At 52.3% G+C, this 113,404-nt stretch overlaps 10 protein-coding genes across 24 annotated transcripts; 5 read left to right on the plus strand and 5 right to left on the minus strand.

Moving 5' to 3' along the window:
* The first annotated feature begins 5,293 nt into the window (after window positions 1-5,293).
* CSK (C-terminal Src kinase) lies at window positions 5,294-15,496 on the plus strand. 2 transcript variants are annotated; one of them, XM_039379278.1, is made up of 13 exons: window positions 5,294-5,312; window positions 10,801-10,878; window positions 11,083-11,196; window positions 11,715-11,827; window positions 12,518-12,737; window positions 13,093-13,186; window positions 13,263-13,328; window positions 13,484-13,583; window positions 13,734-13,824; window positions 14,230-14,303; window positions 14,402-14,597; window positions 14,817-14,903; window positions 15,015-15,496. In XM_039379278.1, exons 2-13 carry the CDS (start codon window positions 10,864-10,866, stop codon window positions 15,195-15,197), a joined length of 1,353 nt encoding a protein of 450 aa, XP_039235212.1. In that variant the 5' UTR covers window positions 5,294-5,312; window positions 10,801-10,863; the 3' UTR covers window positions 15,198-15,496. The 2 variants fall into 2 exon arrangements, with proteins under 2 accessions (XP_039235212.1, XP_027568112.1); XM_027712311.2 differs by lacking the exon at window positions 5,294-5,312 and adding an exon at window positions 5,916-6,042.
* A 7,180-nt stretch (window positions 15,497-22,676) lies between these two features.
* On the plus strand, window positions 22,677-26,670 carry CPLX3 (complexin 3). Of its 3 annotated transcripts, none has more exons than XM_027712119.2 (4): window positions 22,677-23,081; window positions 23,716-23,942; window positions 24,272-24,359; window positions 25,503-26,670. In XM_027712119.2, the coding sequence occupies exons 2-4, from the start codon at window positions 23,782-23,784 to the stop codon at window positions 25,725-25,727; spliced, it is 474 nt and encodes a 157-aa protein (XP_027567920.1). In that variant the 5' UTR covers window positions 22,677-23,081; window positions 23,716-23,781; the 3' UTR covers window positions 25,728-26,670. The 3 variants fall into 3 exon arrangements, with proteins under 3 accessions (XP_027567920.1, XP_027567922.1, XP_027567923.1); XM_027712121.2 differs by having other exon boundaries at window positions 22,677-23,026; XM_027712122.2 differs by lacking the exon at window positions 22,677-23,081 and adding an exon at window positions 23,095-23,511.
* A 2,952-nt stretch (window positions 26,671-29,622) lies between these two features.
* On the minus strand, window positions 29,623-34,067 carry ULK3 (unc-51 like kinase 3). Of its 5 annotated transcripts, none has more exons than XR_005562798.1 (17): window positions 33,877-34,067; window positions 33,483-33,623; window positions 33,183-33,303; window positions 32,993-33,097; window positions 32,771-32,914; window positions 32,599-32,681; window positions 32,352-32,507; window positions 32,170-32,275; window positions 32,016-32,056; window positions 31,826-31,928; window positions 31,649-31,713; window positions 31,451-31,529; window positions 31,321-31,361; window positions 31,192-31,239; window positions 31,066-31,120; window positions 30,754-30,862; window positions 29,623-29,950 (listed from the first exon to the last, which is right to left on the minus strand). XR_005562798.1 is itself a non-coding variant. In XM_039379276.1 (16 exons), the coding sequence occupies exons 1-16, from the start codon at window positions 33,976-33,978 to the stop codon at window positions 30,846-30,848; spliced, it is 1,407 nt and encodes a 468-aa protein (XP_039235210.1). In that variant the 5' UTR covers window positions 33,979-34,067; the 3' UTR covers window positions 29,966-30,845. The 5 variants fall into 5 exon arrangements, 2 of the variants coding, with proteins under 2 accessions (XP_039235210.1, XP_039235211.1); XR_005562799.1 differs by lacking the exon at window positions 29,623-29,950 and adding an exon at window positions 29,966-30,223; XR_005562797.1 differs by lacking the exon at window positions 29,623-29,950 and adding an exon at window positions 29,966-30,276.
* Window positions 34,068-35,308: 1,241 nt separating this feature from the next.
* Window positions 35,309-48,418, minus strand: SCAMP2 (secretory carrier membrane protein 2). 2 transcript variants are annotated; one of them, XM_027712168.2, is made up of 9 exons: window positions 48,306-48,418; window positions 42,877-42,957; window positions 42,286-42,375; window positions 41,281-41,398; window positions 40,412-40,540; window positions 39,825-39,984; window positions 39,198-39,299; window positions 36,983-37,100; window positions 35,309-35,935 (listed from the first exon to the last, which is right to left on the minus strand). In XM_027712168.2, exons 1-9 carry the CDS (start codon window positions 48,360-48,362, stop codon window positions 35,789-35,791), a joined length of 1,002 nt encoding a protein of 333 aa, XP_027567969.1. In that variant the 5' UTR covers window positions 48,363-48,418; the 3' UTR covers window positions 35,309-35,788. The 2 variants fall into 2 exon arrangements, with proteins under 2 accessions (XP_027567969.1, XP_027567968.1); XM_027712167.2 differs by lacking the exon at window positions 35,309-35,935 and having other exon boundaries at window positions 36,794-37,100.
* On the plus strand, window positions 48,266-51,735 carry MPI (mannose phosphate isomerase). 2 transcript variants are annotated; one of them, XM_027712165.2, is made up of 8 exons: window positions 48,266-48,341; window positions 48,880-49,007; window positions 49,306-49,506; window positions 49,587-49,728; window positions 50,023-50,205; window positions 50,316-50,489; window positions 50,595-50,803; window positions 51,173-51,735. In XM_027712165.2, the coding sequence occupies exons 3-8, from the start codon at window positions 49,312-49,314 to the stop codon at window positions 51,389-51,391; spliced, it is 1,122 nt and encodes a 373-aa protein (XP_027567966.1). In that variant the 5' UTR covers window positions 48,266-48,341; window positions 48,880-49,007; window positions 49,306-49,311; the 3' UTR covers window positions 51,392-51,735. The 2 variants fall into 2 exon arrangements, with proteins under 2 accessions (XP_027567966.1, XP_027567964.1); XM_027712163.2 differs by lacking the exon at window positions 48,266-48,341 and adding an exon at window positions 48,519-48,582.
* A 244-nt stretch (window positions 51,736-51,979) lies between these two features.
* FAM219B (family with sequence similarity 219 member B) lies at window positions 51,980-55,330 on the minus strand. Of its 2 annotated transcripts, XM_027712170.1 has the most exons (6): window positions 55,247-55,330; window positions 54,089-54,191; window positions 53,736-53,820; window positions 53,326-53,403; window positions 52,906-52,954; window positions 51,980-52,754 (listed from the first exon to the last, which is right to left on the minus strand). In XM_027712170.1, exons 1-6 carry the CDS (start codon window positions 55,328-55,330, stop codon window positions 52,599-52,601), a joined length of 555 nt encoding a protein of 184 aa, XP_027567971.1. In that variant the 3' UTR covers window positions 51,980-52,598. The 2 variants fall into 2 exon arrangements, with proteins under 2 accessions (XP_027567971.1, XP_027567972.1); XM_027712171.2 differs by lacking the exon at window positions 55,247-55,330 and having other exon boundaries at window positions 51,980-52,757; window positions 53,736-54,162.
* Window positions 55,331-56,030: 700 nt separating this feature from the next.
* LOC113983234 (cytochrome c oxidase subunit 5A, mitochondrial) lies at window positions 56,031-61,029 on the minus strand. The gene is made up of 5 exons (XM_027712172.2): window positions 60,794-61,029; window positions 57,913-58,029; window positions 57,201-57,322; window positions 56,697-56,819; window positions 56,031-56,189 (listed from the first exon to the last, which is right to left on the minus strand). Exons 1-4 carry the CDS (start codon window positions 60,876-60,878, stop codon window positions 56,706-56,708), a joined length of 438 nt encoding a protein of 145 aa, XP_027567973.1. The 5' UTR covers window positions 60,879-61,029; the 3' UTR covers window positions 56,031-56,189; window positions 56,697-56,705.
* A 531-nt stretch (window positions 61,030-61,560) lies between these two features.
* RPP25 (ribonuclease P and MRP subunit p25) lies at window positions 61,561-64,441 on the minus strand. Its single transcript, XM_027712169.2, has one exon. It carries the CDS (start codon window positions 64,125-64,127, stop codon window positions 63,495-63,497), a length of 633 nt encoding a protein of 210 aa, XP_027567970.1. The 5' UTR covers window positions 64,128-64,441; the 3' UTR covers window positions 61,561-63,494.
* A 5,298-nt stretch (window positions 64,442-69,739) lies between these two features.
* Window positions 69,740-77,092, plus strand: SCAMP5 (secretory carrier membrane protein 5). The gene is made up of 7 exons (XM_027712301.2): window positions 69,740-69,869; window positions 71,419-71,495; window positions 71,764-71,892; window positions 73,601-73,757; window positions 74,422-74,523; window positions 74,696-74,813; window positions 74,925-77,092. The coding sequence occupies exons 2-7, from the start codon at window positions 71,489-71,491 to the stop codon at window positions 75,117-75,119; spliced, it is 708 nt and encodes a 235-aa protein (XP_027568102.1). The 5' UTR covers window positions 69,740-69,869; window positions 71,419-71,488; the 3' UTR covers window positions 75,120-77,092.
* Window positions 77,093-77,659: 567 nt separating this feature from the next.
* On the plus strand, window positions 77,660-93,241 carry PPCDC (phosphopantothenoylcysteine decarboxylase). 5 transcript variants are annotated; one of them, XM_039379256.1, is made up of 7 exons: window positions 77,660-78,564; window positions 80,677-80,738; window positions 81,065-81,231; window positions 86,203-86,298; window positions 87,723-87,851; window positions 89,662-89,830; window positions 92,611-93,241. In XM_039379256.1, exons 3-7 carry the CDS (start codon window positions 81,079-81,081, stop codon window positions 92,694-92,696), a joined length of 633 nt encoding a protein of 210 aa, XP_039235190.1. In that variant the 5' UTR covers window positions 77,660-78,564; window positions 80,677-80,738; window positions 81,065-81,078; the 3' UTR covers window positions 92,697-93,241. The 5 variants fall into 5 exon arrangements, with proteins under 5 accessions (XP_039235190.1, XP_027568091.1, XP_039235189.1 ...); XM_027712290.2 differs by having other exon boundaries at window positions 77,660-78,372; XM_039379255.1 differs by lacking the exon at window positions 80,677-80,738.
* Window positions 93,242-113,404: the final 20,163 nt, after the last annotated feature.

Genomic DNA, 113,404 nt, shown 5'->3' on the forward strand with positions numbered 1-113,404 from the left:
AGACCTCTCCAAGCACCTTGCACAGGCAGGAGGAACCCCTGGGACCTTGGTCTGATATCTCTTGGACATCTCATCCAACAGCCCAGTGACTGCAGGTGGGTCCCAGTTTTCCTGCTGGCGTTCACAATATAATAGAATAGAATCTCCTGAGTTGGGAGGGACCCACAAGGATCATTGAGTCCAACTCCTGGTCCTGCACAAGACAACCCCAAGAATCCCATCATGTGCCTGAGAGCATTGTCCAAAGGATCCTTGAGTTCTGGCAGGCTTGGGGCCATGACCACTGCCCTGGGGAGCCTGTTCCAGTGCCTGACCACCCTCTGGGGGAAGAAACTTTTCCTAACATCCAACCTAAACCTCCCCTATTCATCATCACTGCCGTGAAAGCCTCAGTTGCTCATAGTAAGTAAGGGACCCCATCTCCCCTATCTTTGCTTGCCCCTAACAACCTTCCTCAATTAAGCCCTCCAATTACTCCCTGGGTAGCCTGCAAGTGCCACAATTCCTTTACTGGAATTGGGGGCAGTGATAAGCCAGGGGAGCTTTGATCACTCCATGGTCAATTACTTTTATGGTAGGTTTTAAAATGAGTCATGAGATCAGTTATGGCAACAGGGCTCCAGCTCCTCTTTCAAAGGGGAGCAATGCTCCCAGCACCCTCATTCCCACAGGAAAAAGTCCAGGCAGGCACACATCTTCTCCCTCAAGCTCAGACACCTGCCTGATACCAGCATTCAGGTTGGTGGCATCTCCTCCCTGGGAAAGCCTGTCTCCAGCCCCAAAATGGGCCAGATATACCACTTTGTGACTCTTCCTCGTGGATGGAAGGAAGAGAGGAGTTGCTCCAACATTAATGACCCTCCTGATTAAAAATGAATGCTGCATTTCTAATTTCTTTCCTTTGGCTGTTTCAGATCTGTTATCAGGAATCATCTCCCCATGGGGATTAATGCTTGTGTGTCTTGCTTTTGCTGCTTGTCTCCAACACTGGTGACAGAGGAAAACCCCCCAACACCATCTTTCTCATTGCATCTCCACTGGGACAGAGCTGGGATCTCCCATGCCTTGAACTGGTTTCTGATTACCCTTTTTTGGGCAAAAAAATCTCTGCTCAGACTTCATGAGAAGCTTCTGGGGTGCTGGAGCTGGTGGGGCCTTCCCCTGGTGAAATTTCCTCCATGGTGTGTTTGGGAAGATGTTAGTTCTCTGCTCCATCCAGGTTGAACCCGTGGATGGAGCAGAGCTTAAGACAGTGGAGCTGGACACATTAAACATGGTACATGTCTCTGCTCAGGGGCTGTATGTCTCTGCTACAGGGGCTCCCAAATCAGTGTGAACCCTTCTTCCTCCTCTCATCCCTCCCCTCCCTCTTCCCCATGGAAAGGAGACAGCTTTGGGGTTGATCAACTGCCCTTTGCCATTAGAGGTACAAGGTACCCGTGAATCAGAGGACGTGAAGGCAGGTAAGGATGGAGTTTGTTCCCAGGTTGAGAAGGGAACAGCAGAGATGTAGAGATAACTGCTCCCTTGCATGCAAAGTGCTGCTCAGGAAAAGCTCCAGGCCCCCGGGAATCTCCTCAAACCTGGCTGTACACCCACTCTGGCGTGATTTTCCGTGGGGGAAAGGAAAAGGAGAAGGGGAGATTGGATGCACTCAGGGCTGGCAGTCACCTGTACATCCCCAGTGCTGGGAGAGCCAGCATCCCCAACCTGCTCGACTTTGATTAAAAACATCCCGGGAATAAAGGCTTCCCATTCCCATGAGCCCTTGAAATGAGGCTGTTCTCCACATCCAAGGGGGTTTTGGGATTGGCATGGGGGGAGAAGCCCACCGAGAATTCAGTCTTGGGATGGAGGGAGCAGGATCCTAATTCACTGTCCCCTCCCGCTGGGATTTGGGACATGAACGCCCTCCCGTGGCACCTGTCACACCAGCTCCGCCAGTGCCTGTGGCTGCTGGGCAGAGAGGAGCAACGGGTTTTACCCCGATGGGACTTTTTTTGTGGGGAGGAACATCTGGGGAGGGGGATTTCTAGGAGGCTGACCACCCTGCAGGGCATCCCGCATCCCTTACCATCCCCGGGAGCTCTGGGAGCCGCAGAACCAGCCAAACCTGGTTCACTTTGGGGGTTTTTCAGCTGGAAGAGGAATTCTCCAGGGTGGAATGAGCTGGGAGCTTTCATGCTGACTTTACTCTGATGTTCCCAGCCACCACCTGAGGATTCTTTGCTGTCTCGTACATCCAAGGCAGCAGCCCTTCCCTTTCCCTGCCCACCACTTCTCATCCTGCCTGCGCTGCCAGAATCCCTCAAAGGCACCAAACCCACCGCCCCGCAGGGACTACACCAGCCGGGGGATGCAGAGAAGAGGCAGAGACAGGGCAGGCAATTGCCCGTCCTTCACTCGGTCGGGATTTCACCGTCGGCTCCTCCTCTGTTGCATTTTTTCCCCTTTCTTTTATTTCCCCTTTTCCTACTGATTTCAGCCGGCTGAAGGGCCCCCTCTCCTGGTGCAAGGCAGGGAGATGGCCATCCATGCCTCGCCTGCCGTGACCAAATTCATCCTTCCCTTCCAACCAGGGAATCACACCCTCAAACCAAGACCCGTCCCGGGAAAAATTCCAGACAGGGCATTGCAGCAGCTGTGCCTGGAGGATTCCCCTCTGTATCTCCTGCATGGACCAGCCTCAGCCACATCACCATATCATCCATCACCCTTCCAGCCATCCCTGGGAATGCTGATGGTCTTGGAGTTTCAGGGGGAGAAAAAACTCCTGTGGCAGCTCTGAGTAACCATTGCTGTGCATTTGTTGGAGGATCTATCTCTTCCTGATGAACTGGGAAAACCTGGGACTGGGCACAATTCCCCACCACGCTGGGTTCATGTCTGGTCTTTTCACCCAAGAGCTGAGACCCATCAGCTTTGTGCTGCTCCCCAGACCCAGGGAGGGGAGACTCCTGGCTCCAGTGGTGCTGTGATAAGGATATTTCTGGAATTCTAGTTAACTGTCACACAAAACATCCTGTGACTGTGCAGGGGAGTGTGGGAGTGTGTGCAAGGCCGGGTGGGTGCACTGATGCGTGCGTGGATGGGTTTGGGCTTGCAAACACAAATGCATTTCTGGTGCACGAGCTGGTTTCAGTTCCTCCCAGCACGGCTCTGCTGGAGGCTGGGCGAGGACGAGCCCCTTCCACACCTCCCTGGTGCCAAATGAACCCACCAGACCCTCGGGGAAACTTGGGGCTGTGAAGGGATGCCTGAGTCCAGCAGCAGGTCCCTGGCTCTTTCCTGCATACTGTTGGAGCAAGGATGTGCTTCCTAATAATGAGCTGGGCTTTGCAACCTACTCCCTTGGCTGCTGGGATCTCCCTGATTCTGGACCCTGACTTTCCCTCCCCCCTGGGGTCCCTTTTTCCCCTTCAGATCCATCTCCATCACTCTTCCCAGTCCCTTCATTCCCTCTGTCACGTCTTCCCAGTCCCCTCATCCCAGGGAGATCATCCTTCCCTCCCAGCCATCCAGGACCAGGGCTCCGAGCTTATTTTTTGCATCCTCCATCAGGAGATACATCCATGGGGGTGTCACTCCCAGTGGCCACAATCTCTTCCCATGCCATCACATTCTGGTTGGGATGCTGAGGGACAGGGAGAAGTGAGGGCCAGACAAAAGCTGGTGGTAGGCCGGTACCCAGACTTCCTGCTTCGCTGTGTGTGATGGTGCCGGTGCTGGTGCTGGGGCAGGAAGTGACAAACACCTCAGTGTCACCCTGGCATTCCAGTGAGGAACACACCTATGGGCCTGCACCCTTCCCAGGGCATGGATGTCCCAGGGATGAGCCAATACCTGACCATCCCAAGGTGGTGGATAAGGAAAAGTGATGGGACACCCAGAGGCTGTTTCCCCCCTCCCATTCTTCTCTCCATCATGTTCCCTTGCTGGAGCAGACCAAGGGATGTTTGCAGGCTGCAGTGCAGGGGATGCCATCTCTCCAACAGACATCCCCGTAGACCCTGGGATGCTGCAGTGAGGGGTGGGAGATGGTGGGGGAGACCCCAAGACAGACCCCTGCTCTCTGCCCTCCTTGCTGCAGCCAGACCCCCACTCTCACCCCATTATCATCACCATTTTTATTACTATTTTTTGTTGTTGTTGATATTATAGAACCATGAAACCAGAGAATGGGTCTGGTTGGAAAGGACCTTAAAGATCATCAAATAATTCTATTAATTCCATTAATTCTATTCTATATTATCATGTCACATCATGTTGTTATATGACATTATATGATGTTATGCTTTATGATATTTTTATGTGATGCCATGTTATATATTATTACTTTGTTATTTGAGCAATTTATCATTATTTACTGCTTTATTATTATTATTATTATTATTGTTATCTTCTTGAGACACAGAATCAGAGAGTGAGTTGGGTTGGAAGGGATCTTAAAGATCATCCAGAAATTATTATATTATATTATATTATATTATATTATAGTATAGTATAGTATAGTATAGTATAGTATATTATATTATATTATAGTATAGTATAGTATAGTATAGTATGCTATATTATATTATATATGTTATACTATCTTATGTTATCTCATATCATAATATTACCATATCATGTCACATCATATTGTTATACTGTATATTAGATTGTTAATTTCCTATTTGTGCATTTTATAATTTTTCTTTTATTATATTATATTATAACTTATTTTATTATTAATATTATTGTATTATCTTGTAGAACCACAGAATAATAGATTGGTTCTGGTATTATATTATTCATATCATAGTGTAGTATAATACAGTTATTACTTCAGTCAAACGATATGTTATAAATTGTTATTTGCCCATTTTATTGTTATTTATTGTTGGGTTTTAATGATTTTTATTATTTTATTGGCATTTTACATCATTTTAGTACTATTCTGTGCCCATGTGAGCACACACCGAGCACACCCGGCCCGGGCAGGAACGGAGGGGCCGGTCCCGGTGCCAGTGCGGGTGCGGTGCCGGTGTCGTTCCCGGTGCCGATGTGGGTCCCGTTACCGGTCCCCGTGCGGGCGCCGCTGGCAGTCCCGCTGCCGGTGCCGCTCCCGCTCCCAGAGTCGTTGGCGTTCCCGCTCCGGTGTGAATTCCGGTGCTAGTGCCGGTGCTGGTCCCGGTGCCGCTCCGGTGTGAATTCCGGTGCTAGTGCCGGTGCTGGTCCCGGTGCCGCTCCCAGTGCCGTCGCCGGTGTCGTTCCCATTGCCGGCGCGGGTCCCGTTGCCGCTGTCTCTTCCGTTGCTGGTCCCGGTGCAGGTGCCGTTCCCGATGCCGGCGTCGGTCCCGCTACCGGTCCCGGTGCCTGCAGGGGTGCCGGTACTGGTGCCGGTGGCAGTGCCGCTGCCGCTGCAGGTCCGGCCGCCGCTGGCGGTGCGGGTGGCGGTGGCACTCCCGGTGGTAGTGCTGGTGGCACTCCCTCCCGGTGTCCCTCCTTCCCTCCCGGTGTCACTCCCTCCCGATGGCAGTGCCGGTGTCCCTCCCTCCCTCCCGGTGGCAGTGCCGGTGTCCCTCCCTCCCTCCCGGTGTCCCTCCCTCCCTCCCGGTGTTCCTCCCTCCCTCCCGGTGTCCCTCCCTCCCTCCCGGTGGCAGTGCCTCCGACCGCCGGCAGGTGGCGCCGCGCGCCGCCCGGTGCCCCCGCCCCGCTGCCGGCGCGGTGCGCCCGGCGCATGCGCGGTGCGGCTCGGGGCGCTCCGGTTCCGGGCGCCGCTCCCTCCCTCCCTCCTTCCCTGTGTCCGTCCGTCCGTCCGTCCGTCCGTCCGCCCCTCCGGCCCCGCCGCCCCGGAACCCCCCGCCCGCCCCGCACCTCCGCACCCCGCGGCCCCCGCACCGCGCTGGGCCCCGCCGCGCTCCGGCGGCGGCGGCGGCTCCGGCTTCCCCCGCCCCTTCCGCCCCCCCCGCGCCCCCCCGCCGGCCCAGCCGAGCCCGGAGGCCCCGGTGGCGCCGCATGGAGCAGCCGGCGGCGGGCTGAGCCCCTGCCCGGAGGGAGGTGAGTGATGGGGGCGCCGGGCTGGGGGAGCGGGGCGCGGACAATGGGGCGTGGGGGGCGGGGTCCGGCCCCGCCTGACCCCCGGTGACCCCGGCGCAGCCGCTCCCGCCCCGCCGCGGTCCCCGGGGACACCTCGCCCCCCTCCCTATCCTGCAGGGAGAGAGAGAGAGAGGGACCCCCGCAGCATCCCTTCCCGTGGCGGGGGTGCCACCGCACCCCAAACCCGGCCGGGGGTACCAAGTCCTCCTCCCGCTCCATCCCCATCCCATACAAAGGCCCTTGGGAGCGGGGGCTTTGAGATGGGAGGAGGGACCCGGGTGTCAAAAGGGATTGGCAGCCGCGTTCATTGTTGGTTTGAATTTTTTTAAATTTGGGGATTTTTTTTTTTTTTGGGGCCAATAAGGCGGGCGGCGGGTTATTTATAGCCACGGCTGTTGCTCGTTGGTTCAGCGAGAGCGAAAGGGGCTGTGCCGCCGGGCAAAAAAAAAAAAAAAGTCCCAAAAAACCCAAAATTCGGGGGGAAAGTCCAAAAAAAACCCAAAAATTAAAGGTGTGCTGGCTGGGGAGCGGGAGAAGGAGGATGGCAGCCTTCCTCCCGGGACAGGGGTTTATCCCCAATGGACCCAAGCAAGAGCACGGCCCCATCCTGGCAAGGCAAGGAGTGGCCAGAGAGGTTCATGGAGGGATGCAGAAGGTTTTGGGAGCATCCCCATCCTCTGTCATGGAGCATCAGTGGTATGGGAGTGATGAAACCCTTGCAAACCCAGAGAGTTTTGAGGTGCACTTTCCCCTGCAACTGCTGCCTTCCCCCACCTTTTCAGTTTCGGGTGAGTGTTTGCCAAAAAGAAACCTTCCATGCTCCTCTCCACGCCTTGTGCACATCCTCAGGGATGCCCTGACCACTCCAGGACCTGGGAACAGGATACTGGGCTGATTTGTGTAGGCAGAAAATCACCCCGTTGAAGTTTTTGTAGGATAGAGGAGGACCAGGAAAACCTCTCTGCAGTGGGAAGGCCGGGAGCAGCTTCTCTCCGGGCCTCCACCTGCCTCTGACTGTCCCCCAGGTCTGACCAGAGCCATTTTCTCTTTCTCTTCTAAAAGAATTTTAAAATCCCTGAAAAAAAAAGGAAGACGCCCTCCCCTTCTTCACAGTGGGGCACCCAATTGAGGCTGGTTTGGGGTAACAGCTCCGAAACCCTCTGAGCTCAGGGGTGAGATGAAGGAGGAACGTTTTTCTTTCGATTAGACTAATCGTGGGTGTTCATTGCAATAACAGGCGATAAGATCTTTCAGAGGCAGGGAGGATGTTGTCTGGTTTGGGGTTGGTTTGGGGGGTTTTTTTGAGTTTAAAGAACTTCGCTGGGAGATGTTTTGGTCAGAGGGAGATGGATGAGCGGAAGGGGGCAGATGCAGATGGCACCCTCGCGCCTGTTTCCATAGGGAATGAAGGTTTCCTACCGTTGACAACTAAACTTTATTTTAAATAGAGTCATCTTGGTGCTGGACAGGTGCTTCCTGTTCCCCCAATTGGGTTTGAAATGGAAATGCAGCATCTTTCCCCCACCCCGTCTTATGGTGATGACGCTCTTCAGGTGGGATTCACTCTGGGAGTCCCAAATTCCTCCCCCAGCCTGCCCGTGGGTCTGGCACAACACAGTTTTGGCTGGTGGTTAATGACAGGAAAGGTTTCCCTGGTTCGTTTCCCTGGTGCCCTTTGGATTATTAGCATGGCAAAGGTATTCACTGTACCTGCCCTTCCTACCTTTTCCTGCTCCTGGCTGCCGAGCCAGGCTTCCCGGAAGGAAATCCAGGAACAGGACTGTGAGGGACGGCAGTGGGGATGAACCTCAGGGTGCAGCGTTGGGATGAGATCCATCACTGGGATTCCTGGACTGACTGGCTCAGAGGATGCTCGAGGGAGAAAAAGGGGATGTGGATTTTGGCAGAGAGTGGGTTCCCTGAGCACATCCCAAGCCCCGATTCGGGAATGGGGAGCTTCCAGACGGAACAAACCCGTGCCTGTCAGGGCTGAGGATAACCAAACCCAGCACTCGGCTCTGCCAAATCTGTCGAGCTGCTCTCTGGCTAATTTTTTTTAATTATTATTAATTTCTTTTATGTGCTGCTGCACATCCTCCTTTAGGAAAGAAGGGGCAATGCCCGTGTTTTCCTGGAAGGCAGAGGTTGCTGCTTTTAAGCTCTGGATCCACTCTGCCAGCCTCACCGCGTCCTTCTCCCAGCCCAGCATCCCACAGGAATACGGGGCGGGCGGAAGCAGCCACGGGCACGAGGTCGGGGCCGGCGTGGGTGACGTGCACAGCAGGAACTGCTGGCTGTCACATGAGGCCACCACAGGCCTTCGGGGGGCCTGGTGGCAGCTGCCCCAGAGCTGGGGGCTCTCGGGGGCATGTGGTTTCCTTCTGCTCCCCGGAAAGTCTCAGCTTTGAGGCAGAAATTAGGTAACAATTGAAAACAAAATGAGGCTCGGGAGGAGGAAGGTCCGTGCCGGGGTGATGGGCGTTGGGGCTCTGAAAAGGGCAGCTCTCTGGTGCTGTAACCACCTCCCCCTTTAAAACTGAAAAGCAAATTTATTGTGTGTGTTTATAACAATACCACAGCCCGGTGCCATGAATATCCATGATCTGAGAAGATAAAAAAGCTGGGACCAGCTGGAGCGTGTTCTTGGTGGGGTTTGCTGGGGCACTTTCCTCTTTAGCAGGGAAAATAATACTCTTTGTGAGGGCAGGCTATGAATTTTATATCCTCTCTGCTTTTGTCAAATACAAATGCTGGTGACATCCGTGAGCTGAAAGACCAAACAACCGGCCTTGGAATTGGGAAGATCCATCTCCTGTGCAGGGTGGAAAGTGGCTTTTCCAACCTGCAGGTAGGCTGTGGTCCTGGGATGGACCCCTGGGCATCCCTTCTAGGGAATGCTCCCTGATAACCTGACCTGGCTCTGGCCAGGATTTTTCAGCTGGAGTCACACCTTGGATGAAACCGCCATCCTGCTCATTTTTGGATATTTAAAATAACGCCTGGACGGTGGGAAGTGCTGACTCAACACTTTGGGCACGAGCTGCTCCTTGAGCAACACCCAGGACTGGCTTCTGCTCAGTGTCCCCACCAGCTGCTGGATGGGGAACAGGGCTGGTAGCCCCGGCAGTGGGAAATTCCCTTTAAGATGCGGAGGCATCACATCTTAAACCAGCTCCTTCCAGACTTCAGCCAAATCCCTCCATGGGCTGAGAGAGTGTAGTGTATTCCCTGTTCTTCTTGTGCTGCATTTCGAACTGGTGGGATTCCTTTGCTGAAATGTTTGTTCCATCCAAATTTTAATCAAAAGTCACCTTGGAAAGGCAGGGAGTTGAAGCTGGAGCCATTTCAGGGGCTGCTCTCCCAGCCGGGGCTCCCCAGCCCAGCATCACCCAGCTCTTCCCTCGGCTGTATCCTGGCTCCCCAGGCTCACAGGTGCCATCAGGTTGGGTTTGGGTGCCATCTCGAGAGGCTTTTCCTCAGCAGCAGCCCCAGAGCTGGCTGGGAAGAAAACCCACCTGACTCTGCAGTGATGGGCTCACTGGAAACCCCAGCGCTCTGTCCTCAGACCCCTGAACTCTGTCCTTAGGGTGAGCATCCAGGACTTGATTTCTCCTCTCTGATGTCGAAAATAAAGCGATTTGTGTCATGTCCCCGCCCTGGGGGAAGGTGAAGGAGCTGGTTGGTGGCAGCATGAAGCCTTTTCCGGAAGGCTCTGGGCATGGCTGTGGTGGAAACAGGGCCATGTTCTCATCGTGCTCTTCCTCCCCACAGTTCTGCCCCTTATCTTCTTCCTCCTCCTGTCTCTCAGCCTTGCCCCTTGTTTCACTTCCTCCTTCCCAAAATACTTTGAGTTGCTGACAGCAGGGCTGGAAGCAGTGACTGCCAATGACCCTGAATTGATACAATGAATTAATAAATATTTGGGTGGGTTTTGGGGGTTGCTCTGCCCGTATCCCCCTCTGTGCCCCCAGCCCAGCATGACCCCAGTGCCCCGGCCCAAGAAAGCCTGGTTTGATTCCAGGGCCAGTGACTTCATCCCTTCCCGGGGGTTGGAGCGGTGAGAATAAAGCCGGGCTTGTTCCCCTCCCACACACTCATCCTAGGGCCTCGAGGGGGAACACAGCACCCCTGCTCAGTGCATCCCCCTGGGATTTAGGAGCTGACGGAAACACTTGTGTTCCAGGATCCCAGTGGCTTTTATCCTGCAGGGAGTAGATACATTTATTTCTTTTAAATCCTGGGCCTTGGAAGCTCTCAGGGCTGGCTGTTTCCACACATGGGTCTCCAGAGAGAGTGGGGCTCTGGCTGCATAGCCTGGGAGAGGAGTGGTATGGGGCTCCTGGAGATCATCCCGGCTCCCTTCCCTGGGCATCTCCATCCATCCACATTGTACTGTATTTTAACTCGATGCAGATGCTGCACTTAAAAACTCTGCTCTTAAGAAGCTGTATCCATGTAAATACCTCGTAATCTGGGTGAGCAGCTCCATGCTGGTCCTGTCTCCGACTGCAGGGGCTGAACAGACCCGAAGCTCCCACTTTCACCTCTATTTGGGGATATTTTGGAAGCGGCACCTCAGGCAGGACCTCTTCTTGGCGGGAGAAGGGATGCTCACGTGGCTTGCAAGCATCCCTTAGTGGGAGGCTGCTCCCTCTGCATCCTCCCTACATGTCTGTCCCTGTCATGCCCAGTTCTCAGTCATCCTTTCCCCCTGTGCAGGTCTCATGGTACCAAGTGACGTGTCCCCCCTGTGAGATTCGCGCCCCCCAACCTCCTGAGAAGATGTCAGGGATGCAGGTGAGCTCTGGATGAGGACAGACAGGGATGGAGCAGCCCCTGTGCTCAGGAGGGACATGGGGAAACTTGGTTTAAGTAAATCCCGTTTGGGTTTGCACCAGAGGGATGGGAGCTTGTGAGGGGGGTCCCTGAGGGTCAGGGGTGGCTCAGGGCTGGGTGATGTGCCCATCCAAGGCTCTGATGCCATTCCCTCTTCCCGGGCAGGCTGTTTGGCCGTCCGGTACAGAATGTATCGCCAAGTACAACTTCCACGGTACCGCTGAGCAGGACCTGCCCTTCAGCAAAGGAGATGTCCTTACCATTGTTGCTGTCACCAAGGTAAGGTGTCCCTGCCACCCCCCATGCCAGGATTTCCATGGGACGCCATTCCTCCATCCCACGACATGTGCCAATGGGATCCCCTGGTCCTGGCAGTCCCGCTGGGCAGGAATCGGGCCACATGTTTGGTTAATTAATTCCTGGCCTCGTTAGTTAAGGTTTCTCCGAAATGTAAGCGCCTCCTGGGACGTAGAGGAGAGACGGGAGAGGAAGCGACACCGGGCTTGACTCTGGGGAAGGAAAAGAGGGGCTGTGGGTTTGGGGAGCTCCAAGTTGCCCAGCAGGCTGGGAGGGGGATCACAGTGACCCCCGTGGGGCCAGCAGCATCAGAGTTTTTGCTGGTTCCAGCAGTGACCCTGATCCCCTGCCCATCCCATCCTTCCTGCAGTTCAGGAAGGGGATACCAGGGTGCTTGGGGAATCCCCAGGGCAGTGCTGACACCCCTGTGGGCTCCTTGGGTGGGATGTAGCTGTCTCCTGAGGCCACAGGCTTGTTGTGACATCCTGCTGTTCCCACAGGATCCCAACTGGTACAAGGCAAAGAACAAGGTGGGCCGGGAGGGCATCATCCCTGCTAACTACGTCCAGAAGCGGGAAGGAGTGAAAGCTGGGATCAAGCTCAGCCTCATGCCGTGAGTATCCAACTGGGACTCTGCCAAGGTGAATTTTGGGGGAGATGGCTTGGTCTGGAGCATCCCTGTGTTCAGAGCCGTGTCCCAGCAGAGGTGACATTCCTCACGGGGCTTGGCAAGGTCAGAAGGCATAAGAGGCGGGGGCTCAGGCTTCCCAACAGCTTGGATTTGGGATTGGGATTTGCTGCTGCAGAGAGCTCTGAATGCCTTGGGAGCTGCCTGCATGGCTGCAAATGTGATGGATTGTTTGGTTGCATTTCAAACTGTTTTTTTACCTGAAGTTGGGGTTGTAAAGGCTTCTGGGAGGAAGAAGGAAGGTTGGAACAGGGTCTGTAGAGGAGGGGTGGGAGATAGGCAGATGGATAGATAGGTGGATGGTTTCGATATTCCTGCTGCATCCCAGAGCTGCCAGTGACTCCCAGTCTGGGGGAGCTGGGAGGAGGAAGCTCCTAGGAGTGTGCAGAGGGCCTGAATCCCAGGTTGGGGACCAGGAGGAGGGGAGCATGATGCCATGGAAGGAGCTGTGTCATGGGGTGGATGGGGACAGCAAGGAGGAGTGTGGACAAGCTGTCTCCGTGCAGGCAGGGATGGAAGCTGCTGCTCCATATACTGTCCCTCCCAAATACAGTCCCACAGGGATCCAACCAGGACATCCCTAGCCCTTAACCTGCCCTGCGTGCTCTGTTGCAGGTGGTTTCATGGGAAGATCACGCGGGAGCAGGCGGAGCGGCTGCTGTACCCTCCCGAGACGGGGCTTTTCCTGGTGCGGGAGAGCACCAACTATCCCGGGGACTACACTCTGTGTGTGAGCTGTGAGGGGAAGGTGGAGCACTACCGCATCATCTACTCCTCCAGCAAGCTGAGCATCGATGAGGAGGTCTACTTTGAGAATCTCATGCAGCTGGTGGAGGTGAGGCCTGAGCTGCCACCGCTCCGGTCCCCCTCAGATCATAGCCTGAGGTTGGAAGGGGACATACAGGGACATCAGAGCTTGTGGGGCTGCAAGTCTGGAGCTCAGGAGGTGGTGGGACCTTTTCTGCTGACCCCATGGGGTGGGGATGCTGGGGACAGACCCCTGGAGCAAGGAGTGGGGACAGGGGCAGGATGCTTAGGGGACAAGGGGACCAGGAGGAGGGACCGCCGAGCCCTCACCAGGCCCATCTGTGGCCTCGTGCTGCCACCTGGTGGGATCCCAGAGCCTGGCATCGCCTTGGTGGGATTCCCACGCCAAGGTGTCACCCACACACCCACTGTGTCCCCCCCAGCATTACACCACAGACGCAGACGGGCTCTGCACCCGCCTCATCAAACCGAAGGTGATGGAGGGGACGGTGGCAGCGCAGGACGAGTTCTCTCGCAGTGAGTGGCCATGCCCCCTCCCTGGCTCCTGGGAACCCACCTAGCACCCCCTCACTCCCCTTTTTCCCTCACGCAGGTGGCTGGGCCCTCAACATGAAGGACCTCAAGTTGCTACAGATCATTGGCAAAGGGGAATTCGGAGGTGATCCCAGTGTCCCCAGTGCTGCGGTGGCCCTAAGTCGGGGAGCATGGGTGGTTGGGGCTGGTCTTCTGTTAGCGCCCTAAGGGTGCGGTTGGGGCCCCAGGAAGCCAGGATGCTTCCCAGTGCCTCCTATGCCCATCTCTCCTGGCCTGCAGACGTGATGCTGGGGGATTACCGGGGGAACAAAGTCGCCGTGAAGTGCATTAAAAACGACGCCACAGCGCAGGCCTTTCTGGCAGAGGCATCTGTCATGACGTGAGTGTCACCATCACCAGGGGAGGACAGCGGGAGGGAGGGGACACCTCTGTCCCTATGAGCAAGGGTGGGTGGTCCCTGATACTGCAGGGACCATGGGAGTGCCCCTTCTCCTAAAAGCCTTTGCCTGAGCCCTCCTATGCCACGCAGGCAACTCCGACACAGCAACCTGGTGCAGCTCCTGGGGGTGATTGTGGAGGAGAAAAGTGGCCTTTACATCGTCACCGAGTACATGGCCAAGGTGAGACCTCCACCCCGGCCACCTGGCCTCTCATTCTGTCCCCTTTGCCCCCCCACCAGGACCCTGGGGGTTCACCCTGGCAGACCAGCTGGGTCATCCCAGCTTGGGTGGCATCTCCCTGGGGCCACCGTGGTGATTGGAGGTGTCGTGTCCCATTGCTGGCTCCAAGGGAGGGTTGGCATCCCCATTGCTGGCTCCAAGGGAGGGTTGGCATCCCCACATCCTGCCCAAGGGAGGGGCATCATCCACGGGTCCTGCCCCACAGGGGAAGGGATATCATCCCCTGGTCCTGCCCCATGTGGAAGGGACATCATCCCTGGGTCCTGATGAGGTGGGAGGGGGCAGCAGGTGGGATGCTGACCCTGATGATGTCATCTCTATCCATCCATTCATCCCTCCATCCAGGGCAGCCTAGTAGACTACCTGCGGTCACGTGGGCGGTCAGTCCTCGGGGCAGACTGCCTGCTGAAGTTCTCCTTGTAAGTACAGGACAAGGCTGTGCCCGCCACCCTGACCTGCACCCACCCCTGCTTTGGGGCTGCCCTGCTAACCTGCTTCTCCTCTCCACCCCACCCAGAGATGTCTGTGAAGCCATGGAGTACCTGGAAGCCAACAACTTTGTCCACCGCGACCTAGCAGCGAGGAACGTGCTGGTCTCGGAGGACAACATCGCAAAGGTCAGCGATTTCGGGCTGACCAAGGAAGCCTCCTCCACACAGGACACGGGGAAGCTGCCAGTCAAGTGGACAGCACCAGAAGCACTTAGAGAAAAGGTGGGTGAGCAGAGGGGTGCCCCGGACTTCATGGATATGGAGGAGGCTGCAGGAAGGGGGCACATTCTGGGCTGCCCCAAATTTTCCATGCAGAGATGGTGCTTGAGTGCCACTTCCCGCTGTCTGACCCCACGACCAGCTGCCCTGAGGGTGGGGAAGAAGTGTTGCCCCCCATCCCTGCCTGAGTCTGCTCACAGGGCTTCTTTCCCCTCCCTCCAGAAATTCTCCACCAAGTCAGACGTGTGGAGCTTTGGGATCCTCCTCTGGGAAATCTACTCCTTCGGGCGAGTGCCTTATCCGAGAATTGTAAGTGAGGACCGCCCCGGTGCCTCAGGGCTGGTTTTTGAGGGCACTGAGCCCCTGCTTGTGGGGAGAACCCACACCCTCACATCCTGATTCCCGCCCCTGTACCCCCAGCCCCTGAAGGACGTGGTGCCCCGCGTGGAGAAGGGCTATAAGATGGATGCTCCGGACGGTTGTCCGGCCGTCGTCTACGAGGTGATGAAGAAGTGCTGGACCCTGGACCCTGGCCACCGGCCGTCCTTCCACCAGCTCCGTGAACAGCTAGTGCATATCAAAGAGAAGGAGCTCTACCTGTGAGGGGGGGGCTCGCCCACTCCGGCAGCCGGGGGGGGACCCATGCTGGGGGTGGGACAGGGGTGTGGGCAGCCCCCCTGCCCAGCCCTGGCACCAGGAGGGAGCCCCGGGGGTATCCTCCCCACCCCAGTCCCCCGGTTGCTTCCAAACTTCCAAATCTGTCAGTTTTTATTTTATTTTCCAGGTTTGGGGTGGGTTGGTTTTTTTTTTTCCGTCTCCCAGGCTTTTTTTTTTTTTTTTTTATATTTTTGTGGATTTTTTTTTGTTGTTGTTTTCTTAGTTTTTTTTGGGGGGGGGGCTTTGTTGGTGTTTTTGGGTTTTTTTTATTAGTTCCAGCCGGGCCCAGCTGCGCGCTGGGCGTTTCCTCCCGTCCGCCCGCATCTTCTTTTTACGGAATTACACGACACCAACCACGCCCAAACAACAAACCGCCGACCGCGCGCGCGCGCGCGCGCGCCCGGCCGGTTGCCCCCCCGGCGCTACTCTCACTCCACCCAATGAAATGGACACACGAAAAGGAAACCCCCAGCGACAGACGTGATGGTTGACGGGTTGACGCTGGACTCGCCGCCCGGTCGGGAGAGCGTGGCCGCGTCCCCGCCAGATGCTTTCTTTTTTTTGGGTTGTTTTGCTTTAAACTCGTTGCAATGTTTGCATGCTGTCTCCAGAGGCCTTTTTTTCCAGTCCTGTCCAGTGCTTTATTCTCATGTAATGCTACCAACTGTGAGATTAAAAACTGTAATTAAAGAAAAAAAACCATTCCATACGGACGCGGCACATCCCGCCTCACTGCCCCTCTGTCGCCGGCTCTGCTCCCTGGGGTCCTGGGATCCCTCGGCAGGGTAAAAGGTGGGGGTGGACCCCCCTATTTCTGCCCAGGGTCCCCACATAGGTGGGAGGAGTAGCTTGGGCATCACTTGCCTCCATCCTGCCCATGAGAACTGGTGAGTTGTGACAGCGATGAAGCTGCCAAGTGATGCCAAAGCTTCTCTTTAATCCAGGCTTTACTTTCTGATGCTTGTAGCGGGCATGGGTAAACCTGGGAATGTATTTTGGGGCTGATTCCTGGACCTCATGGACCCTGTTCCCTGCCCTGCTTGTCTCAACGAAGGGGCTAAAGCTGTTTGTGCAGCAGGACCCCCATGTCCTGGACCCCCAACCCCAAAGGAGTTGTCCCTGGTGCCTTAGAGGGAGCTGGGTGGAGGTGGTGTCTGGCACAGCAGGTTTATAATAGCTCCCTTCATCCACAGGGAATTATTCAGTGTTAAACAATGCTCAGAGCATCGGCTTTGCTGGCTGCCTGCTTGGCAAGCCAGAGTCAGAAGCTCTCCATCTGGTTTGGACCAGGATTGAGACTGAGATTCCTCTTGAAGGGAGGTTGAAGGAAAAAATAGGGAGTGCTGGGACAGAGGCACACAGGGGTGTGTGGGATGGAGGATGGAGCATGCATCCTGTGCATGCATCCTGTGCATGCTGAGGGGAGATGTGCTTCTGACCCCCTTCCAGAGTGTCTGGATGTCCAGAGAAGACAGGACAGCGATGTGATGGGCTTGATAGGGTTTCATTTCCCCTGGACTAACCCCCCCCCTTTTGTCCCCGTCCCCCCCGTTCCTCCCAGTGCTCTGGCAGGCCCCAGCCGGATAAGCAGCTTTACTTTTTGGGCTTATGAAGATTAAAGTCATTTACAGGCAAAGCCTGCAAGAAACATGGCTTTGGGAATGGTGAGAAATACCCAGAACTTTCACATGATGTGAGACATCAGGGAGAGCTCTGGTCCTGTCCCCTGCCATGTCCCCTTTGGTCCCCTTGTCCTGGGTTACTACTGGAGACAAACCCCTGCCAGCTATCAAATAAAGGGGGAAAATCTAACCCAAAAATCCTTTAGGCCTTTGATTTTTCTCCTCCAGACACTGCCGATTTCTGGCACTGCCTGGTGCCAGGGGGTCTTTGGGAGAGTGTTTGGTGCCTCAGCACCCTCTAGGATGTAATTAGAGGATGCTGAGAGAGAACTGCTGGGAGAAATCCCGTTCTTCACAACTAGTCAGGGAGTTTAATCCTGCCAAGCCCCTCCTGCCACTACTGTCTGTGCCTCAGTTTCCCCACATAGAGCAGGTTGCTCCTGCCACTGGGCACTGGGTCTCCCTTGCTTTGGGTTGCTGCCTGGAGATGCACAGCCCGGATCCCAGTAGATGATTTCCCTCTTTCCATCAGCTGTGAACCCCTCGGCAGCCTGTGCAGCAGTGTGAGCAGAGGGGACAGGCTGAGTGACACCCTGGGGCTCTTGAGTGCTGGCTAACATCATGTCCCCTTCCTCCTTCTCCTCCTCTTCCCATCAGCAAAGAGGTTGGCATTGGGCCCAGTTGTGTCAGCTCCCATCGTGCCTCAAATAGCCGGTGTGAATCATCCGTGGCAGCAGCAGGCATGGAGTTATTCCCACTGCCAGTGCCCCGGTGTCCGTGCGATGGCACACACGGACCTTTCCTCTCCCTGCACCTTCACCACGGCATGCAAGGAGGGAACAGGAACACAGGGTTTAAAAAGCTCTGGGAAATCCAGCCTCCAGTTCTGGCAGCTCTCCTGCCTCTCCCCTCCACACCCCTGAGCGGGATCCCAGCTTGGGCTGCACCTTGATATCCCAGATGGATCAGCACAGGGCTGGGGAGAGCTGGGATTTGGTGTGCAGAACCTGCAGGGGGTGAAAGGACCAGCTCCAAAGTAACCACATGCTTTGCTCTTCCATCCCTACCCATCACCTGCCTCCCTGGCACAGACTCACCGGGATCACCCTGGACAAAGCATCCCTTCCAGCACCAACCCTGGCTCCCTCTGCTCCCAGTAGACATTCTCTCTCTTCTCCATTAGGGCTCCTTCCATGAGCTTTGTCTCTTCCCTGTGTCCCCACATCCTGCCTGCCTTCTCCCCACTACCCACAGAGCTGCAGAGAGCCTTCCTCCTCCTAAACAAGCAAAAATCTCAATCCCCCTTCAAAGGAAGCCAGTTCCAGCTGCAGCAGCCACTTCCTTCACATTTCCCAGGGTCCCAAAGCCTCCATCCCAAGAGGAGGGAGTGCAACATGCCCCCCACTGTTTAATTCCCTCAGTGCTGCTTGGAGCCAATTACCAGCTCTAATTATGGTCCTTCTGCTCCAACCTTGGAGCACGGGCTTCCCAACCCCTGGCATCCCTCTCCAGCATCTGTGCGCTGCCGGCATCTCCTCCCCCTCCGCGATCCACTTTATCACAAGGACTATTTTTAGCATGACGTACAAAGCCATTCCCATCACCGTTCCATGTCGTTCACCTCTTCAGCTCCTCTCTCTCTATCTGTTTGTTTTTTTTTTTTTATCTTCTGAGCACTCCAGGAAATGAAGGCAAGGCTGGGAAGATCCCCCGTGGGAATGCTGCGTGCCTGTGTGGCCGTGTGTGTGTTTCAGCTGGCGTGTGCCTTTGCTCCAGGCTTGCTCTCCACCACCGGCACGAAGCAGCACATGGTCTCCCCATGTGCCTGTTTACATGCTCTGTATGTCTGTCCGGGTGGATTTGTGTCACCGCTCGGTGCAGACACTGCCATGGGAGCCCCCCCTTCATCCCAACCTTCTTCCTCACCCCCCACAGCATCCCTTCTCCCAGCAGGATAGGCAACCACCCGGCTCTCTGCTGTGACTTGCTTCCCTTCCTCTTCTGATAAAGCACTCACAGCACCCCCAAACACCCCATCCCTTGGGACAGGGGCTGTATGTCCCGTATGACAGGACCATTCCCACCCCAAACCCATATCCCTCAGGACGTATGTCCTGCATGATAGGACCATTCCCACCCCAAACCTCCCAAAACCCAGCAATGATGAGTCTGGGCAGCCCCATGCTCACTGGCACGACAATAAGACCATAGGATTCGAAGGGAATTGGGGGGGACATCCCAACAGCATCCCCACTCCTGGCTTCCCTTCCCAGGAACCACTCAGGGGCTCCCAGGGGATGCTCTGCCAGGGCAGGCAGAGGGTGAGGAGGTGTGTGCACTGAGATTTTTTTCATCCTTTGATGATGACAACAGATTTTGGGAACTTAAAATCTTGGTTCTATAGGAGTGGGAAGGCTTTCCATGGGAACCGCCTCCCTAGGTCAGGAAAAGACAGCTTTGGTTTCATTTCCATACCAAGCTTCCTGCTGCACTGCTGTCCATCTTCCTCAGCCAAGGCAAAGTCCAGCTTTATGGAACTCTGTTCAAGTAACATGCCAGGAATTCATTTTATTTTGTATTTTACAAGACCCTTATCCTAAACTTTCTTTATTCCCTCTGTCAGTGATATGGTAGCACTTTGATCCCAGTAAGAGATCTCCTAGAAGGGATCCCATAGCCCTCTGAAGGGATGTTTTGCTCAAGACCCTGAACTCTTGGGAGCTGGTGGTCCATAACAGCACTGGAAACATCTGGATAGATGTCACCCTGCTTAATCCCTGTGCCCAGAGCAGCGAGGGGCACAGCAGGGTATCCCTGTCCCCATCCCATCGGAGCACCCCCATTAGCAGGTGGGAAGAGAGTAGGTGACTCTGCCCCTGCACCCAGGGTCAGGGCTGAGCGCAGTGGTCCCTGGGGTGGCAGTGCCTGTCCCCATCACCAGAAGTGACAATCAGCTGCCGAGCACCGGTGTGACTTCCCCCGGCAGCAGGCTGCCTGCTTTCTTTGGAAATGCCTTCTCCTTTCCCCCCCTTTGCGGCTCCAGCACACACACACGTAGCTTTCCAGGATTCCTTCACCTGCTCAGGGTCTTCAAAGGTTTAAATCTTTATGTTTTCCTGGATTTTAGGCTGACAAGGATCAGATAGGCCTTTTGATGGCCGTATTGGCATGGCACTGCAGCTCAAGGTCACCAAGCCTTCCACTCCTCTCTACAATCTGTGGGATCACTCCAGGAACCAGCCACTCCAGGGCCATTCAGGGATCTCTGGAGCATCGTATAAAACCCTAGTTGTGGTAACTGTGCCTTTGGAGCCAGTTATGTGGAAAGACGAGCTGGAATGATCTCTCTCACCATGGCAGAGGGAACTGCTTGCATCCAATTTAAATCAGGTGTCAATGCTGAGAGAGGATCCTCTTAACTTCTGCCGGCTTGTCTGAGGCTGCGATGGGGGGATGTCTCATCTCCCTCCCGTCTAATCCATGGAGATGTGTGATATAGCATAAGCTAATATAATAGGTCATGCAAGGATTTACATCTCATTACGACAGGTTAGAGTCCTGTGAGGATGGATGACTCATCCTTACTTGAATATATTTCAGGGATAAGGAACAGTTCAGCTGCCCAAGGAAAAGCAAACGGGGAAATCAACTACCTTGAAGCATCATTTACCATCTCATTGCACCCTCTGGTTGTCCCCTCATCTCTACCTCCAGGTGGGACACTGGCCTCTCCAAGAAAAGGCAAAAGGATGGGAGAGATGCAAAACCTTGTTGGAGGTCCTTTCCTTTGCCTTTCGCTCCATCCCTAAAAAACCTGGGCTGCAAGAGGCTGCAAAACTCAACCTCGTGGTCCCCCTCCATGGGGTACATCCATCTCCTGGTGAGTGAGCATCCCGAGGGACCAGACCCAAAGCGCTGCCAGGAACGGCATGCTCGTTTTCACCTAGTTGCCTTGGCCAAGCATTTCTGCTCATCAGGAGCTGTTTGCTCTTAGTTCCTCAGACAGGGAGGCTCCGTGGGAGCTGACCCATCTAACCCAGCTGGAAAAAATCGGTCCTGACTTCCAGTCTCTTATTGTTAATGGATGCTGAGAGAGAAATCTGGAGTGAGCAAAGCTCCCAGGACCAGCCACATCCGAAGTCTGCTCTGCACCCATCCAAGGCTCAGACCTGCCCAGCACTCAAGGACACAAGCAGGGATGCTTTTCCTTCTCCCTGTCCCTCTTTTCACCCAGACTGACAGCTGGAACATGACCATGCTGTTGGCAATGGGACATTGGCTCCCAGCCTATTTTTAAGCAGGCTGTGGCAGTTCATTGTGGGTTAAAATTCATTTTCTGTGGGTTTTCCATGGGAAAATGCTCAGGGGGAGCGGCAGATTGGTGTGAAAAGTCATCACTCCAAATAGCTGGGAGGACTCCTGAGCTGCCAGCTGAGGGTGAGCAGCAGCCACAGGGGCACCCGCGTGGTGGGGGATGCTGTGGGTGACACTGGAGTTGTGCCAAATGGCACCTTGAAGGGATCTACCCCATCCCAGTGGCAATTTGCACATTTGGATGAACTCAAGGGAACTGCCAGCATCGTTCAAGGGTCTCTACTCTGCCAGGAGAGCTTTTACCAGGACAAAAGGTCCCCTTTTGTCACCCCTAAAAGGGTGTTGCTGTCCTTACAGCAGCAGTCACTGCCAAACTGCTGACCAGATTCTCATCCAAGGAAAATACATTATTTTTTAATCTATTTTCTTCTTAAGATATAATTTTCCCTTGGACAGGGGGGAATGGGAGGATATGGGCCGATTCCCTCTCCCTCTGTCACTTTGTTCTATCACTTCACAGCTGTTCCATCGTTTTAATCTGCAGAGATTGTCTTTAGATTTCAGAAATGAAATTATTTCCTGCAAGCTGGGATTGGGGTTTGGATCCACGCTCATTTTTCATGGACAGAGAAGAAAAAAGGGAGAAACGTCTGTTAAAACCAGGCTGGCCATCTGGAAAGGGAAATGTTGCTGCTGCCATTAATTGCTCACTCCCCAAGGTCTGGAATACGCCTGAAGTCAAAGGGAAGAGCAGGAGTGAGAATGGGGATGGAGAGACCGAGGGAATGATGCAACAAAATCAGTGCCTGCTCCATCCTCCTGATTTAGGTGATCGATGAACTCGTGGGTGTCTGGGTTGTGGGAACTGAGAGCAGCTTTAATACTAATTAATATTATAAAATCATGGAATCATAGAATCACAGAATGGTTTGGGTCAGAAGAGACCTTAAAACTGATCTTATTCCAATCCCCTGCCACGGGCAGGGACACCTTCCACTAGACCAAGCCCTGTCCAGCCTGGACTTGAACACTTTCAGAGATGGGAATACTTCCATGGATATCACTAATGGGAAAAAGGGGAGGGAGCATTCCGAGCCAGCCCTTAGATAGACGAGCAAACCGTTGTGGCTGGTGCACGGCACATACAGCTTGTACTGAGTGTCAAGCCCGGCTTTTCCTCCGGCCAGACCGAAGGATGGGGAACAGAGTGAGAAAAAGGCGCTTGGGCGGGTTTGCATCTCGGTGGGATGAAGCAGCCGGGAATCATGGAGCGGAGGGTGTCCCGGGGGCTCCCCGCCCCCACCGTGGCTGCATCCACCCCCGGTGCCCCTGGGGGGGGGGGTCTGGGGGCTCCTTCTTCCGTCGGGAGTGGCGGGACTCTCGGTGCCCCCGGCGTGGGTCGGGACGGCGGCAGCTCCGCCCGGCGGAGGGCGGCGGGGCCGGGCGGGAGGCGGTGCCGCCGCCGCCGTGCAGGGACACACACACCGGAGCTGTGCGAGCCCCGGTGCTGCAGCGCCCGCCGCTCCGCTCCGCTCCCAGCCGGGACTGGCTCCGCCATGGGCGACGGGGCGGCGCGGCCCCGCTGAGCCCCGGACACCCCGGCATCCCGGCAACTCCAGCACCCCGCACTCCGGCATCCCGGGAACTCGGTACTCCGGCATCCCGGGAACTCGGTACTCCGGCAGCCCGACAGCTCCCCTCCGCTGACCCCGGCGTCCCCGGAGCTCGGGACTCCGCTGCCCAGGGAACTCACATCCACAGCATCCCAGCTCTCTGGAAACTCCGGTCCGCTGACCCCAGGTCCTCCATCACTCGATATTCCAGCATCCCTGGAACTCGGTACTCCACCGCCCCGGGAACTCCGCTGCGCTGACCCCGGCTCCCCGGGAATTCGGTACTCCGTCATCCCGGGAATTCATCTGCACTGACCCCTGATTCCTCCATAACCCCGTGCCCCAGCTCCCTGGGAACTCAGGTCCCCTGTCCCCGGGTCCTCCACCATCCAGTACCCTGGCAACCCGGGAATTTAGTACTCCACCACCCCGGGAACTCGGCTCCGCTGATACCGGCTCACGGGGAACTTAGCACTCCATCCCGGGAATTCATCTCCGCTGACCCCATCTCCTTGAAAACCCCGTACCACAGCTCCATGGGAACTCAGCTCTGCTGACCCCGGCTCCTCCATAACCCAGTACCCCAGCTTCCTGGGGATTCATCTCCACCGACCCCAGCTCCTCCATAACCCGGTAGCCCAGCTCCCCGGGCACTCAGTGCTCAGCTCCCCTGGAACTCATCTCTGCTGACCTCAGCTCCTCCATAACCGGGTACACCGGCTCCCCAGGAGCTCCCATCCACAGCACTCCGGCTTCCTGATAGCTCCCTACTCCCAGCACCCTGGTACTGACCATACCTTGGCTCCCTGGTGCTCCAGCTCCCTCTTAGCCCCGTTCCTCGGGCTCCCATAACTGCATCCCCATCTTCCCTACTCCTTGTGCCCCGGAGCCCCCAGCTAACCCCGGTTGTCCCAGCTCCACAGCTGCTGTGCCCACCGGCTCCCCGGCCCCCGGGCTCCCAGGCCCCCTGGAACCGAGGCCATGGCGTTCATGGTGAAGAGCATGGTGGGGGGGCAGCTGAAGAACCTGACGGGAGGCCTTGGCGGCGAGGAGAAGAGTGAGGGCGAGAAGTCTCCGGCCGAGGCACAGGGCATGACCCGTGAGGAGTACGAGGAATATCAACGGCAGCTGGTGGAGGAGAAGTGAGTGCGACTGGCACAGGGATGGGCTGGACCCTCAGGGTCCCTGAAGGAAGGGGGTGCTCCTGCTGCAGTCCCCTATCCCATATATGGGAGCTGGGGAGAGCCAGTACCGGGGACAGCAGGACCGTGAGGGAGTTTGATGAGCCCCCTAATCCCTTAATCCGCTTCCTTGCCCGGGAGATGGGATTGTTTTCTCCTTTCAGGCTGTGCTGGGGGGAGGAAATTGTGGGGACTTTTCAGAGACAATGGGGGATGCTGAGGCTGGGGGGATGTGCAAACCCAAGGCCGGGGGGCACAGGCTGTTGGTAACAGCCCTGTGTGGTTCGCAGGATGGAGAGAGATGCCCAGTTTGCCCAGCGCAAGGCGGAGAGAGCCACGGTCAGGTCCCACTTCCGAGACAAGTACAGGCTCCCCAAGGTACGGCTGTGCTGGAAACGGGGGGGGGAGGAGAGGAGAGGGTGCATGGGGAGTCAAAGCCCAAATGCAAAACATCCTTCTCCCCATATTTTGGCCCCTTTCCATCATCCCTGAACACCGCAGACCACCAGACCCTGACTTGATCCCCCTCTGCCCCACTTTTGTTCCCTAAATCCAGTTGGATGAGGGAAAGCCACCTTCACCCCAGACTCCCTGGAGCTGGGAGCAGAGCCAGGATTACACTTTCCTGGCTGGATTAGCCAGCTTCTCTCCCCAGATTATTTGGCAAATGTCTCCCACCTAGACTCCAGTTTTGGAATTTCTGCCTAATGAACAATTCACTAAAAACAACTTAATCAAGGGAAAATTCAACCATTCTTAGAACTACTACAAGCTCTTCTCCCTCCAAATCCACCCTTTATTCAGAAAGAGTCTCTCAGCAGTGAATACTCCAAATTGGAGCTGGGCTAATATTAGTTCCGAAGGGCCAGCTAAGCCAAGTGAGATTGTTCTGATTGTTTGGTGTTGTTCAGCCAGCCTGGATTCACACCCCCCTGCTTCCCATCCCCTTTTATCACCAGGAAATAAACAGCCAGAGAATTTCTTTTTCCTCCTACCGAAAGCCAGAAAAGGCAGAGAAAGAAAAGATGGAGATTTTTTTATTCTCCGGGGAAAATAGGGATTTGTTTGGAGCTGGCCCCACAATCCTTTCTCTGTTTGCTCGTGCTTGAAATGTCCCTTCTCATCTTTTGACAAGTTTCTTCTGCTTATTCCTGATCCCGCTTGGCAGCTGGGCTGCCTCATCCAGAGTCTCCCCATGGCTCTTGGCGCAGAGCTCATCCCGGTCGCCGGTGGGAGCAGTTGTTAGGCATACGTGTAGCTTAATTAGGTGCCTAAACCCCCCACAGTGCATGCTGAAAACCAGTTTATACTGGTGCTGTGCATGGGTTTTCATCTCAGCTCTTGCTGTGAGCGCCCAGGCTCAGCTCAGCTATGTCCCCTCTGGACCAGCATCCCAGACTCAGCCCCAGGGACCTGCCCACACGGACCTTTAAATAGGAAGACAGCCCAAAGCCCCTGCTGTGACATGCCCCCTTCCCACTGCGACGTCCCCCCTCCTGACTCTCTCCCGGCCCGTTCCAGAATGAAACGGATGACAACCAGATCCAGCTGGTAGGAGGTGACGTGGAGCTGCCCAAAGAGCTGGCCAAGATGATCGAGCAGGACAACGAGGAGGAGGAAGAGAAGAACTCGGTTATCGGTCAGCTCAGCAACATCCAGAACCTGGACCTTGATTCCTTGAAGGACAAAGCTTCGGCCACGCTAGAGGACCTGAAGCAATCGGCGGAAAAATGCGCCGTGATGTAACGGGGCCGGTGTGACAGTGGGGGAGCAGGGAGGGGATGCAGCGAAGGGTCTGACGGGGGCTGCTGCCAGCGGCAGGGACCCCACCAGTGTTGTCACCCTTGCCGTGTGTCACTCGGGTCCTCCTGAACCGTGTGACCCCTTGAGTCCCCAACCCAGGTGTTCCTGCTGTGTGGTGTTTGTTTCGTTCTCTGGTCTGAGGTTAGAGCAAAGAGCCAGCATGTCCCCCCCGTATCCCAATGCCTCCTCCTGTGCCCATGGCAGCGGATGTCCATAGCCAGAGCCGGGGCAGTATCAAGGAAGGAAAATGACCTTGGAGTGTTATTGGCCCATGTCAGCGTGGGAAGGACCGTGTGTAGTGGCCATATGCCGTGTCTCTGCCTCCACATTTCCACCCAACCTCCTAGAAATGATTGGGAGGCTCCAATTTGCTTCGCAAGGACGAGGCATGGTGCAGAACACCCTCCTTCCCTGCATCCCGTACCCATCACATGAGAAATAACATCCCGTCCGTGCAAGGAACACCAACCCCCTCTGCCCTTGAGGGCTCCTCTAAAGGAGCCAGCCAGGAAGGACCTGCTATATAACCTGCTATATGATCCCATTTATCCCTGTGGGAAGGGGGGTGTTGAGGACCAGAAGGCTGAAGCCTGAATTAACACCAGAGAGGAATAAAACTCTCCCTGGTGCTCAGCTGAGCCCACACCAGCCCTTCCCTGGAGCAGTGGTGTACACCATCCCTCTCCTGGGGTGGGATCCACTTCTGTCCTTGTTCCTTCCAGGAGAAGAACAAAGTGATAAGGAAAGATCTCCTTCTCCTCCCCCTCCATCGTGCTGTAGCTGTGCGCTGTGCTCGGTTGAGTGTCCCTCCACCTCCTGTGCTATCCCCATGCCATGGTACTGTTATAACCGGTGGAATAAATACCAGGAGATGTCTATGCATTTATTTTTCTCCTCAAGCTCTATTCTCCTGATCAAGGTTTTGGGGTGCCCCTTTACAGAGCTCGAGGGGGAAGCATCCCAAAGAAAGCATCACTTCTGGTTGTGGTCACATTTGGGACCAAAGGGATGCTACAAGTGGCTTGTTGTTGGCAGTTGGGTTTAAAAGCAAACAAAATTCCCATTTTTTCACAGGTTTTTGGCTATTTTTAATATAAAACCTTCAGAACACTCAGTCTCGGACACTGTGGGATGTCTGCAGTGCTGCTCTGAGCAAGGACACATCTCTGCAGGGATGAGCCCGTGATAAGTATAGGTGTGACTCCCAGGCGAAACAGCTCCAGCCAGATGGCATCCCGGCAGGCAGTGGGCTCCTGCGGCGAGGCTTCCTAGAAAAACCTGGCATGAGCTAGGAATTTATCACTCCAAATCCCAAGGGAGCTGATTAACTGCACTTTGGTTTTGCGGGGGAGGTGGGTCATCCAGGAAAACACAGGAGAGGGTGCTGGGAAGCTGATATTGTTGTCGTTATTATTAATCATCATAATCATTATTGTTGTTATTATTAATATTATTAAGGATGCTGGATCAGGCCACGGCTGGGGCTGCTGGGCCAAGAGATTCCTTTCTGTCCCCAGTTCCCTGTTAAGACTGTGCCAGGGCCAGGTAATTCTGGGAAACTCCTGATCTCCATCCCTGAGAGGACAGACAGACAAAGGCAGCTCAGGTGCGATGCTCTGGCTGTGAGGACATACATCCTCATGACCCTCCAGCCCCAAGGATCAGGAGACCTGCCAGCAGTTCTGGGGACATCTGCCCCCAGGGATCCCAAATCCAGCCCCACACAGCACTGGGAGCTGGGGAAAAATGAGAGGGAAGATTGGCAGGAGCAGCTTTAGCTCTGAAAGGAGATCATACCTGATGAGGATCAGCCCAAGCTGATCTAATCCCCCATCAGGAAAGGGATAGCAGAAAGCAGGCACGGACTGAGCTGAGCCCTTGGCATTTAAATCCCAGGCTGATGGTGAGGCATGATCAATAAACATCACAGGGGAGAGTGGGATCCCGACCAGAGCAGGGAGTGTTGGGGCTGGGGGATGCAGTCTTTCCGTTCATCCCACTCAAAACCAGCCAGGATTCTCTCCTCCACCTTTTCCTCCGCCCCCCTTCCCCTCTCCTCCATTCCCGACCCTTCAGCCTTGCTCCGTGCTCTCCCCCGGCCCACGTGCCACCCCGCAAAGGCCGCGTGAAGCTCAGTGGGTTTATTTTAGGAGGCACCATGACCCCCAGGCATGTGAAAAGCAAAGCAGCACACGCTCCCCCCCGCCTGGCTCCGCGAGACGTGTTAGGCTTCAGCAAAGCGTTCCCAGCAAAGCGTTCAAAGCACTGGGAGCTCCGAGGATGCTCCGACCTCGCATCCCTGCTCCCATGGCTGGATCGCTGCCTCTGCCGGGGCGGAGAGGTTGAGATGGACGGAGAAGAGTTTGGGATGGCGGGAGCAGGGGCAGGCCTTTTCCTTGCCCATCAAGAGATCCATCCCAGCTTCCAGTGTTCCCTGCAGCCGAATATCCTGGCTGCCTCCATGCCATACAACTGCTCCAGGCATCAACACACAGACTAAAAAACTTAAAGCAAAGAATTAGCATGGATTAAAGCACAAAATGTAATTTTTCTCTTCTACACTCCCTGTATAATTCCCTCACCTATGGGGCCAGGATTGGGATGGATTTGTCCAAGTGAGCCCTTGCTGGCTGCTGAAGGATGCCGGCAGCAGGGAATTCTGTTGATAAAATAAAATAAATTTTACTGATCAAATAACATAAATTTTACTGACAGAACTCCTGCCCTCCTGCACCAGCCCCTTCCTTACCTGGCCACAGGATCTTCCTCCTTCCTGCTGTGGAGCCTGGGATGAATAAGTGGCTTCCCCAATAGATTAAGCATTAAATGAGCAATTGTTAAAGTGCGGAAAAAATTGAGCCACCATGGAAGGCTGGGGGAATGTTCCTTCTTTTTGCAGGCAATTAAACTTCCCTGTGAGCTGCTGCGGGAAGGGATGGCCCCATCCATCCAACTGCTGCTGGTCCAGCTACCGGGATTAATCCAGATTAAAGAGCCCTGGGAAACCCCAGGGTTGGTTCCACGCACTGACCCAGCTCACTCCAACCCGTTGAGTATCTGAACTCACATCAACCCACGGGCTGGCACCATGAGTGTGACAACCCATCTGCCACCCCCGTGTGTCTCTTCGGGTGACAATCTGGCCCCAAGAGCTACCCCACGAGGGTTGGAAGAGCCCTTTTGGAGAGCTGGGTGACGGCACGGATGGGACCAGAGCACGGCAGCGCTTGCTCCTCCCTGTGAAGCTGAAGCCACGCTGAGTGACAGAGGCCACACTGCCAGGCTGGGCACTGCTCCCTTCCTGCCACCTCCCCTCCGGCCCGGGCGGTGACATTTGGGTAGCGCTCGGCCGAAAAGCCCTGATGCAGAAGAGACTCACATCCACCCCGACACAAAGCCAGGGCACCCCAAGCTCCATCACCCCGGGGGGGAGCATCCGGAGCCTCGTCCTGCTTCCAAAGGCTCCGGAATCAGCCGCGCATAAAGGCAGATGCGATTATCCGCGCCGGCTGCTGCAGCCAGCCGGTGCAGCCATCCCCAGTGGCTCCGTGCTAGCCCCAGGCCTGGGGGAGGACACGGGGTTGGAAAGCTCTTTAAAGCCTTGGGATATAATCTCTGCTCGGAATAATAAAAACATATAAAAATGCCTTGTCGCATCTGCCCAGGAAGCTCTTCACCGGCTTGGGCACGGAGCAGCCAGCACAGGGGCAGGATCTGGGGAGAAGGCTGTCTGAGGAAGAGCTTGGCTGGGGTCATGGCTCAGAATATCCTTAGAACCCCCCCCAAAAAATCCCCCCCATCAATTGCTCCAGCCCCTCTGCCTTCCCTCCCAGCCCAGCCCAGTCCTTCTTCACCCGCCACAAAAATCTATTGGAGAAAACAAGATTTTACGTAACAGCTCGTGTCGTTCTGCTCTGTGTTTTCCACACACACAAAAAATAAAAAGATGGGAAGTGAAAACAAGGTCAAACCTTGCTTTGGCTGCCTCGTGTCCCCAGGGAGCACAGGGAAGGAGAGCAACACTGGAGCAGAGGAGAGCACACCCTGGCTCTGCTCCTGGGGGACAGGGATGAGGGTCCCCAGCCCTCCTCGATGGCTCCAGGATCCCATGATGGCTCTGGGTCCTGGGCTTGGCTAGAGACCCTCCTAGGGCTCAAATCACAAACCTGAGAGCAGAGGAGGTGGAGAAACCAAAATTAGCATTTATTAAAGACAATAAATTACATTCCCTTGAGATACAGATTTTGAGATGAGTCCCTCGTTTTGCAGGACAGGCGGACCTCAGCACCCCTGACAAGTGATTGCCGGAAATATGGTTTGGATCTTGGGGTTGTCAGAGCCCTGAGGAGTGGAGCAGAGCATGCAGGATGCCGAGGATGTCTGCCCCTGAAGGTGGTTGATTCCTGCTCATGTCAGACTCAGTCGGTCCCTGCTGAACACTGCTCACACCCATGACAATGATGATGCAGTCAGTACCTGCCAGACTCCAGGTCTGGAAACAAAAAGCCTCATTCCCAACACTCCAGCAGTGAGAGGGAGGGATGGTTGGGCTGGGACAGTGCAAGGGGGTGCTGGAGGCTGGATGAGCCGTGGTGGGTACAGAGGTAGAATGCTGGGTGAGGAAGGCACAGCAGAGCACCCCTGACCACCCTGAGCTCCTGGCTGGGATCTGTGGACCTGGGCTGTGCAGATGCTCCCCCAGAATTTGGGAGGTGGAAGAAACACCCAGCCAAAAAATCAGGGTGGATATTCTGCTGGAGCCCGGTGCCAGGATAAAAATACCCATCCCGTGGCAGCCAGCGGAAGGAATTAGAGTGGAATAACCCGCCCGCCGTGGAAGGGGAGGCTGCAGCAGCAGACGGTCGAGGCAGGGCTAGGAGGGAAACGAGCCCAGTGCCTGGGAGAGGAGGCAGATGGCCCTGTGGACCCCCCAGGGATGGGAGCCCGAGGGTGACTTCTGAGGCGTTACCCTGATGCGGCGGGGACGGAAGCCTCGTCTGTCTTTCCGACGGCATCTCTGCACAGGGCAGTGAGCAGCATCCACTGGCTGGCTCCTGGGAATCACTGCAAGGTACAGGCTGTGCCGGGGGACAGAGGGGACTCACCTGGCTGCACACGCCACTGTCACCCTGTCCAGGTGGGCTCCCAGACTTGGATGACCCCATGCTGGGGGGAGACGATGGTGTACGGGGCCGGGATCACCCATGGGCAGGGATATCCCCATGGCTGTGGCAGCTGGAGGGATATTCCCCGCCAATCCCCTCTGAAAAGGGGGACTCACCGCTCCGGATGGGCTCTGCCAGCGCCTCCTTGCCCACGGACTGTGCCTGCCGCATCTGCCAAGGGAGAGGAGAGTTCCCTAGCCTGTATCCTCGCTCAGCTCCAGACCCACACCAAACAACCGTACCTTGATCTGATCCTTCAGGTACTCAGCTCGGGCCATCAGCATCTGGATCTGGCAGAGAGGGAGAGATGACACAGTCTCTTTGGAGCCAGGTCAAGGGGGACAGGTGGGTGTCCCATGGCTGGCACTCACCTCCGCATGGAGCAGCTCCCGTCGCCGCCCTGCTGGTTCCGCTGCAGAGGAAAGAGGGATGTACCATTGGACAAGGCATGAGAGCAGGATCTGCCCCTGCCCTCGAGCCCCCACCACAGCCCCAACTCACCAGCCAGGAGGAGCAGCAGCTCCCCCAGACTCTGCTGGTACAGCTCCAGGGCGTCACCATCATCCCCGCCTTCGTCCTCCTGCAAGAGATCCCAGGAGCTGGCTGCAGCTGGGGGGGATCCATCAGCTACCTCCCCACCAGGTTTGCTCCTTCCCCTTCTACTTGAGGGAAGAGGGGGCCCCCAAACCCACCCCTCACCTTGGCCATGGCAGCTGAAGCCACTTCCAGCGCTGCACAGAGCCGAGGCTTGTCCTTGGCCATCTCTGCAAGGAGACATGGCAATGGGGATTGCCCAAAACATTCACCCTTCAGCCCAAAACCCCACCAGTGCCCCCTGACCGCTCCAACACTGGGGAATCTCCAAAAATCCACCACCTTTAAGGAGCTCTCTAGCTGGGTTCCCTTTCTCCAGTAGGTTCTTGTTGCTGGAGTTGACCAAAGCCTTCAGCTCCTCTGCTCGGGAGATGTACTGCCCCATCTGCACACATTTTTGGGGTGAGGGGATGTCACGGGGGACAGAGGATGGGGGTGCAGTCCCCCACCTTCCTGGGGGTTTTTGGCTCACCTTGGCCCGGATGGCTTCTCTTCGCCGTGCATCGCTTTCATCTGCGGGGGAAGGCGACCAAACACTGGGGTGGGTGGACTGAAAACTGATCTCACCCGGGGTGCTGCCCCCCAAAACACACCCAGGGCACACACAGCCCCCAAGGGGGACTCACAGTGCAGTGCTGGCACGAAATACTCCAGGGCTTTGCAGTAGAGGGAGAGGGCGGCGTTGGCATCCTTCTCTTGATCCTTCCTCACTGCCTCCACCACCAGGTCAGTCTGGGGGACACGAGGTGGGGCTCAGGGCTCAGCCTCCCCATATTCCCAGGGTGCAGCCCCCCAGTTCCCTGCTCACCGCCTTGCCCAGGCTCTCAGGGCCTGGGACGTGCTCCATGTCCACAAAGGGGTGGGCAAAGAAGCGCTCGAAGGAGATGCGCTTCAGAGGGTCCCTCTCCAAGAGTTGTCCCAAGAGATCCCGGCATTCTGGGGAGAGCTGGGGTCGGCTGGGAAGCTGGGGAGGGAAGGGGCTGAAACCACTGACTGCTGTGAGAACCCATCCCATCCTATCCCATCCCATCTCATCCCATCCCATTCCCCATTACCTTCACAACCCAGTCACTGCGAATCTTCTCCTCCAGCTCGGCAAAGGAGTGAGAAGCAAAGGGTGGCTCCCCAAAAAGTGCTTCTGCAGGAGGAGAAGGAGAATTGGGGGGAGCTGGAGAGGGAGAAACCTGCCCTGAGTGGACTCCCAAGGAGATAAAAGCCAAAGCCCACCGTAAAGGATGACGCCCACCGACCACAGGTCCGCGCGGGCATCGTACTGCTGGCGACACACCATCTCAGGGGCCATGTAGAGGGGGGGGCCCCGCAGGACGTGCTGCTCATCCCATGGCGACATGTACTGTGCAAAGCCAAAATCTGGCAGGGAAAGAGCTCATGGAAGGACAAGGAGAAAGAATTCTCCCCCACCAGCCTCTCCCAGGGAGCTGCTCTGACCTGCCAGCTTCAGCTGGGGGTTCTCCGGCGCGCTCAGGAGGATGTTCTGCGGCTTGAGGTCCAGGTGGGAGATGTTGCGGTCGTGGAGGAACTTCAGGGCGCAGGCTGGGCGGGTGGATGGGCACGTGGCAGTGTGGCCCTGCCCCAAAAAACCCCCAGGGAGGGTCCCCAATAGGCAGTGTGTCCTTACCGAGCTGCTGCAGGAAGATGCGTGCCACCTTCTCAGGGAGGATCCTGCGCATCCGGATGAAGCGGGAGAGGTCGCCCCCAGCGCAGAACTCCATGATCAGATAGATGTGGTCGCTGTCCCACTGCAAGGCAATAAGACCTCATCATGCCACACCAGCCAGTTCCACCCACGCGGGTTTGCCTGGACCAGTTTGCCCAGTTGCTGCCACCGAGCAACACTGATACACCCCTGGGAAGCCGGGATGGACCCAAGCCAGAGCAGTTTTGGCTCAGAGTGCCCCCCAGGAAGCCCCCAGCCCACCTGGAAGTCCTTGAGCTCCACGATGTGCGGGTGGCGGATGTTCTTGAGGATCTCGATCTCTGTCAGCAGGTTCTCCACGGACGCTCGGTTCAGACTCCTCCTGCTCACACACTTGATGGCTACCACTTCACGCACGTCCCTCTGCCAAGGACGGGGGTAACCCTGCAGCCCCCCACCCAAACAGCCATCCTGGGGTGCTCCCCCAGTCTGCCAGAGAAGGAGGGGAGGAACCCTTGCGAGGGGGTGGCAGGTCCCAGGCTGGGGGCTGCAGGTCCCAGGCTGGGGCTGTAGGGGTTGTACCCCACGCGGAGGGCTGGAAAAGGGGGGGTCCCACGGGAGTGGCGGAGCAGATTGAGGGGCAGGAGGGGGACCCCCGCGGCGGGCCAGGCCTTACCTTCCTGAAGGCCTTATAGACGGTGGCGTAGGTGCCGGAGCCAAGGCGCTCGGTAAGGATGAACTCGTCCAGGCGCGGCGGGGCCCAGCCGGCCCCGGCCATGGCCCCTCCGGACCCGGCACACGGGGCCGGGACCCGCTTCCGCCTTCCCGGGGCGCCACGGCCTTGGACACGCCCCCGGCCACGCCCCGACAGTGTCACCCACCGTCCTGGCCACGCCCCGACAGTGTCACCCACCGTCCCGGCCACGCCCCGACAGTGTCACCCACCGTCCCCACCCCTCCCGACAGTGTCACCCACTGTCCCCACCCCTCCCGACAGTGTCACCCACCGTCCCCACCCCGACAGTGTCACCCACCGTCCCGGCCACGCCCCACCAGTGTCACCCACCGCCCCCACCCCTCCCGACAGTGTCACCCACCGTCCTGGCCACGCCCCGCCAGTGTCACCCACCGTCCTGGCCTCGACAGTGTCACCCACCGCCCCGCCCCGACAGTGTCACCCACCGTCCTGGCCTCGACAGTGTCACCCACTGTCCTGGCCCCGACAGTGTCACCCACCGTCCCGTCCCCGCCCCTGCCCCGCCCACCTTGGCCGCACCCCCACCCAGCCACGGCCCCGGCTCCGCTCCAGGCCGCGACCCCCGCCCGCAGGCAGGAAGGGGCATCGTATCTGGACCACATATACATTTTATTATTAATAATTTTTTAAACATTAAAAGATCGGACGCGGGGGAAAAAAAATAATAATACAGGAGGGAAAGGGTGTAAAAAGGCTGATTTCTGGGTTCCAGCCCCCTCCGGCCCCACACTAGCACAGGATGGGGGTCTAACACAACCCCCATCCTGGGAAATAGGCATCACAAAGCCAAATCTGCATTAAAACCCCCTCCTCGATACTCAAGACACAGGGCTGAAGCAGGGAGCAGGGGGCATCTGCTGCCATCCACTCCCATGCCTTACCCGTGTCCCAAGGGACATCCCATCTCGGGATGCAGCTGAACACACATGAAACCAGTTCCTTCCCAGCTGGAAAAAAAATTAAACTTGGGAGGAAGGAGGCAGGGAGGAGTCTTCCCTGGAGAAACATTAATTCAAGGTTAGCTGGAGAAGGATGTTGCAGGCACCGTGTGGTGGCTGAACCAGTATCTTCAGAGCTCCTGCTGCTCTGAACTTAGAGCTGGGAGTTAAACCAAAATCTCTTTTTCCCCTCCCTCCCCTGGTTTCACAGAGAAGACTCAGCCCCCATTGATCCCTTCTCCTCCTCTCTGTGTCCAGAGCTGTCACCTGCAGGATCCTTGTGGAAGCAATGGGTCTGCCACGGGGGGACAAGGAGAAATACATCCCTCCACACTCCCCCCACTGCTCCCAGATTTTCCTTCATGCCACGTTATCCCAACTCTCAGAAAGCCAAGCAGTTAACGAGGTCAAAATGCAGCATCGTGTGAGTGTAATAAACCAGAAGTACAGTTTCTGTTCTTAAAATTAATGACAAACTACATGCACATTACAAAACCCCCCCAAAACATCAGATAATCAAATTCTTCGTAGCAAAGGCCAAGAGAAGAGAGAGAGTAAAATCAAAAACCTGCTTCCCCTTGTCTTCCTGCTACACACAGAGCGAGGGGAGGAAGAGACAAACACCTGGTAGGTCCTGGATAGAGAAATATATTTACTTCAGAGAGTGTCTCCCCCATCTCCCCACACCCTAAAATAAGACAGGGAAAACTAATCATCAAAACCGTAGCTCAGCTGAAGCTAAAAAAACCTCTTCTCATCAGGAGTCGGCATCACAGAGCTCACATGGTACCCCCAAAAAGTGCATTTTTAGGGAAAAAAAAAAAAAAGGAGTGATAAGGGCAGAGAAAACAAGGGGGAGGCAGCCCGGGAAGGGCTAGTTTTGCTGGGAAGGGCTAGTTTCCCCGGAAAGCACTCTGTGCAGCTGAGGAGGCTGCCCCGGCCGCTGCATTCTGGAAGCTCCTGTTGCTGAGGATGCCTTGGGAAAACTCTTCCTGGGCCCTTTGGAAACTGGCTCCTGTGCGCCGATACAGGGAATGCACCTGGAACAAAAGGAGAGGGAAAAAATTAGTGAAGTCAGCGTGTAGCTGTGCAGTTGCTGCATACACCTTGCTTTTCCTCAGCTCTGCTACTAACCAGCTCCCTGGAGCCAGGGGCTCCCCTGCTCCCAGCATGGGATGCTGCCGATTTCAGGAGACCCTCATTTGCTGTAAAATATGGAATTCTTAGCAAAACTGCTGGTTTCAGGCCCAAAACTACACTCCCCACACTGTAATGGCACAGACTTAACCCGGCGTTTACTGGAGGGCAGGACCTGAAGGTGCCAACAAGCATCAGGTATTTCCTTCCAGACAAATGTAGGAGAAAAGAAGCAGCAGCAATAGAAAGAGGATCAGTCCAGCCTGTCCTTGCCTATCCCAAACCTCCATTTCTGCTGTTCCTGCAGAAATCCAGTCCTGGTGTGGTCAGGCAGGAGAAGGAAGGAGGGTTGTGTTTAGAAGCCAGCATGAAGGCACTCACTGGGATCCCACCAGGCTTTGAAAAGCCTCACAGCAGTGAGCAGTGATTTTAAGGCCTTGGATACTGAATAGAGTTATGGCCACCTCTGCTCAGCCAGGTCCAGGCAGGACAAGAGGGAATGGTTTTAAACTGGGAGCAGGTTTAGATTGTATATTAGGAAGAAATTCTTTTCTGTGAAGGTGGTGTGGTCCTGGTACAGGTTGTCCAGAGAAGCTGTGGCTGCCCCATCCCTGGCAGTGTTCAAGGCCAGGTTGGATGGGTTTTGGAGCAACCTGGTCTAGAGGAAGGTATCCCTGCCCATGAAAGGGAGTGGAACAAGATGAGCTGTAAGGCCCCTTCCAACTCAAACCATTCAGTGATTCTGTGATTCTAAAGGGAGCCTACTTTCCTACCTCAAGTGTTCAAGAAATTTGGCATCGATGCAGGAAGCACAAGCAAAAATACTTTCGTATAAATCTCCTGACCTGCCAGCGCCCCGATTCCATCTTCGTTCCCCGACAGGTGAAAGGAGGCAGAAAACCCAGGGTATCCTGGGAGCAGCCTGACCTCCTCGCCTCCAAGCCACTCACCTGCTTCAGGAGGAAGAGGGAGAGAACGGCACACAGCGTGAAGAACGCTGCCACCACCATCATGATAATGGCCACGGCCAGGTTCCTGCGCACCTCCGACAGCGCCGCGATCCATCCGCTGCGGGGAGAGGAGAGTGGGTGAGCACGGACAGCATTCCAGCACAAGATGAGATGGAGCAGTGGAGGAAGAGGCACCCACTGTTGCACAAGAGCTTTAGGGGAAGGTTACAGGGAAGTACAAAACCAATCAGCTGTGAAAACAGGAACCCAGGGCTCATCCAGGCCCTCGTTTTGGGGGAGAGTTTCCACTGTTATTTTTAGATAAGGATCGTGTTCATCCCACCCACATTCTAGTCCTGGATCACCTCGCTTAGGCAGGAAAATCAATACCCTTGGCGCCACCGGTGACTTCCACAAGCACCTTCTCAAAATTCAGCCAAGTGGGTAAAGATAGGCTGGAACAGCTAAATTGGAAGAGATCAGCTGGCAGGTCTGGAGCCTGGATGTATGTGTCACCCTGACAAGGATGTCAGCATTGGGAAGGGAACAAAGAGGAAGGAAAGGAAGAAGTTGGTGAGGCTCTGGCACAGACTTCCCAGAGAAGCTGTGGCTGCCCCATCCCTGGAAGTGTGCAAGGCCAGGCTGGATGGGGCTTGGAGCAACCTGGGATAGTGGGAGGTGTCCCACGGCAGGGAGGTGGAATGAGATGGGCTTTAAGGCTCCTTCCAACCCAAACTAGTCTGTGATTCCATGATTCTAAGTTAGAGCTACAGAAAGGAGGAAATTAGGAGTTGTTGAAGGGAGGGCCAAAGAGGATGCTGGGAATTACCAGCGCTTGGCTGTGGGTGACAATACCAAGACACCTTACTCAAAAAACCCTCTTGGGTGCTGGAGAAAGGAATCTTTCCAACTGCTAAACCAAACATGCCATGAGCCACTGGGAGAGTGGGAATCAAGTGAGCCAAACCATCCCATCTGATGTGCTGCACATCTTCTCACTCGTCACAGGGAAGCAGAAAGGCACACCATGCACTGCAGCCAAAAATATATGAGCTGTCTGGCGGGAGGAAACGAAGCAGAAAGCTACAGGCAGGCTCTCCCAGCCAGACTAAACCCGGAGTGCCCCCTCCCCATCCCCTGTGACTCAGGCAGCGGGGAGGGAGGCCGAGGACATCTCTGCCCACAAGCCCTTCTGCAGGCAGTGGGCAAAAATAGACAGCAGCTTCACTGCTCACCTGAAGGCTTCCCCTCAGAACAACCACGAGCTGTTAACCTTTTCCCTGTTCTCCGTAACTCCAGAATCTGATCTGTGGCCAAGGCAGCAAGGCGAAAGGAAAGGCTGTGCTTTCCCTGCAGGGCACAGCTGCTGACACGAGGCTGCTGGACCTGCTCCAGAAGCCTAGGCTCACCCTTCTGTACAATGTCACTGAGAAAGGGTGAGGGCAAAACTCTCTCTGCTTGTTTTTTTGAAGCACTGCCCACTGGCAACACGCTCCAGAGAAACTCAGGAAGAGTTTGGGTACAGAGTCAGGCTGGCAGCAGCAGCATCAGGCTAAGCTGCACCCAGATTCCAGGTCAGAGATCCCTCAGCCCCACACCACCTCTCTCAGGGCTGGCTCCAGTTTAACAAAAGGTAGACATGGTCAACACTATAGGCTCAGCATCAAGAAGGAGCAAATATGATCTGTATTGAGGGAGAAGGCAGTAGAAGGGGCATGGAAGAGTTATCACAGAATCCCAGAATGGTCTGGCTTGGAAGGGACCTTAAACTCCATCACATTCCACCCACCCTGCCACGGGCAGGGACACTTTCCACCAGCCCAGATTGCTCCAAGCCCCACTGAACCTGGCCTTCAACACTTCCAGGGATGGCGCAGCCACAGCTTTTCTGGACAGCTGGTGCCAGGGCCTCACCACCCTCACAGGGAAGAATTTCTTCCCAATATCTAATTATTCCCACACTGCCCTCAGCGCTGGCCACGGCAGCAGCAGCACAGGAATACACTTTTGCTGTGACTAGGATGGGAAGAGCAGAGCAGGGAAGCAGCCCAGCTGGGACCCGCCAAAGCTGTGCAAGGGCTGAGAGAGGAAAACCATGGGAGAAAGAACAGGCAGCTGTCAGAAACAAGCCCCAGAGCTCCTGACAGTCACAGCCCTGGTGAGAAAAAGGATCTATGCAAGGCTGGGATGCAGCAGCCAGTGAAACCGAGCTTACCTGTCTCCCCAGCCAGGAATGCCAACAGCCTGGATGACGTAGATTGCTATTTGGCAGAAGAAGACAAAAAAGAAGACGAAGAAGCTGAAGGAGCTGTCAGACCTGCGGGAGAGATGGCAGCAGGAGTGAAACCCATGATCCCTGCACAGACTCCTTGCTCCAAGAGAAAGGGAACAATTTCAGTGAACTCCTTTCTCCAGGGAAGAGCTGCTGAGGGGAGGAATTTGGGTACCCATACAACTTATGTGTCCACTGCAAATCCAATGCTCTGCCCAGTGCAAGATAAAGTGAAGGCAGTTCCCTTAATACATGCAGTGTGCTCAACATTAATGTACCAAACAGTGTCTCGGAAATCAGTAAAATGAATAAAAAAATTAACTAAAAACCCCAGATGACTGGCTAGGTTTGGATTTCAAGATGAAAAAGGATCACCATAATTAAGTTGTATCAGATAGATCTAATATGCTTAGAAACATAGTGAGTTTGATTCATCTAATGATGCAAAGAGCTGGAAAAATCCTGCAGGCAAAATACGATGGGAAAACAGATAAACCCAAAGCTCCTCCCACTAAAAGATACATCCCCTTTACAGAAAAAAAAAAAAAACAAACCAAAAACAGTACTTGCCTGAAAGCCTTGTAAATTGGTCGGTACCAACAGAGAAAGGCACAAGGGGTGAATAAAATTAACCAAAGAATCGAGAGACCGAAGTCTACGCCTCTGTCATTATCAGTTGTGAACCACGCCAGACAAGCGAGCAGGTTTAGGAGCAGGGTAATGGAATGCACTGTTTGGGGTGGAAGAGAGAGAAAAAAACATCAGTTAAGCTCTTGGAAAACCCGCAGCATCCCTAATCTCTCACTGAACACACTGAGCGCCGCAGAAATTAAGGAGACTTCGGGCCATCTAATTTCACTGCCTCCCTTGGAAGGAAAACACTGCTTAACCTAAAAGCTCATCTGATCCTGCTGCTAGTGGCCAAATCTTAAATAGTTGTTCAAGTCTCCATTAAACAATTAACATTCTGTCATGAATAAGCTATTCCCAAAGCATAAACTTGGAGTTCTTCACATTTGCCTTCATAAAAAAGGAGGGAAACATGACTTTACCCTTGCAGACAACGCTGATAGGATTTACTGTGTGACCAAGCTCAGCTTTTGATACAGAACCTTCTTAGAAAGATTTTTTTTATTGCAGTTCAAGTCACTACTTACACATCCACAAGTAATACAGCATCTTGCATATCCGCTGGTAGTCAGCTGGGATGTCTGCAGAAAAATCCTGATAAAAACACGGCTTGATGGGACACTTCTTGGGAAGGGGTGGCCAGTTGTTCTGCCTCGCTGTGGAAGAAAGAAAGAAGCAGCTCTTCACTTGCTCTTCTCTCTCTTAATTGAAAGACTAATTCACACACCACAATTTCCAAGTAGCCATTCAGATATTGTTTAATTCATACATTAAAACCTTGGGAGAGCCCAGGGGTTGGTCAGAACCTATGTTTGAGCAGGTAGCACAACAGGAATGTGATAAACTGCTGGCAGAGCGAGGCAGACCAACCTAGATTGGGGGATTTCCTCTGGGGAAAGCAGAATTCCCCTGCAATGGCCAAAGGGCCATCACAAGCATCATCACTCAGCTCTGCAAGTCCAGATTCAGTCATTTAAAACCAAGATTAGGGGGGAATATTGGTTTACTGTGCTTAAAAAAGCCTCAAGAATGAAAAGAAAGCTCTGTTGCTCTCAATGAAAAGCCTTAACGTGGCAACAGCTCCGACACAGGTACAAAATTGGTGTTTGAGGACTTTTTGTGGTGAAATGCAGCTGCTGACAGCACACTCAAGGGCAGGGACCCATCAGAGCTGGCCCTGCCTCTGAGCTCCTTTCTCATCTTGGAGGCTACAGGATGACAGGTACAGTCACAGGAGGGTTGCCACAGCTGTGAAGGACTAGAGGAAAGCCTAAAAAATGCTTCTAGAAGAGCTGTGTACACTTGGACAGGCTGAGCTTTCCTGAAATCCTGACAAACCAAGGAACCCAGCCTTCCCTGGGCATCCCAGTGACAGCAGGCAGGACGCAGTACTCACGGTTAATGCTGGCTGAGTTGCTCTGCAGTTCCCTTTCCTTCTTCTCCAGCTCAGCTGCCTTCCTCTCTAACTCTGCCTGCTGCTGAAGCAGCCCGGCCTGTGCTGCCGCGGCCACGGCCTAAAGCAGGGGAGAAAGAGGTTAGTCCTGCCCTAAGCCAGGCACTTACAGCACCACCAGCAAACACACCACACTGGAAGGGAAGCAGGGCAGAGGACAACATGAAAGCTCAATCTTAAACGTCTTAACTCTTTCTGCCTTACCCGCTGAAAGACAAAATCAAGATCGATGCAGAACTCCACCCGGATGTCCCTCTCTTATCCCTATCCTTATCCTACAGGAAAATAGGGCTGGAAGAGCCCTCAGGAGGCTTATCCACTCCATTCTCCATCCCCTGTGCCCTTCCCTTTCACCGAAGCTGTGCTTTTCTCACAGCTTCGTCTACCTCACAGTTCACTTCATTGCTCCGAGCACCTCACAGCTGAGCAGTGAGCAGGACTCCTGGGCTTAGCAGGACAATTCCCTTCCCAGCTAGGAGAAGAAAGGCAAGACAGCTGGCTACCACATCTCTTAAGGATCTCTTCTACTTGTTTTATATTCTGAGGACTGATCCTTTCTCCTGGCAGCCTCAGTCTCTCAGCTCTTTGGATGAGGTGGTCCTGGTAGACAGGTACTTGCATTTATGCTCCTGGCACTGAGCATGTCTGACCAGACACTAGAACTAAGCTGAAAACATTAGCAGGATACATTCCACAGTTTCCAGAGGGAAGCCAGAGCCAACAGGACACAAGGCAAAGCAAGCTCTGCCACCAGAGGGACAGGGAAAAAAGGCATAAAAAGAACTGCGTGTGTGTATTCCCCATAAATCTCTGCTTCCCAAATGGAACTTGAAAAGATCACCTGCAGCTTCCCACACACAACCCCAGAGAATCCCATTCCCCTCCTATTCCCAGAGGCCTCTGGGAGCTCCTGGAGGCTGGGGAGGTAGAGGTGAGGAGCTGCCATACCTGGGGCGTGGGCTCCACGGACGTCTGCAGAACAGCCGGCTGCGAGTGGCCCGAGGGCTGCACGGCCGGCGTCGTCCGGGCTGCATTTGTCTGCACAGAAATCAACAAGCAGCAAGGTAAAAACATTGCAGGAGAAACAAAAAAGGATTTTGATCCATTTAAACCAATCTAAATCTTGGTTTCCCCTTCGCCCATCTAGCTCATGGCAGCAGCCAGGGAATAAGAAGGCAGCTCTCCCGGCGATCCATCAATGGTATTGCCATGGCAGTTCAGTTCCCAACCCAGGAACCAAATACGTCCTGATGTGTCCTGCCACAAACCATCTTCCCCTTCACACTTCATATGGCTTCCCTGTGAGTCAGCAGCCAGCTGGAGAGAAGCTGTTCCACGTGAGTGGAGAGCTCCAGCTGGGAGTTTATTAGTGGTCTAGTGCAGGAACAGTTGCTTGCAGCTTGCCACACACGCCATGAGCTACATTCCATGAGGAAATCAGCTGTGAATTCCTCTTTTCTTAAATTGCACCTACCAAGGGACCTTCTACACCACTAAAACCACCACAAGACACACAGAGCACAGACACGTGGCACATACCAGCTGGGAGCTCTCGGAAAAGGGGTTGAATTCATCCAAGCCACTTTGGCTGGCGTTTGTGAGCTGTGTCACTGAGGGATCCTGAAAGGAGAGAGCACAAGGATCAATCAGCATCAGATATAGGGCAACATCACTTATATCATCAAATTGTTCAGGTTGGAAAAGGCCTTTAAGATCATCAAGTCCACGTTACCCACTCTTCCATCCACTCAGCCGCTCTTCCATCCACTCACTAGCTGGGAATTGGATGGGGTGAAACACAGGCTTGCCAGAGGTGGATGGCCTTGGCAGGCATGGAATTTAAATATCCAAGGAGATGACTATCAGCAAGGCAAGATTTGTGGACAGAAATAAACTCCTGTTCAGCCAAGAACAACTACAACATGCTTCTGGTACAGGAACCCTTTGTGCAGGCTAATACCGCTTACCTACAGAAAGTTATTTCTAATTTCCAGGGATCTGCATTCATTTATCCATGGTCAGAATGCTGCTGGACATCCAGGACCACCTCCCAAACCTCACCTGCACCTCATAAAGCAAGCACAGAGCCACAAAGTACAGCAGAGCTACAGAAAATGAGGTTCTAGATACAACTGGTCCTGGCTGACAGATGTCAGCAACCTCAAATGCCAAAACTCCCAGGAAAATCAAGCTGGAGATGTGACACCAATTATTTTAGGAGGTTTTAATGCTGCTGGCATAACATCTGTGTTCACTTTTACTCACAGCATCTCCCACTTGCCTCCATCAAATCCTCTGATATTTAAAAACAGCCTCTCTGCACATCTGAGAACAACTTTCTCCCCTCACCTGCAAGGCGTGCAGCTATTTTTATCTCCTCTTTTCTACACACTACATTCCAAACAGAGATTCCTCTCTGACAGCCACATGTTGACCTCTGGAGTGCTCCTCTCCCTAGTTACTACAGAAACAAGGTCCTTTTTAAAACTCGGAAATCCTCCTGCCAGGCAACCCAAGAGCTGGGTGTGGGTCAAAAAATTAAAAAGTGGCTTTGTATCCCTCCCTCAGCAACTCGTGTGTCCAGATCAGTCATTCTAATTTGGTGCTTAATGCGGCGAGAAGCCACTGAGGCTGCGCCGAGGTGAGAGTGAGAGGTGCAGGCTGCAGGAAAATCCCTCTGGAGCCATTCCCGGGGTTTTAGCGCAGCCTTCTGCCGAGCAGGATACACACAGAGCAGTTAATGAGTAACTCCTCCTCGACAGCAGGCACTCCCTACCAACAGGTTGCACTAGTTTATGAATCACCCTGGCTTGAGGGATCGCAGTGAGGAGGATTTGAATGCTGCTCGGCGAAGCACAACTCACCAGCAAGAAAGGGCTGTGAAAAATAGGAAGCACCAGCAGAACTGCCATGCTGGAAATAAAACTTGTGCCTTTATTTCGCTACTGACTGCTCTGGAAGCTTCAGCTTCACCAGTTTTGCACAGACACGGGCTGTCAGCACAAGTTTACACGTCACTTAATGCACAATAGCTGCTGCACACCAGCATAAACCCTTTAATCCCAAGCAGATGAGGCCCCAGTCGCACTAAAGTCCAGCAAAAAACTACAAGAGGAAGAGAAACTCCCTTAAAGGCGTGGGGAGCGGAAAGTGAAGACTGCATAACCCTCTGAAGAGCCTGAATGGTCAGGCTGGGTTGAAAGCGCTGGGAAATAAGGAGGAATGCTACAGTACCACAGTAAAACACACATTTTTCTCCTCTTGGCTCATCTCCATTCCAAAAGAAAGCTGGAGGCTCATCAAGGGCAGGAGAGCAGCACCCCTGCTTCTCTGCTCCCAGCTGCACAACAGTTTGATTTCAAAGGCAGACGAGCTCTCATCCTACTGCACAGCTTTAAAAAAAAATTAATTAGGTGGTAAGGCCAAGGCACAGCCTGCCATTGTTCGAGTGTGTCTAAAATAGAAACCCAAAGAGCAGGGAATTCGCAACAAAGCTGAAGTTTTTGGTCACGTGCCTCTGTGCCCTGGATAGGGCAGGAAGGAAAACAGAGGGTGACACACAGACACCAGCTTCCACGAGCTCAGACCAGGCAGCGTGAAGGATGAGTAAGCACCAGGAACGCAGAGACGAACGAGACGCTGCCCACAAACTTCATGTCTTACAATTATTTCCTTGTAAGCTACGCAGCAAAAGGCAGCTGACCCTCTTGAAACAAGCACAGGCCTGATCCTCGGAAAGGATCAGGAAACAGGGTCTTAATTCAGCCACAGAACCACTCCAAGCCACAATTCAGCCACAAACCTCACGTTCACAAATCAGTGATTGGCTTGATCTGCAGGATGCCAGTGAGCAGATCCCATTTGTTGCCCTTCCAACCACCACTTCTTCAAGCTCCAGGGACCTGTGACATCATTTTTCACAGCTTCAAATGCCCAAGTGCAGAATAAATTTTTGTTTGGACCAAATTACACTGACACGAAGATTAAAATAATTTTCAAACGCAGCTTAACACAAATACGAGTTGCTGTCGTGCTGTGCCAGCTGCTAAAATGTTTTGATACAACAGGTTTGTGCAGGAAATTCTATTCTTTCATTTCTTTTTTTTTCCCACAGATTAAAGAAACAAAATGAGATGACTCTCTTGACGAGATCAAGGCAAAAGAACTCAGCTGAGAATCACCTGGGACTTTACACGGTCGTCTAAATATCACAGTATTGCCCCAAATATCACCAGTCCTGCAGACTCAGAGTGCTGCCACTGACTGGAAGATGCACTGAGAGAAACCCCAAGGATTTTATTATTGATATCTCTAAAAAGAATGGAGATTTCCAGCTCTGCCTGAAGCTTGGACCAAAGTTTTGGAGACAGCTGCCACTTCTAGCAGGTTACTGGATAAACCAAGGCAGTTCATCATCTCTCATTAACCAGTTGCAATAAGTAACAGAAAAGCCAGAGATATTTTTAACAGGACCAAAGCAGCCTATTTTATACCAAGTTTAACAAACACTGTGAACAAACTCTTAAAAGGCAAAGATCCTCATCCTGACAGTATTTGAAGAGTATGAAGCATTACACTGGGATCCCCAGCAAGGAAAGAGAACCCTGGTGCTGTGACAAGAGAGACCCACCAGTGTGATAGGACTGGGAGGGTGCAGATGCTTCTACTCATTCCAGTGTGTGTGGAAGGGGATGTCAATGGGCAACTGTTTCCCCAGCACTGAGCCAACACCTGGATCCAAGCCCCGACCTGGAATGGACTGTCCCACATCCTGAGAATCCATTTCAAATCAGAGTGACAAGGCTTTGAGGCTCCAGGAAGCAGCAGTTGGAGATTCCTTGCAACCAGCTGCTGAGGACTAGGGAATTTTTCTTTATGAAAGTCCTGAAAGGAGGATATAGAACCTGCCACAAAGACCAGATGAGCTGCAAAGAGCCGTCAGACAGGAGCATCCATGGTGTTATTTCCCATTAAAACATGGGCCTGACACGGGAATTACCTGCTGGAGATCACATCCAACCTTTTTTGTTTGAACAGGGAATAAAGTGTGAGCACAGCCCTGTTCAGTTCGAGATTAGGACAGCTTTAATGTACACAAAGCAGGTGAAAGGGACCTGAAGTGAGCTGACAAGCTGGAGAGGGACTTTTTACAATGGCATGGAGTGACAGGGCAAGTGGGAATAGCTTCAAACTGACAGAGAGTGGGATTAGATTTGATATTAGGAGATTCTTCCCTGTGAGGGTGATGAGGTTGCCAGAGAAGCTGTGGCTGTCCCATCCCTGGAAGTGTCCAAGGCCAGGTTGGACTGGGCTTGGACCAACCTGGGATAATGGAAGGTGTCCCTGCCCATGGTGGAGGTTGGAACGAGATGAGCTTTAAGGTCCCTTCCAACCCAAAACATTCTGTGATTCTATGAATATTGACTTCCTCAATATGCAAAAACAACAAATCCCGACATGAACAGCGACATATTCCACCCCGTGGAAGGAATATCACAGGAACACGGTTATCCCAAACCTTCCCATTCATGAGACTCACAAAAGCGTGTTAAAATGAAAGTGAGGAAGAAAAGGATTTTTTCACTCTGATTCCTCAAAGCACTCGACCTCCTGAACAAACAGTTTCCGTTTGGCTTGGCCCTGAAATCCGAGGTCGGGAATCATTCCTTCCTGTGGATCACATCTCAGCCAAGAGTAAAGGTGAGGTTAAGCTCACAGACAGGAGCCAAAGGCCAGACACTGATTTTCGCACACCCCTGCACAGGCTCCAGGTCCCAGAGGCCATTCCAGGCCAACTCCCTGCATAAGTGACCCATTTTCAGAGCATGGAGGTTAACTCAGAGATAAGAAACTCAGTGAACACAGACCAAGTCCTCAGTGACATCAACAGAAATCCCATGCTTTGGACCCTGAAAACCTCAGCCAAACGATGCCTTAGGGGCTCACTGTTTAGAGCTGAAGCACCTTAAAAATAGACCCAGAAAGACCCAGCAGACAGCCAGACCACCAGGCAGCACACCCAAGAGAGGTTCAGCAACTGATTGTTTTTAATAAGCCCACAAATTAGGCATTCACGGCTGTTTTGGCATCCTGAGAGGCAGCAAACCCCTTCCCCACAGCCTGGGGGGGTGGGGGGTGGGGGGTGAGCGGGTCTGGCAGCACAGGGCGGCAGGAGACTCCTCCTTGAGGAGACGAGCAGCCCGGTCCGGGGGGGAGACGGGGGTTGAGGAAGGGGCGGTAGGAAGGATCCCAGGGGCGGTAGGAAGGATCCCAGCGGCAGCAGGAAGGATCCCAGCGGCAGTAGGAAGGATCCCAGCGGCACTAGGAAGGATCCCAGCGGCACTAGGAAGGATCCCAGCGGCACTAGGAAGGATCCCAGCGGCACTAGGAAGGATCCCAGTGGCAGTAGGAAGGATCCCAGCGGCGGCGCGCAGAGCCGGGGGGACCCCGGGTGGGTCACAGCGCTCCTGCGTGACCTGCGGGGGACTGGGGAGCGGGTGTGGGACCCCCAGCCCTGGTTGTGCGGGGGACACGGCGACGGGGAGCAGGACCCCCAGCCCCGCCCGGAGAGGGGGTACAGCGAGGGGGAGCGGGACCCCTTGTCCTGCCCGGAAGAGGGGCTCGGGACCCCTGTCCCGTCTGGAGGGGGGCATGGGGAAGGGAGATGGGACCCCTGTCCAGAGTGGGATGTAGGGAGGGGGAGCGGGACCCGTGGCTCCATCGGGGGGACCAGGGAGGGGAACGGGACCCCCGGCCCGGCCGGAGGTGCGTCGGAGGCTGCGCCCAGACCGCCCTCAGGGCGCGGGGGTCCCGCCCCCTCTCTCTGATTGGCTACGACGCGGAGAAGCGGCACCGCCATTGGCCAGCGACGCTTCAGTCAGTGCCACGTCCCGGTGGCGGCGGGCGGGGGCCGGGGGGGGGCCCGGGCCGGGCCGAGTGAGGGGGGTCCGGCCGCGCCTCGCGCCCACCTGGAAAGGGTTGATGTCCACCGGGTCGGCGAACGGGTTGGTGTCGAAGCCCGACATAGGCGCGGTCCGCTCCGCTCCCGCCGCCGCCGCTCCTGGCGCTTCCGGGGCACCCGCGTGACCGGGGAGCCGCGTGACGTCACAGCGGCGCATGTACCTCGCGCGGTGTTAACCCTGTGGGCGTGGCCGCGTGACGTCAGAGCGGCGCTTCCAGCCGGCGGGGGGGAGGGGGAGAAGGGGGGGTCAGACCTGTCCGGCCGAGCCATGGCGGAGATCCGGGGTGAGCGGGGCACGGGGCACCCCTCGCCCGGGGTGGGGATGCGGACAGGGACCACCCCCAGGAATACCCCCAGGACGATGGGGCGGAGGAACCGTGACCCCTGCCCGCAGCCCGAGCGTGCCGAAATCGCCGTATGATGGTTGAAAATCGCCCCCCTCATACACTCTACTTTCCCAAGCCCTTGGTCCCCTATCTCCCTGATGCCCTCTCACCCTGCACTGGGGGCTTTGGCGGTGTCTGGAAGGGGTTTGGGGGGTTTTTTCTGTTTCCCGCTAACATTTTACTACTCTCCCGTAGTGTTCCCCCTCTCCTGCGCGGTGCAGAACTATTCCTGGGGAAAACTGGGCCTGGAGAGCGAGGTAGCCAAGCTGCTGAGCAGTGGTGACCCCCTAGTCCAGATCCAGCCTGACCGGCCCTACGCGGAGGTGAGTGCGTCTGTGTGTCCATGCCGTTCGTGTGTCTGTCACACCCCTGTGTCCCGCCCACCCGGCTGTGGCTCTCACCATCCTGTATCCCATCGGGAGGGGATCCTGACCCGCCCCCCCAGTTGTCCCTCTGGGGGCTGCCCGGGTTGAAGAGGAGAAGCCCGGCGTGATTCAGCCTCCGAGGGAGCTGCCTTGGCTGCACGGATCACCTGTGGGGCCAAGCAGCCTCTAAAAAAGCCCAAGTCATCCGTGTTGGCTGCCCAGCTCAGGGTTCCATCAGTCTGTCTGTGTCTCACAGCTCTGGATGGGCGCACATCCCCGGGGCGATGCCATCATCCGGGATAACCGCATCCCCCAAAAAACCCTAGGCCAGTGGATTGCCGACAACCCCGCCTGCCTGGGGACAAAGGTGAAGGACACCTTCCAGGGACAGCTGCCCTTCCTCTTCAAGGTGCTCTCAGTCGATACTGCCCTCTCTATCCAGGCACACCCCAACAAGGTAAGGAGAGCCCTGGATGGGCAGCCCAGCGGGATGCTGTGTCCCTGGGGATGTCACCCAGCTTCTCTCCCTCTCTCCAGGAGCTGGCAGCAAAGCTGCATGCCCAGTTTCCTGAGCACTATCCCGATGCCAACCACAAGCCTGAAATGGCCATCGCCCTCACCCCTTTCGAGGGCTTGTGCGGCTTCCGGCCCGTGGAGGAGATTGTCTCCTTCCTCCAGAGTAAGGATGAAGGGTGTATAGTCAGACCCCAGGGTGGGGATGGGAGCCATGCTCCCTTGCAATGGGGTTTGGGGTGGGGATGAGGGATAGGCTCCCTTGGGATGGGGCTCTGGGTGAGGATGGGGGCCGTGCTCCCTCGGGATGCAGTTTGGTGTGGGGATGGGGGTTGTGCTCCCTTAAGATGGAGTTCAGGGTGAGGGCACTGCTCCCCTGGGATGGGGTTTGGGGCAGGGATGGGGGCCATGCTCCTCTAGGATGGGGGTGCTGATTCTGACTGAGGCTGGCCCCTCGTAGACGTCCCCGAGCTGCGGGCGCTGATCGGGGAGGTGGCAGTGGAGCAGCTGGAGCGCAGCGGGAGCGACGACCCCCGTGGTGTCTCGGCCGCTCTCCGTGTGTGCTTCACCCGCCTCATGAAGAGCGAGAAGAAGTTCTTTGTTGACCAGCTGAACATGCTGGTGAAGAGGATCTCCCAGGAAGGTGGGTCCTCGCTGTGGCTCTCAAAACAATTTGGTGGGCTGTGGGTAGGGGAGGGGCCAGGGCACCCCCTGGCTCCCTTCCTATGTTGTGCCTGGTCTCTTCTCACGCAGCAGAGGAAGGGAAGGACACATCAGGGAGCAATGGGGAACTGCTGCTGCGGCTGCACTCCCAGTACCCAGGAGACATTGGCTGCTTCACCATTTATTTCCTGAACCTGGTAAAGCTGGAGCCAGGGGAGGCCATGTTCCTTGGAGCCAATGAGCCCCATGCCTACCTGCGTGGAGGTGAGTGTCATGGGGGGCTCTCCTAACCCACCGTCCTGCAAGGACTGGCCACGGGGACATCTGGAAGGGCTGGGGTGGGCTGACAGCACTGCCTCATCCCTGCAGACTGCGTGGAGTGCATGGCATGCTCAGATAACACGGTGCGGGCCGGGCTCACCCCCAAATTCATCGATGTGCTCACCTTGTGTGAGATGCTCAACTACACGCCAGCGCCCAGCAGCTCCAAGATCTTCCCAGCTGTGCAGAGCCAGCTTGATCCCAACGTCTATGTCTATGACCCACCTGTGCCAGACTTTGCCATCATGAGGATAGAGGTGAGCGGTGATGGGTCGGGGGACACATCTCGGCTGGGCTCCGGGTAGGATGACCCAGGGCTGGCTAGGCTTCACTCACCTTTGTAGTTAGTGCCCCAGTGAGGGGGAAGGGATGCTTGGGGATGTGATGTTTGTCTCTTTATCCCTCCCCTGTTCCTTCTGCCTGAAGCTCATTCACCTTCTCTAGCAGCTCCGGGCAGAGGGAGAACCAGGAGCAGGTCTTGGGTGTCCTCAGCCAAGCTGAGGCCCCTGGGCTTGGGCTGCTGCAGGTGCAGCAAAGGGGTGGGAATGGAGATAACCCCGTCCCAGCTCTCTGTAGAGGAGGAAAGCTGGGGGAGACTCCAGCCACAGTGACATTTTCCTTTGCAGATCCCTGCCTCCATCAAGCTGTACCTCATCTCTGCCATAGACTCTGCCAGCATCTTGCTGGTGATCCAGGGGACAGCTGTGGGCACCTCCACAGCCGCAGCCTCCGAGATGTCTCTGTGTCGTGGCTCCGTGCTCTTCATCTCAGCTAACGAGAGCATCTCCCTGCACCTCTCCTCACCAGATGGGATGCTGCTCTTCCGAGCCTGCTGCCTCCTCTGAGACACTTCTGTCTCCTCCTGGAACACTTCCTCCCCATCACTCCACGTTTGAGTAGATAGAAACTGGTGTCGGCAAAGTCATCTCGCTTGGAAGTTTTCCCTCCATCTATTAAATCCCAAACCCAGCCCTGATGTATAGAAAGAGCAATTCTATAGATCGACTCCTTGGATGTGGCACAGAGCACAGCAGGCTGAGGCTTTCTGCAGCTTCTGGCAGGCTCTTCTAAGCCTGGCTGATGGCAGCCAGTGTTGCCCCTTCCCTGGCTGTAAAAGGGGGTTGTTTGGCAGGTTTATGGAGCGGGAAGGCTTCCGATGCCGTGAATAAAGAGGTGACTTTGTCCTCAGTGCAGGGCAGTGTGGTGCAAGGAGCAGGAGGAGGATTGGGGTGGGGGACTGGAGGAAATGCTGGGAGCAGCTCCAGCTGTAACTCTCCCACCACTGGTTGTTACCCCCCCCTCGCTCCTCAGGGGAACAGGAAGTGAGTAAAATGTGATGAGGGAAAACAGATCGCTCTGAAATCCCACCAGTCAGGGAAGAAGCCCTCTGGAGCGAGGCTGCTGGGAGGAGCAGGGCACCAACACCCTCCAAGTAATGAGATTCAGTTTATTGAGTGCTCCCTTTAACAAGTAAAGTACAAAAGCAAAACCCCAGAAGCAAACAAAACAAACAAACAAACAAAAAACCCCAACAGTTCAGGTCTCTAGACATGAAATATTTAAATAAGGTTTCTGTACTGAAGCAGCTGATTGTCCTCTAGGTTGTAGAGCAGGACCATGGTTTAAGGCAGCTTTTAAGGTTTGCAGCAAAGTCCCCAGGCCCCCACATCCAAACCCTGTGTGGAGCTGGTATGGGGAGGTCTAGGCAGTCCCCCACCTGCATCAAAGCAGCACTGGGGAGAACAGGAACAAGCCATTAGCTCCAAACCCAGCACCTCCTAACTCCTTCCCTTTACACCTCCATGGAGGTGCCAGGCTCTGCCTCTTCTTTCCCACCTCAGCAGGTGAGAGGTCCCATCCAGACCACCAAAATGTCACCATGCCACCTCTCCCTGATATTGCTGAGTGTAAAGAAAAGTCCTGGGGTCAGTTGGTCTCTGCCATAAGCAGAATCGTTCAGTCATTGTGTCACCATCCCAGCATGGGACACAGACAGCAACAGCCGTCCCACGGGACAAAGAAAGTGCTGGATTTTGACCTGTTCTCGTGCAGCTATTGGATCACACAGGAGAGATTTTCTCCGAAACAACAGGGGCAAGAAGAGGAGGCAACTGGTTTTGGGGGGATGAGATCCAGGTCTTCATCATCGGGGACCTCGTCGAGGTGGTACCCATCCTGCAGCAGCTGCCGGCTCAGGTCCTGGTTCACCTGCTGTGGGAGGACAAAGTGGAGCTCTGTAGGACGGGACACGTGTATCCACACCCCGTGGGGTTATGCTTCCAGCCCCTATCCAGAATCTCAGGTTGTGAGAGGGACAAGGGAGCACGTGGGGGCCACACGGTCAAACACCTGCACTTGCCTCGGCAGAGGAGTATCCTGAGGAACATCTGGATCCCGGCTCCCCGTCACTAAGAGAAAAAGGAAACAGCTGGCCAGGAAATAACCTTGGAAATAAGCCCTGCGTAACTGCAAGGGATTTGTTAAATTTGGGACAACAGGAGCATTTCACAGAAATTTCACAGAGTATTCTGTGTTGGAAGGGACCCACAAGGATCATCGATAACTCTTAAGTGAATGGCCCATGCAGGGATCAAACCCACAACCTTGGTGTTTATTAGCACCGTGCTCTAAACCAGCTGAGCTCATCTCCATTTCACTGCTCAGACGTGCTCAGTGCTCTAAAAGTGACGAGGAAAATCAATCTCCAAAGTAAAGCAAGCTCTGAGCACCCTCCACCAAAAATCCTGGGATAATCACCCAAAAATCCTGGAATATTCACCTGTCTGAGTCGAGGGAGACCAGGTTCTCATCAGCTGTCTGGTTGAGTGCAGTGTAGCCCTTGTTAAACTTCACCGACCTGCCAGAAAGCAGCCGAGTGAGACCAGGACAGATGTTTTACATGGAAGCACATCCATGGAGCTGATGGACTGAGGAGCCAGGGCAGGAATCCTGCTCCTTCCCAGCCAGGTGCTATCCAGGGCCACCACCAGCTAACCCAAATAAATCTACAACACCAAATCATCCCTCAAATAAAAGAGAAAAGCCCTATATTTTATTATACTGGATGTTCCTGGCCAAACAGAGCCATCAGAATAAGGTCCCAAGCTCTTATTTATAATCCTCTGAATTTCTCAGCCTCCCCAAGGGAAGCGAAAAATACATTTTGGGAACAGAAAAAGGGGATCAGACCTTTTAGGTGCCGATTTCGGGGTGGTGGGTCCCCCCAGCAGCCCCTGCCTTCGCAGAGCTGCCTTCACCAGCTCACGCTGCCTCTCTGAAAGCCAAGCACAGGGACAGAGATAAAAATTCCCATGTGTTCCCCCAAGATCTGTTTTTTGGGTGGTGGGGGTGTTGCAGGTGAGCATGGGGGCAATGCAGTGCTTTCCACAGGCATCACTATGGGATTTTTAATGTTTTGGGGTTTTTTTTTAATGAAGGTTTTATCCCACCAAGGAATAAAAAGGCTGTGGGTAACTCCCGCCCTGGCAGAGAGGTGGAAATAACTCCCGAAATCCCAGCAGAGTCCACCAAGCATCATTTACTCAGCTTGGCCTGAATGGAGGGAGGTTTGCTCATGATGTATGGTCCCCTTTTCTCCACCGTATCCGTCCCCTTGTTCAGCCTCTTGTTTTCAGCCCAAATCAGCTAAAAAAAAAAAAAAGAGGGAAAGAAGCACACTCAGCATCTCTCCATGGGGATAAAGTAACAGAGTCATCTCATTCATTCCTGGGAGCTCAAGGTCAGCTCCCAGACCAGGAGCAGGGAGAGGAAAAGGAATAAGCAGATCTAGTCGCAGATGAAGGGATTACTTGGGAGTGGCGATGCTAAATTAAAAGCACGTGTGGTGACCAGCAGCTCCTGTGCAAGCCCAGCTCCAGCAATACTTGGGAAAACACGTGATGGAGGAGATTTAATGAGCAAGTTCATCAAGTAAAAATATAAGGATAGTTTATTTTAATTTCTCTGCAGGGTTGGAGCCTTCAAGCTTCCCCTTTTATCCAGGTATTGTCAAGGAGAGCCAGCACTCCTAATGGCAAGGGGGAAGAGAAGAGCTCCACAAATATAATAAGTAATGAAGAAAATAGATGGAAAATCAGGAAAGGGCAGAGGAGAGTTGGTGCAGGAGGGATGGGAAATTAAAGGAACAAGGCAGAAGACTTGGGCTGGTGATTGGAGAGCACAGTCAGGATTATCCTCAGTGTCTTAAAACGGAATTAGCGGGGCAGAGCCTTATCGTGGTAATAACCAGGCAGGCAGCAGACCCCCAAATCCCTCTGAATGTGCCACACCCCTCCCTAGAGGGGTGCTGATACACCATCCTTGCACTGTGTCTCCGTGCATATACCCCCTCTACTCCCATATTGCCCCTCTGTGTATATGCCCCACCCCGTATTCCTCTATAGACATACTCCAGCCCCAAACCCACCATGCCCATACCCCATACTGCCCCCCACACACATACCAGCCCCATACCACCCCCATACTGCCCCGTACCTCCCATGCCCATACCCCATACAATCCCATGCCCACTCCCCAGCCCCACATGATGCACATACCCCACGCTACCCCACAGACATACCCCAGCCCTATACCACCCACTGCATACCACTGAAAACCGCCATACATATACCCTACACCGCCTCACGCTCACTCCCAGCCCCACACCCCACATCACCAGCACCCCCGTACCCCGCCCGTACCGCCGGGCCCCTCCGCCCGCCCGCTCCGCCCGCAGCGGGACCGGGAGCGGGGCCAGTCCCGGCTCCTCCGCCGCACGTCGCCATGGCCGCCTGTGGCCCCGCCCCTCGGACCGCCAGCCAATGGCAGAGCGGGGCTGCCGGGACTCAGCCAATGGGAGGCGGGCAGGGGGCGCGCCCCTCTGGAGCGCATGCGTGGTGGGAGCGGGACGGGACGGAGCGCGGGATGGGCAGCGAGGGGTCCTGCCCCGCACAGCGCCCGCCGTGCAATGGGGAACACACCGAACCCCGCCTTCCCGGAACACTCCCCTTTTCTACGGTGGAAATAGTACGAAATTTCCATTCTCTCCCAGCCCCGACTTCCCCGCCCTCCCCCTATCAACCCCTGCCTGTACCAGAACCGAGGCGGAAAATAGGAGCACCATCTGTCCCAGAACAGATCCCCTCCAGTGACGGCACATCCCTTGCAAACAGGAGCCTCCCACTCACCTCTGAGGCTTTGGACATCATCCCAAGGAAATCCCCCGAGGGCTGGGCGAGCTTGTCCAGTCCTTGCTCTGTCCCTCCCCAAAGCTGCATGTACAGGAGGATCACGATGCCCTCCAGACAGCTCCTTACCTTCCCTTTCCAAAGCCAGGTGCTCGGGAAGGCCCCAGACACAGGGGGCCACGCAAATTATTTGCCAAGCAAATAATGATTTATAAACTCCTAAGAGCACATTCATGGTTTACTTCTTCCTTTTCCCTAGAAAAGCAGCAAGAAATAACCACAAGAGCCACCGCCACCATATCAGTCAAACCAGTTTTTCCTTTATTAGGTCCAACTCCACAGCACTTACACTGCGACTCAATAAAGGAAGAAGTTATTTCAGATAAGATTTAAGGTTTGTGTCTCCAGGTGACTGTGTACAATCAGGTAGCATCAGTAAAACACTTGAGCAATGCACCTGGAACAAAAAAGAACAGAAAATAAAAAAAGAACCAGAAAAGCCATTTAAGAAGCAGCCAAATATCTCCACAAAGTTTCCATGAGGTTTCAAATGGTTTATTTCCATCCCTTTTACCCTCAAAACCCCATCTAACCATCCTCAGCTCAAAAATGCAGGTACTGCATTCCCAGCACAGCTGCTTCAGTACACCTAGCACCAAGACATGGTATGCCAGGGCAAGGAGGAGGGAAAAGACTTAGAAGACCCAGAATTAAGTACTATTTGCAGCAGGCTGACACATGGTATCTCTATTCTAAGCATAATATTTTAAAAAATAATATGACATGGGTCATCTCCTGAAGAAACCAAGTTAAGAGGCTTCACTTCCATGAGGATTTTTATTTAGGGCTTAATTTTAGTCTGGGATTAGAGCACGTCAGGTCTTGCCCATATTCTGCCTTTGCCAGGAGTTTTGGGGTACAATAGTCCCATGCTAAGAGTCTGGGAAGCAACATCATCCCTTACCAATAAAGTTTATGCTTTGTCCAGGCCCAGTTCCTCTGGAGTGGAGATTCCCAGTTCACTCAAAGTTGGTCTAAGCTCCTGGATAACGTAAGGATAGATTTCCTTGTGAGGTCCTGCCTTGTCCTAAACAAAAAGACAAATGGTGTTATTTCAGCATAGAAAGATTCTTCCATTGGTCTTATGCCTCCAAAATCTCCACACTAGCCACTGCTTGTGGCAGAGCAGAACTGCTGGCTTCTAGGGCTGGCTCCTCTTAACTCCCTGGGAAGGCTGGATTCAAGTTTCAAGGTTTAAGGTGTTTTCCAGGCCTACCCAGCTTTCTGAGTCACTACTCCCAGCCAGCTCAGCACTCAATCCCTTAAGAAGCCAGTAAGCTTTGTGCTCATCATGCAGCCATTGATCACAGCAACAGGAAAGAGTGGTTTCCCCTTGCAGCAGGAAAAAGCCAGGGGAAACTCTCCTGCTGCCGGGCTCTAGCAATGCAAACACAGCAGTTCCACCCACCTTTACAACCTCCAGGATGCGGACAGTGCTGGCAAAGTCATTTAACCGTCTGCAGGCCCTCAGAGCCGCGTCAATGATTTTTGGTTCTGGGACCAGGTCGTAACCCACCAGTGTGTTTATGCCTGTGGAGACAAGAAAACACTAAGAGGAACTTGGAATCAGTTTGCCATGCTGCCAAAAGGAACCCTTTGCTGTCTATTCCTTTTCTCTCCTTTCAAAGGGAAGGGCCCAACACCTAGCCAGCCAGGTGCTGCTGGAACGATCCCTCTGGCTGCAATTATCTGATTATGCAAACACATTTTTAATTCTTAATTGGGGAAGTTTAACAAAACTTGGCAACTCCACAGCAAACAATTGGAGACAACCAGTCAACAGCCTGCAGTCAGTTATGGCCAAGCCACTGGGTCAAAGTCCAAATAAAAATGTGTGTGGTTACACACCAAACTGAGCTTACATACACTTTCCTTGGGGCAAATGTTTCTCTCCCTCCCATCCAGGTGCTAAAGTCATGGAACGGTTTGGGTTGGAAGGGACTTCAAATGTCACTTAGCCCACCCACCTTCCACTAGACCAGGTTGCTGGAAGTCCCATCCAACCTGGCCTTAGACACTTCCAGGGATGGGGAGTCCACAAAAAGGCCAAGTAAAGTTGTTATTTCTGGTCACCAAACTTACATTTACTTCAGGTTACTCTTCCCTTTTCCCCAGCGTACCTTTCCTGAGCTCCCAGGCATCAATATCTGGCTTGTTGAAATACGTCACCCAGCGAGCATCGAATTCTTCATCTGACTCTTGTGACCCGTGAGAGTAGCAGCGGGCATGCAGCACAGCTGGATCCAGAAACAAAGGAAGACATTTGGAGCAAAAGGAAAATAACAGTACTTGAGTCCTCACCCAGAAGCCATAAAATATGGATTTCACTTGCTACAGTCAGTCTGGATCAGTCCTGGATAAGCAGTGGATGGATACAGCTATTAAATACTCTGGTTTGGTTCATGGCAAAGTGTCTATTTTTTCCACATCAGACTTCCAAAGTGTCCCCAGAGCCTTTGGTCAGAGCAGGATTATTTAACAAGAAAACCTCTCTGAAGGACTGGTTATCCAGAGATGGTTTTCTGGCATCCCTATATCTGTAAGATACAGGAATTTTCCCTCTTCCCAGAGCCAAGCGAGCTGGAGAAACATAACATCATTCATCACCAAAACTCCATGAGCTCAACTACAAAGGCTCTCAAAAGCAAAGGGATGAGAGATACTTCTTCCAACAGGCTGCTGAAGGGTTGAAGGAGAAAAAAAATGATCACTCTGTGTCTATCCAAGATGAAACTCCTGGATCTCAAGGTTGTAATTGCATTAATATTTGATAATTAATCACAAAAGCAGATTGTACCCCAATGCACAAATTAGTCTGATATGATTTATAAATTAATGTCTTCCCTCAACACTACTCTGTCACAAATTGGGGGGTTCTTTGATGAAATTGTCTTATTTTACTGCATGAAGGTTGGAACAGTTTTCCAAAGGAACTTAACTAAAGGAACACAAGCCTGGTGCTTCCTTTCCCCACTGCTAATCTCACTCCACTAATATTTGCAGAGGTCACACACCAGATACGACCTTGGAGCTCAAAGCTCCGCTTTAGGGAAGTCAAATTTAGCTCCTGGCTTTTTCTTTCTTAACCCACCATGAACCACTTGTGCTGACCAGCTACAGAGTTTTATTTAAAAGAAGAAACCCCGGCACTGGGTTGTATTTTTGCTGATATCCTTGTCTTCAGTCTCACTAATGACAGACTTCTAAGAAATCAATTTTGGTTTTTTAGCAAAATTTAACATGGTCCAACATTTCAGCCGCAATTCTGATTTATGCAATGAAAGCATGAAAATAGTTTTATGTATTTTAGCTAGGGAAAAGCCAAGCTGGAATTATAATCATCTTTTGCCATTCTGTAGGGAAATTCCCCCTCCTCTCCCCAACTCCAAAACAGACCTTTGACCCTGCTTTCTCTAATAAATCACCTGCACAGCTGAACTCAAGAGCAAGAGCACAACTCTGTAAATGCTCCTGCACGCAGGACACTGCTGAAAACCCCCCAGATTTCAGCTGTTTGGGGGTGAAGCCTTGTTTTTCCTAAACAGAAAGAAAATCCTACAGAGAAATAGTCAATCACAGCTTGAGAAAAGCCTAAACTGAAGTGCTCAAATGCCACCTTTAAGTCTTAAAACTAAAGTCTTTCCTTAACAAAACTATTCCCTGGATCCTGAACGAAAATAAAGACCATAAACATTAGAACTCTGGATTTCCAGGGCGCATTTTTCAGCTGCTGCTACATTTCTTTTCCACCCTGTGTTTTCCATATTAATGTTTATATTTTGGGGACTGGGCTCTGAGATTCATTTTGCCTCGAATGGGGTCCTTCAAGGTCACTGTCACACACATCACGTGTGTGTGACAGCCAAACCACACCAACCTATCCACGAGGAGATTCCCAACTCAAGGAAGAAGCAAAGGGCACGTACCTTTGCTTTCAAACGAACACAACAGGCATCAAGAGCCTAAGAAGCCTAAAATCACCTAATATTACACAAAAACATGTTAAAGCTTCTCCCCAAGGGCCCGAATTTGTCAGTTTTCCCTGTTAACGAGCACAGAAGAAAAACACATACGAAGAAAAACATTAATTTACTGAAAATTTGGCAGTGAGGAGGAGCCCAGGGATTACAAAGGGAAGGTTCTGCAGCAACACAAACCCCCGAGGCCACCCTGAAGGCCAAGGGGTCACAGCAGTGTTAAGTGGGGTGTTTGTAACATAAGACCTTGGAAAAGAAGAACTTGGATGGCCACGAGCAGAGGGGGTTCAGCAGCACAAAGGAACAGCGAGCAAAGACTTTTAGTGGATTTAAAAATAACAAAAAAACAAGGGTTTTAAGAAGCACCTAAAAAACCCCTATGCTTATTACTTAGGCGCAGCAAAACGCTCCCTTAAGGCAGCTGTTTAAACTCACACGTGCCGCAGCAGAGGCACACACAGGTCCCACGCATTATTAGTGCCTGCTAATTAGCTATTAATTGCAATGCAGAGGTTAATTAGCTATTCATTGCGATGCACGGGCATCGTGTGTTCTCTGCAGTCTCTGTATTCCAGCTCTGCCGCCCTGGCCACCGTCACACCGTACTGTCTGCGGCTGCTATTCCTCCTCTCCCTATTAACTGGTGTGTTAATGAGGTGTTAATATTATAACTAATCGGGGTGTTAATTAGAGCGGTGACGGCTGGCCCGGAGCTGGAGGGGGCGGTCAGCGCCCCGGTGCTGCGGAGGTCACCGCCGCCCTTCATCAATGTCACCTTGGCGGGGGGCGCGGGGAAAGCGCCGCCACCGCTCCCCGCTGCAGCCCCCGGGGAGGTGCCCGGGCCCCATGTGAGGCCGTACCGGCGGGGGGGTCCCGGTGGCGGCGGAGGGACAGGCGGGGGCGGCCCGCACTAGGCCGCGGGGTCACCGCAAGGACACGCCGGGCTCCGCCGCCTCACACCCTGCCGGGCCGGGATCTCGAGGGCGAACCGGGGCGGGAGAGACGGACGCGTGCGGCCGCTCACCTGCGGGGCCGGCGGGCCGGCGGACGGCGGTGCGAAGGCCGGAGACAGCGCAGCGGCGGAGGAGAGAGGCGGTGGCGGCCAGCATGGCGGCGGGGTGTCAGGGAGGGCGGGAGGCTGCACCGGGGGCACGCCGCTGGCTCCCGCACCGCACCGGGAGAGAAGGACGGAGATGAGGGAAGGCGGAGACTGGCGCAGGCGGGTACAGCCGTGCAGCGGGTACGGAGCGCGGGAGGCCGCGGCGATGGACTGGGGGCGGAACCCGCCGCCATCTTGGGGCGGGGCCGGCCGCCATTTTGTGCGTGAGGGGAGTGGTCTTCGGACCTCTCCCTCCTCACTGAGCCGCCACTCGAGGGGGTGTTTAGACTCGTTTTTGAGGGGTTCAGGCTCGTTTGTGGTGGGTTTGGGCTGCGAGTGCTGCCTCTTAGCTGAGCCCGCGCAGCCATGGCCCAGTGTAGCCTCCCCGTCCCTGTCAATGGGCACCCGCACGACTCCATCCGTGTGAGGGGAATGGGCTCAGTCCGGCTCTGCTGCCGCATCCAGCAGTTCCCCAGGCTCTCTGGCACCCATGATTGTATCCTTGTCCCCACACCGTGGGGTGCTGCCCTCAGCTACCATCGCACTGCACCAGCCACTGCACGGGCACAAAATCATCCCAAGAACCATCCTTGGGGCTGTGCCTCAGCAGTGCCACACAAAAACATCGTGATAATTCCACTCGCAATGTCCCCCAGTATCATCATCCTGTTTTAAATGTTCCATTTTTTAGGTTACAGTCATATTTTATTACTTTTTTTTAATGTTCTCATGCAGGAAAACCTCATCCCGCAGCTAGCAAAGCGAGGAGTGCAAAATTCCAGGGGTGGTCTCCAAGTGTTGCCTCCGAGACTGGAAACTATCTGCTTATAAAATCAAATAAAATAATTTTACACAGGAACAAGATAAAGAGAAACTAGTGATTTTCAGTTTTTTCTCCTCTCTCCTTGGTGGGACCAATTGAGACAGCAGCAGTGGAGACGAAGGGCTGTTAGTGCTCAACTGTATGGCTCCCACAGTCTTTAGGCTCTGATCAAAGGAGTTTATTAATTAATTTTATTAATGATTTCTTGTGCATTTGGGGTAGGAGCCTGTACCCAGTGCTCTCATGTGGGGCGGAGGGTTGAGCCTGAATGGGGTCCGCACTGAGGAGAGGAGCTGGGAAGAGCTGGATGGGACAGAGCCCAAAGCTTTCCCAGCCCCCAAACCACAAAAAATAATCATTAAAAAAATACAGTGGAAATTAACGCTCAAGTGAAGGGAATCAATCTGCGGCAGAGCAGATAAGCAAGAGCCTCTGGCCCAAGGAGCGGCTGCCTGCTGAGGGAGATAGCAAGGTCATCGCCAAACAAAACAGACCCTGCTTCTTCCTCCTCCTCCTCTTCTTTGTTTCCTATTCCCAGCAAAGCAAGCCCTTGACAAAGAGGAGATGCTTGCTGTCCCAAGATAGTGGGAGTGAGGCAGGGAGATAAGGTGGCTTCAACCGTAGCATCCCCACGGATGGATTTTGGGAAGGTTTCACTCACTAATACCAATTAATTCATTGTGCAGTGCCCCGAGGTGCTGGGCCAAGGGGAACCAGGTGGATTAGAGCTTGTTTGGCATCCCATAACCTATTCCCCAAATCGCCCTGGTCCCTGCTGCGGGGTCTGGAATGGGGGCTTTGCCAGGCGTTGCCATGCCAGCACAGACTAGGGCACACAGCAGACCCTGATGCCATTCTTCCAAGGGACAGGATTTGGCTGGGTTCCCCTTGTCCTGGCTCAGCAGCAGCCCTCACTGTGCTGATCCATGCTGTGTTCAGCAGCCAAGACAATCCCCCTGTTTTCCCATAGACATATCTCAACTATTTCAAAGAGCTTTTATTTTTCATTCATTTCCCTTTGCCTCCTGGAAGAAGCAGGGAGTTTGCTTCCCAGGGCTTTCCCAGGCTCTGCAGCCAAGCTACGATCCCAAAACCTCCCTGTCCTGCCCTGGGCACTGCATCCAGCCATGACAACCACCCACCCAACACTCCCATTGCCCCCAGCTCCCCAGCTCCAGACCCTCGGGGAGAGCAAAGACTGGAATATGCGATGCAGGTTGCTTTATTTCCTTGTGCTGTCCTACAGGCAGCACAGCACGGCACGGCACAGCACAGCACAGCACTTGGCTCTGCAGGCGCAGGGAGGGAGTGACCCCCTGCTTGTTTGGGTGTTTTTTTGGGATGAATCATGGCCCCAGAGGACACTGAGCCCAGCATTAATAACCCTGACAGCTCCTCAGCAGTGGGTTTGGTAATGAAGGTTTTATTCCAGTGGGCTTGGGGCAAAACCATCTCCTGATAGATGAGGTGTTGCAGTGGGAAGCGGTGTTGGTATTGGTCCAGGCACCCCACCTCTGGCTCCGTGGGAGTTGCTGCAAGATGTGGCTGCTGGTCGTGGTGTCCCTGGATGGCCACCAGCTCCCCCCCCACACCCTCCCCTGCTTCAATCCATAACCAAGAGCTGGCGGATTTAACACTTTAACCCTCACCCCAAATCTGCAGACCTCCCACCTGTGGGGATCAGATGGAGCAGCGGCAGCAAGTGGGGACACGTCAGGGAGAGCCTGCAGCCCACCAGTGACCCCAGAATGAGTGTATCTTTCTGCCTCTCCACCTGTCTGATCGGGGTGGGAAGCACTGTGGTCAGTGGTCCAGCTGGCCAGCAGTGGTCCCTGAGCCCCTTGGACTGTCAGGCACCTGTACCTGCAGCTTCTTGGGAAGCAGCTCCTCGCGGGGAGGTGGCAGCGGCCGCTTCAGCCCCTTGGTGGAGGATCCCAATGTGTCTTCTCCTGCCTCACCGAGCCCGTGCTGGGGCTCCGGGGGTTGGTAGCCCGTCTGGTTGGGATCCAGGGGGTCTCGGGAGAGCAGGATGCAGATGGAGGGGACGTTTTTGTGGACGGTCAGGTTCTGCGCTGGGCTGTCGGGCAGCAGGTCCTGGTTCTCCCAGACCTCCAGCACAGTTTTGTAGCGTACCTTGGTGACCTGGTGGAGCCCTCCCAGCTTGCGTTTCATGATCTCCACACAGGTGATGGTCTTGGTGACCGCCCTGCCGGAGCCACTGAAGATGATCTGCCGGCTGCCCTTCAGCTCCATCTGGGCCATGGCGAAGTTCATCAGGTTCCTGATCTTGCTGCCCTCCTTCACTTTCATCTCCACCACGTCAGGGGACAGGTCAGGAAAGGGCAATGGCATCTCTTCCTCCGACGTCCTCACCTTTCGGAAGTTCTCCATCCCGGACTGGGCAACGGGCTTGGCTCTCTCTCCTTCAGCAGCCATCCTTCCCCCCTTACCAGTGGGTTCACACAGGCTCCCAGCACCGTGGAACCATGGCAGGGCTGACCTCACTGCCCTCCAGCCCAGCCCTGCATCCTCACAACCACCAGCCCCTTCCCGTCTGCTGTCCAGGGGCTGGTAGCAGGCTCAGTGGCTGTGCCAGAGCTGTCCTCTGTGAGAAACAGGGCTGCAGGATCCTCTGGGTGCACCCAGTTGCTCCCAGCAGGGATGACAGCTGGCTCCAGCTCTCGGTGATGCTTGGGCTCCTCCGCTCCCACTGCAGTACTCGCTTCTGCTGCTCTTTGCTTCATTCTGGACTTCAGCAGCCCCCAGAGCTGTTCTGTGTAATTAGCAGATCCTCCCCTTCTCCCTCCCCTTCCTCCCCTCCTCCTCCTCCTCCCCTGCTCAACCACCCATCCCAGCACCCAGCTCCTGCCTTCATACCTGACAGGCAAAGGGGAGGGCAGGGAACCCAGCTCCCCATCCAGAAACAGGGAAATGAAGGGAAAGCGAGGAGAAGAAGGTGGAAGGCAGAGGCAGAAACTCACTCTTGCCTTCATGATGCTCCCAAAGTCCTGCCCCCTTAAAGAGAACCTAGTCCCTTCTCTCTGCGCTTGCTCCTCTTAAGGACACCCACTGCTAACAGCAAAAGTCACCCTGCCTGCCTGCCTGCCCTGCAGCATTCCCAGAAGGATGAGGAATCCCAGCCATGCTGTGCTCAGACATGGCACAAAGATGCAGCGGGGACTGTGGGAAGTACTTTGGAGCCTGAGCTCAACCCTTATTAGCCATCAGAGAAGCTACTAGGACCTGCAGCCAGGAAAAAGCCAAGCAGATGGCATTGCAGCCAGGCATGCATCAAGTGTGCCAGGGCTCTGCTCCCCCCCCAACATCCTCAGCCCTGGCTCTGCCCTGCAGGAAAATGTCTCAATTCCCAAAGCTCCGAGGAGCAGATGCTGTGGCAGAGGTGGTTTTCATGGGTGATTTCTCTCCCTCTCCTTCTCCTTCCCTTCTTCTCCCTGGTGCTCTCCCAGCCCCTGAGCCTCGCCATCTCCGCATCCCTGATGCGGAGCTGCCAGCTGTGGGCTTACCAATACATTTACTGTTAGTAAATCCCAGGAGATCCCTATTGCAGGCCAGGAGGTGTCCCCTTCCTGCCCCTAATGCCTTCCCAGGCAGTGGCAGTGTCCCTGCCCCAGGCTGGCCCTTTGCCTGGCCCTGTCACCTGCCTGTCCCCTCCCACCCCACTGGCCAGGGGATCATTGCACAGTGGAAAGACACGCCGAGTATTGACTTGCAGTCAAATCTTATCGGCCTATGCAGGCCCCTGGATTGGTTTCACTTGGAGCAGGGCTTGAAAAAATACATAAATAAATCAATCGATCCCATGCCTGTGGAGGTGATGGCAGGATGTGGCCATCACCACCCGTCCAGGATGAATCTCACATCCCTGTGGTCCCCAAAGCAGCCTTCTCTGTGTACCACTGCCTAAATGGTGGTGGATATGGGACACCCCCTGATCCAATCACTGGATTGGGGTCTGGTGGGGGGGTCTGTAGGCAGTGGGATGGGATGGGATGGGATCTATGAGCAGTGTGCTGGAACACTCCAGGGGATGCAGAGCATCTTTTCCCGCACTCCCTGAGGCCCCTTGGGCTCAGAGAGGGAAACTGAGGCAGGGCAGGCAATCCTCCCAGGCCCACCCCCAGCACCAGATCCAGGCTTTGAGCATCCCCAAGTCCTCTCTGGTGCTCTGCAGTAGTGAGCATGCCTATTCCCTGTGCTTCCACCATGGATCCCTCGCTCCTAGAAGACAAAACAATGGCATTTTCCCCCCTTTCCTCTTGGCAACTCTTTATGGCATCCTTGCAGATGGCACTTGGTTCCTTTCTCAGGCAGGCAGGGATGGATTAAAGCCCTCAGGGAAATTGCTGCCTTCAAAAGGTGCTAAACCCCTGGGAAAATAATGGGGGAATATTTCAGTGACTGAGAAATCCCTCAAGGTAATTATCCAGGTGACCTAGGAAGGTTACATGGACACCGAGGCCTGACAGCTCCAGGGCTCTGGCCAAGCCAGATGAAACCCTGGCGCTCACTGAACCATCCAGCCCTTCCTTCCTGGCCCAGAACCATCTCCTGCCTCCCATGTCCCATTTTCCATGGCCTTGTGGCACCTTCCCCACCACTGGGTGATGGAAGCAGCAGCAGCTTCTCCTCCACAGCCTCTGACTGCTGCTTACTGAACTCTGCCTATTGCAGCCTCCAAAACAGAGGCAGGTGAGGTGCAATCACGAAAAGGCTTCAGGAGGGTACACTCCCCCCGAGGCCAAGGCTGCATCACATTAATGACAGCCTTATTTTTCCTCTGCAGTGCTTAAAATGTAAATGAAATTCATTATTAGCAACTCCACTGCTAATTACCATCTAAAGCCATTCATTAGCCTGTCAGCTTATTTGTTGGAGGACAACAGAGTGAATGGGTTATTCCAAGTGATGGAATAGCCGAAATGAGCTCAGTGGGGTGGGAGAGGAAAAGCAGGGAGAGGGGGACAAAGGCACAGACAACTCCAGCCATGGGGGATCAGGGAAAACAGCTGGGAAAGAGGATGGGGAGTCCTTTCAAATGGAGAAGAGGCAAATAGGAAAGGCAGGAATGGTGAAAAAAAAATAGGAGTAAAGGAATTACATCCTGAACATTGTCCTTCTGTCCTTCCTGAGCAGCCACACTGGTCACTCTGGGACCCAAGGAGTGGTTTCTTCCTCCCTTTCCCCATTACAGTTTCTCTCTGAGCATCTTGTATCCCAGCACCATCCCAACCCCATCCCAGGAGGGGTCCAAATTCCTGCAGCATCCTCTTGCCTGGTCTCAACTCCATAGGAAGTGTGAGCTTGGAAGGGCCATTTGGAAGAGGAGCCAAGAAGAGAGCTGGTGGTGGCAGGGATGAAGAGGGCTGGAGGAGACAGCACAGAGATTAGCCAAACCTGGAAAAGTGGGAAAAAAACCCCAGAAACATATTCCTAATGGAGATCAGGGCAGCTGGAGAGGAACAGTAACCCGAGACTCTGTCCTCCACCTGCCCTCTCTATATTTTCTTTCATCCAACGTGGCCGTACACAGGAGCAGGACGGAAAGTGGAAGCATCTGATACAAGGAGAGTCTCAGTGCCACCATCCATCTCTGCGTCATATCTGCCCAGCTCAGGTCTCAGCCTCTCATCACGTTGCACTCAGCAGCAGGCTGATGCCAGAGCTGATTGTAACCCCGGGAAAGGGGGTACAGATGGACCCCCGAGATGTCACAGTTACAGGGATTCCCTGTCCCAATCCTAACCAGCATCCTGGAGCTGCTGTTTCACAGGAGCAGCTCCCTGAGGGTGCACCCCAGTCTTCCCAGGGTGCAGGGGCTGTCTCAAGATGCTAGAGGAACCTTTGGAGCATCCTAGGGTGGCACCAGCTCCCTGCTGAGCCCTTATCCCTATAGTAAGCAGAAAATTACAGAGCTCAAGATAATTCTCATTTTAAGAGCCAGACAGTAAAAGAAAAGGGAAAAATCCCTTTTATAAGACAAATCCCTTTGCAGAGCTTCAGCATGATGAGCAGAGAAATGTCATAAGGACCCTGAGAGCAATAATAAACATGAATGGTCTGCACCAGCCACACTGGGGACTCCTACCCACATCCTGCCTGTGGCACAGGAACTCTATTTAAGCTCAGCCCAGAGGTCTTAGTCCTAGTCTGAGCTGTGCTGGGGCTGGTTTCTGGGTCAGCTGCAGCTGCTCTGCTGGACTCTGATCCACAGACTGACCCTAGACTGGACCTGTGGATTGACTTCAGTGGCTTGAGTTCAGTGGCTTTGAACCTGTTTGTTTGCTGGGAATTTGCTGCTTGATCCAGACTCTTGGTTGGATCCTTCCCAGCCTGCCCTGCTCAGGTGGTGTGGGATGAGTAGGGAGGCTCTTCCTCTGCCCCTCTGTTATCCCCTTGGCTCCCCAGGCATTCCCTGTGAGTGAGGGGAGCACACATCTGTTTGAATCCTGAATACCCCTGCTTGGAAAACCTGTGGGCAGACAGGAATGTGGTGATGCTGAGGGCAAGGAGTAGCTCTGCAACTGGACATTCCCAAAGCCTCAGTGGGATGGAAAAGCAGTGGGTGGCCTGAGGCAGCAGAGAAGCGGGGAGGGGGGGGAATTTAGGTGAGAGAAAGCTCAAGAAACAATAAATAAGGGACAAGAAATAAGCCCCAAATCCCCAGGGTGCTCAGCCAGGGTGGCTCTGCAAGGCTTGGAGCAACCCTGTGAGGTCTCACATGTGGGCAAGTAGTGGTGCTTGGCAAGAGTGGGAATCTATGACCCCATCCCCTTCTCCCTTTCCTTCCTTGCTGCCAGGCAGGGGATGGAGCTGGATGCATGGGGGGCCCCACTCTCTGCAGGGAACAGCTCAGGGTCCAAGACCCAGGAGGAGGTCAGAGTGGACAGCTGGGCCCCCTGCTACAGGGGTCATCTGTGGCACACTTTTTTTCCTGCTTCCCTCCTTTTTACCATCTGTGAAGCAGGCGTTTTCCCTGTTTCTGCCAGATTTCCTTCCTTGCATGTCCACTGCAAAGGTGTTCCCCTGCTGAGGGTGTTTGGCGACCAGGGCTCCCTGGTGTAAAGAGATTTTGCCGCTTCCTTGCCCTGCTCTTCACAGCTTCCTGTAGTGGGATGTTGTCTTTGTTGCCCCTCTGTGATTCTCAAGGTTGGACCCCGGGAAGGGAGGACAATTTAGTTGTCAAATAAAGCCATTTTCATGCACTGCACTGATATTCTCACAAGCCCTGAGGCAGGAGGTCCAAGTGGTGTGCACAGAGTTCCGTGTGAGGACTGAGGACAATGGACACTGCCTGTGGAGTCCTCAGGCTGATTTGGGATTTATATCCTCTTTAGGAGTTTTTGATCCCTGACCTAGTCCACCTGAGAATCAATCCAGTCCCTTCCCCTGCCCTCTGCATCCCGACCTTGACACTGCCAGCAAAAGCAATCAACATATCCACTGCCCCTCATGCAGTGAAGCCATTAATCAATTACTGCTCCCAGAGTGAAGCACAGGATGTGAAGCAGGGCGCAGACACGAGGTGACCCGAATCTGTCCCTGCCAGTGGGACCTGCTGGCTTTCCATTGCCTCCTGGGTACAGGGAGCCTGCGTGCCCTGCCAGAGGCTGTCCCCCAGAGCCCTTGCCCCACAGAGGCTGGTCTTCTACCCACGTGGAGCTTGCCATGCGCCAAGTAGGGGTCAGTGCACCCGGGCCCCATAGAGCCCTCACTCCTATAGAGCCCTCACTCCTATGAGCCCTCACTCCTACAGAGCCCTCACTCCTATAGAGCCCTCACTCCTACAGAGCCCTCGCTCCTATAGAGCCCTCACTCCTATAGAGCCCTCACTCCTACAGAGCTCTCACTCCTACAGAGCTCTCACTCCTACAGAGCCCCCACTTCTATAGAGCCCTCACTCCTACAGAGCCCTCGCTCCTACAGAGCCCCCCGCGAGGCCCCGCCCCTTCCCCTTGGCCCCGCCTCTCCGGCCGGCGGCATCAGGACCCTGGACAGCGTCGGCGGGTGCTCTCGCGAGATCTCGGCGCTGCCCATAGACCGGGCGGCGGCGGCGCTGCAGTCTCGCGAGAGCGCGGTCGCTGCGGCAGGAGCAGCACCGGGCGGGCGGGCGGCCGCCGCCACCCGCCGGGGACCGGAGGGGCCGGGTCACGCCGCGGGGTGAGTCCCGGGGCCGTGCAGAGGGGGGAATGCCTCGGGGGGAGGGCGCTGGATGTTCCCCCCGAGCGGGATGACCGCCCTTTACACCGACGCCCCGCTCTGCACCCCTCTTGGAGGGGGATGCGCGGCGTGGGGGCATCCACGGTGACCCCGCACACGCGTGAGTGCAGCGGGAACCGAGCGGGGGGCGGGCCGCCCTTCTCGCCGAGCCAGGCCGCGGCTGGCAGCCTGCGCCCGGCTTTGAGGTGGGGGCGCGTAGAGCACGCAGCGCTTCACGCCTGGCAATTCACGGCGAAGCCCAGCCCTGCCTGCCCTCCCCAAACCCACGCCACGCACCAGAGGGGTTTCTCCTCCGTGCCATCACCCGTGTGATGAGCGCTCCCATTTTTCAACCCCTCCACCATATTTCAACCCTCCCCCCCTCAATTACATCCCCACAATTTTGCAAAAAAATAAGCCACCCGATTTATTCAAAATCTGGGTGTTTTCTCCCCACGGCGGCGCAGGTGTCGGGCCGGGGGGGCGCGTCCGGTCGTGTGTCCCGGCTCCCGGTACACGTGGGTGGGGGCGGCCGGTGGGACGTCACCGCACCCGAGGAGCTCGTATTTATAGCACCGGCGGGATGGAATCATCCGGGGGCTACCAGCGGATGTTGGGAGGGATGGCGAGCCGCGGTGGTTTGCTGTGCCTGGCCTGTGTCTTTGGTACTGGGGGATGCGTGGAGGGTGGGAGAAGACCCCAGGAGAGAGCCCCTAAATCTTCCGGGGAGCCCCAGGCACCAACCGCCAGGACCCCGTGTCTTGGGAAGTGTGTTGGCTTCTGCCAGCTCTGCCCGGATAGCTGAGAGAGGGCAAAACTTGCAGGCAGGTGGGGATACGCCATCTTCACGCTTCTATTTAAAACCTCAGCTCTTAATTTTTACTGTAATTCGCCTTAATTTTCACTTCTGGGACAGAGCTGAATGATCTGGGATGGTCGAACTACATGAGTAATCGTTAAGCCAGGCACTCAAGTGATTCATTAGTGACAATCGCCACTGATTTATTTTTTTTTTCCAGCTGATTTCCCTGCTCTGATTTCCCTGCTCCCTTTTCAGACTGGTTTTTGGCTTTGGCTTGCAGAGATGGGAGCTACAAGGCAGCTAGACAGTACCCTGTGCTGGAATTTAGCAACAATAATAATTTAAAAAAAAAAATCAGTTTGGGGCCAGGTAATGAACTTGGGGGTTTCAAGCTGCCCACAGCTACCTCCTTTCCCTGCTGTCCCACCTGGCCCTCTCCTGGATGTAGGTCACTCGGGAGTGAGAGGCCCCACATCACTGGATCCTCTCATAATCTTCTGCCTTAAATGGTGTGTAAGCCTCAGCCAGAGGAGCTGGGATTTATCCCCCTGCCAACCAGGTGCCAGCCTGGATGTGTGATAGTCTAGAGTGTCACAGAACTGAAGCAAACTGTGCTGTCCTTGAGTTGTTTTGGAGCAGGGGGGAAAGTGAAGGCTCTCAGGGAGGTTCCTGACCACTTCAATCACCTCTTCTCTCATTCTCCTCCAGCTTTGCTAAAGCTCACACATTGTTCCCAAGTACTTTTCCTGAGGAGCAGAGAGGCTGAGTGTGTGCCAGCATGGCAGGTATGCGGGTGGGCTCTGAAACCCATCAGGGGCTTTACTGGCCATGTTACCCCATTAGTCCCAGTGGGGTGGTGGGTGCCCACGCTTGCAGGATCCACATGGCCAGCGAGGGCTGAATTTGATCCTTTTTGGTGGGTTGGTGGTGGTTTCCCTGGGAAATCCTTAATTCCTGTGTGAAACTCGTCAATTCTTGGGGCTAATTAGGAAGCCTCTCGGTTTTTGTTCAGCTCTGGGCTGTGCCCGACAGTGATGAAACTTTTCATTGCAGAAAAAGTGAACAACTTCCCTCCCCTGCCCAAGTTCATCCCCCTGAAGCCATGTTTCTACCAGGACTTCGATGCGGAGATCCCGCCACAGCATCGGACCATGGCCAAGCGACTTTACTACCTCTGGATGTGTGAGTCACTGGGTGGGAATGGCTTGGGTGGGATTCCTTTGCCTCTCCAAAGGCTCCTCCTCTTGGAGCCGCCAGCTGAAAGAGCAGGGCAAGGTCAGGGGAACCCCCTCCAGGCCTTGGTGCTTCCTGTTAAAATCCAGGAATGGGACGTGGGCTGCACCACCCCATGGGTCTCAGCCCTTCTGACCTCCAGGACGGAGGTGCAGAGCTGACTCAGTGTCTGAGGGCCATCAGTGGTGATGTTGACATCTCACTGCAAGGAGGAGACAGCTCAGACTGGAGGGCTGGTGTGCCTGCTCCCCAAAATGTGGGAGCCCGAGGCTTCCCGGAGCTTGCCTGTTCCTCTTGCATGCCTGTGTGTGCCGTGCTGTGCTAACAGAGCTGTCACCAGCTTCCAGCTCTTCAAACTATCCTGGATCTCTCTTCCTCACCAACCCTGTGCAGGGAATAGAGCCAGAGGGACAGATCACATAGGTGGAAACATATGTGTGCAGCTTGGGGCAAGCTGGCACCAGCATTTAATTTCTTTTCAGAAGAAGTTCCCTTATCAGTTTTAGAAGTTTAGTTTCCTTATGAGGTGTTTTCCCTGAACTTTGGAAGCATGAGTGCCCAGGGAGTGCCTTGTGCTTTGGAAGCAGGTTATGAAGAGCTGAGCTGGCACCAGAGAGGTCAGAGTGTTCCTGCTTTTGGCACAGCACCAGGCTGGCACCCCCAGGACTGTGTCCCATCAGGAATGTGACCCTGGGGTAACTTCATCATGTGAGGAGGGTTGGTGTAGCTTGTCTTAGTAAGGGGAGTGAAAAAAAGCTGTGCTTCCCTGGGGAAGCTGTCTCAGAGATGTTCAGTTCCCTCCTCATCCCAATCTGGGTGTTCTTCCTCTTATTGTAACAGAGCTTGGTTCTTGCTCCACAGCACAAGCACCAGCTCTTGAAGCCAGTCACTGTCCCTTGGTTTCTACCTCCAGAGCTCCTCTCTGGGTCATTTTCTCTCCAATACCTCCTCAGATACCTAGGACAGAGCGGCAGGAAGGTCCTTTTGGTGTTCTTTAGGGCAGCCCAGGCAGCTGAGCTCCTTTCCTTGCCAGCTGCAGCTCTCAGGCAGGCGATGGTGGGAGGGTTTTCATTCTCGTCAAAATAATGAATCATTCTCCGAACTCGGAGGCGTCAGAATGCAGCTGAGCATTCTCTGCTTTGTCCTGTGTCTGCTGATCTGGGATTCATAGTCAGAGCCCTTGTGTGGCCTGACCCCAGGCACGGGTGGGTGAGGGAAATGTGTCGCCCCCTGAACTGGTGAGGTGGGGCCAGGAGTTCAGCGATACTTGGGGAACTCCTGCACAAGCTCCTTCAGCAAAACTGTATCTGGAGTAAGCAAAAAAAAAGCTTCATTTCGATTCCTCCAGTTTCCTTCCATTAGCGGAAACATGTTCTGGCTTTATGGCAGTGGGAGAATGTGGCTCTTCCTAATCCTCAGAGCCCTGGACCTGCTTAAGGAATTACAACTCCGAGTAATATACTGATTTTCCTCCTACTCTTCAGCTGAGGTTTGACCCTCTTTGGCTCAGCCAGCCTGGGAATGTGCTCCCAGCTTAATTTAAGGGAAATCCGGCTAGGGCAGGGCTCCGAGGCCACATCCCTGGGGTCAGGGTCTCTCATATCTCACTGCCATCCTTGTGTCCGTGCTACTCTGCTCTGTGTGTGTGTGTTTGCAGTGAACAGCATCACCTTGGCAGTGAATCTCGTGGGCTGCCTCGCGTGGCTCATTGGAGGCGGCGGAGCTGTAAATTTTGGACTGGCAATTCTCTGGCTCATTCTCTTTACGCCCTGCTCCTATGTCTGCTGGTTTAGACCTATTTACAAAGCTTTCAAGTAAGTGGTCGCACCTGAGCCTGGCTTCTTTTTGCCTTGTTTTCCTTCCTAAACCATCACTGTTTAGCCTGGGGCGTTGCCTAAATTACTAGGGGAATTTCTTTTTGTCCAGCCTTTTTAGATTTACTTTCTAACCTTCAAAACAAGGGTGTTTGGGATTTCCCGAGGGCCAAACCCCCAACCATGTGATGTAAGAGCACCCTCCATGTGCCTCTGTGCAGCAGCGGGAGAGACTGGTGAGGATGCAGTTGGGGTGCAACTCTCCCTCTCTCTCATCCTTGAGGCTTCTTTTGTATTTTTCCACAAGTCCTCAAGGTGTTTATATGGGTTATCTCTGCTGCTGAGGTTGATTCCCAAATCTAGAAGTCTGGGGATGTATTTATTCCCCATGTGGGGTGGTGTAAGCCAAGAGCTGTGTCCCAGCATGGATGTCATCAAGCTCAATGTGCAGAGTTGGCCGAGCCATGGAGAGGGTCTGGTGCCCCCGTGGGCTTTTCCCAGGTGCCCCTTCACCACCTTCAGCCTCTTGCAGTTTTTCCTTTGCCTTTAATTTTGCTTCTCACCACCCTCCTGCTAAATCACAGCCGGGTCTGAGACATAGGAGCATCTCCTCGAAGCACAGCAGGGATGGAGGTGCAGGGAGTGACCGAGCCCTCTCTTGCAGGACAGACAGCTCCTTCAGCTTCATGGCCTTCTTCTTCACTTTCATGGCCCAGCTGGTGATCAGCATTATCCAGGCGGTGGGAATCCCTGGATGGGGGGTCTGGTAAGGAAAATGCTTCTGTGTTGGGTGCAAGGGTGGTCACCATGGTGTTTTAACATCCCCAGTGCTTGATGTTTTAACGTATTCAGCGCTTCTTGCCTTGGGGAGGATGGTCTGAGGAGCTGGGAAGGATGCTGACAATTTGGGAAAGCTGGTTGTTCTCATCTCCTTGCAGCGGCTGGATTGCAGCGATTTCCTTCTTTGGGACCAACGTGGGGTCAGCCGTGGTGATGCTGATCCCCACCGTGCTCTTCACGGCCATGGCAGTCTTCTCCTTCATCGCTCTCACCATGGTATGGCAGGAGAAATGGGTGTGACACGTTGCTCTGGGGGGGCCCTCGCTGCTCCCCCCGGGAGCTCAGCGCCAGCTGCAGGCACTCAACCCCTCTGGATTTTCCCTCCAGGTGCACAAGTTTTATCGGGGGAGCGGCGGCAGCTTCAGCAAAGCGCAGGAGGAGTGGACCACGGGGGCGTGGAAGAACCCCCACGTGCAGCAGGCGGCCCAGAACGCGGCCATGGGGGCGGCACAGGGCGCGATGATGCAGCACGAGACGCAGTACTCAGCCACCCCCAACTACACCTACTCCAACGAGATGTGAGCAGCAGGACTCTGTCCTCAGGAGGAAGAGCTGGGGCGGGGGGGGGAAGAGAGGAGGAAGAAGGCTGAGCGAGTTTCTGCAGCTGTTTCAGAAAGTTGGAGTGTACCATAGCGGTGGTTCTTTTCCCGTCTTCGTAACGAGATCCTTTGGGATTTTTTTCTTTCCTTTTTTTTTTTTTTTTTCCCTTGTTTTGAGCTCTTATTTTCTCCTTTCTTTTTCATTCTGAAGAGGCTGTGAGTTGACCTGCAGGGCTCTTGTTGTGCGTGGTAGTCAGTGTCTGTTCACGTCTTTTTTTTTCTCTGTGGAATAGTGTACAGTGGTGGTTTTTTAATTACTGTGGTGATAGGTGTAAATTAGAACCTCATCAGCCAAAAGCCCCCCCCACACCCCCAAAAAGGGAAAAACAGCAACCAGCACCCATCTTCCCTCTTGGAATAAGCCCTGAACCACAGGTTTCTGACGTGTGAGTTATCTCTTTCAGTAGATAATGTCCAGCCACTTGCCGTTGTTTCAGCAAGGGCAAACAGTCCTGGGAATTCTCCTTTTTCTTTTTGCTTTTTAACTAGCAGGTGGCTGGTTGATTTAGCATTCAAAAAAAAAAAAAAAGGGGAGGGGGAATGAGAAACCCTCAATCCTGCTGTTGATATGCTGGAAGCCAAGAGATTCCTAATCTACACCCTGGCTCAGGATCTACAACTTCTCTCAGTGTGTGGTGTTGTAAGTGAGTAGTTTACACACTTTGACATGGAGGACCTGTGTGTGTATGTGTGTGTTTGTGTGTGTGAGTGTTGGGGAGCAAGGACAGGTTTTCCCTGCGGGATACAACTGTTCCATTCTGGATTCTGCATCCTGAGTCTGTTATTTTTAAAAGGCTTCTGTTTTGAAAAGCAGTTGTAAAAGCAGCAGAGCGTTCCTCAGAGGACCTACTCTTGGGCAAGGCTGCAGGTCAAATCTTGCCACCCCATATCCAAGCAGTCTCCCTGACGACAGAAATAGCCAGGCCAAGATTTGTCCCTCCTAGCTTTGGAGGCATATGCTAATTAAAGGCTCTTTAGGAAACCTCCAGGCTGGCAGGAAGGATTCCCACTTACTTGCGCTCCTAAAAAGCGTGGTGAGATATGGCCATGTGTTTTCTTGGTGCAGAAATCCCTGCCAGCCCTGAATCCTGCCCAGTTTGGGGATGATGGGCATTAAATAATGATCCTGCACCCTAGCAAGAGGCAGCTGAGCTCAGACTAACACCTCTTGGGGAGAGTGACTAGCACACCCTGGAAAAGACTGTGAGTGGGATCATAAATGGGATGGATGCTGCAGGGCAGGAGTCAGGAAAGCTACTTCTCAGAGATGCTTTTCAACTCTAAATGCACTTTAAATATGCCAATTTTTTTCCCAAGTCCTTGAAAAGCAGTCCAAACAGAATCCAATCCAGCCCCTTCCTTAGCTCCAGTATCTCCTGCCTTGCACAGGGAAGGAGCTTGGTGTGCCACCAGCTAGGGCTATGTGAGTCCCCAGCCCCTCACCCATCCCCTCCAGCCCCTCAGTGATGCTTGGATGTGACCCTTACCCCTGAGAATCACCCCAAAAAGGACCTTCTCTTCTCCAGCAAAGCACACCAAGACTAGTTTCCTTTTTAAGGTACCACTTCAGTCATTATGCAGTAGGCAGTCATCTCTTGACCAGACTAAAATGCAGCTATTGATAAAATGCCTGTCTGTGCGTGTGTGTGTGTATATATTTATGTATAAAATGTCAGGAGAAAAGTAATCCTTTGCTGAGCCTATTATGTTTAATCAGGTTTAAATATTGTGCAATCCATTTCTAGCTCGCCTAAAACTTACTCTGCCAAACCATGTGCTCTGTCATCCGTGTCTGAGAAATGATGGATTAAGTGACTTCACCTTTTGCATTGACAATAAGATGCATCAATAATAACTGTAACGAGCTGTAACTAACAGACATTGCTTCAGCACCTACCCCTCCTCTCCGGTGTGTCTCCTGAGTGTGTGAGCGCTGAAATGTGCCCCTGTGACACCAGCCGGGTTGGAAACTCTACCCTCTGTTCTCACCTTGATTATTTTTAAGATGTCCCTGCTTAAGGTGGGGCTGATGTGGTAGTGATCAAAGCGGGGTGCTCCTGAAGCCCACAGGGTGGGAGAAAGGGGGTGTTCCTGCAGCTGGGCAAGAGGAAGCTCTGGATAGATCACACCTGGGGGTTTCCTGATGTCTCCCTGTTGCTTCCTATGTCCTGCAGTCAGCAAAAGAGAGCTCTCTGCCTCTTGCCTTTCATGCTGCTTGCTTGTAGCTGATATTAGAGGGATGTCCAAATACAGCTTTAAAAGCAGCAGTTATCTGGAAAGGGTTGTGGACCACACACTGCCCCAGATCTGTTGTGCTTGCATAATCGTGGAACGGCTTGGGTTGGAAGGGACTCCAAAGATATCCAGCAGGGACACCTTCCACTAGTCCAGGTTGCTCCAAGCCTCATCCGACCTGGTCTTGGACACTTCCAGGGATGGAGCAGCCTCAGCTTCTCTGGCCAACCTCTGTCAGGGCCTCACCACCCTCACAGGGAAGAATTTCTTCCCAGTATCCCATCTAAACCTACTCTCTTTAATTTTGAAGGCATTCTCCCCTGTCCTGTCTGCACCTCAGGCAATAAGTGATTCTTTAACCCACGTTCCCCTGCCAGCTCCGTGTGGCTGCCCTCCATCCTTGTAGGAAAGGTTTCCCTCCTGGTCTGTAGCACTTCCATGGGCTCAGATATCACCTGGAGCTGCCACTTGAGGGGACCTCAGACCCTCTCCTCTCCTCAACACGCCTTTTATTCCCCCCCCCAGCAGCGAGTTTTGCTGCCCTCTGTTATTGCCAAAACCCTGCCACGAGCCAGAATCCCCCTTAAACAACTTCCTCAGCAGTCTGAAGCCACCCACGTGCCTGCCCTGGGCGAGATCCCTGCCGTGGGCGCAACTGCGGCACCGAGGGGCACAAAGCCCTCCCGGGGGGGGCAGCGGAGCCGCCGACCCTGGGGCTGCAGTGGGGCCGTGGGGGCAGGACGGGCAGCGTGAGGGGCGGTCCGGAGGCCGCCATGACACCCGCTCCGCCCGCCGCCAATCGGCGCCATTTCCCGGCGGCCCCCGCGCGGGCCGGGCCGCCCTCAGGCCGCGCTGCCGCCGCCGGTCGCGGCCTCTGCGGACGGAGCTCGGGGGTTGCCGCCCTGCCGTCGTTCCGGACCGCGCCCGTCCTGCCTTCGCCGGTATAGAAACGCTGTTTTGTTACGTTCTGGAAACCCGCAGGGGGTTTCTCGGCGCTGCTCTGTGCATGCCTTTTTGCAGCATTTTGGAGCTATTTCGAGCGTCACTACAGCATTAAAAAATCTGTTCAAATAACGCATGAGGCCTCTAAATTGCTTGTTTTCTAGTGGCTGTTTCCCCAGAGCTGTATTTGGGTAAGAGAAAAGCGCAACCCAGAACTTTAATATCATTATTATATATGTGTTGTGCATATTATATATTATTATTTTATTATTATATATTATTATATATTGTATATAATAATATATATTATATTTTGTATATAATAATATCTATTATATTTTGTATATAATATATATAATATATATTATTACAATATTATTTATATTATATTTTTATTACATTATGTTTTATATATTTCATGTATAATATATAATACAATTTAATATATATTATTATATATTATTATATTGTATATAATAATATCTATTATATTTTGTATATAATATATACAATATATATTATTACAATATTATTTATATTATATTTTTATTACATTATGTTTTATATATTTCATGTATAATATATAATACAATTTAATATATATTATTATATATTATTATATTGTATATAATAATATCTATTATATTTTGTATATAATATATATAATATATATTATTACAATATTATTTACATTATATTTTCATTACATTATGTTTTATATATTTCATGTATAATATATAATACAATTTAATATATATTATTATATATTACATAGTATATACGTTTTAATATTATATATAATACTATATAATATATTTATTATTTTATATATTATTTATTATATTGTAATTTATTATTTAATTATACATTATTACAATATTTATGTATTGTATATAATAATATATAATTTTATATATAATATTAAATATTATATATAATCATATTGTCTCTGTTATAATATACAGCTTTCATTATAATTTTTATCACTTCTACCCTTTTCCCGTTATTTTGCAATTGTTATTTTAACAGTATTTTATGATTTTATAATTTCTAGTATTTTATAGTTATTTTATGGGTTTTATAATTGTTTCATAATTTTTTTATAAGTTATAACGTGTTTTGAAAGGTGCCTAACTTCTTATTCTCCAGGCTTTAATTTGTGGATGCTTTGGAGAATTAATTGTCATTTAGGAATCATAAGGGAAATTTGGAAAGCATCCTAAGGATGTTTTAATTAGATAATAATTTTAATTATTTATAAATAAACAATACCTTTCTAATTTTAATTAGATATAGATGAATGTATGAAGCATGTAGTAGCATGAAAATCCCCCAGCCAATGTGCTTGCTACATTTCCTCACCTCTAATTACCCTTGCTAATCAGCATAGCTGAAACTGGGCTCTTATCCTGGTAATGCATTTTATAAACACGCTGAGAAACTTCTGGGGCTGGAGTTAAACATGTTAATTCTGAGCAGAGCATGGAAAAAGAAGGTGGTGGTGGTGGTGTGAGGGGGTTAGAAGGGGTGTTTGTCTGGGTGAGGGGCTCAGAATTCCACACAACTGCTGCACAACCACGAAGGATCCCAAGTTAACCTGCTCCTGGTAGTGACTGAAGGGTCAGTGGGATATTGGGAAGAAGTTCTTCCCTTTGATGCTCTGGCACAGGTTGGCCAGAGAAGCTGTGGCTGCCCCATCCCTGGAAGCACTCAAGGCCAGGTTGGACGGGGCTTGGAGCAACCTGGAAGGTGTCCCTTCTCATGGCAGGGGGTGGACTGAATCACCTCTAATTTCCAACCCAAACCCTTCGGTGATCCTATGAAATTCCTCTCTCTGGGGAATCCAGCCCCCTCACTCCAACATCCGAGTTGGTCCCAAAAATAAGGGCCGCCTAAACATCTTCTTCTTCATCTTTGTTCCACCCAAAGTGCTTCCAAGCAGCTTTGTCTTAATACTAACATCACTGAAACGGAACAAACTTCACTGAATATGATGGTTTTTCAAGAACTGAATTTACTCTTTGCTAATTACTTGTTAAATTGATGATATTTTGATATTGGAGATATTTGTATCAATTCTAATGATTTCCTCACCAGAACAGTCATTTGGGATTTTTACTGGTGTGGCAGCAGCACAGGGAAGCCAGGAGGAGGCGGGAGACCTGAATTAAAGCTGCTAGGGAATAATTTCTAGTGCTGCTCTAAGTATTTAGGAGTACAATAAGAAATAGGATGATTATGCTTTCCTTGAGACCTCAAATCTTTAAATATTAAGACATTTCCCTGAATTTTTTATCCACCAGGAGTACAAGGAGAAAGCAACTCAGCTAGGGGTTGTATGTCTTTGCAGCACTTGATGTGAAAGGTATTTATCCTAAATTCTGGACCATGTTCAATGTGTAAGAGCATATTTTCTTTGTTTTTAGGGCTGGGGTTAGCAGAGCACGTTTTTGGCCTCCTAGTACAGATTTTAGGGGTGTGTTAACAGTATCTGAGAGAAATTTGTAATTAAACATTAAGCTGGGTTTAAAGTTTTGCTGGTGCTTGATAGCTTTGTGGATTAGACTCTGTTTTGAACTACTCTGAGCCCTGCAGAGTCCAGGTTTGGATCTGTGCCCTCTGGAATATGTTGGGGTTGGAGCCCTGCTGTGCTTGGAGGCACTGTTAGTCTTTGTTTTTCTGTGCTTGCAGAGTTTGATTGGAGCATGGAGCCTGTCTCCCCACTGGAAGCAGGGATTCCCGCAGGAAAAAACTCACCCGTGCCACAGAAGAAATTCCGTGTCTTGGTGGGGGTGACTGGAAGTGTGGCTGCTCTGAAGCTGCCCCTGCTCGTCGTGGAATTGCTGAAAATCCCTGGGGTAAGTAAAAGCTGTTGGTGGAGCTTTGTAAAGTTGGAGTTACCCTGTTTTTGAGGAGAGATCACATGGCCTCTGCTGAAATGAAAAGTTCCTCCTTGGAGCCCTTCAGTTTAACAATTTTTTGGAGGAGAATTCTTCCAGCTTTTAAGAACTGATTTTTTTTTCCCCCTATCAATTAACACTTGAATAGGTCTTGGCTTTGGATGGTTTTTTTCCTGGAATTTGCCCTTATCAGTCAAATTGCCAGATGTGGCTGCAGACAGAGGTGATGGGTCTAGAACTTGAAATCTCCAGGATATTGCAGTTTTCCATCTGTGGGATATGGATTTTTGAAATATAAACGCTGCTGTCTGACCAAGAGAGGGGGAACCAGACCTTGTGAAACCAGAAATAGAAAATACACACTGCTATATGAGTCTATGCACTTTTTTTTTTTTTTTTACTCTTAATTATCTGGAGTAACAGAAGTGCCCAGCAGAGGCCACTGGTAACTGATCAGGGAGGGAAACATGCTTTTTTCTGCTGTAGAATAAAGTTAGAGGAAACTTTTAAGAAATGGAGCAGATATTTTGGAGCAGCAAAATGAAAAAGTGGCAGAAGCAAGAGGGAGCACTTAAATCGGAGATATACTGGGTTAGATTGCTTCATGAATATCCTTTAGAATGTTTGGGGAGGCTTTATCTTGTGAATGCATTGAGTAGAGGCACGAGAGGTGCTGATTTATCTGGTTTATGCTGGTATCCAAGCTGGAAAGAGTACTGGAGGGGAGGCATGGGTTGCAGAGAGAAGTCTCAGTTAATTTATTGCTTGATCCGAAGTGATTAGTGAAGTCAAAGGTCTGCACCTGAAGTAAGAAGAACAAAGAAAAGCCATACCAAGAAAGGGAGTGATCAGCACAGAGCCAGAGATATGGATCTTCTAATCCTCTCTCTCTTGGATTACCTTGGCTGTTGTCTCCTTTTCTTTTTTTCCTGGTGCTTGGAACATCCTTTTGTGAGGGTAACAGGCAGAATGCAAATGATCCACCGTAGGAATGTGAGTCAAACCCCTCCTTCTCTCTGAGTGTTTGATTGGTAATTAAAAGCTGCAGGCAGCTGGACCCAAACTCTCTGTGCAGACCCAGAGGACCGTGACATCTGGTACAGACTTTGTGGCCACTGGTTTTAGGTTTTAGTTGCATAAATAGCAAAAGTGAAACGTCCAGGAGTTTCTAACACTAAATTTATTAACAAAAATTATTTAGTTACTGATTTCTGCTGTGATTTCAAGGCCTGCTGAGTCAGTGTAACTTTTCCATTGAGTTTGTTGGATCCTACACAAGGCTGTTGCATCAGTTTCTTTACTGCTGGAGAAGAACTTTCCAAAGCCCTCTGTTGAGGTAGGGCAGGAGGCCAAGGAAGGCCTTTGTACCAAAGGAGGTGTGGTCAAAGGCTTGAAACTGGAGTAGTTAGTTTAAATTGATGTTTTGGCAGAAACGATCTGTGGTGAATGACTTGGCAGGGTGATCTTGCTGCTCATTAAACTTTAACATCTTCTCGAGGGTGACTACAGTGCAGTGCCTTTTTGTTTAACCTCTTTGGAGATCTGGGAAATCTCGATTGGGTGCAGATTATTGTCCTTGCACCTGGTGTGGTGGAGAGACAGCACAGGGTCTCATCATCTCACACACCTCATTCATAGAGTTTTTCAGTGGCAGGCACACCATGACAAAAATCATATTGGCGGGGTATTGGTTAGTAATAGGCTTTTGGGAGACCCTGGAGCCCCTTCCAGTCCCTAAAGGAGCTCCAGGAGAGGTGGAGAGGAACTTTGGACAAGGGCCTGGAGGGACAGAACAAGGAGGAGTGGCTTTAAGCTGAAACAGTTTATACTAACAAGTTTAGATTAGATATTAGGAACAAATTCTTCCCTGTGAGGGAGGTGAGGCCTTGGCACAGGTTATCCAGAGAAGCTGTGGATGCCCCATCCCTGGAAGTGTTCAAGGCCAAGTTGGACAGGGCTTGGAGCAACCTGGGGGATGGAACTGGATCACCTTCAAGGTCACGTCCAAACCAAACCATTCTGTGATCCTGTGATAAAGAAAGGCAAGGACAAACCTTTCTGTGGGTGAGATGTTTTGTCCTTGAAGCTACAGGATGTCAGCTGCACTTTAGGCTTAAATCACACCATGTCACTTCATTGTGCACGTGCCAGGCAGCCTCCACATTGGCTTGTAAGTGCCATTTAACAGGGGAGCTGCTCATTCGCTTGTGGTCAGGCTGTGTGTGAAGATTTTGCTGTCAAAACTGAGAAAGTTATTAAAAAATAATCACACACACCCTTAACCTGAGCAGAAAGGGCTGTGCCAGGAGAATCCTCTAACGGAGACCAGCAGTGTTGCTTTGAACACAGGAGAGCAATTTTGCAGTGAAGTTTTATTTTGGAGATTTGGCTTAAGTGGTCTAAGCCAAAGACCTCTAACTAATCTAAGCTGTCTCCACTGAGGGAATCTGAGTGTGGCTAGACTGCCTTTATTAAGATATCCATGGGCAAACAGAGGGTGTGCCAGGTAAATAGGAAAAAAAAAAACCAAACTATGTAGACTAAAGTGATCTTGAGAACACTGATCTCTTTGCAGCATAGCTGGAGAGACTTGAAGGACTTGCTGAGAACAAGGGAACCAGGAACCCACCCCAGCAGAAAACCTTCATTAGGGAGAATATTTAACTCATAGAGTGGTTTTCTTGGTGGAGTGGCAGAGTCGCCAGCACTCAGAGTCCTTGAACATCCCTCTGGTATGTTCTGGCTTGCAGTGGGTTGGATGCAGTGCTCAAAAGCCAGAGCTATTCTCTAGTCCTGGGCTTATGCTTGGAAGAGATAATTATTTTTTTTTTTTAATGGTACCATTTCAGAGACGAGAGATACCCCTTCAAACTGCACGGTGCTCTTTAAAAATCCCCAGGTAAATATTCTCTTGCAGCCTGAGGTTAACACCTCACCCAGGCCCGTGGCGCTGCAGAGAGAGCGGCGTTAGCACCTTTGTGGGTGCTGCTGCTTGGCTCAGGGCAGCTTCCTGTGGGGTGAGGTTAGCATGGAAATAAATACAGTTAGTTCATGGCTGTGAATATGATCTTCACGCTCAAAAACAGTACAAAACAGCTGTGATTCCAAATCAGGGTCACTCGGAAAAGAACAGACATTTAGAAGAGGCAAAGAAGCAAATACGTAATACCAAAAACTGGTGTCACGTGCAGCTATATTTTCCCTTGACTTTCCCTTCAGGAAATGGGGGAAATTACCAAAGACCACAATATATGCTAAGGCTGGGATTTTGCTCTGCTCCCAGCTGTTATTCTGCTCATATAGCCTGCAGGGAATCAACACTGCCCCATTCCCAGTAGAATAAATGGTGTTGGGAGCTGGGTTAATGTGGTTTGTCACGTCAGCCACTCCTGTTGCAGAGAACTTGGAGGTTTCCAGCAGTTGGTTTCAGCAAGGGTGCACACACCGGGTGCTTAATCAGTTTTCTACCTCAAGCCACAATTTTCCAAGAGGCAGAAGCTGCTGGTGAGTTTGGTTTCTCTCCATCTCACACCACACACTGGGTTCTGTGAGCTGCTGGAAGGAGCAGGCAGTAGCTGGAAGTGGATAATACCATGGAAAAGGGATATTTTTCACTGTAATCAGTGGCCTGAGGTGCATCTTCCACATTACAAGTTTTCAGAGTATTCTTTCCTTGTGGTGGCCTGCCTGTTGACTGGTTTAAGGAATATCCTTGGAAGGAATTGCAGATGAAAGTCCAGTTGCATGGGGGATCAGGCGTGCAGAGCCACTCAGACACTGCCTCTGATTTGGGGCTGGTCCTGGTGTGTGCAGGGCACCTACGGTTCACTGCTTGTGGCAGGAGCTATTGGCAGCATTTATCAGTGCTACAGGTCACAGGACAGGTAGAAAACAGGGGAAAAAACCTTTTTCCACCTGTTTTCTGCAGGAAATGAGAGGTTCACCTCATAAGCATGTGTTTCAGATCTGAGGGATAGGATAGGGTTTTCCCAGTATATAACAATAACTGAAGGTTCCCCTGGCTTTGCAGGTTTATCTGAGATTTCAGAGAGAACCTTCATATCCTTTCACCCAGTCTCTCTTTGTGGAAGGCACTGGTTTACTGCACAAAAATGCTGTGCTATGAACATACCTACACAGAGGCTTTCCTCTTCCCACCACCTTGCTTTGATAGGAAGGATAGCTGGAAGACACAACTCCCACTTGCTTCTGGTAAGATCAGCAAGTCTGATTAACACTGTTTTAAAATGTAGCATCCCACAGTCTCTAGCTTCTTCCCCACTTTTGGGGTCAGGAGGTCATGGAGCGAGAGAGGTGGGGCAGAAGGAGGCAGAGAGAGGTGCAGGACATGATCCATTCAACCAGGAAACCGTACTCTGTGTTCCAAAGCTGCTCTTTTCTGGGAAGCCTTGTGCAGCAGAGGTGGGTGCTGAGCCCCAGCATACCTCCGTGTCTCTCAGCACCTATGTTGATCACTCAGCTTTCTCTTGGCACAGAGCTTCCTCTTGGCTCCCAGTGTGGGAAGAGCAGTCCTGGCAGTGCCGTGTTGGCGTGCCACCTTGTCAGTTGTGGTTCAGGGAATCCACTGAGGCGAGATGCTCCCTTCCTCCCTTTGGCAGGCATGTCTGGGGATTAAAGGGCATCTTTCAGTTTCACAGGGCTCTGGTTTGCTGCTTCTTCCCTTTGAAGTTCTGTGCAGAACTGCACCTCATTGTCACCTGCACTGCCCTCTCTGCTGTCCTTGCTGTGAACATGTTTGGCAGGCGGGAACCTGTCCATTTTAGGTTGGCATGAAATGAGTCTCTGGCTCCTGTGGATGTCTGCGGTGGCTTGGCCTTTCAGCTTTGAATAGGCAAGGTCCTCTGAGAATCCACACAGCTTTCAAAATTGTCCTCAAATCTAACCATTGGTCTTGTTCTTTCTGCTTAGCTCGAGGTGAAGGTGGTCACTACTGAGAGAGCAAAGCACTTCTACAACGCTCAGGAGATTCCTGTCACCCTCTATGGCGATGAAGATGAATGGCAGGTGAGTTGTTCTTGCAAATAGAAGCACTCATCTAAGTTTCTTTGCAAGAAACCACACTTAGTTCTTGTTTAATCCTGGGCTAGGGCCCACTCCTTGGTCTAGTAATGTATGTTTGGAATATGGCTTTCGAAGACCGTGATGTAAATGAGGAAGAAGAAAGAGGCTGCCCTGATGTACTGGAGGATTTTGTCCCGCCTCAGCAGACCCACAGCAGGCAGTGCTCTCTCACCACTCTGGAATCAGCTGCTCTGAGAGGAGTGTCAGGAAATGTCAAGAAAGCCACTGCAGAGCTGTGGTGAGCGTGTTTGGTGCTTGTCGTGAGTCATACTTGTCATGAAGGCAGCAGCAGCTTCTTCCCTTAGCTCAGCTGTCAGGGCTGTGAACATCTCTACACCCTGTAAAATGGCTCTTTCTCCTGACTACAGTTTTGCTGACGCACTTGGAGAGTCCTTGAGTATGGAGAGGTTCATTGTATAAGCATGAAGACTTTTTTTTCCCCATACATTCTATCCCTACTTTGCAGTAGTGATCCTAGTACAAGGTGCTCTACTCTTTACCACTACTCCTGCCAATGCACTCACACGAGTATCACTTTTAAGAGGAGAGAAACATGCCAATGGCAGTGGCCAGGAAACTTTCTGGCTGATCTAGAGATTGGTAGAGATCTACTGGATCCTAGGGTGCTACAGCTCCAGGCAGTTATTTCTGAGGAATCCTCAGTAGGGTAATAGAAGAGGTACAGGTCAGGCTTTGAGGTCTGCTGGCACACTGCTGGAAAGCAGGCACGGAATGCTTACAATGGGAAACAATCATAGAATGGTTTGGGTTGGAAAGGACCTCAAAACTCATCCAGTACAAGCTTCCTGCCATGGGCCAGGACACCCTCCGTTAGTCCAAGTTGCTCCAACCCCATCCAACATGTCCTTGGACACTTCCAGAGATGGGGCAGCCACAGCTTCTCTGGGCAACCTGTGCCAGGACCTAATTAAAAGTGACTTGTACAATTAGGGGTCTGTACCTCATTAAAAGCCAGTGGGAAGCTTCACTTCAGTGTGAAGCTTATAAATCACATGGGTTTCCTAGGAAATGTGCCCCTGGTTTGGTCCTACCTGGCTTCAGCTGGCTGGTAGGATGGAGCTCTTTTCCCTGCACAGGTGTGATATGTGTTAAGGGAACTCTTAGGAACAATTCCAAAGCTGAAGGATGCTGTGGACAGGGAAGGCTCTTTCATGTGAGCTGAAATCTGTGGTTATCAGATGTATGAATTGTCTTTGTGGGGAAAGGAGCGCCCTACATCACTGCCATCCCTTAACTGTGCTCCCTGAACACAGGAGTGTGTTTTGTGAGGTGGGATTGGTGAAGTGCCCGTTGTTCCCAGCGTTCCCTGTGAGGGTTTGGTGATCTCCATCCTGTCTCCTCCGCAGCTGTGGAAGGGTCGGTCGGACCCCGTCCTGCACATCGAGCTCCGGCGCTGGGCTGACCTGATGGTGGTGGCACCTCTGGATGCCAACACGCTGGCAAAGGTTGCCAGTGGCATCTGTGACAACCTACTGGTGAGTAACTGGGGCTCTGCCTGCCACTCCTCTCAGCTCTCAGGACTGCCTGACCTTTCCTTCATGGAAAATTGTGCTTCTGCAGCATCATGAACAGCGAGATTTGCATGTTCTGCCTCCATCTGCTTGTCTCTCTCTTCCTCAGGATGATTCCCCTGTTCTTTCTCAAACAGTGGATCTTTCCTTCCCTGACCTACATCCCTTCCCACTCCTCAGTCTCTTCTGTTATTTCCTAGTCCCCACTTTGTGCTTTTTCTGCTTTTTCTGGGGATGGTATTTGTTTCTACCTCCACACTCTCTCTCTCATTCATAAACAGAAACACATACACACACACACACACAGAGTCACTTTGAGTTCCTCTCTGCATTTTTTTGATGTAATCTGGAAAGACACCTGTGAGATTAGATAAAACTCTTTACTTCCTGCTGCCTCATCACCTCCTCACCTAACATAGCACAGACATTCAAACATGCTCACGTTTACTTAACTTCCAGTCTCAGCTACAGAATATTCTGCTTGTTCAGGCTTGGTTTTTTTGGTATTGAAAGTGCTCTTTAGGCTCTTCAGGCAAATCAGAAAGTGTATTAAAAGAGAGTGTGCTTCTCTGTTGGGTGCTGAGAACCTTCAGTGGGGCTGACTGTTTTGTGGCCAGGCATTAACCACACAAAAGATCTCTCAGGAAGCAGCAGATCTGCATGACCAACAGCCTTTTGGGTAAGAAATGCATATAAATGAACAAAATCCACCCGGATTAGATTACTGGGGTTCTGAGAGAGGTCAGAAAGAGCTGTGGGAGGGACAAGCAATGTCTTGTCCTTCTGGATCCCCTCAGTACTATGGATCTGATGGTTTAGCAGAGGGAAGAGCTCGGGAAAGATATGAGGGATTCATGGCTTCACAGACTCTTGCCAGTCTTTTCAGGGAACCTGATGAAAGGAAGAGGTAGCTCCAGGAAAGGAAAGGAAGTGCTGGAGGTGCTGGTTGGCAGTTTAGAACAGATTACAGCAGATGTCCTTGTGGTGGGAAGGGTTCAAGTCACAGGATATAAAAAGGATGGGCATGGTTCCTATAAGGATCCTGATCCAAGGAAAGCCCTGCACCAGGGGCTGCTGCTCACTGGGAAGCTCATTTGCGTGACTTAAATGCTGCTAGGCCTGGGGAAACTGATGGGCATTGCATTAAGAACAAGCAGCATTTATCTTTTTAAGGAGATGAGGTGATACTGGGTTATCTGGAAGTGCTGCTGCCAGATAGTTTGTAATCTGCCAGCATCTGCTGCAGCAGCCCAGATGTGTTTGTGTCATCCTCTGCTTGTATCCCAGACACAGCAGTGCTTCCCTATGAGAAGTTATGGAACCAGCTGGTGGATAAGTTCGAAAAGACTCACTTGCCAACTTTCAGTGTTTATCTTTACAGCTGGCTTACCTGAAGTGTTGCCCAGGGATTTCACTGTAGCTGATAAGAGTTGTGGTCACCCTTCAACTTGTCTGTCTCCCACAAAGGCTGGCAGTGTGTGTGCATCCTGTTCCTGCTTGGTTTGCTCCAGGCTGGGCTGCTCGCTTGGCCCTGGGCCATAGCGGGATGGGATCTGTCCTCTTTGTAGCCTCCCTCATCCTTCCTGCCTGTCAGACAGTGAGCTTTGCTGGAATGTGATACAAATTAGTCTCAGCCTTGTGAGTTAGTCCACCTGCACTGACAGATAGAGGCTTTTGACCTCAAAATGACCTCCAGGCTGGGAAGGCAATTCTGTGCAGCAAAGGGATGGGAAGGAACGAGGAAATCCAACCCATTTCTTGGCTTCTCTTGTAGACTTGTGTCATCCGCGCGTGGGATCTGAGCAAACCTCTGCTCTTCTGCCCAGCCATGAACACGGCCATGTGGGAGCATCCCATCACAGCTCAGCAGGTGGAGCAACTGAAAGGCTTTGGCTACACGGAAATCCCCTGTGTAGTAAAGAAACTCGTGTGTGGAGATGAAGGTCAGTCCTTTTCTGTGGCTTCTGACCCTTTCCCTGCCCCAGTGCTGCTCTCATCCCGAAGGGGCGTGCGTCCTTTTGTTGTGTGGCCTCTGGGATGTTGAACTGCCAGGGTTTGTACAAACAAGCTGAAGCTTTCCCCTGTATTATTCCTCTTTATTAATTTTTAAGTAGTCTTAAGGGACCATCCAAGCCAGGCTTTCAGATGAGCCTGATATTGAACAGAAATGCTCGTTCAAGAAGAGAGGAGATCAGAGAGAAGGGAAGCTCTGCCATGAATGTTATCAGCCTGGGATTTGGGTGTCCTGACTTTGCCCTCTGCTGTGACTGGGGGCTGTTTTCCTCGTGCCTCAGTTCATCAGCTCTGCCATCAGGATAAAATCTTGTCCCTGAGAGCAGACAGTGAGAAGAGCCCTTTGAAGATGTGGCTGAGGGTGTAGCTGGACACACATTTAACTTTTGTGTTGTTGTTGTTGTTGCCTGGGTTACTTTTCAGCTTCCCAGTGGAGTTTTGATTTGGGGTGTTGATATCGGATTTATCTATGAAGTGAAAGAGGGGGTGGGGGAAGTTGTCATGGTCAGATTCAATAGATTTAGCTTGCAATGCTAAGAAATAGTACTAAAATGGTCTCATTTACATTTTAGGAGCTGCTTTAAATGGAGGTATTTTGACTTTTGGGAGTGGTTTTGATACAAACCATTTGGATGAATGGATTTGGGTTTTTTGTTAAAATTTTATTGGACAAATTGTCTGTAAAATGTCCCCCAATTCCAGCCATAATAGCAAAATAGCAAACATGCTATTAACTGCACAGTAGAATGCTCCTACTTTTGTGTAAAAACCCCAACTCCAGCAGGATTTTAACCACCCTTTCAGTTCAATAAACAGTCTGTACCTAAGCCAGCATGTTATAGTGTCTGTCCTTCAGGGTCAAATTCCAAGGCTGGCTTAATTTTTGAATCCTTAGGTAGCTGCAGTGCCTCTAGAGATTGTATTTTTTGATCTGAAGACTAGGAAATATTTACAATTAAGTAAGTGTAGTCAAGTAACTCAGGCATCAGTTGAAATATCCTGGCTGATTATCCTTCCACTGGGATTTTAGACGTGATTACATCAAATTTCTTCATATCCAGCTCAGCTGTCTCTGCTGTGAGAGCAAACTCCTGAAGGAGCTTGGAGGAGAGGGATGGCACAGACAGCTGTGCTAGGAGCAGCCACCTCTGACTCAACTCCACTTGTGTTTGTGAGTCAATTCACAACAAGATCTTCCTGTTGGCAACACCAGGATTTTCCTGGCAGTTTGTAAGAAAATTATGGCAGAGCAGTAATGGATTCCATCTCTCTGAATACCCAGTACTCCACCACTGACTTTTTCACCTCTTCCCCTCTTTTTTCAGGCCTTTCACCCCACAGCCTCTTCCACTCTCATTTTGGTTTTGTGGGTTCCATCCACACAGGGGTTTGCCTGGGTTCCACCCAAAAAGCATGTAGCAACACTCACACATCTGGTGCAGAAGAGATTCAGTTTGCACCAGTTTTGTCTGTTGACATTGTGGTTTGTTTTGCTCTAAAAGAGGTTTCTCTTCCTCAACCCATGTGGTTGGTCTCACCTGAAATGTGCTCGGATCCTCACTATCACCAAGTTTCTGCTTTACAAGCTTTACCTGATTAATTTTTCTCCCTTAGTAAATGGGCGGTTTTAGACAGAAAGTTCAGGTCAGAGAGAGTTAAACTAAATTAAATTGAGTTCCTTGTTTGGATAGTTTCCATACTGACAGTATCATCATCATCCTTGGCTGGATTTCTCACGCCGGGCACACTGGAAGATTTCTACCTGTAGGCATAAGCTGTGCTGTAAGATGGGCTGCTTAGCAAGATTTTGCTTTGCTAAACCTAGAAATCCAGATGTGAATTGCCAGAGATGTTGGAGAAGTGGGTGGTGGAGGAAGAAGGCAGGCCTTGGAAGTGTTCTGGAAGGGTGTAGCTCTGCCAAACCGTGCAGAGACAGTCAGGGAATGTCTCTTGTTCAGCAGCACCTTTCAGATGCAGCTTCTCAAGGTTAGGAGAGCAGAAGGGCCCAAATCTGCATGCAGCTCATCCACAGGATGCTCCAGACCTTCTGGGATTTACAGGTCTGAAAAAGAGGAAACCTCCCAGAACTAATTTCTGCTGAGCAATAAGGCTTGTATTTTAAATTATGAGAGCTATTAGCCAGCAGGACAAAAACTCAGTAGAGACTCCTTTTCAGTCTTCCAGAGGAGACAAATGCCTATGGGAAAAGCATCTTTCCTCAGCTCCAAGCAAATAACAGAAGTGAATGGCCTGAGTTCCCACTGCTGAGTTCAGCACATGAGGTTGGACAAGATGATTTAATCATCTCTGGGCTTAAAATTCTGAACCTGAGTTGAAAAATTATTTCAGAGGGAAGCAGCAGCACAGAGTAGATTAGATGTTCATCTGGCAACTAACTAGTCTGAAAGGAAAAGCTTTCCTTTTTGTTCTGTCCAGCACTTAGCCTTCTCCAAGAGTTACTCCCACGATTCAGGCTGGTGGGAATCTAGGACTGCTTTCTGTACTGTGGGTCTCACTGCAGAGTCATGGGAACACCAAGTCTTTTGTATAGGCAAAGATCATTTTAAAAACATACTGAAATCACACAGTGTTTATGCTGGAGAAAAGAGGTGAAATTGGGAATTCTGGTCCACACACACTTTTTCGGGACAGTTTTGCACACTTTCCCCCACCCTGGGTTTCACAATGTGGTTTTGCTCTTACCCTGCAGGCCGAGGTGCCATGGCAGAAGTGTGGACCATCCTGGAGAGAGTTAAAAGGATCCTTGAAGAACTGGATGTGCCAAGGCAGAGCTGATGTTTTGGCATGTAGATGGTGTTTTTGTGCCTTTCTGATGGTTTAGAGATAAACCCAGCAGGAAGCCAAGCTGCCTGTGGGTGCCCCTGGTATGCATACCTATAGCTGCTCTTCAACAGAAGGAGCCAACCGTTGTCTTGCAGCTGGTGCCAAACAGTTGGTACATCACTGCAGACTTTTGAAAACCAAAGCCAAGAATGTGCTGCCTTAGGGTGAAAAACCCTGTACTATCTTGCAGACAGGGACTAACATTCCTGAGGCTGCTCAGCACCCAGTATTTCACAGCGTGCTCTCTTCCCAGGAGGCTGCAGAAGGTTTTTCAGCTCCAGTCGTTTCCCCAAGGACTTCTAGAGAGGAGGATGCTGTGCAAACTCTGGTGATGGGGATAACACCAGCTCCTTCCAGCATGTGTGTTTGGACCATCCCTGCTCTCCGAAGCTCGGTGTGTAGCTGTGCTGGCTGCATGTTCCCAGCAGGAGTCACTGTCCAAAAAGCATTTTCCCTCTGGGAACTTAATAAAAAAGAGTTTTTAATCCTGCCTCTGATGAATTGCCTCTTGTAGCTGCTCTGGAAGGTGTTCGAACCTAACATCTTTGCTAAGTTGTTGTGTCTGCTTGTGTTTTTTTATCAGATGTGGAGAAAAATTGACTGAAAGGAGCGCTCTAACCCCCAAATTAGCCTTTGCCCTTTTGTAACTGTTGGCTGTTCCAAAATTCCACCTGCCCACCCGGGTTCTCCAGTTAGGAAATTAAGAGGCCAGGGTGCATGTTTCCCAAAGAAATGAAGTGACACTTCACCTATGATGATCCTTTTCTGTTTGAAAGTTAACTGTCAGGCATGAATAAACTGGGAAATCCTGTGCCCTCATGGGCCAGACCAGGGCTCCCCCAGTCCAGTCCAGCCTTTCCTTGGGAATGTGATCTTGCTCACGGGGGAATGGAAGCAAACTGGGGTTGTGAAACATGCTGCTGTAGCAGAGCACTGCTGACCAACAGAGGTTTTTAACTAAACCCAGACAAATTTAAGGCCTTTGGTACAGCACGTGCATCTTGCCTGTGGGGGAACCTCCAGCCTGCTGCACACGAGGGAGGAAGTTAACAGGTTAGGTTTGCTTGCCTTGTCAATCCCACACAAGTAAAAACCTCTGAAGTTTCCCTGTTTTGACTCTTCCACTGACAGAGATCCAGGGAGTCAAAGCTTTTGAGAAGGATCCTGGTGTGAGCAGAGCATGTGGCTACTGTGGTTGTGAACTTTGCATTTTGCCAGGATTTATGGTGTGACCTCCTGCATCATTTGCTCGTGTTCTTACATGATGAAGCTCTCAGCCTCTCAGAGGATCTTACTTTAAGCTTATTGAAGGCAGTAATAGAGATGCTGTTGGATTTCCATGAGTTTTGATGGTGAATGTTGTTTCTACTTACAGGGAAATGTGTATTCTGGCAGTTACAATTGCCACTTGCCCTGGGGCTCTGCCATGGACATCTCCTGTGGTCAGAGTTGCTTACCTTCCTTCTGGTGCCTGACTTGGCAGCCCAGAAAATCCAACAGTGAGATTCCTCATACCAGGACAAAAGACCATGTCCCTGGTAGGAACCTTCATCTCTTCCAAGCCTGGTTTGCTGGCTTAAGCTGCTCCATAAAGTTGACAAATGAACCTCTGCCTAATTGCTGTTATTTTGAATTGGAAGCAAATCATGATAGCATTCCAGGCTGGGATAAACCTGTGCCCAAACCACCTTTTCTTCAGGGTAGGTAGAAGAAACAGTTAAGTTGAGTTCCTTTTGGGAGGCAGGAGCAGCTTCCAGCCTGGCACAGGCACTCCCCACCCACGGCCGGGGAGGTGCTGGCAGCCTGCAGGCAGGAGCTGCTCCCTGTGGAAAAGGAGAAGGAGTAGAAGCTGGAGGAAGCCCTGTGTGCTGTCACATGAGGCTTTAGGAGGGGACTTTGGGACAGTGCTTTTCTAGAATGAGGCTTGGGACAATGAGTGAAGGACTTGATTCCAAACCAGGGCTTTGTGCTGGCTCAGGCAATAGGTACAGAGTCTCCTTAGCCACTGAACTCACCAAGAGTTGTCCAGGGATGGATCCCTCAGGGCATTCAAGCTTCCAACTCCATCCCTCAGAGCTATGTGTGTGTCTTGACTTCACAGGGGAGGCTCAAGACACTCCCCATGAGCTTTTTCTTTTCCTTCAGCTCTTATTTTTAAGCTGCACACTGATTTTTTTGTTTCACTTTCCCATAAAAACTCTCGGATGACTGAGGCAGCATCCCCAGGAATCCTGCTGGGTTGCAATTTCATTCATCCTGCTTAAAACTGTTTCTCTCAGCATGGCTTGGGAGTGATAGAGAGTCAAAGCTCAGCTAAGGCAGCAGCCCTCCTTTCCTGAGCTCGGATGTGACTCTCAGCATCCATGTCTCCGGTTGCTTCCCCCATCCCAAACTCAATGAGACCCCTTTGCCGCTTGGATCTGGGGGGCATCCGAGGAGGATGGAGGTGCCGTGGCGCTGCTTTGGTCTGGCTTTGATCAGGAGTTGGCTCCCCAGCTGTGACTCGTGATGGGAATTCCATCCTCCCACATGCCTTGTCCCCATCCCACGCCTCCATCCTGGGAGCCTGCAGCAGGGAAAAGAAAAAAACCCAACTCTTAAAAGAAGTGATAAAACCTCCCGATGTTCAGACTCGTGGCGGTCGTGCCCGTGTGATGCACCTGGAGCAGCCACTTTGCACCTCACGGCACTCCGGATTTGGCACCTGCCCCCCGATGCCGCCTCCTCCGGATCCCCGAGAGCACGTGAGGGGGCAGGAAGCAGGTTCTGCTCCCCGACCACGGCGGGGCTGGCTGCTGGAAGAGCCGGTGGCTGCCACAGGGGTGACAAACTGGTGGTGGCGAGTGAGACCTGGCGGCGTTCGCACAGGTTTTCTTCCCTTCCTTGCTCGGGTAGGATTCAAAACAACGCCCTGAGATGTGCATCTTCCTCCTGTAAGGTTACAGTGACGGGCAGGTGGTTGTTTTTTTTTTGTAGAAAAGGGAGATGATCCAAAGGGATTGCCTCTTGTAACTGCTCTGGAAGGTGTTCGCACCTAACATCTTTGCTAAGTTGTTGTGTCTGCTTGTGTTTTTTTAATCAGATATGGAGAAAAAATTGACTGAAAGAAGCTCTCTAACCCCCAAATTAGCCGTTGCCCTTTTGTAACCGTTGGCTGTTCCAAAATTCCACCTGCCCACCCAGGTTCTCCAGTTAGGAAATTACCAGGCCAGGCCTCTGCCCTCATGATTTTTCTTTCAGTGTGCTTAATGTTTTTGCCTCACCAGCGCTCCTGGCTTGGGAGATGCTTGAAAGCAGCTGAATCGCCCTGACTGGTGATAAGGACAGTGCCAAAAGACACGGCATGGCTTGGCACAGACTCCTTGGCACCAGTGACACCGATAGCTTGGTTTTGGCAGGACAACCTTGCAATTAAAACTTCTCGGTGCAGTGTTCCTGCTCTGGTCAGCAGCCTCGGTGGGTGCTTGAAAAATTGTTTCCAGGAGTAATTGAGCTTAATTAGAAGCTTGAATTCCCTGGAGCTGGGATGCTCAGAGGTGCACAGCAGAGAGAAATAATCCAACGGGGCAGTTCCCTGCTAGGTCTTAACCTGTTGTTTGGGGTTTTACTCCTGGAATTTCAACATGGAATTTAGATGGAGGCTGGAATTTTTCTCTGGGAGTCCTGCATTTGGTGTTGTACCTTGCTTTTCTGACTCTCTGGGGGAAACAGAGGATAAAGGGGATGGAATGAGCACAAAAAAACACTCTGAGATGAGGAATAAAGGTGACTTTTGGTCATCACAATGAAGATAAAATTAATCTGCTCCTGACCACAGGCTCCTGGGCTCCCTGGAGGGAGTGCAGAGAGATGGGCTCTGCATGGAGACTCCTAAAATCAGGCTCCAACAAATGGGATTGCAAACACCTCAGACTGAAAGCCGGGAGAGCCTGGCATGATCCCAGCTCTTGCTCCCATGGCACTCAGCCTCCAGAAAGCCTTTGATGTCCAGTGCCAGCTGCCATGAGCACCCCAGAGACCCTTCATCCCCCTGACCCCAGCCCTGCCAACAGCAGGGGTATCCAGGAAATCCCCCCACGTCCAGCACCACTGGCACAGCGGGTGATCATGCAAGGACAGGCAGTTGTGCCACCCCGGCTTCCCACTGCCAAAACAAACTGCTGGGGTGCCAGCACAGCGATAAAAGCTTTACAAAAGGGGTTTATTCCTGCCTGGCTCCTTGGATGGCTAGAAGAGCCTTTTCCCAGGAGTGCCGTGCCCCCAGAGCGGCCTGAACTTCTGTGGCTGGCTCTGCTCTCTGTCTCACTTGATTTACATGGGGCACGGGGGTGGTTTATAGTTTTGGAGAAGTATGATTCACAAACTCCAGCATGATAAGGATGAGGGGAAAAAGATAAGACACGTCAACCTGAAGGAATGCAGCCAGTAGAGAGCCCAGCCTGTGGCTGGCAAAAGCCCTGGAAGAGGGGATCTGGTGTAAAAAGGGACAAAATGGGAACATGTGCCTGAAAAAACAGCTGAAAGCCTCCCATCCCTGCTACAGGCAAGCACAGCTTACTTCACCTGGGCTCTCGTCCCACAAATCCACTGCAGCTCTGAGGCCATGGGATAGCTCCAGGTAAACTCCCTGGACATGGGTCAGCCAAACTTCCTAACTGGGAGTAATTTAAAAGCCGAGATGTTGTGTTTGTGCAGGTCTGACTGTGCTTCCAGGGCTGCAGCTGCCCTCCAGACCACTGCTCCGCTTCCCTGAGGATAAGGAACCAGCGTGGCTCCCAGAGCCATCCCAGCCATCCCAAATTCAGCTCTTGCATGAGTGGCAGGCGAGGAAGGCATTGTCCCTTTGTCCCTTCCCTCTGCCGGGCAGCACCATGTGCCTGCCAGGCATGTGGCTGGGGAAGCCTCTGCCTTGCCAGGCTTTCCTTTGCCAGTGGGGTAGTGGGGGAAGCCCTGACCTGGTTCCTGCTGCCCCCACACGCATCAACCCCCCCCCACAAACAAATCTCGACCCGGCAAACACGGCCCCTTTATAAAGGCAGCAAATTTTGGCTGCAAGAACACGGCTGATTGGAGCACAGCCCGCTCTGGGGTGCCAAGGCACAGGCAGACCTCTGCCCCTTGCTTTGCTCTGGAATACCCCTCCTGAGGTCAGGGAGCTCCTGCTTTTGCAGCTTCTCCAGGAAACCTGCATCCTGCATACCCTCAGAGCAAGTTTGCTCTAAGGTGCTCTGGGTGGATGTTATTTACAGCAGCATTTTTTCATCGATAGGAAATAGCTCTTGGTGAGGGCAAAAGCTCCTGATGTGTGGACAGGATGCAGCTGAAGCACCCAAGCACTTCCAGCCTATGAACCTTGCCAATTGCTTCAGCAGAAAGTCAATATTGACCCTCCGTCAGCACTTGCACGCATAGACACTCCTGTTACTGTTGCAAATAGTCTGATAAATAATTAAGATTTCATTGTATAGAAGAAGAAGTGATAAAATAATCAAGATTTGATCATACAAAAGAAATTGTTTGATTAAAGGTAGAAACTTGTGAAGCACAATGTATAGAATTGTTATGGAGGGTTGTGTTTGGAGTGTGCAGTCATGGATACCTCACCAAGAAGTTACTGGAACGTGTGTGTTAAGTTACTGGACCATATATGCTGCTTGGAAACCCCCTCACCCCCTTCCCATCTTGATCTGCATATCAAGGATTCCAATCAGTAAAGCTCAGTAGAACTGACCAATGATTGCTTTTGGAATAAAGATATATATCCTATAGAACCAGTCACTGTAAAGGTTGGATTTAAGAATGGACTTATATAACAGGTATAAAAAGGAATGGATTTTGTTGCTGAGGTGGAACACGTTTGGAGGGGCGTGTTCCCAGCACACTGAATAAAGAAGTGTGTCTGCTTATTCACATCAAATTGGTGTTGAACAAGTTTCTTTTGTCCTGTTCGGTGACATGACCAAAAACAGAACAAAGCCCGGCGCGTCCCTCCAGCACCAGCTCTGTGTGCTGGTTCTATAAAAATAATCATAATTAAATAGTTGGGTTTACTGGGGCTTTGTTGGGAGTCAAAGATCTGGGAAAAGCCACGGAGAAAAAGAGCTCCAGCTGCTCTGCTTCTTACTCCTCCCCCCTCTCTCTTTCCCCTGACCCAGTATCTATCCTCCCCCAGACCATCCATCCAAGCTGGATCACTGCAGGAGAAGAGACGTCACCTCCCATCCCCATCGCGTCCCCACCACCTCGGATGGGACATGGGAACAGGCAGCACCCCTGAGAAATAAAAGCTGAAGTGGTTTGAGGGCTTGGCCTCTGAAGGGGGAAGGTGACGGGGGAGTGGAGAGGAACCAAAACCCGTCAACGGAGGAACAGGCGGAGGGCAAAGGAGAAGTGAAAGGAGCTGTGATTACTGAAAGCCCGGATGTGAAAGAGTGGGAGTGCTATCTTTGGGGCTCTCACTTCCCTGTCTGCGCAGGTTTTCTTGGCTTTCGGCTATTTTTGACTCTCTTTCCTGTCTTTGCTCATAAATTCCACCCTGGGGCAGGTGGGGTTGGTGGCCCTGGAGGTGGGTGCCATATGTGCCAGGGGGGCTCAGAGTCTGGGGACAGATGAGCATCCTGCATGGTGGGGTTTGGGAAGGACCCTGAGCATCCCTGCTGTGAGGGATTTGGGGACTTTCCTGCTTTCTGCCAGGGATGCAGATACATCCAAGCTGCATCACCCCACTTCACCCCCTTTCTAGTCTCTGGCACATTGGCTGCATCTCCATCTTAAGCCTCTGAATAAGCAGATATTTTAGTCTTTTAAGCAGACTCCATCCCCCAGATATATGGTCCCTGCCCCCAAATATTTCAGGCAGGACTGGGGCACCTGGTGGTGGTGCACAGCAGAGTGTTTTGATACATCAAACACCTCAGTAAAAGCCATTTTAAGATGAAACACTGTCACTAAGGGTTGAAAGAGCTCCTAGCCTGGTGTCAAGCAAAGGTTTTCTTTCTCCAAAACTAAGTAGTGATGCTTCCCCTAAACCATCCTTATTCCTGTAGCCTCCGTGCTTAATTTCAGGTAACAAAATCCTGCAGGTATGTGGATTTAAGCCCATCTAACAGCTCTAATTAAAGGAGTTCATGCCCCCATCCCTGGAAAGAGTCAGCATAACTGTGCCGTGACCTCGGCTGGGCTGTGTGACTGCTGTCTTCTGCGGGACCCCAAACCTGGGTTTAAAGTTAAGCCTGGGATTAGAGGCTGTGCTGAAGCCAGCGGGGTGAGTCCCTCGCTATCCTGAATCAGCAGAGTGGCTGCAGGGAGAAGCCTGGGAGCGGGCGAGGGGTCTGGCAGCTCGTGGGGTGTTGGATCTGAAAGCAGGGAGCTAGCTGAGGGTCCCCTGAGCTGTAGGATTTTACTGGGGACAGAATCCCCAGTAAAATCAACACCTCTCCTAGATACACCCATCAAGTTTAACCTGTTTCAATCTCTATGTCCTGTCCTGCTGCGGAAGGAGCATCCTTATTTTCCCAAAATCTCTCCCCAGGGATGCCTGCCCTCCATTTATAAGCCTGGCTTTTCTCTTCCCACTCCTCCTTTAATGCTACTGGGTCAATTTGCCCCCATTTTCTCAATACCAGCCTTAAATTCCATAATTAACAGGTCAATGCAGTCAATCCTATTCCAGAAATGGGGAAGGGAGTCAGGTCCATGCAGAGAAGGGGATGCAGAAGGAAACAGGCTGGGGGCTTTCCCTCTGAATTAAACCAACACAAGAAAGAAAGAATAATATAACTGGAGGGGGGGCAAAAGGCAGAAAAGAAGCCACTCCCTGAAAGCCAACATCCCTTTCATCCGTGGGACCTCAGCAGAGAGATCTCAGGGAAAGCTGGGTCAGATGCTCTGGAACTCTTCCAGGCCCAGAGTGTTTAAATAGAAAGGTTATGTACCTGGGAGATTTATTTCATCTCTTAATTGGTTGTTTGTTTACACGGCTCGGGAGCTCTTTGCTCATGTTTGCTTTGCTGGCTCACTCAGCGGCTGAAAATCCCGGCCGGCTGCGTCCCGGCCCCGCTGCTGTGCCGGAGGCTGCCCTTCTGCTCCGGCTCCTCCCGCTGAGCCCTGGGGCTTCCCCCCGACCCCCTCCCACCCCGCTGCAGCCAGCATCCCTCCCATCACACACACGTGTGTCGGTGGGACCGTCCAGGTGAGCTTCCATCACGCCAACATCTCCCTTTCCCTTGCGGGCAAGAACCAGGGTATGGTGGAGATGGGAACCCCCTTGCCCGGGATTTGAAGCTCCCCCTCTCCCAAGCATCCTGCCAGGCCCAGCAGAGGATGAGATCCAAAAACACCGCAGGTTTGAGTCTGGTTTCCCCCAAGCGCATGGTAAGGTCTTGGTTCTCTGCTGGCCTCAACCTGCACAACATTTTGGAGGAAAATCAGTTTTCTCCCTCTGCAGCTCTGGAGAGAAGGGCTTTGGAAACACCAGGAAAAGTGCCATAGCTTCTCTCTCATGCTCCTCTCTTGGTTGTATATACATTTTATGTTAATTTTCTCTTGGTTTTATCTCAGTTTATGTTAATTTTCACCTTTCCAGGCTTGCCAATGATAGGTGCAAAGTGCCCTCAGGCTCTTTGGCCTAGCAGGTGTCCTGATGGCAGATGGTCTCCACCTCATCTGTGGGTGGGAGAACCTCTTTCCCTCCCCTGCCCCAGTGCTGGAGCTAGTGGATCCTTATCTCAGCTTGACATGCATCCCTGGAAAGGAGAGGGGAAGCTGTGCTCCTGGCTCATGCCAATAAGGAGCAGCCACCCAGATGGATCAGTGGGATTGTTACAGAGCAATTTAAATTTAGTAGTAGAATGGCTAAGGCTTAGTAGGAGAGTAGTCCTAGAAAGCAACACTCCAAAGTAGTAAGTTAGCAGCCTTGTTTGTGAGCATGGAATGTGCTGAAGAAGTGGAAACAATAATCAAAGGACTTAGTCAAGCATGTATATAATGATTTGTTACCTAGGATGTGGTAAGGGTCTGTTACACAGTTTCTAGGGGTAAGACAAATTAAGCAGATTTATGATTAGAGTAGATGATTACCAATTGTTATCAGTATGAAATATGAGCTTGTTTGTAACTGGATGTAACTGTTTTGCTGTGGAAACTGCACGTAAACTTGTTTGTGTATAAAAGCTGAATTGAGAATGAGGGTCTTCGGAATCCTGACTTGGGACGCTAGTCCTCAGGTTCCCGGGCCCCGAATAAAGCACCGCATAAACCGGCACTCTGTTGGTTTGTGTCTCTGTTACGGGCAGCAGGATGACCTTGGAAGGAGCAGCCTGGGGTGATGGGAAAGCTGAAGATACAGGGTGGGATCACAAGCAGGTGGGCCCTAAAACACCTCCCACCTTCGGCTGCTGATGGTATATTCCCACTCCCTCCTCTGCCAGCTCCTGTCCCTGCTCATGGCACTGATGTCAGCAGTGGCCACCTGTGTGTGGGAGCAGCTGATGGGTGTCAGTGAAGGAATGTGGGCTTTTTTTTCATGACTGTTTGGGTTGCAAATGTGTTAACATCTGGTTTTTCCCAATGAAACCTTTTCTTAATCTTTGCTGGATGCGGATGAAACACATTGCTAACAGCTAAATCAGAGCTGCCTCTGCTCCTCCTCCTCCTCACTGACCTCTTCTTCTCTCCTTCCTCCCATTGAAGTCTGCATCAATCCTTGGTTCTCTTCTTGACAATTAAAACCATGTTTGGGAGAAGTTTATTGATTTATCCTCTGGGATTTCTTTTTCCTCCTGGACTTCTGAACTGCTGACATGGAGGAGGACCTCCCCAGGTGCTGCCCACAATTTTTTTGTGGGGGTATGATGTGGGTATTTGGGGATGGCACCGTCTTACAACCATCCCAGGACATTATAGTGTCTCCAGGCTTTGTATAGCCATGAGGTTGGCTATCCTGTGCTCTCTCCCCAGTCTGTCCCCAGTCCCTCAGAGTCAAAGCCAGCAGGACACAGCAACCCAGCCTCAGGCCATCCACGAAGCCACAAAAGATGTTTGGAGCAGGAAGGAGGTCTGCCCAGGAAGCCTGGAAGGTGATGCTGCCCTGAGGTGGTGGGATGGGAGGACCAAAGGCTACGGGGAATTTTTCCCTCTTGCTGCAGGGTGTTGGGGAAAAAAATGTGTAAGGACATGGTAATGGGATGGCCACTACCACGCTGGGTAATGGAGCCTTCTCCAAAAAAATCATCGTTGCTTGGGGCTGAAAGGTCCTGCTGGGGCTAGAAGATCCAAGGTGGACTTGTGAGATGGGAATCACCTTCTGGAGAGCAGATGGGACCCTGCACTGAGCGTAGTCCTTCTGCTGGTGCTGAGTTTTGATGGGAAAGTGCTGGGGTTTGGGATCGTGGAAAACAGGGAAGGCTCATCCAGGATTTCCGTGGGCTGGGATTTATGTATGCCAGTGGCAAGCTGATGAAAAGTCTGGAAAACCCTGTGGACCTGCCATGTCTTTCAGAGCCACTGGCTTGGTGTAGGCAAAGCCCAGGCCACCAATAATTACCTACCTGTGGACAAAATTTTTGGATTTGGGTTTTCTTAATGTGTGGTCCCTGTCTGGTCCCCATCCAGGTGGTACCAAGAGTACCCCAGGGATACTTGCTGATGTCCTTCTGGAGAACAGACAAGAAAGCAAGAGAAGAAAGGAGATCCCTGGGTGTCACTGAGTTCCTCCAAGCCTGGCTGATGCAATGTGAGCCCTTCCAAAGGCTGAGAAGCCCTGGGAAGTTCCCAGGAACTTTAGTGGCATTGAGGCTGGCTGCCAGCTGGGGCTGGGGAGTCCCCAGCCTGAGGGGAGATGCTGAACTGGGGCCAAGCTGTGGTTCCCTGTGGGAAGGGCGTATCCAGCTGCTGTGGAGCAGATGGCAGCAGGTATCCCTGAAGGAGGATCAGCCAGGAGTAAGCCTCCTTCTACCAGGTTTCCATGAGCTGTAAGATGATGACATGGGGATTGGGATGGGGAGATGCAGGGCAGAGGATCATTTCAGCCCTAAACCATGAGCAGCCATCCCTCTCCTCTACCTGGAGTGGTAAAGCCACCCTTGAACTGGCAGCATGGCTTATCACAGCCCCACCTCATTCCCAGCCATCTTTCCTGAGGGTTCCCACAATAAAAGCCCTGCTGAGGGAACCAGGGACCAGCAGCTCAGCCCCAAAGTCCGTGTCCCAGTAACAGAGGCATGGAAAAGAAGAGCTTGTACATCCACTCAGCTTGTGTGATGTCCTCTCCTGTACCAGGCTGGAGAAGGTCCTGCAGCCCCATCCAGGAATGCAGCTCTTGGCACAGCCAAGAGCTTCACTCATTTATTGTTATTTTCTTTCCTTTTCCAGGCACTGAAAATTGCTGCATGGGAAGAAGGGGGTTTGAAGGTGATGAGTGGCTTTGCTACATTTGCCAAGCAAATGGGTTTTTCTGATGGGCACCAAAACGCCTGGGCCTGCCCTTCCTGTCTGCAAGAGTGAAATTCTCCAAAACCATTCACAAATAGTAGCCAAACTGGTAGTTTCAAGAGAAAAATAGGAAGGATGGAGGTGCCATGGGAGAGGAGGGGAGAGGCCAGGCTCAATCCTCTGAGGTATGTGATGTCTGTGTACTGTTTCTGTCCTAGCCAAGGGGATTTTCCAGTGACCTGGATATAAGCAGGGCACGCTCCATCCCTCCCACCAGTCCTGGCTCAGCTGTCCCGGAGGCCTGCGGCACAGGAACTGGGTTAGGTGAGCATCCCTGAGCCCAGAGGTGGGGAACCACCCTGGGATGGATGTTCCCAGGTCACAGGGGTGCTGCACCCAAGCTGAGAGCAGCACCCTGACCTCAACTCCTTGGTTTGTGTGTTGAAATCCGGGTTTTCCCGTAACAGGAAGATTGCAACGTTCCCTTCTGCTTCCTCAGAGGAGCAGCATATAGGTTGTGAATGATGCTTGGATAGCAGAAAGGAGGTCTTCAGGGTTTGCTCCCTGCCCCTCTAAACATCCATCCATCCATCCATCCATCCATCCATCCATCCATCCATCCATCCATCCATCCATCCATCCATCCATCCATCCGTCCATCCATCCGTCCATCCATCCATCCATCCCCAAGTCATTGCACCAAACCCAGGTGGTCCCTGTCACCCCAAGCTCTCTGCCACTGCTGCTTTCCTCCCTGTGGGTGGGATCACAGGGTTTTTGGACTGTGGATGTTGGTGCACATCATTTATCTCAGTTTATCTTCTCTGTTTGGGGTGTGTTTGTACTTTCTCATGGTAATTCTGAGGAGCAAACCCTAGGCAGCTGTTGGGCTGCAAAAAACTCTCCAGTGGGCTGGGATGCACGGATCTCTCTGGAGAAACATTTTTAAGCAAAGAAAAAAAAAAGGGGGGGATTTTTAATAGCTTTCTCTTTTTTAAAAAAAAAAAACTATTTAGCTGGTTCTTCAAGGCATTTCAGCCCCAGTGGCAAGGAGTTCCCTGGATGAATGTGCAGCCTCAGCTCACCTCTGCCAGGGCAGGGACTGGCAGCTGAGCATCTCCAGTAATTTTCCACCCATCTCCATGCTGTGGAAATACACCCAAGCACGGAAAAAGCCTAGAAGGGAATAAAGAAGACACTTGGCCAACAGAGCTTGGCTGGATCCCAATTCAGGGAATGGCTTCAGGTTCACCCCCAGCTTGCCAGCACTTGGCAGGCTTGGCTGCCTCGGCTCCTATAGACGGGACAGGCCAAGCAGCATCCCTGCCAAAAACCCGAGTGCTCCTGCTCCAACAGCTCCCTGCACCCACGGGTTTGCTGCAAGACAAAAAGGGGGGAAAGTGGCCTTTTTGTGGGGTTTGGTTGGGTTTTTTTCCTTCATTGTCACGGTGGAGCAAAGGGCTGGATAAAAGGAGGAAAAACTCGGCACAGAGGGCAGAGCGAGGAGACTGGGAGGAGGAGACTGGGAGACTGGGGACAGTGGGGACAGCAGGGATGTGTTGGTGTGAGGGAGGTGACAAGTGGTCCCTTTATGAGGCTCTAATTGCCCCAGCCAAAAACCACATTAGCCCAATGAGTGAAATGAGGTTTCCATGAGGGCAATAAGATGTCCCAGTGTGCTGAGGCAGTGATTGCCAGCCTGGGGGCTCTGCAAGGAGCTGCTGGTGCTCCTGCTTCAGTTCCACTCCAGCTGAGGCAAGAGGGTCCAGCCTGTTTCCCAACTTGCCTGTGCTAATCCAGTTTACCTTTGTGGTGCAGCAATAACCACTAGGAGCCATCACCACCTCCCACTGCCAGCACCTGGAGAGCACAAGATGTTCCCAGACAAACCTCCTCACACCCTGCACGGCCCCAGCAAACGAGGGAGGCTTCCCAAATCCCATGAGCATCCCTCCCCCAGCAGCTTTCAATGGCAAACACCCTCAGAGAGTCACTGTCCCCAGCCCACCTCTGTGAAGACTCACTCTCCTGTGCAAAGGGTGATGAAACAGGCTGGGAAAGGGGCATCAGGGGCAGACATGACCAAGGTCTGTAATATCCTGATGAATCCAGAGAAGATAAATGATGAGAGGGTGATTATTCACTGCCTCTTGTGCAAAAACCAGGGCCATCCAATGCATCAAGCATGTCCAAAGGAGATGTTTCTCTATAGGATTAACCTGTGGAGCCCTTTGCTGTAGGGCAGTATGATGCAGGAGGCTCAGGTTGGCTTCAAAAGTCAATTCCTGGAAGAGAAAGCCACCCAGGACATGAGGACCATCACCAGCTCACTCTGGTCAGTGTAGAAGCTCACTGAGGTCTTATATTTTCCCTGGATCCTCTGCTGCAGCCGATGGTTGGGGAGGAAAAAAACCCGCTGGGGAGGTGGTGCTCCCCCATCCAAGGCACAGAGCAGCAGTTAGTGCCTGGGGACGTGTTGGCCAAGGGTTGGCCAAGCTCCTGGGTCAGGGCTGGCAGGCCTGAGAGGGGTCAGGAGCAGGGGAGGGTTATTTGTTGGTGGTGGGCATGAAGGAAGTAAGATATCCCCACTGCCAAGGTGGTCAGAGAGAGCTGGAGTCACCAGGATTTCACCCCATGGGAGGAATGAGTCAGTAGGAGCCAGTCACAGCAGTGACCACAAGGATCAGTTATCAGTGGGAAATCTGTCTTATGAGGGCATCAAAGCAGCTCCTTGTGTGCTGGGGCAGGAAGGGGGAGGGCAAGAAAAGGAGGACAAAGAACTGCTGCCAGGCAAGGAGGTTTCTGTGGCCCCCCAGGCCCCCCGGGGTGGTGCAGGAGGGGATTCAAAGCCCCGTGTCCTTTCACTTGAGAGCTTCTTCTGCCCGTCCTGACAGCCCAAGGGCTGGGGAAGCTGGGAGGGGAAGGTCTTGCTCTCTGACAGCACCACTGAGCCAGAGCCGGGCTTTGTGTTATTCACTTTTAAACTATGTGAGTAAACAGAGAAGGCTCCTCTTCCAGGTCCCACCTAGGCAATTAGGCTGCAGGCTGGAGCAGAGGAGCCCTAATGCAGCCTGGCAGATTAAGGGCATGCTCTGCTCTCTCCTCTGGGTGAGTCCTTCAGCCAAACCACTGAGGAGAGGAGGAAGGTGAAGCTCCAGTTGGTGCTCTGGGACATCCCCTCTGGCGTGGAGCTCCTTGGAGATGTCCCACCAGGAGGAAAGCATGCCTTTCCCACCACTTCTGGTGTTTTTATGACCTGTATCACCGAGTTTTGGTTGCTGAGCAGCAGCAATGCTCACGGCTCACTGTGTGGAGTGGGGGGAGTGGAGCAAACTCCCAGCTGAGAGACCCAGCACCAGCTGGGAGGAAGAAAAGATGATTTCACAGAAGAGGGACCTCCCTGCTAGTACAGCAAAAGCCTCTGAGCTCCAGGGATTTGGTGGCCACTTCTGCAGCCATGAGTTCCATTGGATGCTGCATCTTAATGCCTTCCACCTTGGTCCTTGGAGTTCCTACAGGAACTTGGGTCTTCTCTACAGAAAACATTAATCCATCTTGGTGTCCTTTTCCCCATCAGTGCCACATGCTGAGTATTCCTAGAGGAAGAGGAAACACCACCCCAGACTATCCCAGAGGGAAGAGAGCAGCCAGAGATTAGGAGCCTTGCAGAAAACCGAAGTGTTTCCAGGGTTGATAGTGATTTCTGCAGGCAGAAGAGGAAATAAAATGGCCAAATTCACCATGATTCCATGCCTGTCCTCCCACACAGAGTAAAGGAGTGTGGGAGATGCTGCAGCAATGCCATGCAAACACCCTGGAGAGGTGAACCCACCTCTGACCCCAGCCAGGGGGAAAACAGAAAGGGCTTAAACACTTTCAGAGCATCTCAGTGCGTCTGTGGGAGGCTTGTGGGGGCTGGGTGGGAGGGAGCTCACAGGTCAATAGCCTGAAGGAGCACCAAACACATAGACATGAGAGATAACTGATGGAGAACAGAGTCCAGAGGTGTTACAGAGTCTTGTAGCCATTCCCACACTGGGAATCACATAGAAATAAATTAACTATTTCTGAGCTTTAGGTATAGGCAGCAGCATCTGTGCTGGCAACCAGGATTCTCTTTGGGACCCAGGCCATGGATGGGAGGAGAAGGGAGGTGAAAAAGGTCCACGTGTTCAAACTGGGTGACCTCAACCAGAGCGGAAAAAAAGAGAGGAAAAAAAAAAAGAGGTAAGAAACTGGAGCTTCCTCAGGCTGAGGCTTACTCAGAGTTACACCATGGTGCTCATTAGGATGCAGATTCCTGAAAGCCATGTCTCCAGAGCCTCGGCCATGCCGAGGGAAGGGGCTGGGCAACACCTTCCCTGGGGATGTGGGGACCCCCTGGCCAGCAGCCAGGCTGGGAGGGTGGCACCCCAGTCCCTGCTGTGCCAGCAAAGCCAGCTTCCCAAAGAGGGACACTGTTAGTGTCCCTTCAGAGGGCCTTGGCTTCATTTCAGAGCCCAGGGAGGAGAGGGCTGCTTGGGCATGGGACTGGCTCCTGCACGTCCATGCTCATCCCAGTGTTCCCTTGGCTGGGTGCTGCACAGAGGCTGCAGGCCAGAGCAGAGGGCAGCTTGCCAGCTTCCCTGGCTCAGCTGTCACCACATCCAAGGCTTTCCCAACACCACAGGTCTGTTCCTCGCCACAAGGCAATGAGCAAGGTGTTTTCCCTGCCCTGCCTGCTGTCCTCCTCTTCTTGTGAAACAGGAGTGCTGAGGTGTCCCCGGAGGTGGTGGGAGCTGTGTGCCCAGGGAACAAACTCTGGCAGAGGGCTGCTTCCCAGTGGAAGGCCTGGATGCAGAGGCAGAGAAAGGAGGGGGAGCTCACAGGGGAATCCCAGCCCAGGGTTCTCTGCTCCTGGGTGTAGGATTCCTGCAAAAAGCCTTGTCTCATGCCCCAGGATGCTCCTCCGCTGCTGGTGCTGGGGAGAAGCTGTGCCATGGGGCTGTCCTGGATAGTCCATGGGAACCCATGAGGTGGTGTCCTAGTTAGAACAGCTGGGACCAATTCATCACTGGATGGGTGTAACCCAAAACTGTTTATTCTATAGCCTTCCATGCCATTTCCCAGAAACTGTTATCAATAGAGCATTTACACCCTCTGCTCAGAGCAGCCCAGCTCCTCAGGCTACAAACTAGGTGCTAAGAGGCCTGCGAGATAGGAAGATGTTCCTGTCCTCACACCCTTTTATGGAATTCCCCCGCTCTGAGGGAGGGACTGAGCATTCCTGCCTGAACTGGAGAATATATAAACTTGGAGTTTTGGAACCTTTTTACCACTCGTGGGATCCAGAGGAGAACTGCAGCTCACCGCTCTCAACCAGACTGAGACCACCCTCAACTGGACTGCAATCACCACTTTTGACCAGACTGCAACAGCTCTCCCACCAGCAGGTTTTTTTCCCCTCTCCCTTTGTTTTGGACTCGGGGGGGGCCCAAAGAACACCACTTTGTTCATGCCCCAGGGTGCTGGGTTATACATTTGGGTTTTGTGGGTTAAGACCAATTGTTTGTCTGTATAATCGTACTTATTGTATTATTTTATTAAATTGTTATTCTGATTTATAATCTCTCTTTTGAGTTGAGTTCATTTCCCCTGCTGGTTAACTTTTAAACCAGCACAGGTGGGTTTGGGGGTGTTTCCTTCCTGCAGGCAGGGAGCGGGTGAGCCACCCCAGTGCCTGCATCCTGCCCACTGAAAGAGTAGGGAGTGTGTCACGAGCATCCCAGGGCTTCCAGAGTCCCAGGACTTCCCAGAGATGGAGCATCCAGACATGCCAAGGTAAGCAAGTCTGGCTGTAGGCTTTGGCTCTGGAGCCATGGACTTCCAAGCCCATGTCATGATGCACAAGTGGTTCCATCAGCCTGTGAGCCACTCCAAGGGGCTTCTCCCTCCCTGTATCCTCCCTCACATACTGGGAAACAAAAGCAAAAAGAAACACCACAGCTATTATTATTGTTGTTGTTATTATTATTATTATTGTTATTGTTATTGTTATTAGGTGCAGGAATGGCATGTGAATGCAGGAGCAATAATTCAAGCAGGAACATGGAGCAGGAGAGCTTTCAGATCCCAAACTTGACCCAAGCACAGTTGGCTTTGTGCTGCTCTTTCATCCACAGGGTTATTTTTGCTTTCCTCCTCCTGGGAGAACAGGATTCATCTCGTTTTCAGTGTTCCTTGGAGAGCAGCTTGATGAGGGAATGGTTTAGCAGAGGAAAACCCTCTCAGCTGGTTGGGTCTGCTCTCATCCTGCCTGGCACAGAGGGCCAATGGCACTTCCACAGCCATCATGGAGATCCATTCCAGGTTCCCATCCCTGGAAGTGCTCCAGGCCAGGATGGAGCAACTTGGTCTAATGGAAGGTGTCTCTGCCCGTGGCAGGGGTGTGGAACAAGATGAGTTTAAAGTTCCCTTCCAATTCGAATCCTTCTGCTATTCCATGATTCTGGATGCGACGGTGATGTTTTACATCCCTTGGGAATTTATTCCCACTCTGCTTTTGCTGGCGCTTGGTTATCTCATTACCTACAGCAAATTATCTAGAGATAATGAGGTACCTGCATCTCTGGGTTACTGGGTCTTGTCTTTATTGCTTTTCTGGGTCAGCAAGTTGTGTAGGTTGGGATTTTGATTTATTTACCAATAACTGTAGGCCCTGATGGGATCTAAATCAAAGTTTTGAAGGGGATAAAGCTGGAAAAATGTTGGATAAGCAACCAGACCTGCCCATGCCTAATTTTTTTAGAATCGTTGAATGGTTTGGGTTGGAAGGGACTTTAAAAAGCATCCAGTTCTAACTCCAGTTTTCTCCTAATTCAACCCAAAAGGTGATCTTACCCTGGATGGAAGGAGATCCAGAGCAAGGAGGGATGGGAGAAACTGTAAAGACCTACCCCAAAAAAACTCAGAGCATGGGATCTGACTTCCAGGACAGAGAGAGATGTGAGACCAGATATCTCAGGGGATGCTCAGAATTCTTCCCCGCACTGCCTGCACTCACCAGAGGCTTGGAAGGAGCTGGCAGCTTCCAAGGCTTCAACTCCTTCTTGTCTCTGGAAGAAATGAGTGGGATAAAGAAACCCTGATCTCTCACCTCACAATAAGTGTGTTTTAAATTTAAGCACACTGGAAGCTGTTGGGAGCCCTCCCTCCATCCTCCTCCTTCTGGCTCCTCCACCACCGCTCCATCCCTTCAGCTCTGTTCTCCTTTGTCCCTCTCCTCCAGCCAGGCTGAGCGTGGGAAACGGACAACGTGGATATTGGGACTGTCTGTACAGCTTTTTTACTCCAATTAGCTCAATAATTAGAGCCTCATCAAGGATGCTGCTGCCTCCAAAGACGTCTCCAAAGTGAGAGCTGCTAACAAGGTTATGAGGTCCCCAGCAGGAGCCCTGGAGATGGTGGGATGGGGTTAAAGCTGCCTCTTGTCCTCTTGGAGAGAATGGTGGGTGCTGGTGTGCCAAATTCCCTGCAGTACCCAAGGGATTTTCCTTCATTCCATATTTGGGATGTGCTTCAGGTGCAGAAGAGGACCCCATCCATCTCCCATTCCCCTCCAAACAGTTCCTGGGCCAAAAAAAAGGCATCTCTGTTTGGGCTCTGTTGGATAATTTGGGGATTGCTAGATAATTTGGGGAGTGGAAAGAGATTTTCTGGTCCCTAGGAGCAAACCTAAGGCCTTTTGGGAAGGATTAAAACCTGGGAAGATGAGGGGTTTGTAGCAGTGGGTGACCTTTAAATCCCACCTCTCCCTGTCACCAAGAGATCAGCTGAGTAGCTGATCTCTCCAGAACTTAGAGCATGACTTTATGGGAAAGCAAATCAAAGAGAAGAGGGAATAAAAGAGGGAAGAGGAACGAAAGCAGATGTTCCTGGACTGATCTGCCATGGGAAAAGGAGATGGACAGGTCTGTGAGCTGGGGACCCTCCACCCTTCTCCATCACTTGGACTCCTGTCCAGCATCACTCTGGGTACTGCCTTCCTAAAGGGGGTTAAATTCCCCTGAGAGGCTTAACTGGCAAAAGGAAAAACTGGGGAGCACAAGCTGGAACAAGAACTGACCCTTTTTGGGGTATGGGAGAAGTGATGTGGCTGGGGAGCAGCAATGAACTCTGCTGGAAATGCTGCCTGGAGAGGGGAACCTGGTGCCCATGCTCCCACCTGGAGCCCCCTCATCCCTGTGCCTGCTGGGGTGAATGCCAGGATGGGTGTCCCATCTTGGCTGTCAGTTTGGGAGACCGTGGAGGCAGTGGCAGCCTGAAGCCAGTAGGTTTCCTGAGAGCTAAGAGGGAGGCACAGCCCAGCAAACCACAGATAGAAGATAGATGCTGAGGCTGAGAAGCCTCAAAAAGAAAATTGAAAACCACACGGCCAGAATTTGACTGAATCAGTCAAACTGTCACCTCACCAGGCTCACAGTAACCCCATGGGGATGCTGGGCATGATCCCTGACACAGGGTATCTGGGCCCTCCCAGGTGCTCACCAGCCAGGGAGGATGCTGATAGCTGGAGAAGCAAAAAAGGCAGGAATGGCTATGCCCTGGGTGAAAATTACCACCCACCTTCTCCCAAAAGCCACATTTCCAAGTGCTTCTGTCTTTGAAAATTAATATAAAAATTAAAATAATAAAATAAAAATTAAATAATGGAGGATTTTGAGGCTGGTGCTGATGGTGCCAGCAGGTTTGATGCCTCAGCCACTCAGATGATTTGAGTAGCTGACGAAGAGATGAATCATGCAGGAAGCGGAGAGAAGGAAATTCATAGGAAAAAGAAGGAACAATAGCAGGTATTTGCTGAGAGAACAGACAGAAACTCCCCTCTCTGCACCAGAGAAATGTAAGAGTGAGAAAATGTTGAGATTTAGTTTTCAGAGTCCAGCTGGATGCCTGGCAGCAGGGATGTGGCCACACTGGGATGAGGAAAGGTCTTTCTAGAGTAAAGTTATGTAAATGTATGAGCCAACTCGAGCCTAAAGGCATTATCTGCCATGTCAAGGGAATTGTGATTCTGTTCAGCGAGGTAAAAACTAACAGTAATAATTTTAATGCCCATAACTCCAAACAACAAGCTTTATTATCCACCCATTTGCTCGTCTTAATGCATAATAACTATCATATGTTAACACTAATATATAACATCTCATAATTAGATAAAATAGCTATTCTCTAATTGCATTACCATTTGA

The sequence above is a fragment of the Pipra filicauda genome, unplaced genomic scaffold (assembly GCF_003945595.2).
Source record: "Pipra filicauda isolate LSUMZ 115617 unplaced genomic scaffold, ASM394559v2 scaffold161_size1661140_pilon, whole genome shotgun sequence".
Lineage (NCBI taxonomy): Eukaryota > Metazoa > Chordata > Aves > Passeriformes > Pipridae > Pipra > Pipra filicauda.

Bases quoted from the DNA above. Each gene is read 5' to 3' on its own strand.
- CSK (XM_039379278.1), top strand. The intron at 14,304-14,401 runs GTAAGTACAGGA...CACCCCACCCAG, and splicing joins TGCCTGCTGAAGTTCTCCTT to AGATGTCTGTGAAGCCATGG. The intron at 14,904-15,014 runs GTAAGTGAGGAC...CTGTACCCCCAG, and splicing joins GAGTGCCTTATCCGAGAATT to CCCCTGAAGGACGTGGTGCC.
- CPLX3 (XM_027712119.2), top strand. From the start codon at position 23,782: ATGGCGTTCATGGTGAAGAGCATGGTGGGGGGGCAGCTGAAGAACCTG. The intron at 23,943-24,271 runs GTGAGTGCGACT...TGTGGTTCGCAG, and splicing joins CGGCAGCTGGTGGAGGAGAA to GATGGAGAGAGATGCCCAGT. The intron at 24,360-25,502 runs GTACGGCTGTGC...GGCCCGTTCCAG, and splicing joins ACAAGTACAGGCTCCCCAAG to AATGAAACGGATGACAACCA.
- ULK3 (XM_039379276.1), bottom strand. From the start codon at position 33,978: ATGGCCGGGGCCGGCTGGGCCCCGCCGCGCCTGGACGAGTTCATCCTT. The intron at 33,624-33,876 runs GTAAGGCCTGGC...CGTCCTTGGCAG, and splicing joins TCTATAAGGCCTTCAGGAAG to AGGGACGTGCGTGAAGTGGT. The intron at 31,530-31,648 runs GTGAGGGGTGGG...GATCTCTTGCAG, and splicing joins CTTCAGCTGCCATGGCCAAG to GAGGACGAAGGCGGGGATGA.
- SCAMP2 (XM_027712167.2), bottom strand. From the start codon at position 48,362: ATGTCGGGCTTCGACACCAACCCGTTCGCCGACCCGGTGGACATCAAC. The intron at 41,399-42,285 runs GTATGGCAGCTC...CCCCTGCTTTAG, and splicing joins CCGTGGAGCCCACGCCCCAG to GCCGTGGCCGCGGCAGCACA. The intron at 40,541-41,280 runs GTGAGTACTGCG...TTTCTTCCACAG, and splicing joins CAACTCAGCCAGCATTAACC to CGAGGCAGAACAACTGGCCA.
- MPI (XM_027712163.2), top strand. The intron at 49,507-49,586 runs GTAAGGAGAGCC...CCCTCTCTCCAG, and splicing joins TCCAGGCACACCCCAACAAG to GAGCTGGCAGCAAAGCTGCA. The intron at 50,804-51,172 runs GTGAGCGGTGAT...TTTCCTTTGCAG, and splicing joins TTGCCATCATGAGGATAGAG to ATCCCTGCCTCCATCAAGCT.
- FAM219B (XM_027712170.1), bottom strand. From the start codon at position 55,330: ATGGCGACGTGCGGCGGAGGAGCCGGGACTGGCCCCGCTCCCGGTCCC. The intron at 54,192-55,246 runs GTACGGGCGGGG...TTTTTTTTTTAG, and splicing joins GCGGGCGGAGGGGCCCGGCG to CTGATTTGGGCTGAAAACAA. The intron at 53,821-54,088 runs GTAAATGATGCT...CTTGGCTTTCAG, and splicing joins CTCCATTCAGGCCAAGCTGA to AGAGGCAGCGTGAGCTGGTG.
- LOC113983234 (XM_027712172.2), bottom strand. From the start codon at position 60,878: ATGCTGGCCGCCACCGCCTCTCTCCTCCGCCGCTGCGCTGTCTCCGGC. The intron at 58,030-60,793 runs GTGAGCGGCCGC...TTCTGGATCCAG, and splicing joins CCGGCCCGCCGGCCCCGCAG to CTGTGCTGCATGCCCGCTGC. The intron at 56,820-57,200 runs GTGGGTGGAACT...CTTTTTGTTTAG, and splicing joins GCATCCTGGAGGTTGTAAAG to GACAAGGCAGGACCTCACAA.
- RPP25 (XM_027712169.2), bottom strand. From the start codon at position 64,127: ATGGCTGCTGAAGGAGAGAGAGCCAAGCCCGTTGCCCAGTCCGGGATG.
- SCAMP5 (XM_027712301.2), top strand. The intron at 71,893-73,600 runs GTGAGTCACTGG...GTGTGTTTGCAG, and splicing joins ACTTTACTACCTCTGGATGT to TGAACAGCATCACCTTGGCA. The intron at 74,814-74,924 runs GTATGGCAGGAG...TTTTCCCTCCAG, and splicing joins CCTTCATCGCTCTCACCATG to GTGCACAAGTTTTATCGGGG.
- PPCDC (XM_039379256.1), top strand. From the start codon at position 81,079: ATGGAGCCTGTCTCCCCACTGGAAGCAGGGATTCCCGCAGGAAAAAAC. The intron at 81,232-86,202 runs GTAAGTAAAAGC...CTTTCTGCTTAG, and splicing joins AATTGCTGAAAATCCCTGGG to CTCGAGGTGAAGGTGGTCAC. The intron at 86,299-87,722 runs GTGAGTTGTTCT...TCTCCTCCGCAG, and splicing joins GCGATGAAGATGAATGGCAG to CTGTGGAAGGGTCGGTCGGA.